The sequence below is a fragment of the Garra rufa genome, chromosome 7 (genome assembly GCF_049309525.1).
Source record: "Garra rufa chromosome 7, GarRuf1.0, whole genome shotgun sequence".
Classification (NCBI taxonomy): Eukaryota; Metazoa; Chordata; class Actinopteri; order Cypriniformes; family Cyprinidae; genus Garra; species Garra rufa.
The window spans coordinates 18,917,523-19,061,701 of record NC_133367.1 but is presented as its reverse complement, the minus strand read 5'-3'; the positions used below and the strand labels follow the sequence as shown (position 1 = coordinate 19,061,701).

General features: G+C 35.2%; 7 protein-coding genes across 12 annotated transcripts; 4 read left to right on the top strand and 3 right to left on the bottom strand.

The window, feature by feature from the left end:
* Positions 1 to 9,008: 9,008 nt before the first annotated feature.
* Positions 9,009 to 13,241, bottom strand: tusc2b (tumor suppressor 2, mitochondrial calcium regulator b). Its single transcript, XM_073844325.1, has 4 exons — positions 13,097 to 13,241; positions 12,378 to 12,584; positions 9,974 to 10,094; positions 9,009 to 9,892 (listed from the first exon to the last, which is right to left on the bottom strand). The coding sequence occupies exons 2-4, from the start codon at positions 12,527 to 12,529 to the stop codon at positions 9,827 to 9,829; spliced, it is 339 nt and encodes a 112-aa protein (XP_073700426.1). The 5' UTR covers positions 12,530 to 12,584; positions 13,097 to 13,241; the 3' UTR covers positions 9,009 to 9,826.
* Positions 13,242 to 26,670: 13,429 nt separating this feature from the next.
* Positions 26,671 to 52,837, bottom strand: rassf1 (Ras association domain family member 1). Of its 4 annotated transcripts, none has more exons than XM_073844189.1 (7): positions 52,758 to 52,837; positions 41,785 to 42,341; positions 37,895 to 38,019; positions 30,266 to 30,370; positions 28,687 to 28,993; positions 28,475 to 28,590; positions 26,671 to 27,335 (listed from the first exon to the last, which is right to left on the bottom strand). In XM_073844189.1, the coding sequence occupies exons 2-7, from the start codon at positions 42,068 to 42,070 to the stop codon at positions 27,186 to 27,188; spliced, it is 1,089 nt and encodes a 362-aa protein (XP_073700290.1). In that variant the 5' UTR covers positions 42,071 to 42,341; positions 52,758 to 52,837; the 3' UTR covers positions 26,671 to 27,185. The 4 variants fall into 4 exon arrangements, with proteins under 4 accessions (XP_073700290.1, XP_073700288.1, XP_073700289.1 ...); XM_073844187.1 differs by lacking the exon at positions 52,758 to 52,837 and adding an exon at positions 45,999 to 46,345; XM_073844188.1 differs by lacking the exon at positions 52,758 to 52,837 and adding an exon at positions 46,004 to 46,345.
* On the top strand, positions 50,246 to 53,147 carry cyb561d2 (cytochrome b561 family, member D2). The gene is made up of 3 exons (XM_073844191.1): positions 50,246 to 50,909; positions 52,301 to 52,338; positions 52,422 to 53,147. Exons 1-3 carry the CDS (start codon positions 50,783 to 50,785, stop codon positions 52,923 to 52,925), a joined length of 669 nt encoding a protein of 222 aa, XP_073700292.1. The 5' UTR covers positions 50,246 to 50,782; the 3' UTR covers positions 52,926 to 53,147.
* A 4,194-nt stretch (positions 53,148 to 57,341) lies between these two features.
* On the bottom strand, positions 57,342 to 85,741 carry rad54l2 (RAD54 like 2). 2 transcript variants are annotated; one of them, XM_073844091.1, is made up of 22 exons: positions 85,577 to 85,741; positions 80,141 to 80,313; positions 79,701 to 79,959; positions 75,950 to 76,062; positions 75,747 to 75,860; positions 73,465 to 73,700; positions 73,179 to 73,361; positions 72,953 to 73,086; positions 70,783 to 70,979; positions 70,360 to 70,702; positions 68,017 to 68,194; positions 67,720 to 67,941; positions 67,521 to 67,639; positions 67,255 to 67,364; positions 65,348 to 65,447; positions 65,066 to 65,271; positions 64,805 to 64,980; positions 62,865 to 63,061; positions 62,598 to 62,776; positions 62,421 to 62,510; positions 62,240 to 62,329; positions 57,342 to 59,793 (listed from the first exon to the last, which is right to left on the bottom strand). In XM_073844091.1, the coding sequence occupies exons 2-22, from the start codon at positions 80,259 to 80,261 to the stop codon at positions 58,853 to 58,855; spliced, it is 4,308 nt and encodes a 1,435-aa protein (XP_073700192.1). In that variant the 5' UTR covers positions 80,262 to 80,313; positions 85,577 to 85,741; the 3' UTR covers positions 57,342 to 58,852. The 2 variants fall into 2 exon arrangements, with proteins under 2 accessions (XP_073700192.1, XP_073700193.1); XM_073844092.1 differs by lacking the exon at positions 85,577 to 85,741 and adding an exon at positions 85,325 to 85,468.
* Positions 85,742 to 87,434: 1,693 nt separating this feature from the next.
* Positions 87,435 to 98,390, top strand: bap1 (BRCA1 associated deubiquitinase 1). Of its 2 annotated transcripts, none has more exons than XM_073843953.1 (17): positions 87,435 to 88,326; positions 88,619 to 88,648; positions 88,789 to 88,843; positions 89,946 to 90,078; positions 90,200 to 90,319; positions 90,569 to 90,630; positions 90,721 to 90,863; positions 90,941 to 91,019; positions 91,738 to 91,876; positions 91,990 to 92,134; positions 94,055 to 94,254; positions 94,335 to 94,465; positions 94,637 to 95,130; positions 96,372 to 96,586; positions 96,679 to 96,771; positions 96,856 to 96,928; positions 97,516 to 98,390. In XM_073843953.1, exons 1-17 carry the CDS (start codon positions 88,290 to 88,292, stop codon positions 97,647 to 97,649), a joined length of 2,283 nt encoding a protein of 760 aa, XP_073700054.1. In that variant the 5' UTR covers positions 87,435 to 88,289; the 3' UTR covers positions 97,650 to 98,390. The 2 variants fall into 2 exon arrangements, with proteins under 2 accessions (XP_073700054.1, XP_073700053.1); XM_073843952.1 differs by having other exon boundaries at positions 87,440 to 88,326; positions 94,634 to 95,130.
* A 13,387-nt stretch (positions 98,391 to 111,777) lies between these two features.
* Positions 111,778 to 117,013, top strand: LOC141338724 (protein shisa-5-like). The gene is made up of 5 exons (XM_073844336.1): positions 111,778 to 111,956; positions 112,159 to 112,318; positions 113,423 to 113,538; positions 114,680 to 114,874; positions 114,947 to 117,013. The coding sequence occupies exons 1-5, from the start codon at positions 111,896 to 111,898 to the stop codon at positions 115,108 to 115,110; spliced, it is 696 nt and encodes a 231-aa protein (XP_073700437.1). The 5' UTR covers positions 111,778 to 111,895; the 3' UTR covers positions 115,111 to 117,013.
* A 17,180-nt stretch (positions 117,014 to 134,193) lies between these two features.
* LOC141339047 (protein shisa-4-like) lies at positions 134,194 to 141,161 on the top strand. Its single transcript, XM_073844673.1, has 5 exons — positions 134,194 to 134,296; positions 134,442 to 134,601; positions 137,434 to 137,558; positions 138,246 to 138,440; positions 138,530 to 141,161. Exons 1-5 carry the CDS (start codon positions 134,218 to 134,220, stop codon positions 138,691 to 138,693), a joined length of 723 nt encoding a protein of 240 aa, XP_073700774.1. The 5' UTR covers positions 134,194 to 134,217; the 3' UTR covers positions 138,694 to 141,161.
* Positions 141,162 to 144,179: the final 3,018 nt, after the last annotated feature.

The window sequence follows — 144,179 nt, the reverse complement described above, 5'->3', positions numbered from 1 at the left end:
AAAAAAAAAAAAAAAAAAAAAAAACACTCAAAATATTGACCAGATGAGTAAAGTTTGAGAACAAACTTTTGAACTTTGAGGAAAACCTAGCCTGAAAGTTTGAGGCAGTTTTAAATTCTTTAAAAGTTTAGATAGTTTAGAAAGAGGTTGTTAACTTGTTGCTTTAACATGATTAGCATGTTGTTAACATATTTGTAACATGATGCTAGCATGTTTTAAAACCAGGTAAAACCGAATAAAAAACAGCTGATTTACCAAAAACAACAATGCAAAACATGTTAAAACCAGCTAATTCAATAAAGAATCCACTAAAAAACAGTTACAAAAACTGATTTAGTAAAACAAACAGCTAGAAACTGTCACAGTGCATACAGGAACGGCAAACACGACGGAGAGAAATGCAAAGTCTTTAATAAATCCTCAGGTGACAGCAGACAAAGAGACTGGGACACAGGAGGGAACAGATGGGACAAAGTAACACCAACGCCAGACCAAAAAACAGGGGAAAACAAGCAACTTATAAAGGGGAGACTAATGAACAATGACAGGTGTGGCTCATGAACTGAATAACGGGAGGAAGTCCAAACATGGGCATAGAGGAAACCAAAACACAATGGGGGAGACATTGGGAGAAACCAAGGTGGGAAAAACACTAGGAAAATGCAGAACAAAAGTCCATAAACCTGACAGAAACCAACTAAAACCAGCTGATTTAGTAAAAAAAAAAAAAAGTTAACAAGCTGTTAAAACCAGCTGATTCAGCTAAAAAAAAAAACTGTTACAATTTATGATTTAGTAAAAATCCATCTTAAAGCAGCTAAAGCAAAAAAAAAAAAAAAGCTAAAACCAGTTACTTTAGTTAAAAAACAGCCAAAAAAGCCAAAACCAGCTGATTCAGCAAAGAATCAGCTACAAAGCAGTTCTTTTTAAATTATTTAGTAGAAAGCCAGGTTAAAAACAGCTAAAACATTGATTTTGTTAAAAAAAAAAATTCTACAAAATAAAAACAGCTAAAACCATCTTAGTCTTTTGGTCTTCAGTAAAGAATCATCTAAAAAAATATTAAAACCAGTTAAAAGAGCTGAAATAGCAAAACATAAAAGTATTTAGTAAAACCAGCTGATTTTAAAACCTGTTAAAACCATTTTAGTCTTGTTGTCTAGTCTTAGCTGGTTTAAGCTTGGTTGGTCTTTTAGCAGAGCTCCCAGCTTAACCAGCTAAGACCAGCCTGACCAGCTAAAAATTTGGCTAAAACCACTTTAAAACCAGCCTGGGACACCAGCCAAAGCAGCCAACCAACTTAGCCAGGTTAAAAACGTCATAAGTCCAAGATCACTATTGTTTCACCACTGTATTTGTTTTAAGCTGCTTCCAGTTAAAACCCAGCTGATTTGAGCAAAAACTGCCAGGAACCAGCTAAATGCAGTTGATTTAGCAAAAAAAAAAAAAAAAAAAAAAACAGCTAAAAAAAACTATATACTAAAATCAGCTGATTTTAACAAAAAACCTGCTAGAAACTAGTTAATTTAGTCAAAAACACACAAAACAGCCCAAACCAGCTGATTCAGTAAAGAATCAGCTACAAACCAGTTTAAAAAAATGATTTAGTAAAAGCCAGCCAGTTTAGTAAAAAAATTGCTTAAAACCAGATGATTTAACAAAAAATAAAAAAACAGCTAAACTCCAGCTAAAATCAATTGATTTAGCAAAAAGCCAGCTAAAAACAAACTTAAACCAGCTGATTTAGTAAAAACACAGCCAAAACCAGCTGATTTAAACAAAAACTGCCAGAAACCAGCTAAAAGCAGCCGATTTAGCAAAAGAAGTCTGCTAAAACCAGTTACTATAGTATAAAAAAACAGCTAAAAAGGCCAAAAAACAGCTGATTCAGTAAAGAATTAGTTAAAAACCAGTTAAAAACCAGCTGATTTAGTTTTAAAAAAGGCTAAAACCAGCAGCTTCAGTAAAGAATCAGCTACAAACCAGTTCTTTTTTAATTATTTAGTAGAAAGCCAGCTAAAAACAGCTCAAACAAGTTGATTTTAACAAAACAAAACTGCTATAAACCAGGTAACTTAGTAAAAAACACACACCAAAAACAGCCAAAACCAGCTCATTCAGTAAAGTATCAGCCACAAACCAGTTAAAGAAACCTGATTTAGCAAAAGCCAGCCAGTTTTGTAAAAAAAAAAATGGCTTAGCTGATTTAACAAAAAATAAAAAAGCTGAAAAACAGCTAAAACCATTGTAGTCTGGTGGTCTTCAGTAAAGTATCATCTAAAAAAAAAAACATTAAAACCAGTTAAAAAGCTGAAATAGCAAAAAGTCAGAAAGTATTTAGTAAAACCAGCTGATTTTGCCAAACCATTTTACTCTGGTTGTCTTGTCTTAGCTGGTTTAAGCTTGGTTGCTCTTTTAGCCTGACCAGCTAAAAATTCGGCCAAAACCACTTTAAAACCAGCTTAGCCAGGTTAAAAACGTCATTCATCCACGCCAGTAGGTGGCAGCACATAAGTCCAAGATCACTATTGTTTCACCTCTGTAGGAAACCAAAATGATGGACTTATAGTGCAGTCATATTTACCATTGCAAATTTTCAGAGGCAAAAATCAGTCATTTTGTTAGGAATTGACGCAAGTGGGAATTTTGTGAGGGTGAAACATTTTTTTTAAGCTGTTTAGCATAAAGCTGTTTTTTGGTTGTTTCCCTATGTAAACATGCGCTAGATGAGCATCTTTGACTGTTGTGTTTTGCACATAACAGCAACTTCATAGTTCAACTTTTAAAAAGTCTGAACACAAAAAGTACCACATTTTTCATTGCAAAAACCCCCAACAACCGCCTTATGTTTTTGAAAGCACTTTAAACAATGACATCAGTGGAGTCCGAAAGGCTTGTTTAGAGCGACGAACCCCTGAGTAAAAATCAATCAGCTCTGTCTTCGCTAATCAGAAGATCGATAACTGGCCTCCTATTTCTAAGCGAAGCGATCATCGTGTTTGACGAAGCCAGTAAACACAGCTGAACAGCTCTTGGTGCCTTTCTCCTGTTTCCTCTCCTCTGCTGACTCAGGGGCGGCTTTCAGGGGGTTTTGCAGAGAAAGCAAAGAACAGAGACCTATAAGTAAAAACAAGAGAGAGACTGAATCCTTAAAACCCATGAGCTCAGCAATAACATGGAGCTTTCTTGAAAAAATGGATAGGAAAACACTGAAATCTGATTAGGAGCACACATGCTGTTCTGACAGAAATTCTGATGAAGAAACAAACTCATCCACAACTTGGATGGCCTGAGAGTGGGTATATTTTAGACAAATTTTAATTTCTAGGGGAACTGCTCCTTTAAAGTCACGTACACTTTCACTGACCCGTTTCCTGTGTCAGCGAATGGGATGAGTACGAATGGTTTCCCTTGATCAGCCCGTTCCTCTCCCAGGGCCCTTGACTCGGTTGGTCAGGACAGTCACTGTTCAGAAGGGAAGGAAGGTCAGTGCCACCAGAAGGACATATATCCCTGGCACAGCAAGAATCAGACCGCCGTGCGTCAATGCCGGGAGAATGTTCACGGCAGCCAAGGACGCATCATTGAAAAAAAGCTACGTGAATTTTTTTTTTTAAACAATCCCATTCCGAAAAAAAGGCATTTGGGGCATGCTTGTTTTCTATGTTACAAACATACCATAAAGCAAAATTTATAGGCTTAAGGAACATTTACGGCACAACTGAGAGTTCGGAAACATTCCAGTTCGCATGGCTGAATATTTGAGATACATGAACGCTGTTGCCTAATGGGCCTGAGGTTTCATTTATTGAGGATCATCTGAAAGCAATTAAGTAGAGGACCAGTTTGCGTTGATGGATCAGCCCTGCACATATGTGCTAGAGTGCTGCATACTACTTAGGGTTCAAGCACTTAGCACTGAAACCCTAATGTAACTGTTAGAATGGCCAAGGATCAGCAATATCCATGTAAAACAGAGTGCAGACCAAACCGTAAGTCAGGGCTCCCCAAACATTTTTTTCTGAGAGGGCCACATAATTTTCTTTTCTTTAATGGGGGGCCGGGTCTGTTTATAAAAGAAAATTCCATGGGCCGGACTGACCACTAGTATTATTATTATTTTATTATGATTTTACCTGTATTTATTCTACCTTTTAATGCTAGAATAGTTTATTATTTTGTAATTCACCACACAAAGAAATGATCATTTCTTTACAAAAGATATAGGTGTATCTAAATAAATTAGAAAGTCATGGAAAAGTTCATTTATTTCATTAATTCAACTCAAATTGTGAAACTTGTGTATTAAATAAATTGAATGCAAACAGACTGAAGTAGTTTAAGTTTTTGGTTCTCTTAATTGTGATGATTTGGCTCACATCTAACAAAAACCCATCTCAACAAATTAGAATATGGTGACATGCCAAACAGATAATCAACTCAAAACATCTGCAAAGGTTTCCTGAGCCTTCAAAATGGTCTCTGAGTTTGGTTCACTAGGCTACACAATCATGGGGAAGACTGCTGATCACCCCAAGGAGGGTAAGCCACAAACATTCATTGGCAAAGCAGCCGGCTGTTCACAGAGTGCTGTATCCAAGCATGTTAACAGAAAGTTGAATGGAAGGAAAAAAAGTAGAAGAACTAGATGCACAACCAACCGAGAAAACCGCAGTGTTGTGAGGCTTGTCAAGCAAAATCGATTCATAAATTTGGGTGAACTTCACAAAGAATGGACAAAGGCTGGGGTCAAGGCATCAAGAGCCACCACAAACAGATGTGTCAAGGAATTTGGCTACAGTTGTTGTATTCCTCTTGTTAAGCCAGTCATGAACCACAGACAACGTCAGTTACCTGGGCTAAGGAGAAGAGGAAATGGACTGTTGCCCAGTGGTCCAAAGTCCTCTTTTCAGATGAGAGCAAGTTTTGTATTTCATTTGGAAACCAAGGTCCTGGAGTCTGGTGGAAGGGTGGAGAAGCTCATAGGCAAGTTGCTTGAAGTCCAGTGTTAAGTTTCCACAGTCTGTGATGATTTGGGGTGCCATGTCATCTGCTGCTGTTGGTCCACTGTGTATTTTGAATCACACGTCAAACTCTGTCTTCATAATTTTTAGCGCTTCCACAGACTTTTCAACTGGGAATGGGGCCACTGGTTTCTCAGCTGAAAAACTTTGGGTAATTGGGAGATGAGTGAAGTCTTGCTTTTGCACTTGTCCCACAAGCAGTGCTAGTTTCACCTCAAATGCTATTGAGTCATTTTGTCATCGCTCTGAATTTTCTAGCTGGCTCGTGCATCACCTGTTTGATCGCAATGACACATTGTATACTATTCTGTTGGTGAATTTAACAAATAATTATGCTATTTTAATAACTAAGGGAAATTTTTGTTTGTTCAGAGGACCGGTCCAAATGTGGGGGCGGGCCGCATTCGGCCCCTGGAACTTAGTTTGTAAAACTTGGAAGGGATGGCAGTACTCACACAGTCTACAGTGTCACCAAGGCTTGCCCAAATCGGCCTGACGGGGGCCCGATCAAAAGTTTCAAAAGGCCCCATCCTTGACTCACATTTTCAGGTATTTCACTTTAAAAAAAAAAACTTTTTCAAACAAGTTTTGTGCAAACTAGTTTTTTTTTTGCCTTATCAGAACTAAACCAATGCAGGAAGATTCCCCGGAGAGTGAATATCAATAATTTTCCAACTTTTGAAAGGGGCAGGGCTGCCTTTACTAAAACTGCTATAACTTTTGAACAAAATGAGATAGCTTAGCCAAACTCACAACACATATGTAACAGCTGAATCTGATGGCATGTGAAAAAAGTAATTGAGCTTGGCCACTTGGTGACGCTATAAGAGGTAAATAATGACATTTGCGTATCTAAAAAACATGGCCGCCAAAAACAATAAAATGGGCCTTAACTAGGCAACCATTTGCCCTATCAACATTGTCTAGGTCCAAAGAGCCACAAGTGGCTATAAGGACATTTGCGAATCTCAAAATAACATGGACTTTGAACACCTATTAGACAAGGTTAAAGGAGGTCGTTTAGAATGAATCTTGGTGGACCTGTTTGACTAAAGTTCTGAGAAAATTTTGAAATAGACCATTGGGGGGTGATATCGCATTTTTCAAGGGTGTAAACAATTGTGTATTGCGTGTTTATTCACACGTACACACAATATTCATATTATACGATAGACCTCCTCATTCTGAACAACTCTAGAACCACTTCTGTCAATCAAACCGTTTGTTAAATATTTAGAATATGTAAAAAAAAAAAAAAAAAAGTACTTTTCAAACTCCTCCTAGGCTTTTTGCCCAATCGGAACCAAACCAGTGCAGGAAAATACTACAAGGTCACCAAGGCTTATAGCTCCTAGACCATTTGTCGAGGATTAGGCTATGTTTATCCTAGTGAGTTTTCGTTTTAATATGCATAACTTTTGATACAGTTACGCCTGTTGTTTACACTACTCCACCGTTTACAACCCTCGAAAACTGAGGCTTTCGAAAACGCTGCAGACCCTGTTTAAGTTCACAAATTCCGGGATTGCAGTTCAGTGTAAATGGACCAAAACGGAGACTTTAACAAAAAAAAAAAAAAAAAAAAAACAGGCATTCCTTTTATAATTAGAATACTGTACACACTAAACATGGTATAAGATAGCATGAGTAGTATGCTAGTATTCAATTTCAAACAAATTGTATAACATACAAGTACAGTGCACTCTTACGTTGGTCTGGAATTCAATGCAAATCTAACCTGGAAGTCACTATTAGAGACTCTCTGCTAATGCTAAATGCAGCTGCACAGCTGAGATAGATGGAAGCTTCCATGTAATTCCTAGTCGATTCGTATGTGGGAGTTTTGATTGCAGATTTGGGATATGACATATTTTCAAATGCACTGAAGTAGTTTGAGTAACTCATATGATGGAGATTACAAGTCTCCAGGCACAGCTGCTAAAAGCCATCACAGCTCATTTCTGCCTCTCCAAGGAAGTCACAGCTAATCTTCGTAAAACCAAGCGGGAATAGACGTCCCAATTAGGACTATGGGTGGGTGTGAGACCGTGGTTGCTTAAAAGATGGAATCATGGATATGGAACGTAGATCCAGTACAGCAGAGATAATCACGACAAAATCAATGTCATAAAAAATTTGATTAATGGGATCTTTACATTTTCTGAAGAAAAAAGCTAAACACGATATTTGCTTGCTAAAGTGTTCTGGGTAGAGCGTTATGCCGTAACTAGCTTGTTCTGAGTGGTTTCTAGGTGGCTGTTCTGGCTGGAGTCAATAAATCCCTCCCAAAGACTCTATGAGGGTAATTATTCGCTCATTTTATCCTCAGTAAATCACTCAGAACAAGGCAAATGGTTTGATAAATCATTAATGTTTGTAGCACAAATTGTTGTGGAAGACTTACACCACGAATCTTAATCATTTTGCTTTTGCACATACGATTTTTATTTCGGTAGCTCTATAGCATCACTGTTGAGGGGTAATTAGCTGGTGAAGTGGATTGTAGAGGTAACTGAAGTTTTAATGTGCATTGTAATGTTGAAAACGAATATCATAACAAATGCCAGTAGAATGGAAAGATTTAAAACGAGCGGTTCATTCATAAATTCGTACGAACTTACTTTCACGCTGTGGAAATAAAATGGAGGACAAAAGACAACTACCGCAGATGTAAAAAGGGGCGGGGCTACACACGGTCTATATTAGCGTTTACATGATGGACGCCAACGTTCTGTTTACTATAATCGCGCACTGCCGTTTTGTCATCTGTCGATTAAAATACACGAGTTCTTTAAAGATATAGTTCACTAAAACTGAAAATTCTGTCATTAATTACTCACCATCACGCCGTTCCAAACCCATCTTTGGAACACAAATTAAGATATTTTTGATTAAATCTGAAAGCTTTGCATAGACAGCAACGGAACTACCGCGTTCAAGGATCCGAAAGGTAGTAAATACATCGATAATAGTCCATGTGACACCAGTGGTTCAACCTTAGTTACAAGAATACTTTAAATGTGCAAAGAAAACAAAAAGTAAGTGAGTGCAACGGCGCTGTATGTCGACGCACTGGCCACGAGGCTACTGGAGCCGACGATGTGAGTGTTTTTATCATTAATGGTCTGGAGAAAGTTGTTTTTAAAGTAACTTCAACGATATCAATCCTCTGTTGTTGTTATAATTGTGTTTTTCCTCATTCTCACACAAAAATTAATGCAAGTTATCATTATTGTTCTTGTTTTGAACAGGCCCTTAGTGTTAGTTGTTTATTCAAATCTCTCCTCTCTCTAACCAATAACAGTAAGACTTGATTTAGCAATAGTCCTATAAATTCGCCTTCCCTCACCTCCAAATGATTTTCCTGAGTTTCTGCCAGAGCCTTTGTTCAGTTCAGTGATTTGCATTGCTGGAAAACAGCCTTTGTAATGAAAAAGTTTCCAACAGCAGAAGATAGCATGCTCTTTTGTTTGTGGATGGAACATGAAGGAAAGGAAGCAAAGGTTGAGCTCAGTCCCGTGGAAAGAACAATAGAGTTCGAATAGAGGACGATGGGGAAAAACAAAACAGACTGCAGGAGGAAAAGACAGGCGACTGGCAGAGATATAAAATAGCATGAAGTGTTTGAACTTGCCTGTTGGCTGATGTGGATTGAAAACGCAATTAAACTGATCATTGGCAACACCATAAATATTGATTTCAAGACCTTAAAACAACATTAATTCACCTTTGGCATGATTTACTGACAACGTAAAGGAAGAGTTCACTCAAAAATTAATAGTTTAAAATTTACTCATGCTTTGAGTTTGTTTCTTCATCAGATTTCACTTGCTCACCAATGGATCCTCTGCAGTGAATGGGTGCCGTCAGAATGAGAGTCCAAACAGCTGCTAAAAACATCACAATAATTCACAAGACTACAGTCAAAGATAAAGAATTAACAAATTAATTCTGTGTTAATATTGAATTAACAGACAAACACAGTTTAATGTGCATTTATATGTGGTATTTTCTTTAATGCCATCCGGTCATTTCAACTGTAATAAATAAAGACTGCCACAACAGTGAGAGGGGGCGGGGCTTCTCACAGTGACTGGCAGCACCGTGTCAGTCAGTGCCTCAGCCGTCCAATCAAGGAGCGGCAGCAATTCCATCATCCAATCAGCATACAAACAAATCACAGCATAGTAAACAGCCATTGATTCTCTCCTACTGGCTGAATTGAAAGCAGAATCAGGTCTATAGGAACTACATGCAAAATTCAGGCTGTAGTTTTACTCAATTTTGTACTAACCCTAACCAAGTTACCTCTACGAACATCGCGTCCTGATGATCTGCAAAGCTCTGTTTGTTACACAACACCCTTCAATTTACGCATTCAAATCCAACCTGATCTTTCCAAGGGCTTCTAAACGGAACGTTCTAGAAGGTCCTCCAGAGTCCTTCACGAAGTGCTCCTGATAAAAGTCAAACATCGCTAAATATTCTCTATGTCTATATTCACATACAAACAAACATACACTCATATACAAACCACACTTAGTGTCTTGGCCGTACAGCCCATAATAGTCTTCATGTGGATGATTACGAGAAAACTAAAAGAGTCAGGACATCATTGTCAGGCCGCAGCCTCTTCTCAATCACACAGCCGGAGCGTCTCGCAGCTCGATTGCTGGGATTCCACATACACGCGTCAAGCCCTCCCAAACACAAGGGGGCGCTAGACAGCAAGCGTGTCCGGGATCCAGCGGGTGGGAGGAAAATTAACGGGACGGATTCTTCGCAGAAGGTCATCGACGGCATCAAACTTCACAGATGACGACCGGAAAATCGACGTGGATGCAAGGGTGATCCAACTTGATGGTTCCCTACAGAAAAATCCACAATAAAATGTTCGTCATAATAATTCAACGTAATTTATAATAAAAAAAAATTTCATGCTGACTAACCTGAGGTATGAGATTCTTTTGGATTCGTTTTAGTTTGGCTTTCTTGCGGCCGTTTTTCGTTACTACCGTTTCTTCGTAAAACTCGTGGGCGAGGTCGCCGTCCTCATCGAAGTACAAAGAGCTTCAAAACATGAATACAAGTTAAAAAAAATATACATATGCGAATTGCAAAGTTTAATACCTTTTACAAGTCCAAAGACGTGTTCTCGCATCAACAACCATAACAACTATATTACCGACCACACCAACGTACAATAACGTTCTTTTTGTTATAATCGCATGCTGCGGCTTTGTAATCCGCAGCTTTTAATAGTTGAGTTCTTAAAAGCTGGACTCTGATTGGCTGTCAATGTTTTTAACGTTCATCAGCTGGGAAGAAAACCTTTTTCTGAAAGAGATCCTAACAGTATCATTTGGTGACATAATTGTTATGATGATGGTGTCTTATAGAAGGAGAACAAGTATTTTAAATAACTTTATAGTTATAGTTATTGACGTTGCTCTTGGTCTGAAAGGCCTTAAGGAAAAAAAAGACGTTTCTTGCATTTCACTGCACAGATTTTCCATAATTTTTCCATGTAAACATGTCTCACATGTGACAAACCAGTTAAAAAGTAAAAATATGTAATAAAAATAAATCAATGAATAAAGATTTTGAGACAAATATTCTTTTTTCCCATATAAATGGCATTACAACACTAGGTGCATATGATTTAGATTTGCATTGATAAAAACACTATTGCGAAATGGTGTTTCCATTAATTGTTGTGTTGTTAAAACTGGTGTTAAAACTATATAATTGTTTTGTTAAAACATATATAATATGCTGTTAAAACAACATCCTTTTCTCACTAAAACAGCATCTTTTCCCGTAAAAATTACATATTTTTTGCGAAATAAAGAGATGTATTAGATATTAGATATATGTATCTCATTAAAAAAAAAACATTTTTTCATAATAAAATTCATCTGGATAGACCTGTGGAGTTCTAAAATAATGTTTTTTGGATTGATGTGACCAAACTGGAACTTTTTGGACCCATGGATCAACGGTATGTCTGGTGCAAAAAAAGGGCAAAACTTGTAAGCAGAAGAACACCATCTCCATCGTCAAACATTGAGGTGGACCAGTCCTGTTATGGGGTTGTTTTACTTTAGCAGGAAGTGGAAAACATGACTGTATGAAGGACATCCTGGATTCTTTGAAGTATCAGGCCATTTTGGCAAGAATTGTGATGCCTTTGGTGCAAAAACTGAAGCTGATGATCAGTGGACTTTCTTGCAGGACAGTCATCCCATAGAACACATCCAAATCTACTTGTGCTTGGTTCAGGGATCAGTGATTGAATGTGTTGAAAATATTTGAAGAAAGCAGTAGCAATGTGAAACTAAAGATTATCAGTGGTCTAAAAGCTTTTTCAGGCGAGGAATGGGCCAAGATTGCAGTAGAGAGGTGACAGAAGCTTCTAAACACTTCCAAGCAGTGTTTATTGCTAGTTTTAAAGAATAAAAGATTCTGCACCAGATTTTACTTTTGGGGGTTGAATAATTTTGAACATGAACATTTAGAGCCAATTTAATTTTCTTTCATTAGTCATCAACTTACATTCTCAAAATTACTCAAATGTGTATGAATAGACTTTCTCTACCAGTGTACTGATGCCTTTGTTGAATTGTTTTCACAAAATGTAGTTCTCTGCAGCAAAATGTCTTGCAGTTCAAGGGGGTTGAATAATTTCGATTGCAACTGTATGTATATATATATATATATATATATATATATATATATATATATATATGCTTAATTACTAGGTTGCTTCATTTAAAAAAAAAAATTAGGAATAAAAAATTTACTATTTGGAAATAAATATTCAATTGTTCAATATAATTTTTTACAATTATTTTCCAAATAAATTTTTTTTTTGATGGTGTCGCATAAATGTATAATTTTTTCTTTTACGTCAATAAGTAGATGAAATAATAATTTAAAATTGGTTTGCATATCAGTTTTCAGATACTTGAACATAAATTGGTTGACCTCTAATGAAAAATCTATATTTTCTTAATTACGTTTTAAAGATTTACACACACACACACACACACACACACACTTAAGCAAGCAGTTATGAAATAAGAGGAGTAATGTATAGTCAGACAGCCATTATTGCGAAATAAAACCTGATCACTCTGTTGTTTATTTTCCAATAACGTATCGTAGTGTACTTTATCCTTTACTTAACACTAAAGGTTCAGTCACCTCACAGACTCCGAAAACACCTGAAAATCTGAAGTGAAACTCAAGAAAGCGTGTTTTTTAGATCATCTCTTTCTTGCTGCCAGTGTATCTGGTCCAGTTCTGCTGTCTGAAATCAAGCCTCATGCCAGAAGATGGGGTTATATTTACCTCCTCCTGGTAAACACGAAAGGCGTCGCGTTTCGGATGCTCCGCACCCGGGCCAGGCTCTGCTCTTGGCCGTCTTTGGCAGGTTCATCTCCACCACCTGAACCTGAGAACGGCCAGTAGCCTTTACCTTTAGACCCGCTGCCGCCCATCATGGGCTGGAGAACATTCTCCTCCTGCTCAGCTCACTCTTGAGACGACCGTACAGCTCTGGAGGAAGAAGCAGTGGACTGTTATTAAACTCATCCTGTTAAATACTGACATATTTGAACTGATAATGCCAGTCATGATGAAATATGGCTACTTTTTTATGACATGGGAAACCAGGGATCTCTGCTTTCCCACTCAAACACTTCACCAAAGGGAAATCTTTAAATCTTATTATTAAGTTGTTTCACATACTTAAAAACGTCACAGTTTTCACCATATTTTATGTTACATTATGACATTTTCACCTCAGCTTTAGCATGTAGCATTTTAAAACAGGACAGATTGTGTTAGACAGCCACATCATTTAGCAAAAAACACGATTTAAGTTGATTATTTTTCATTAACGAAAAATTTGATAGAAGCACTGTCAGTAATAAATAACACTCCGCCGAATTGTTTTCTTTAAACAGCCTAAACTGATTTAGCTGTCATGCTAATACAGCTAACCTCATCATAATGTCCTACAACGTTTATAACATGAAATTATTCCTGTTTATAATAATGACACTTACTTGAATTAAGTCTTCTGGTGTTAAACGAAGCACAGTAGCGGAAATAACGCGAATTAACGGCGGTTTGAACAGATTAATTGAGTGTGGAAAGTCGCTCACAAACGAACCGTTGCAGATCACAGTGAATCAAGACACGCTCAGCCGCTCCCGCTCAAACCGGAAATTACATGAGAGCGCTTTCCTGAGGAGAATGGATAGAATAAAAGTTCAGGAGATTTATAGAATAAAAGTCGTGTCTGGTCAAATTTAATTTATTATTGTCATGTTATTTCATTTTATTGTCGATTGACTTTTATTTTTAAACCATTATTTAATCAAAATGAAAGATTCTCAGACAATGGAAACAGTGGAAAGAAACTTATTTCATATACTGTCCACATCCATTTTTGATATGTTTTTTTAAAAGTCAAAAATAATTCAAAATGGCTGGGCATATAACAATTAAACTATACAAATAAAAAAAAAAATTATAGTTTTCTTAATTACATGGTTACATTTTTTCACTCAAACATGTTGTAATAACGAGATATGTCGTTTTAACGGCATATCTTGATAAAACAACATTTTTTTATCGTAATACCGAGATGTTATGTCTTTAAAACACCATCTTTTCTTGCAATAAAGAGACGCTATGCTGTTAAAACAATCTTTTTCGTAATAAGATGTTATGCCGTAAAAACGATATAATTATCTCATTGAAACATCTTTTCTCATAATAATATGTTATGTCTTTAATACATCTCTCTTGTAATAACGAGAAAATGGCATAATTATCTCGTTAAAACAACAACCATCTCATTAAAAACACTTATCTCACTAAAAGTTTATATCTTTCTCGTAATAACAAGATATGTCGTTAAAATTACATCTTTTCTTTTTAAAATGATTTTTTTTCTCGTAATAACAAGATATGCTGTTAAAATTAGTTATCTTGTTAAAACTACATCTTTTTTTTGTTAAAATGACATCTTTTCTCGCAATGACAAGATGTAAAAAATGACATTTTTCTCATTAAAACGCCATCTTGTAATAACAAGATGTGAAAACGACAATTGTTGAGATGTTACGTTGTTAAAATGACAATTATCTTGTTAAAACATCTTTTCTTGTTAAAAAGACATCTTCTCGTAATAACGAGATGTCAATGAAACAAAAGATGAAAAACAAGATGTCAAAAAAACATCAACAGAAATGTTATGTCGTTAAAATTGCATAATTATCTTGTTAAAATGACAATTATCTCACTAAAATGACACCTTTTCTCATAATAACGAGAAACAGCCATCCGGTCCTGCAGCTAGAAAAGCGCTGGTCGGACCCGCCTACCCACATCGGGGGTAAAAAGCACACAAAGGCATGGGATCTGGGGGAGGCAATGATTGTCTATCTGTAACTATGTAAGTATGTATGCATACCCTGTGTGTATGTGTAAGCCTGTGAAGTCTGAAACCAGTCCGCAGCAGGTGTCCTTGGAACGGGGAGGAGGAGATCAGAGCGTCTCGTTATCTTGTTCTCTGGGGAAGTTGTTTTGTCTCCAGAAACGGCCTTGGCCAAGGCCGTCTGGAAGAAGCGTGGGGAAGCCGAAAGAAGGATCTGTTTTTCAAATTTAGGACAATATCTGCCAATTTCGCAGATATCTAATGTCCATCACTGCATCTTAATTTATAATAACGGGATGTTGTCTTTAAAACGGCACCGTTTCTCGCAATAAAGAGATGTTACGTCGTTAAAATTGTATAATTATCTTCTTAAACAGCAATTATCTCGCTAAAACGACATCTTTTCTCATAATAACGAGTTGTTATGTCTTTAAAACTTTATTGTTTCTCGCAATAAGGAGATGCTATGTTGTTAAAACGTCATCTTTTTCTTGTTAAAAAACACCTTTTCTCGTGATAATAAAAATCGTTAAAATTGTATAATTATCTTCTTAAAACGACAATTATCTCGCTAAAACGGCATCTTTTTTCGTAATAACGAGATATCTTTTCAAAACATCTTTTCTCATAACATGTTGTGTAGTTAAGACAGCTTTTTCTTGTTAAAACAACATATTTTCTCATTAAAATATTTTTTTTCTCGTAATAACGAGATGTCATTAAAACATCTTTTCTCGTAACAAGAAGTTAAAACGCCATCTTTACTTATAACGAAATGTTATGTCTTTAAAACGGCACCGTTTCTCGCAATAGAGATGCTATGTTGTTAAAACATCTTTTTCTTGATAAAACAACACCTTTTCTCCTAATAAAGAGATGTTACGTCATTAAAAATGTAAAATTATCTTGTTAAAACGACAATTATCTCGCTAAAACGGCATCTTTTCTCGTAATAACGAGATATGTTGTCAAAACATCTTTTCTCATAACAAGATGTTAAAATGGCATCTTAACTTATAATAACGAGATGTTATGTCTTTAAAACGGCACCGTTTCTCACAATAAAGAGATGCTATGTTGTTATAACATCTTTTTCTTGTTAAAACAACACCTTTTCTCATAATAATGAGAGGTTACGTCATTAAAATTGTATAATTATCTTGTTAAAACGACAATTATCTCGCTAAAACTACATCTTTTCTCATAATAACGAGTTATGTCTTTAAAACTTAATTGTTTCTCGCAATAAGGGGATGCTATGTTGTTAAAACGACATCTTTTTCTTGTTAAAAAACACTTTTTCTCGTAATAATAAAAATCGTTAAAATTGTATAATTATCTTCTTAAAACGACAATTATCTCGCTAAAACGGCATCTTTTTTCGTAATAACGAGATGTGTTGTCAAAACATCTTTTCTCATAACGTGTCGTTAAGACAGCTTTTTCTTGTTAAAACAACATATTTTCTCATTAAATTTATTTTTTTCTCGTAATAATGACGTCATTAAAACATCTTTTCTCATAACAAGATGTTAAAATGGTATCTTAACTTATAATAACGAGATGTTATGTCTTTAAAACGGCACCGTTTCTCACAATAAAGAGATGCTATGTTGTTAAAACATCTTTTTCTTGATAAAACAACACCTTTTCTCATAATAATGAGAGGTTACGTCATTAAAATTGTATAATTATCTCGCTAAAACGACATCTTTTCTCATAATAATGAGATGTTGTTTTTAAAACGGCACCGTTTCTCACAATAAAGAGATGCTATGTTGTTAAAACATCTTTTTCTTGATAAAACAACACCTTTTCTCACAATAAAGAGATGTTACGTCGTTAAAATTGTATAATTATCTTGTTAAAACGACAATTATCTCGCTAAAACGGCATCTTTTTTCGTAATAACGAGATGTGTTGTCAAAACATCTTTTCTCATAACATGTTGTGACGTTAAGAAGCTTTTTCTTGTTAAAACAACATATTTTCTCATTAAAATAAATTTCTCGTAATAATGAGATGAAAACACCTTTTCTCGTAACAAGATGTTAAAACGGCATCTTAACTTATAATAACGAAATGTTATGTCTTTAAAACGGCACCGTTTCTCGCAATAAAGTCAAGTCAAGTCAAGTCAAGTCGAGCTTTATTGTCATTCTGCTACATGTGTGGACATATAGTGGAACGAAATGTTGTGTCAGTTTACATAACTACTCCGTTACTGTCCACCACTGTTGAGGACACAGCCCTGTGGGGCACCTGTGCTCAGTGTGGTAGTGCTTGAGGTGTTGCCACCGAGTTAGAAAGTCCAGGATCTAGTTACAGAGGGAGCTGGGGCGTACATTTCATTTAACAGTAGGGGGGGGACAATAAATGTAAAATTTCTAATAAGCAATTTTTGAAGCGGACATAAATAATACAGTCAACTTGTACTTATAAGGATACACAACAATAAAAACAAGGAATTTAAAAAAGGTTTAAAATTTTATTTAAAATGAATTAAGACACTTAACCGAGTAGAAATTGATTGTACAAAAAAATACAGTGGGGTCAGTTCGGACGTAGCACAGTGCTCATTTAGCAAATGCACAGCTAAACAATATGCTAATTGTGGCCGTTAATGTTAAGTTAACATCATGCCAAGTCGTCACAAATCATACAATGCATGGGAAAAGGCTTTGGCGTGTTTGCAGTGCACTATGCAACAAGCTATTGTAAACAAGCTAACGTCAACTAGATAGTAATTTTTTAATCGCTAATATAGCAGAATCATGGAAAATTACAGCGGTAATCAGCATTTTTTTGCCGCAACTCATTTATGAATGAGTCTGCATCAACTACATTAAAGAGAATCGCTTTATTTAAAGTGAATAAAATACCCTACTTGGTGGAGTTCAACGTTAATTGAGCCACAGCCACACACCTGACTCGTGTGCGTAGAGCAGGCAGTGGGCCGAACCACTGTGAGGAAGGGGAGGGGGAATTCAACTGTTTCTAAATGCATTTTATATATTTTTCACAGTAGAAAGTGCAATTTTTTTTATATATTTTTTTTTTGGGGGGACAACCCTCGGATGGGGGGGGGATTGTCCCCTCCGTCTCCCCCGGGATTTATGCCCATGAGAGGGAGGTTTATTTTGTGGATGAGCTGTTGAGGGATTATTGTGTTGAATGCTGAGCTGAAGTGGATGAACAGCATTCTAACATAAGAGTCTTTCTGTTCCAGGTGATTAAGGGCTAGGTGAGGAGTGCTGGATATTGCATCGTCCGTGGAGTGGTTTGGACAGTATGCTAACTGGAATGGCTCCAGCATGTTCAGGTCATTCAGACAGGACACATGTGACTTCTTTGGTAGTGGGATTATGGAGGTAGTTTTAAGACACGTGGGGGACGACTGCCTGGCTCAGCGAGATGTTGAAGATGTCTGTTAGGACATCCGTCAGCTGTGCAGCACAGTCTCTTAGCACACGGCCAGGTATGTTGTCAGGGCCTGCACCCTTTCGTGGGTTAATCCTGGATAGGGTCTTCCTTACGTCAGCTGGAGAAAGACAGAGTACCTGGTGGTTTGAAGGTGTGCGGAGTGTCTCTGCAGGCGTGACGTTCTGCATCTCCAATCGTGTTGTGTCGTCATCACAGGCCTGTGGCAGGGGCTTGTAGTCCGTGAGGCTCTGAATGGCTTGCCACAGAGACCGAGTGTCTTTACTGTCACTGAAGTTGTTGTTTGTCTTTTGAGAATATTGATTTTTTGCCTTTTTGATGCCATGAGACAGCTTGGCTCTTGCCGTTTTGAGAGCTGCCTTATCTCCTGATCTGAACGCCTCATCTCGGATTTTTAGCAGCCCGCGAACCTCTGCTGTCATCCACGGCTTCTGGTTGGCACGTGTGGTGATGGTCTTGGTGACTGTCACATCATCTATGCACTTTTTGATGTAAGCAGTCACTGTTTCTGTGTATTCTTGCAGGTCTGTGTGGTTGTTGTAGGTGGCTGCCTCTTTAAACATGTTCCAGTCTGTGTCCTGGAAGCAGTCTTGTAGTGCATAGGTAGCATTGTCTGGCCACCAAGTGATCTGCTTTTGAACCGGTCTGGCAAGTTTGGCAAGTGGTTTGTATGCTGGGATTAGCATAACAGTTAAATGGTCAGAATATCCGAGGCGGGGGCGGGGTTCGGCTTTGTAAGAGTTTTTCTCTGTTGTATAAACAATGTCGAGTGCATTGCTTCCCCTTGTTGCAAAGTTCACGTGTTGGTAGAAATTTGGCAAGACAGAATTTAAGTTTGCATGATTAAAGTCACCGGCTATGATGAAAAAGCCGTCGGGGTATTTTGTTTGTTGTTTGCTGATGGCGTTGTACAGCTCGCGAAGCGCGTCCTTGGTGTTTGCACATGGCGGAATGTAAACAGCGACAATAACAATGACCGTGAACTCCCGCGGCAGATAGAACGGCCGACACTTCACGAACATAAACTCCACCTGCGGTGAACAGTGCTTTGCCACAACCGCAACATTGCTACACCATTCCTTGTTGATATAAACGCACAAGCCTCCCTCGCGAGTCCTTCCAGACAGAGATAAATCTCTGTCCGTTCGGCAGCAGGTTAGTCCGTGCATCTGAATGGCGGAGTCGGGGATTTTGTCGTTTAGCCACGTTTCGGTGAAAACTAACACACAACAATCCCTTGCCTCATGTTCTGTAGACCGACTGAGTTGAATTAAGTCCAGTTTATTTTCCAGCGAGCGAACATTTGAAAGCATCAGTGTTGGAAGAGCCGGTCTTGTGGGGTTAGCCTTTAGCCTGGCTAGTATACCTCCGCGCTTACCGCGCTTCCGTCCTCTCTCGCTCCGCTTGCGACACCGCCTTGTGCGGGTAGCGTCAGTAGGTGAGACCGCGGTCTCGAGGTCCGGGTTCAGAAGTATGCCGAGGCCTTGAAGCTTCTCAGTAGTTGCCGGCGAGAGTTGGTGTTTGTGTGCGTTGCCGATGTCCAAAAGGCTTTGGTGATCATAAATGAGTTTTGAAGTACTTTCCCGATGAATTAGCGGTAAATGTACACTGTTTGAAGACGAACAGACGACAGACATAAACGCACCGTCTTTAGGACCCGGAGTAGTCGCTGCGCCTGACCGCCCTGCCATCTTGGGATTGTAATAAAATTCTTGATAAAACACCTTTTTCTCGGGTGATTCTTCTTCTTCTTCTTCTCTCTATTTTTTGGCAAACCAAAATCAGCAGTGTTTGCCAGATCGGGTTGACGCTTTCCAGCCCAAAAGCTCACCAAAACCCGCCCACTTCAACAAAAACCAGCCCAAAATTCTATCTGCCAAAATAATGTGATAGAATTGTATTGCCATGTCAAGGTTGATAAGGACCATTTTTATCTCTTGAAAAAAAGAATAATGACAAAATAAAATAAAGATAAATCAATTCCACAGGAATATGGATCAAAACAGTCCGAAAATATGCTTAAAATGTCCAGAAATCTTTTCAAAGTGGAAATTAACCGATGACTTTAACCCTTGGAAAAACACAGGCATCATTTTCAATGTTCACAGTAAAATATGCTAATTTCTGTGCAAAAAGTGCACAATAAAGTGATGAGAAACAAATGTAATGTAGCTGGCATTTACGTTCATGCACACACCCACGACAGCCAAAAATGTGTTATTCATTGATGTATACTGTATGATAATCGAACAGCAAAAATAAAATAAGAACAATTACCAACAATAATGCGCTTACGGGAAAAAAATAGCTAAAACCAGTCTAGGCTGGTTGGCTGGTTTTAGCTGGTCGGCAGGCTGGTTTTAGAGGGGTTTTGGCCAATTTTCCAACCTGGCCAGGTTGGGAAACCAGCTAATACCAGCCAACCAGCCTAGGCTGGTATTAGCTGTTTTTTTCAGCAGGGTGCGTTATCTTCAGACAGAGCACGTATTTCATGAAGTACACATTTCAGAACATAATGCAGAACTGTGTGTCCAAACTGTTGTTTAGTCCAGCAGCCAATGCCAAGTATAACAGAGTAGTCTGGACGGTGTAAAAGATGTTCTGACTCATCATTCCCATATTCAGTTTTGTTTTTTATTAACTGTTCATTCAATTGTTTTCTTATTTCAGTTACAATTATATTTAGAAGTCTTGTATTCATCTCTCACCATGCGATCCACGATGTGAGATTTGAGTCACTTAGACTTTATCGTGTAACTTATATTTAGGCCACTTTTCCATCGCAATTACTTAAAATGAATAAATGAATAGCTGCATATTCAAAATCTTGCCCGTTATAACCAAAACCCCATCACTCACATCTCACTAACGTAAAAGACGTAAATTGATTGACAGGTCTCTGTTAAACTAAAACAGTAGGGTTGCGTTAAGCAAAAATGAGTTGATGACTGCACTACACATTATATTACTGTGATACTTTGAGCTCAAACATATTAAAATAACATGACTAATGATAAAAGCAAAGGAAAAAGCAGCTGATCGGGCGGCTTTTATTTTTATTTTTTTTAAAGCAGCCCAAATTTTGTCTACCCGCCCAATGCGTTATTCTCCGGTCCAAGCCGATCAAAAGAAGCCCAATTGTCCATTTGCACAGATTACTTCCTTGTTTAGACAAGCCAGCTAAGTCATTTCCAGTCAACTGTACTGTGCCGTAATATAAGCGAACTTTTTCTTTTTTCTTTACATAATCCACTCACAATCGAAGAAAAGTGTTGTTTGTCTAAGAGGACCAAACGTCCATGTATACCATTTCAAGAATGACAAATGCCAGTTTAAAAAAAAAACACGCGAGTAAATCGGCTAAATATGCGCGAGTCATTGCTATGATTGACAGTAATAACCGGACTTAAAAGATGTAGTTATTAAATTTGATAAAATATTTCAAATTCCTATCAATTCATATTGAGTGAATTATTTAATTATTATTGTTCTGATCGTGTAGGTCTCATAAATAAAACAACTTCACAGTTGAAAGGCAACGTTGGGTCTTTTACCTCTAGGACACCTGTCCCCATACTGCACATGCGCAAACATATATAATCATTACACCGGTTTGCCATTACTACTATCATTCCAATTATACCATCAATATTTAACGTATTTGTAGTAAACTATATATTAGTATTTAAATAATACACCCTTATAGGCTGTTTGTGTGTGAGCTTAATGATTTTCTGCACTATACTGTATAGGCTACTTAAGGGCGGTAAAAGTACTACAATTTATTATACCAGTAATTTCATAATAAATCGAAAAGCAAGACGTCTTGAAAAATACAGGGAGTTTAAAACACAGCTGTATAATAAATAATCCTCTGCTGCCATCTTTTGGTTATATGGGGTAATTCCATATTATTTTAGCCAAAAAATAGACGTTGTTTTCAGTGAAAAGTCTTTTTTTCCGATGCCGTTTTATGAATGAAAAGTGAGTCCTTGAAATACATTTTATTTTACAGCTGTGGAGTTAGAAAATAATAAAGGCTTTAAAATATTGCAAGCTTTTAAAAATGTGTTCATGACTATGAAGGCAAGTTACTGATTATCAAGAATACGATTAAAATAATAACTTTTAATAACTTTAGCCTAAACACGTTATGATAGTGTTTAGCTGTCATCATTTAAATGTACAACTATGCAGATACTGAGAGTACGGGATTGCCAGGCTCTGCATTTAAATCGAATGTTGTTAAATAACTGAATGTTCATGCCGCTAACATTGTTTAAAATGTTGCAATTATATTTTTTTCTCAGTTTCTGATAAGGACGAGGCAGTAGATGAGTCTCAAGAGTGTCCACCTAATATATCGCACATATAAAATGAGCTTCAGCGGAAGTTTATGAGCTGGCTTATCTTTATGCGGAAGTTCTAAAGAACGCTCCGTGCATAAGGCCCAATCTAGCAACACCGCCTATCAGTGCATTACTGCCATCTGCTGGAGACTTCAGAATTCCCCTCCCTCCTAGCCACATGAAGCCAGAAGCCCCGTGTGTTCAGCTCCTCTGCCTGCACCTCCAGCAGCATGCAGCCCATAAATAAAAAGCACCTCCTCTAATATATACTAATAAAGCTAACACTCTACTACAGTAGTCTATATATCATACGTCCATATCTATCCACATTTATACTTTTTGCACATTCATACCTAAATGCTTTCTTATTTTATATTCTATGTATTACTCCTGTATTATCTAAGAAACTGAACAATGCATTAATAGTATTATGGCCCGTGTCTGAGTTTAATATATTTTTTAATGATAATTCTTTCCTCTCTGCCCTCCATACCACTTCTTGAAACAACTTTCTTTCCTCTTCATACTTCCTACAGTTAATAATCACATGCTCAGATGTTTAGATATTAGCTGAAGTGTTTTATTCAGACCTGTGTGCCCCATTCTTAATCTTGAAATTATAATTTCCTCTCTCCTTGTTTTTTCACTACTCATTCCTTTTCCAGCTTTTCTTTGTATTGCATATAAATGTCCCCCCTTAGTCTCATTATCCCAGGACTGCTGCCATCTCTGCATCACTTTCTCTTTTATTACATCTCGGGTGATTCTTAGACTATGGGCACTTTTATGTACTTGGGTCATATTTTTAAAAATACATATAATTTTGGACAAATTCCTCTTTCTTTGTCAAGCTATCAATAAAACCAATAAAAAAAGTACTACCTTTCTATGATTTTTTTCATACTTTTCAACCTTCTTATAGGTGTCAAAATCACTTTTATCGTAATAACGAGATGTCATTAAAACATCTTTTCTCGTAACAAGATGTTGTTAAAGCATCTTTTCTCGTAAAAAGGCATCTTTTCTCACAAAAGAGATGCTATGTCGTTAAAAATTGCATAATTATCTTGTTAAAACGACAATTATCTCACTAAAACGACATATCTTCTCGTAATAACGAGATGTTATGTCGTTTAAACAGCATCTTTTTAAAAAAAATTTTTTTTCATAATAATGATATGTCGTTAAAATTGCATAATTATCTTGTTAAAACGACATCTTTTCTCGTAATAACGAGATGTTATGTTGTTAAAACAGCATCTTTTGTTAAAACTACATCTTTTCTAATTAAAAAGAAATTTTTATCGTAATAACGAGATGTCATTAAAACATCTTTTCTTGTAACAAGATGTTGTTAAGTTAAAGCATCTTTTTCTCATTAAAACGGCATCTTTTCTCAAAGAAAAGAGATGCCATATTGTTAAAATGACATTTTTTCCGTAATGAAATGTTATGTCATTAAAATTGCATAATTTTCTTGTTAAAACGACAATTATCTCACTAAAACGACATCTTTTCTCACAAAAAAAGAGATGCTATGTTGTTAAAACTACATTTTTCCATGATGAGATGTCGTTAAAATTGCATAATTATCTTGTTAAAACGACAATTATCTCACTAAAACAACATCTTTTCTCGTAATAACGAGATGTTGTCGTTTAAACAGCATCTTTTGTTAAAACATTTTTTCATAATAATGACGTGTCGTTAAAATTGCATAATTATCTTGTTAAAACGACATCTTTTCTCGTAATAATGAGATGTTATGCCGTTAAAACAGCATCTTTTGTTGAAACGACATCTTTTCTAATTAAAATGAAATTTTTATCGTAATAACGAGATGTCATTAAAACATCTTTTCTTGTAACAAGATGTTGTTAAAGCATCTTTTTCTCATTAAAACGGCATCTTTTCTCAAAGAAGAGATGCCATATTGTTAAAATGAAATTTTTTCCGTAATGAGATGTTATGTCGTTAAAATTGCATAATTATCTTGTTAAAACAACAATTATCTCACTAAAACAACATCTTTTCTCGTAATAACGAGATGTTATGTTGTTAAAACAGCATCTTTTGTTAAAACTACATCTTTTCTAATTAAAATGAAATTTTTATCGTAATAACGAGATGTCATTAAAACATCTTTTCTCGTAACAAGATGTTGTTAAAGCATCTTTTCTCGTAAAAAGGCATCTTTTCTCACAAAAGAGATGCTATGTTGTTAAAACGACTTTTTTTGTATTAACGAGATGTCGTTAAAAATTGCATAATTATCTTGTTAAAACGACAATTATCTCACTAAAACGACATCTCTTCTCGTAATAACGAGATGTTATGTCGTTTAAACAGCATCTTTTGTTAAAACATTTTTTTCATAATAATATGTCGTTAAAATTGCATAATTATCTTGTTAAAACGACATCTTTTCTCGTAATAATGAGATGTTATGCCGTTAAAACTGCATCTTTTGTTAAAACTACATCTTTTCTAATTAAAATTAAATTTTTATCGTAATAACGAGATGTCATTAAAACATCTTTTCTTGTAACAAGATGTTGTTAAAGCATCTTTTTCTCATTAAAACGGCATTTTTTCTCAAAGAAAAGAGATGCCATATTGTTAAAATGACATTTTTTCCGTAATGAGATGTTATGTCGTTAAAATTGCATAATTTTCTTGTTAAAACGACAATTATCTCACTAAAGCCGCGATCACACCGAACGCGTTTTAGCAGTTGGAGGCGCCTCTTTTGAATGGTTTTCTGTTGGCAGTGAGCGTTCTCCGCGCTGCTTATGCGCACTGGGCGCCTCGCGTTTTCGCCGCCTGCTGCGCCTCGCGTTTTTGCAGGAGCGCTCTGAGCGCCTGAAGTTGAAAAAAAATCAACTCTGAGCGGAAAAACGCCCAACGTCATTCGCGTTTTTTTCCATTGTCCAATCGAATGAATAGAGAGGCGGGCCTTCTGTTCTGGTGACGAAAGTTTACCGTTGCTTAAAAAGTCCGGAGACTGCAGAAAAGGAGGAGAAACTTTTGTTGTCTATCGTGGGTAACCCGGAGCTGTATTATTTAGGGTTTCTGCTAATATGACAGTTTACTTAACAGCAAAAAAACTAAGATTTTAGAGCGCTCGCGCTATAATCCTTTGATTTGACTGACAGGACAGCTGTTTTGGTCATTGCTTAGCAACATAAAAAAACCGCAGCACACTGCTCTTTTTTAAAAGTCACCAAAAAAAGGCAGTGCTGTGCGCCTCGCGTTTTTAGAACGAAAAGACGCGTTCGGTGTGATCGGGGCCTAAAACGACATCTTTTCTCACAAAAAGAGATGCTATGTTGTTAAAACTACATTTTTCCATAATGAGATGTCGTTAAAATTGCATAATTATCTTGTTAAAACGACAATTATCAATGAGATGTTATGTTGTTAAAACAGCATCTTTTGTTAAAACTACATCTTTTCTAATTAAAATGAAATTTTTATCGTAATAACGAGATGTCATTAAAACATCTTTTCTCGTAACAAGATGTTGTTAAAGCATCTTTTCTCACAAAAAAGAGATGCCATATTGTTAAAACTACATTTTTTCTGTAATGATGAGATGTTATGTCGTTAAAATTGCATAATTATCTTGTTAAAATGACAATCTCGCTAAAATTACATCTTTTCTCGTAATAACGAGATATGTTGTTAAGCAACATACTTTCTCATAACGATGTTGTCGTTAAAACAGCATCTTTTGTTAAAACGACATCTTTTCTCATTAAAATGTAATTTTTATCGTAATAACGAGATGTCATTAAAACATCTTTTCTCAGAACAAGATATTGCGCTAAAACATGTTTTCTCGTAATAACGAGAAGTTATCTCGCTAAATAACAAGATGTCAATAAAATTGCATCTTTTCTAGTTAAAATGACTTTTTCCGTAATAACGAGATGTCTTTAAAATGACAATTATCTTGTTAAAACGACATCTCTTCTCACAATAACGAGATAGTGCAACAACGACACAAGTTGCCATTAAAAATGACATCTTTTTCTCATTAAAACAACATCTTTTCTCGTAATAAAGAGATATGTCATTAAAATGACAATTATTTTGTTGAAATGAAAATTTTTCTTGTAATAACAAGAAGTTTTTTTTTAAATGACATAATTATCTCATTAAAACATCATCTTTTCTTGTAATAACGAGATGTTGTTTAAACAACATCTTAAATTAAACGACCAAACCGATACTAGTCCTGTTGTTTATCAGGCATGCTTTTAGGATTACTTGAAAAGATGCCGTTAAAACGGCATAACGTCTTGTTATTAAGACATAATTGAGTGGAAAAAATATGTGTGTGTATGTAAATAATTAAATTTACATTAAAAAATTTATTTAAAACAAAATGCACAACAAAATGTCATTTTAAAGGGGAAAAATATTTTATTTAAAATCTTTCAATTTATTTGACAATGAATATCCAATATACACATGGGTGCATGTACAAGTACTGCATCACTAAATGGTGTTATTTCCATACAGACATTAAAAATAATTATTTTCTTTCCTATTACAAGTTTAAGTGTTGTTCAAAATACTCTCCAATCTGCACTGATATATGCATTCCCCACAGACCAATAATCTGCGGCTCACACTGGAAAGACGTCACTCCACAACTGGATCTACAGCTACGACCGCAGCATTTGTTCCAGTGTAACGTCACACTCCTCTCACGCTCACCAGTCACGCTTAAACACACGCTACTCCTCACTCTCTCTCTCACTGCATTTCCCTTTCGCTTACGACCCTTCTCATGTCCACAGCAGGACAAAGGGTTCTTCCACACACTCTTTGGATTCAGACAGTAACAAGCTGTGTACGAGCATCCTTAGCATCCATTTCCTTTCGTTTCTGAGGTATAGGAAGCAGCTGGTTTCAACCCGGAGTGCTGACGTTCTTCAGAGCCTCTTTCATCTTGTCTCTGGCCAGAGCGTAGCGGCGCACGATCTGCCGCACGTGGTCCTCCTCCTCCCGCTTCAGGATACGCAGGAAGTTCTGGAGTTCGGGAAAACTGAACGCATCCCACTGCCAGAAGAAACAACAGTATATATACACCTTTAAAGGATTAGTTCACTTCCAGAATAAAAAATTCCTGATAATTTACCCACCTCTATGTCATTCAAGATGCTCTGGTAATAATGAGATGTTACGTCGTTAAAACGACAACCTTTTCTTGTTAAAACATCATCTTTTCTTGTAATAACGAAATGCTGTCTTAAAAACAACATTTTTTCACATAATAACAAGACGCCGTGTCATTAAAACTACATTTTTTCTCATTATAAAGAGATGTCTTGTTGAGAAAATGGCATAATTATCTGGTTAAATGACATCTCTCAGTAAAATAACATTCTCGTAATACGAGATGTTAAGTCATTAAAACTAAGTTAGTTTTAATGACTTAACATCTCGTTATTACCAGAAAAGATGGCATTTTACTGAGATGTTATGTCATTAACATGCTTCTTTTTCTCGTTAAAACATCTTTTCTCGTAATAATAAGATGTTATGTCGTTAAAACAACATCTTTTGTTGTAATAAGATGTTGTAAATAATACATCTTTTTCCTCATTAAAATTACATCTTTTCTCTTAATAATGAGATGTTATGTCATTAAATGACAATTTTTGTTAAATCGACATCTTTTCTAGTTAAAATTGCATCTTTGCTCATATTAACGAGATGTCGCTAAAAATGACAATTATCTTGTTAAAATTATATAATTCTCGTTAAATCAACATCTTTTCCAGTTAAATGACATCTCTTCTTGTTAAAACAACATAATTGTCTCGTTAAAACTGATATTCTTTTTGCTCGTCTTGCACTAGCTGGACTTCACACATTACTTAAGGCCTAAAGTCATGGACACAGAACTAGAGCAAGATGAGCATTTGTGGTAAAAAGTATACACATTTCAATTGAAAATTACAGATTGGCACACTAGATAAGATTATTGTGTAGAGCCCTTTGAAGCTGCCCTGAAACTAAAATTTGGACCTTTAACCCACTGATTCCAATTGAAGTTCACTATATGGAGAAAAATCCTGGAATGTTTTCCTCAAAAACCAAATTTGTTTTGACTAAAGAAGGAAAGACCGGAACACTTGCATGACCTACGGGGTGAAAAAAAAATTATCTAAATTATTAGTAAGTTGTTTACTCACATTAACTTCCCCTGTTTCATTCTCCTTAAGGACTAAACTGAGGACTTTCTCGTTGGGTCCAGCACACAGACGCAGGAAAAGTGGACATTCGTCATCTGCTAGCTTCCTTAAGTACACTTAAAAGCGAAAGACGACATGAATGTTATTATTTATTTACAACAGATTCACTGTTCATTATAAGAATCAATGTAGAGAATGAATGGTCTCCGCACCTTGGTTCTGTCGTTCGCTGCGCTCGAACAGAGAGAACTTGGCTGGATTGTCCACCACGGTGAATTTCTTCAGCAGTGCTTCGATAACCTCTCTGGCCCGTGTGCTGGAGCTGATGTGCAGGTGTTTGACCGTGTCTCTCGGCAGGTAGAATGAGGTGCGGTGTTTCAGTGCTTTGTCTTCCCGACAACCGCCATCCCGTCCTGATGGGGAGGAAGAGGAGGACGTGCTCCGTGGAGGAGGGATAGACACGGGCCGGGCCAGCTTAAACTGGACCTTAATGAAGCCAGTGTAAGATCCATCACGGTTCTGATGGGAAGGACCAGAAAACATATTAATACCAGAGCCAGTAATACACATATTTATATACAGTTGAGGTCAAATGTTAACATACACCTTGCAGAACCTGCAAAATGTTAATATAAGAGGGATCATACAAAATGCATGCTACTTTTTATTTAGTACTGACCTGAGTAAGATATTTTACATAAAAAAAATGTTTACATATGGTCCACAAGAGAAAAATAATAGTTTAATTTATAAAAATGTCCCTGTTTGAAAGTTTACATCCACTTGATTCTGTGTTTTTTGTTTAGTGATGAGTTCTTCCTCACTAATCCTTCAAGTCTCACATTTTTGTGTATTTGAACCCTTTCCAACAATGACTGTATGACGAGTATTTGTGATTGTATTTGAGATCCTTGTTTTCACACTGAGGACAACTGAAGGACTCATATGCAACTATTACAGAAGGTTCAAACTCTCACTGACGCTTCAGAAGGAAACACGATGCAGTAAGAAGATCAGGGTAAATTGAACTTATTTGTCTTCTGGGAAACATGCAAGTATCTTCTGTAGCTTCTGAAGGGCAGTACTAAATGAAACAATGTGATATTTAGGCAAAATAAGAAAAAAGTACACATTTTCATTCTGTTCAAAAGTTTTCACCCTCGGCTCTTAATACATTATTTTTTTTCTTCTGAAGCATCAGTGAGAGTTTGAACCTTCTGTAATAGTTGCATATGAGTCCCTCAGTTGTCCTCAAAGTGTGAAAAGATGGATCTCAAAATCATACAGTCATTGTTGGAAAGGGTTCAAATACACAAAAATGCTGAAAAACCAAAGAATTTGTGGGACCTGAAGGCTTTTTCTGAAGAACAGCAGACAGTTTAACTGTTCAGGACAAACAAGAGACTCATGAACAACTATCACTAAAAAAAAAAAAAAAAACACACAGCTGTTAATTATTCAGGTAAAAACACAGCATTAAGAATCAAGTGTATGTAAACTTTTGAACAGGGAAATTTTTTTATAAATTCAACTATTTTCTTTTGTTGACTAAACGTAAACGTCTTTTACGTGAAATATCTTATTTACGTCAGTAGTAAATAAAAAATAACACTGATTTTGTATGATCCCTCTTGTTTTGGTAAAATAATTAACATTTTGCAGATTCTGCAAGGTGTATGTAAACTTTTGACATCAACTGTATATAATGACATTATATACTCACACACCCGGTATGTAAAATCGGATAGAGAGATGGATAGATATATAATCAAGAGTGGCAGGTTTCCTTACCAGAACCATGAAGAGGTTACTGTTGACCTGAGCGTTGTATTCTTTTACTTTCTGTTGTATTTCACTGACGGACAGCTCCTGTTTCCTGCAGTCCACTGGCTCGTCCTGTAGGACAGAGGAGGACAGGACAATGTGTGATGCGTCATGTGACCACAAGAGGGCAGCACAGATACTTTTAAGAGACTCAGATGAGCTGAAAAAGTCCTCAAGAAACGTTAAAAGGATAACTATTGCCAAAATGCAACCTGGGCTGTTTTTTTTTTACTGTAAACTAGACAAGCTTATATCCAAAAGCATAATTACGACAAACGAGACGTTTTTGGGATTGACCGTGATTTTGTTTTGTGGTCAATGGCCGGTGAATGGGAGTACTAGGGGCATAACTTTGAGCGCATCAAAATCGATATTTTTACAACACTAAGAAGGCTCGACACACCACGACACTTTGCTCGAAGTATCGCCTAGGTCTCCACACATGAACTCGAGCATTGAGAACATTGTTTGTGTACACAGAGTTTACTAAAAAGAAAGGTTTTGAACAACTCACTTACACTGTTTGGGTTTCCGCTCGCAGCCGTCTTGCCATTCAAGAAGTGTCGATCTCCAAATGCGAATGAATGGACCCCATAGGACGAAATATTAGGCTTATATGAGGCTCTTTTTACAACTAGACGGTTAATATTGCATTTCACTTGCGACAAAACAATGAATTAGCCGTGCATTAATATGGAAATATGCTTTAGGAGCTATCCATCTTTACTCTCCTCGCATTCGGAGATCGACACCTCTTGACTGGCAAGACGGCCGCGAGCAGAAACCCAAACAGTGTAAGTGAGTTGTTCAAAACCTTTCTTTTTAGTAAACTCTGTGTACACAAACAATGTTCTCAATGCTCGAGTTCATGTGTAGAGACCCAGGCGATACTTCGAGCAAAGTTTCATGGTGTGTCGAGCCTTCTTAGTGTTGTAAAAATATCGATTTTGATGCGCTCAAAGTTATGCCCCTAGTACTCCCATTCACCGGCCATTGACCACAAAACGAAATCACGGTCAATCTCAAAAACGGCTCGTTTGTCGTAATTATGCTTTTAGATATAAGTTTGTCTCGCTTACAGTAAAAAAAACAGCCCAGGTTGCATTTTGGCAATAGTTAGCCTTTAACAGAGGTGATGTGAGATAACTTTATCATTTGTCCTGAACACTGATATTTAAGGGTTTTGAGATGTCATTTAAAAATCGTATTTAGAAGCAGCCTGACAAAAAAAGTCAGATTTTTATGTAACTCTATGGAACAACAACAGCTGGTTGTGTTTGTGAAGGAGGGGAAAAAAAAACTGCAGTCTGCGGTATAAAATGGGTTTGAAATAGTCTTTCAGAAGCAGCTGGATGCCTTTACCCGCAACTCACAGAGAAAACAGCCCTCCCTCATCCAGAAATAGCAGACAGGAAGTGGAAACACACTCACACATTGTTCCACACTCACTCATATTCACACACTCACAATCACATCCACTCTGAGTGAGTCTAAAGAACGTACAGATTTCCATTCAGTTCATTACCTTTAAAACTAAAACACACATATAAAATCTTGCCGAATATGTGTGGGAAAAATGCTTTGTATATTTGAGAGCCAGCTATTTTATTTACTATTAGTGCTATCAACTATTTTCAGTTTAAATAAGACTAATAACCCAGCTGCTGTTATATCTGTTACTAAAAGAACAAAAAGCGAAAGAGGAAAACAATAACTTTTGCAGCTTTAAGGATTCATCTATATTTAATTTAGTATTTAGTGTTTTATAACTTTATTAAATTTCTGTATAGGGCACAGTATAATAGTGGATTTATGTGAAAATCATTCGAAGCACACTTAAATTATAATTAGTTGTTTTTTTAAAAGTCTTATAATAAAACTTTAATGTTAGGTGCGAATAATCGTGATTAATTTCACAAAAAAAGTCAATTAATTCGTTATTTTTTTAAATTGGTTGACAGCACTAATTTTAACGTGTTGTTTCTACATTAATTTGAAGATTGAATCTGATTTTTTTGCAATATAAAAGTATATTTAAAACTTTAATGTTATGTGGGATTAATTTCAGAAAAAAATGCAATTAATTTGTTAATTTTTAAAAATTGGTTGACAGCATTAATTTTAACATGTTTCTTCATTAATTTGAATATTAAATGTGAAATTATTGCAATATAAAAGTATATTTAAAAACTTGAATGTTTGGTGGGACTAATCGTGATTCATTCAGAAAAATGTGTGATTAATTAATTTTTTTAAAATTGGTTGACAGCACTAATTTTAATATATTGTTTGTACATTAATTGAAATTTTAAATGTAAAATTATTGCAATATAAAAGTATATTTAAAAACTTAAATGTTTGGTGGGATTAATCATGATTAATTCAGAAAACTGTGATTAATTTGTTAATTGTTTTTAATAGATTGACAGCGCTATTTATTATATATAAGTATTTAATATATTAATTACTACTTAAATTAACTAATTAATTTTTTTTACTATTTATTTGGTGCCTTTTACGTTTGTTTCATAATACATATATAATTTTTTTTTGTAAAGCTGTACTGTAAAACGTACCATGTAAATGAAAATAAACATTAAAGTTTTTTTTAATATGTAATATATATTTTAAAAAATGTTTATACATTATAAATGCATAAGACAAACTACTAAGTAATGTCATAATTAAAAACAAATCAGGTTCAGTTTTATCTCTGAATAAAGCAGCTGGTTTCATGAATAGTAATGAAGGTTTAATTAAGATATTGATTATGAGCTATTAAGAAAAATGAACAGACTGCGGAGATGCTTAATCACGTTAAGAGCTGCTCAGCATGACATCATCTAAAGAGGAAACCCCCAGCACGCGCGCACACACAAATAAGGAAGTCTAAAATATTATATAAACGCACAAGAAATATTTTAAAATGACTGATTTGACTAAAACTAATGATTATACGTTTTAATAATTATAAACATTACTATAAATTCTTTATCGAGTTCGCTAGGTAGTCGTAAGCATCATTTAAAAATAAACATGAACGCGCACACGCATTGTTGGCACGCCGAACCAAGGATATCCGTGAGTTCAGTCTCTCCCGTTCAAACTAGTCTATAAAGTCACAAGGCTGCTCAGAAACGCCGATATATTACACGTTTATGGTTTATATTATATATAGTTTGCCTATTGTCCGCTGTCTTACTTTTTCCTTGCGCTTTTTGGTCTTTCTGAGAGACGTGCGCGCCGTGTAGAACTGCTCGAAGTCGTGCTCGTGCTCGGAGTCGCTCTGGCTGCAGTATCCGCTGCTCGCGCTGCTGCCCCACGTCATGTCGAACCACTCGCAGTCCGTCATTATCACACCGAAAACAGCCGGACCGGGTCTGTGTAAGAGTTTCCGCTGTGTCTGAGGAGGGTGATGTGGCTGTCTGACCGACCTCGTGTAACCGGGATGCAACCGTTAGACATGACTCGAAACCCCACCCTTTCCTTCCGCTGTGCTCCGCCCCTGGGATTGAATTTACAGCACGCAGGCTCCGCCCCCATTCTGTCTAGACCCTCCCCCTGAGACCCAGAACAATAGAATATAGATTGCTGATTAAAACATATATTTTGTTTCTAAATATTTGCTAACCTATAAAATATAATTACATCTATATGTAAGTATATGAGTATTATAAAAATATTAAACATATGTACTTTAAATAGTGTGTTTAAATATTATTATAAAATGTTTAAATAACAAATACAACAATAATATTATACAATTTTGCTATAAATATATTTACAATTTGCAGAATTGCATACAATCATATAATAATTGTCAAACATTACACATAGCTGCACGGATGTTATAAATATTTATATTATATTAAATTATATATATTCTATTTATTTATAATGATAATATATATATATATATATATATATATATATATATATATATATATATATATATATATATATATATATATTAATAATAATAATAATGATTACATTTGCTAATGTGCATACAATCAATAGTTGTCAAAAAAAATTTAGTTAATTATTTATTAAAATTATTTCCACTATTTATTTATATTTACGATATAATATAATAATATATTATAATAATAACAATAATAATTTTTATTAATAATATTTAACATGTTATTAATTATTAATTAATATATATATGTGTGTGTGTGTGTGTGTGTGTGTGTGTGTGTGTGTGTGTGTGTGTGTGTGTGTGTACCTGGTATTCATCACGTTGTGGGGACCAAATGTCCCCACAAGGATAGGAATACCAGTAGATTTTGACCTTGTGGGGACATTTCTCAGGTCCCCATGAGGAAACAGGCTTATAAATCATGCACAATGAGTTTTTTTGAGGAAGTAAAAGTGTGCACAATCTCCTGTGAGGGCTAGGTTTAGGTGTAGGGTAGGTGTAGGGCCATAGAAAATACGGTTTGTACAGTATAAAAACCATTACGCCTATGGAATGTCCCCATAAAACATGTAAACCCAACATTTGTGTGTGTGTGTGTGTGTGTGTGTGTAAATATATATATTACATTTTCCAAGAGTAGCAATTTTTTTAATCTGCATAAAATTATATAATAATTAAATTACATATTGTAACATAATATTTTATATAATTTATATAACAAACATTTATTATGACAAAAAAAAATCCTTGCAAGAAACAATTCACATCCCTACAGTGGGGAAATAAAATCTAAATATAATTATACATTAATTATAAAAATAATTACATAGTAATATTTGTTAAATAGTTGCATAGTAATATTTATTATACAAATATATACTGTTTATTTGAAATTATTAATAATTAAATTATTATTATTATTATTATTATTATTAATTTTAAATGCTTATATAATAATAATAAATTAAAATTACGCTATTTATACATACTATGCATTATTATTAGTACTACTACATCTAATATTATTAATATTAGAATATTATTTAATATTTAAATGTACATTTAACATAATTATAATAGTATAAATGTATTTTGAATAGGTTAAAGGTATTACTTATTATTAATAATAATAACAATAAAAAACAATAATAAATACTTATATAATAATAATTAAATACAAAATTGGCTATTTATATATACTATGCATTATTATAAGTACTACTACATATAATATTATTAATATAATAATAATAAATACTTATATAATTAAAAAAATTAAATTATGCTATTTATATATACTATGCATTATTATTAGTACTACTACATATAATATTAATATTAGAATATTATTTAATATTTAAATGTACATGTGACATATTAAATAATAGTATAAATGTATTTTAAATAGGTTAAATGTATTATTTATTAATAGTAATAATAGTAATAATAACAATAATAAATATTATATAATAATAATAATACATAAATAAAACATTATGCTATTTATATATACTATGCATAATTATTATTACTACCACATCTAATATTATTAATATGATAATAATAAAAATACTTATATAATGATAATAAAAAAATGTTATTTATATATAATATGCATTAATATTAGTACTACTACATCTAATATTATTATTATTAGAATATTATTTAATATTCAAATGTACATTTAAAATATTAAATAATAGTATAAATGTATTTTAAATAGTTTAAAGGTATTATTTATTAATAATAATAATAATAATAATAATAAATACTTGTATAATAATAAAACATTTATTATTGTAAATCAGTGTACATAATAATAATAATAATAATAACTATTATTTTATTTTATTTTATTATTTAAAATTGCACTATTGCCATTTGTTTTGACAGAAATTATACAAACTACAAACAACTTACATCACTACAAAGGATAAACAGAATCTCTGGTTTTCAGGAGGATATACTGTATACATACATAAATATTTCATATATCCTGTGCCGTCTGCATAAGACACTCTGCTGTGTATTTAAAAGGATTAAAAGTATAAGTAAGTCCATCACGCTAATGTTGCACGGCCAAATGAGATTTTAAGATGATTTGCACATTTGTAATTAGGTAAGAGCTCCACTGTGATGCACCATTGACTTGAGCTGATTAGTTCTTTCACCCAGCTGTCAGTCCTCCACCCTCCCCCAAATCACTCTCACATCAGCACTCAACAATCACTCACTTACACTGGAAATCAATGCAGAGCCCTCCTTCCTGTCATTACAACCTTCAATTATGTTGTAAATAAGAATTAGAAACCAAAATCCTAAATTCCACATTTTCCGAAAGCCTAAAAAAAATCATTTAATCTACGACGTCAGGATAGCTCATGTGTTTATTTACATTTTAAATGCTAAAAAAAAGTGAGCAGCTGCTTTATTGTGTTTCTCCTCTGCCACTGTTGTAAATTGCGCACATCATTGTGTGTGCAGGACGGTAATAAACCCGCTCTGATGGCATATGGTGCCCTGAGACACACGTCTATGTCTAGCGACAGATGACAGGGTGGAACAATTTAATTAGGTTTAAATGTAACGCATGCGCACATCTTTGATTTGCATGTTATTTACTGCTACACTGTAGTAGTTCGCTCACCACTAGGGCTGCACGTGCACGATATAATATCGTTATAGCTGTAACAGTATTGGCAATATTGATATCGAAGAGAGTTGCGATAAGTGACATTTAATTTATGTGCCAAACATTTGTGCGTTGCATGCAAAGGTTGTCCTTATTTGACCAAACAAATGGGGGCTTACTATCTTTATACCCGCCTCCCAAGGTTCTATAATGCCATTGGCTAGACCGCGCCAAAAGGTGAACCTGGTGGCTCAGAGCAGAGAATGAAAAATAAATACGGCAGGAGTATGAAGGGAGAAAATGACAGCAGGGATGAACTTGTGCCTAAAAAGAACTGTACGTCTAAAATATACATGGCTCAAAACTGCGACCGTATTGGTCGCATATGCTCCCAAAATTTAATCTGCGCAAGCAGCGCGACCTCAAATTATATTTAGGAGCATTTGTGCCTAATTTTAATTTTAATACCCCACGTTTAGAGAGCGACTCCCCAATGCGCGCAAATTAGGCTACATAACATATCTAGTTTGTTATTAGTATGTGGGCTATAATAAGTTGTCTAAAACTCTGTATCATACTTAAAAAAAAATCGGTCTCTATTTGCACTTTGAATATTGAAAGAGTAGCGTATTTTGATTATGGCTGCATTTATTGTCTAAATGGCTGTACCTGTAATAGAGAAAATAAACTTCTTGCTTATGTACTCATATTTTCATTCATTCGTTTCCCTTGCTTAAAGGGCATAAAATAAATATATAAAAAGGCTTTCAGAATCAGCCCATTTGATTTGCTTGGCAATCAGAATCAGCCATGGATAATCAAGATCGGTGCATTACTAAAAAGAAATTGGGTGCTCCTTATTTTCTTTTTTTTTTTGATGCTCCTACCTTTTTGAAGTTTAATAGTAAACTTTTTGTTTATTAGTATTTTTTTAATTTAATTTTTTTCTAGGGAAATGTCATATTGCAAGAAATATCAAAATATTCAACACCAATATCGCATATCGCATATTTTCCCAATATCGTGCAGCCCTACTCACCACGTTAGTGTCCGTCTCAATCGTGTCCTCGCAGTAGTTCAGCTGTTCGCTGACGCTGTCGCAGTTCAAGCTGCAGTCTAGTTGAATGAAGGGTTGACAGCGGTAGTGACAAGTGTAATTACAGTCTGAAAAAACAAACATTTAATCACAAAACTGAAACCACAAATACATAGAAATATAAAAAAATATGGATAGCCAAACTGTTGACAGTAGCCATTGACTTCAACAGTATGTCAGCTTTTTTTGTGTTCAAAGTTCAAATCAGTTTGAAACTTGAGGGTGAGCAAACGATAACAGGATTTACATTTTTGGGTGACTGTCCCTTTAAGATACAGTTGTCCATTAACAGAGCTACATTTTATGAGATCAAAAGTCTATTTTGGTGGCACAAGCTTAACTTGTGACAGAGAGCTCTAGCTTTGATGGTTCAGAATGGTCTGATTCATCATGAATCAATGTACAGCGCCGTCTGCTGGTCATGTTGATGTAAGTTCAGGGTTATTTTATGAATAAGTCATTCATCTGTGGTCTGCTTTGACTGACCCATTTTTCTTAACGCCTCACGAAGTGTAAAAACAACTCTGTTATGACCGTTTTCATATTCGACTATCTGTTATAACACTGTGAGCAAATAGAGAAAGAGAAAAGAGGTGTCACTTTCGGCTTCCGACCACGTCATCTGAGATTTTTCAGTGCTGAATGTCTTTTTTTTTTAAATAATATTTTGCACTGTGGCCACTGGAACTTCAAAACATTGAGATATGGTCTTATAGCCCTTTCCTGACCTGTGCACAAGACATTTTTCACCTGTTGAGTGATTAAAACAGCTGTTCCCAATGAATCAGGGTAATTAGGATGCTTTAGAACAGCTTGGACTATTTGGAATGGTATAGAACTTTGGATTTTCCCATAGACTGTGACAGTTTGCAAAGGGTATGAATAATTTTTAACATGCCACTTTTTGTTCAAATGTAAATAAAAGCTGAGTAATATCTTTTTCCACAATGATGCCTCTTGTGCATCATCTTATTATCTTTTGGGAGAAGCTTGTGTCATTTCCGGTCAAAGAAAAAAAACTTGCTGGTTGAATAAAAGTAATTTTAAGTCAGAATTTGCCAGGGGTATGAATGATTTCGGGCTTGACTGTATATATTAAAAATATTTGCATGTATATATTTATATATAATATAAATTATATGAATATAAATATATACATGTAAATATATACTATACGTATGTGTCTTTATATATACAGTCGTGGCCAAAAGTTTTGAGAATTACATAAATATTGGAAATTGGAAAAGTTGCTGCTTAAGTTTTTATAATAGCAATTTGCATATACTCCAGAATGTTATGAAGAGTGATCAGATGAATTGCATAGTCCTTCTTTGCCATGAAAATTAACTTAATCCCGAAAAAAAAAACTTTCCACTGCATTTCATTGCTGTCATTAAAGGACCTGCTGAGATCATTTCAGTAATCGTCTCGTTAACTCAGGTGAGAATGTTGATGAGCACAAGGCTGGAGATCATTATGTCAGGCTGATTGGGTTCGAATGGCAGACTTGACATGTTAAAAGGAGGGTGATGCTTAAAATCATTGTTCTTCCATTGTTAACCATGGTGACCTGCAAAAAAACGCGTACAGCCATCATTGCGTTGCATAAAAATGGCTTCACAGGCAAGGATATTGTGGCTACTAAGATTACACCTAAATCAACAATTTATAGGATCATCAAGAACTTCAAGGAAAGAGGTTCAATTCTTGTTAAAGGGGCTATGTGTAACTCTCTGAAATTTGAACTCGCGACTGGCACCTTTGGCCAAAAAACGGAACTGCTCTTCCTTTCTGCTCGCTTTGCATCGCACGCTCCGCTGCTAAGAAGTCAACATTATGTTTACAAAGGTAAGAACAGTCAAGTACATATATTGTAGGCTTATTGCGGACTAGCGGTGATGGCAAGAGCGATCTAAAACGTTTAACATGAACGCGCTTGACGTCACATCCGCAGAAAGCGCGCGAAAAATCCGACCCGACAGAAAATAGGAAAAATAATAATAATAATAATAAATAGGCTTATAGGTGCACCCACTGTGAGCTGGCAAGGTGTCAGTATGCTCATCAGGAGATGTTTGAGTCATAAATGGTCAAATAAAAAGGCTATTGTTACGTTTATTTTTGGGAAAAAGTTACATATAGCCCCTTTAAGAAGGCTTCAGGGCGTCCAAGAAAGTCCAGCAAGCGCCAGGATCGTCTCCTAAAGAGGATTCAGCTGCGGGATCGGAGTGCCACCAGTGTAGAGCTTGCTCAGGAATGGCAGCAGGCAGGTGTGAGCGCATCTGCACGCACAGTGAGGCCAAGACTTTTGGAAGATGGCCTGGTGTCAAGAAGGGCAGCAAAGCCACTTCTCTCCAAAAAAAAACATCAGGGACAGATTGATCTTCTGCAAAAAGTATGGCGAATGGACTGCTGAGGACTGGGGCAAAGTCATATTCTCCGATGAAGCCTCTTTCCGATTGTTTGGGGCATCTGGAAAAAGGCTTGTCCGGAGAAGAAAAGGTGAGCGCTACCATCAGTCCTGTGTCATGCCAACAGTAAAGCATCCTGAGACCATTCATGTGTGGGGTTGCTTCTCATCCAAGGGAGTGGGCTCACTCACAATTTTGCCCAAAAACACAGCCATGAATAAAGAATGGTACCAAAACACCCGCCAACAGCAACTTCTTCCAACAATCCAACAACAGTTTGGTGAAGAACAATGCATTTTCCAGCACGATGGAGCACCGTGCCATAAGGCAAAAGTGATAACTGAGTGGCTCGGGGACCAGAACTTTGACATTTTGGGTCCATGGCCTGGAAACTCCCCAGATCTTAATCCCATTGACAACTTGTGGTCAATCCTCAAGAGGCGGGTGGACAAACAAAAACCCACTAATTCTGACAAACTCCAAGAAGTGATTATGAAAGAATGGGTTGCTATCAGTCAGGATTTGGCCCAGAAGTTGATTGAGAGCATGCCCAGTCGAATTGCAGAGGTCCTGAAAAAGAAGGGCCAATTCTGCAAATACTGACTCTTTGCATAAATGTCATGTAATTGTCGATAAAAGCCTTTGAAACGTATGAAGTGCTTGTAATTATATTTCAGTACATGACAGAAACAACTGAAACAAAGATCTAAAAGCAGTTGAGCAGCAAACTTTGAGAAAACTAACATTTGTGTCATTCTCTAAACTTTTGGCCACGACTGTACATAATGAATATACACAGTACACACACATAAGTAAGGAATAATTGACGACAGGCCGTTGAAGTCTTAGAAACTAATGCACACCGGAGGTTACCCGTTACACCTCGGGTGTGCATTATTTTCGTAGAATTCAACGTACCGAAGTCAATTATTCCGCTTATACTACAGCATGTGTCGTGGTACTCTTGTGAACGGAAGAGTAGAAAATGTTAAATAAAGTCGTTATTTTTGTTTTCTTTGTGCTTAAAAAGTACTCTACCACTGATTTTAACAATGTCCTTACTACCTTTCTGGGCCTTGAACATGTCAGTTGCATTGCTGTATATGCAGGGTCAGAAAGCTCTTCAAATATCTTAACTTGTTTTCCGAAGATGAACGAAGGTCTTACGGATTTAGAATGACATGAGGGTCAGTAATTAATGACAGGACTGTCATTTTTGGGTGAACTATCCCTTTTACATCCAACCATGTATTTACAACTCTCCCCCACACAATCTCTATCCAACATAAACCACTGTCTAAACATCCTTTTCCTATTGGCTTACGGCCTCTGAGGGCCAGATTGTCTCTGCAGTAACATTTACACAGCACAAGACAAATATCACTGTGGAAATGCCCTCGATTATCTCCATAAAGGACTCACGTGTGCAGCGGAGGCTCTGGTGGTACAGGCCCCAGATGAACTCCCCGCAGAGGTCGCACCAGCTCAGCTGTGTCTGGCTACAGGGCTGGAAGTCGTGTCCCCATCCTGGTTGACACGTCGGCCAGTCGGGGTCCTCCAGACGCACGCGCTCGCCCACCATCCGCACCACCTTTTCTTTGCTCCATCTGTCCAGAGTGGGTGGAGGAGGAGGGCCGCTAGGGGGCGCTAACTCGATGCGGTCGTCGGGAGTCAAGTCCTGCAATTCAATGAGTTCACATTTTGCCATCTTGGGAATGCTGGAGGCTGGAAAGCATGGCTCAGTAGGTCATGGGAGATGATTTACAACTTCAGACCACATCAGAGCGATCCTGTTTACTCCAAACCAGACTGACAGACTTCGGTTTGTCTGGTTCTGATGTGTTTGCATAGCTGGGCTGACAACAAACATGGATCACTTTGTCGATCCTTCAGTCTTAATATACAAGAGATGATAGTTTTTTGATGAGTTTTCAGAAAGATGTGCTCTCAAGTCAGTTTTTAGCAGCATTTGGCTAAATCTGAGGAAAAACAACAGAGATTGGATTAGATTATGCAGTATTGTGGTACTGATTACAACAAATGTGGACAGTTATAATCTCTCTGATCTTCAAAGAGTTTTTTCCCTCAGTATATAATAAAAAATACAATATTTTACATTAAATATTTGATATAATATTGATATAATATATATTTAATAAAAGAGAGAACCTTAATATTTGTCTAACTGAATTAAATGTTTAGTCTAGATAAAGTAAAAACACAAGTTTCATTCATTCAAGGAACCTTAATATTTGTTGAATGGAATAAAATTTTTAGTCTGTATAATGTAAAAGTAAATAATTGTATATAATTTATAATATTATATTATTTTTCTAATATTATAATTATTATAATTGCACAATATATCATTGTTATTATTGTTATAATTACATTATTAATTACTTTTTTGTATATCTTTTAATTAAAGAGAGAAACTTAATATTTGTTGAACTGAATTAAATGTTTAGTCTGTATAAAGCAAAAGTAAACATTTTTCATATATAATATTTTTTAATGTTTATTATTATATGTTATAATTACATTATAAATCAAATTTTTGGAATAAAATTTGTAATAAAAGTGGGAACCTTAATATTTGTGAACTGACTTAATTATTTATTATATTTATTATTAGTAGTAGTAGTAATTACATTATATATGAAATATTTTTGTATTTTATATTTTAATTTTAAAAAATCATATATGATAAATATCATTTTTAAAAATACTATGATTTAAGATAAAAGTAAATATTTTTATTTTATATTATCATTACTATTTTTTCATATTTTAATTACTTTATAAATGTAATATTTATTTGTAAATTATATTTTTAGTACAAGAAAGAACCTTAATATTTCTTGAACTGAATTAAATGTTTAGTTTTTATAAAGTAAAAGTAAATATTTTCATATATAATAAAAATGTATAATTAGAATAATTAAAATTATTATATGTCATAATTACATTATAAATGAAATCTATTTTTTATATTCTATTTTTTTTAATAAAAGAGAGGCCGTTATATTTGTTAAATGGAATTAAATGTTTCTAATTGCATTATATTTTTTTTATATACATTATATATTTTTAATGAAAGATAGACCCTTGAAGTTGAGCGGAACACAATTTTTAGTCTGTATGGGGTAAAAATAAATATTTGTACATACATTAAATATTTATAATATTTAATATATTATATTATACAATATTTAATATTATATAACTGCATTAGAAGTTAATTGTTTTTCGTATATGTATTTTTAAATAAAAGAAATTCCCTTGATATTTGTTCAACAGAATGAAATGTCTACTCTGTATAGGGTAAAAGCTTCTTTAAACATCCGACAGAAGGTCTACAGACGGGAATATATGTGGATATAACATTCCAGCAGGTTTGTGCAAACGAATCTGTCCTTTACAAAACCACTTGCCAACATCTATCTGGAGGCTGATCAGTATGCGAGAGGAGGGAAATTGCACTCAAGGGTGTTTTGGACCATTTTTGTGGTAGGGCACCTCTTTTGGCTACTGTCCTAATCCAGAGAACAGGCCAGAACAACTAATCAGAACAGAAAGAGCCATAAAACTGGGTCACAAAAATAGACACATATAGTGAAGAACGAATAAATAAATGCACTAATAAATGTGTGAATTCATACTTGCATAAATGTAAATCTACAAATGCATGCTTAAAAGTAATATTTGAATTAGTAAATAATTTAGTTTTTAATTTACTTCATTTAATTAAAATGAATACATTAATAGATGCAGATAAGATGTTAAATGTGACTTCAAATGCATTTAATGCATAAACGAACAAATCAAAAGAATACAATACAAAAACGCATAAATACTAAAGAAATACTAAATTAATAAAATCTAAGAGTATATAAAGTTATAAAGTTTTCAAATAAAAATATATATAATATATGTAATAAATTATATCATTTTATTTATAGTAGTGAAAATATGCAATTATGAAACATCAATGACAATATATATTTTATTATTTTTTTTGTTTTTGTATTTAAAAAATATATTTATATTGTTTCACATTGAAGTTTTGGATGAATGACTAATAAGTGCTAAAATATTTTCTTTAAACCTTGACTACACATGATTTAAAAAGAAGTAAATTATTTCCTAATAAACTTTTAAAACATATTTTTTAAAGGTAAAAATGTCATTGACCCCTGTATTTATGGACAGGAAAAAAATCTAAAAATAAATTAAATATATAATATAAAATATATAAATATTATATAAATACATAAATACTAAAGAAATACTACATTAATACAGTCTGAGAGAATATAAAGGTATAAAGTTTTCAAATAAAAATAATTATAATATAATATAAAATATGTAATAAAATATTTAATTTTTATTTATAGTAGTGAAAATAAGCAATTATTAAACATCAATGACAACATATATTTTATTACATTTTTGTGTTTGCTTTTATAAAATATATTTATACTGTTTCACACTGACATTTTGGATGAATGACTAATAAGTACTAAAATATTTTCTTTATACCTTGACTATACATGATTTAAAAAAAGAAGTAAATTATTACCTAATAAAGTTTTAAAACTTATTTTAAAGGTAAAAATGCCATTGACCCCTGTATTTATGGACAGGAAAAATAAAAAAAATAAATTAAATATATAACTGTTAATATAAAATATATAAATATTATATAAATACATACATACTAAAGAATACTAAATTAATACAGTCTGAGAGTATATAAAGGTATAAAGTTTTCAAATAAAAATATATATAATATAAAATATGTAATAAAATATATAATTTTTATTTATAGTAGTGAAAATAAGCACATTATGAGTCAATGACAATATGTATTTTATTTAACATTTGTTTATTTATTTATTTTTTGTACTTATAAAACATATTTATATTGTTTCCCACTGAAATTTTGGATGAATGACTAAAAATTACCAAAATACTTTCCTTATACCTTGACGATACACAATTTTTAAATGAAATTAGTCAATTATTACTTCATAAAGTATTCAGATATATTTTTTTAAAAGCAAAAATGTATTTATGGACAGGAATAATCCAAAAAAAAATCAATTTTATATATAATATAATATATATAATATATAATAAAATATCTAATTTTAATTTATAGTAGTGAAAATAAGCAAGCATAAAAAAATCAATGACAATATATATATTTTATTACATTTTTTGTTTTTGTACTGTATACATGATTTTTTTTAAAACGAAGTAAATTATTACCTAATAAAGTTTTTAAAAAAAAATTAAAGGTAAAAATGTCATTGAACCTTGTATTTATGGACAGGAAAAAATCTAAAAATAAATTAAATATATAATATAAAATATATAAATACTAAAGAAATACTAAATTACTACAACAATCTGATCAAATCTAATGTCAAAATGTTAAGTATTAACTGCAAACAATTAACAAACAGACAAACAAACAAATAATACGAAATAATCTCACAGATCAGATTAGCAACTCGACGTCATTGACAAAACACTTCAAAAAATACATCTGTTATTTATCAGTTAAAGTCAGATTACAGTTTACTCGTGTTTAAACCTTCTTTAGTAACTGTTTAAGAAGAAAAACCTACCTTACATCAAAACAAGACACTTTTCGTGGTCAGCAGAACCTGTCAGACTGACACTAAACCCATCGGTTTCCTCAAATCCGCTTTTAGCGTCTCAAAATAAACGTAATCCGCGCGCACGACGCGTGTTTGAGAGCAGATAACGCAAGTGGTTGCGCAAAACTGAGAAAACGTCTTCCATTACTGTCAAAACTGAAGTAAAAATGCTCCTCCTCCGGCTCGGAGATGTTTCCTCAGATGCTTCCCCGTGATTCGCGGTCGCAGCTCGAAACCGCGTCGGTTAGTTTCTCCTCCGAACGCGCACCTTGTCCAGCGCGACGCCGCGACTAGTGCGCGTTTGTACGCATGCGCAGTAGACTCAGATTAACGCTTAATCCGGCGTGAACTGTCCTAGTTAGAGCGAAAACCGAGCGGACATCATTTCCTCAAACATTTGGTGGACCCTCGGGTCTTATACTGCGAACCCCCGCCTGTGGGTCTATTTACAATGACCCTGTTTAAAATTAAACTCGTTCTTAAAGGGACAGAGCAGGCAAAAATGATTCACTCTAACATCATTCTTTCCTCTGAGGAGGAGCCAAAACTAGATTCTCACAGACTTTACCTTTGGGTCGTATTTTGATATTCTTCAGTATATTGCTACGAAACTTAAAGAAGGGCAACTTCAGAAGGCCTGTTCCCATTTTCCCATGTGAAACTTTCAGTGGCTTCATAGAAATCTAGTGCACTTAAGATGCTGCACGCTAGGAGCTGGCAGTCGTCCAGGGCTTGATGTAACTCTCATTCTCTATTTTTCTGATAGCGGATGTCTTGTATCATCAGGAAGGGAGGTCTGGAGACACGCAGGAGGAGATAAGGAGCTTTCTGTCCTCCGTTCATGTCTGGATGAGGGCCAGCGGGTCACAGGACACAGGAATTCACGTCAGTAATTGGTCCTGAATGTCGGATTTTGTTAGGGTCAATGCATTCTTCAGGCATTTCATGACTGAGCAAACTCTGAGGTTCTCACTGACATACAGTGCCCTCCACTAACATTGGCACCCTTGGTAAATATGAGCAAAGGTGGATGTGAAAATAAATCTGCATAATTTATCCTTTTGATCTTTCATTCAAAAAATTCTAACCTTTCACTGAAGTGAATCAATAGAACCGAGGGGTGAAATCTCAGTATGAAATAAATGTTTTTCTCTAGTTCATGTTAGCCACTATATTATTGGCAACGTCATTTTCCCAAGATAACAGTTCTGAGTTTTCTCCAACAATGTCTAATGAGTTTGGAGAACACCTGACAAGAGATCAGAGGCCATTCCTTCAAACAGAATCTCTCTCTTCCCAGCTTCATGTTGGTGCTTCTTTTCTTCAGTTTCTACAGGGTTCAGGTCAGGGAACTGGGACGGCCATGGTAGAAGCTTCATTCTGTGCTCAGTGGCACAATTTTTTGTTGATTTAGATGTTTGGAAGATGCAACCATGTCCCATTATAAGATTTCTAACAGAGGCAGTCAGGTTTTGATTTTTTATCTGCTGGTATTTGATAGAATCCATGAAGCCATGTATCTAAACAAGATGTACAGGACCTCCGGCAGAAAAATAGGCTCACAACATTAAAGACCCAGCAGTATTTTTAACCGTGGGCATGGGGTACTTTTTTATCCCTGTCTGCACTAAAACCATCTGGAGGGTTAGCTGCCATTGACCATAAAAGCCAGTCCTGTTTGAAGTTCCAATCATGTCTGACAAGTGAATACGCTGGAGTTTGTTTTTGGATGAGCCAGGAGGATTTTTTCTTGAAACCCTCTGGAACAACATGTGGTGATAGGAGCTGTTTGATCATTTTATTTTAGGCTTTCTGAGCCCAAGACTCAACAATTCTCTGCAATTCTCCAACTGTGATCCTTGGAGAGTCTTTGGTCACTCAAACTCTCCTCCTCCTCCTTAGGATGATATAGACACACGTCCTCTTCTAGGCAGATTTGCAACATCTTTAGTTGATCGGAACTTCTTAATAATTGCCCTGATGGTGGGAATGGGGATTTTCAACGCTTAAGCTCTTTTCTTACAGCCACTTTCTATTTTGTGAAGCTCAACAAACTTGTTTTGCACATCAGAACTACATTCTTTGGTTTTACTTCTTGTGATGGATGATTAAGGGAATTTGGCTTTTGTGTTCCTCATATTTATAATCCTGTAGAACAGAAAGTCATGACTGTCATGACAATCTTATACTCCTAGCCACCCTGGTGTGGTAATTTTTTTTAATATTAATAGGAATATACTTTAGAAATATTTTACTTAGATAAATTTTTAGGGGTGCCAATAATTGTGGCCAACGTGAACTAGAGAAAAACGTTTATTTCATAATGAGATTCCCCCCCATTTTCCATTGTTTTACTTCAGTGAAAGGTTCGAATTTTGTGAATTTTTCGAATGAAAGATCTAAAGGATAAACAATGCAGATTTATTTTCACAGTCACCTTTGCTCATATTTACTAAGGGTGCCAATATTAGTGGAGGGCATTGTATATCATATAAAATATATAATAAAATATCTCATTGTATTTTATATTAGTGAAAATAAGCCGTTGTATGACAATATGTATTTTATTTTAATTTATTTTTGTACTTATAAAATACATTTTTATTTGTATTGTATTTGAAATTTTGGAGGAATGACTAAAGAGTACCAAAATACTTTCCTTACCTTGAGTATATGCAAAAAAGTAAATTATTACTTTATAACGTTTTTAAATAAAAAAATCTAATAAATAAATAAAAAATATAATATAAAATATATAATTTTAATTTATAGTAGTGGAAATTAAACATAATAAATCAATGACAATATGTATTTTATTTATTATTTTTATAGTCATAAAATATATTTATATTATTTCATATTTTTAAAGGTAAAATGTCATTGACCCCTGTATTTATGTAATATATAGTATAATATAAAATATATCATTTTAATTTATAATACTGCAAATAAGCAGTTATTTAACATTATGAGTCAATGACAATATGTATTATTTTTTTATTCATAAAATATATTTTCATTGTTTCACACGGAAATTTTGGATGAATGACTAAAACGTACTAAAATACGTTCCTTATACCTTGACTATACACAATATTTTAAAATAAAGTTTAAAACACATTTTTTTAAAGGTAAAAATGTCATTGAGCCCTGTATTTATGGACAGAAAAAAAATAAAACAGGAAATAAAATATATAATTTTAATTTCTAGTAGTGATAATAAACAATTATTAAACACCATGAGTCAATGACAGTATGTATTATATTTTCATTTATTTTTGTATTCATAAAATATATTTATATTGTTTCACACTAAAATTTTGGATGAATGACTAAAAAGTACTTAAATACTTTCCTTATACATTGACTATATGCAATACATATATTTTTAAAGTAAATTATTACTTCATAAAAACTTATTTTAAAAGGTAAAAATGCCACTGACCCCTGTATTTATGGACAATAAATATGAAATATAATAAAATATATACTATAAAATAAAATAAAAATACATATTATCTAAAAATAAATATGTAATATAATAAAACATAAATAAATATATATATATATATATATATATATATATATATATATATATATATATATATATAAAGAACATACATTTAAAGCTAAAAACATCACTGACCTATGTATTAAAACAGGAAAAGAATTATAAACTAAAACTAAAATAAATAAATAATATTATATATATATATATATATATATATATTATATATATATATATATATATATATATATATATAATAATCTAAAAGTAGAATAGTAAAAGATAACAATAACAAAAAATTAACAAAAGACAATCAAATTTAAAAAATAGAATATACACACACACACACACACACACACAATGTATCTATATTAAATAAAAACTAAAATAACTTTTCTCTCTCATTCTAAAATCTAAAAATAAATTATAAATATATATATATAATCTAAAAGTAAATAAAAATAGAATAGTAAAAAAGATAACAATACAATAAAAATGAATAAAAGACAATCAAATAATTAAAAAAAATATATATATATATATATATATATATATATATATATATATATATATATATATATATATATATATATATATATATATATTATTTATCTATATTTATTAAAAACTAAAATAACATCTCTCTCACACTAAAATCTAAAAATAAATTCTCAAAATACAATTTCACTGTATATCGCACTTGCACAATATCTGCATGGATCAAAGTGAACTGCGAAGCATTTCATTATTTGCAGAATCAGAAAAAAAAATTTGCAGTGTGATCCCTGCAGGTCAAACGATGGAAACACATGCATGTAAACATCAAATCCCACGTCAGCATGAGAGAAGGAATTTCTAGAACAGAGGCAATCTGGAAGAAATTATTGACATTATCACCACAATAAAAGTCATTACCACCTTTAAGTGGAGAAAACAGACTTCGGTGCAAACAAGATCAAATTTAGACTGATTTTAATCTATAGTAGGGAAAATAAACAATTATTATATATCATATTTATATTTATATTTTGTGATAAATCTGACATAGTCAGATTAGATTTTGCTCGAATTATTTGGGGCTTTTATTTTGACATTCGGTTTTGTAACCGGAAACCTCCAATGAATCCGAGTTCCTGGTTGAGATTGCAAGCAGTTCAAATGGCTTTGTGCTGCAGTTTGATTGTGTGTGTATGTAAATGAGCTGTATTGTGTGCATTTGAGAGAGAACCGGTAGAAACAGAATATGAGCGTCCATCACGAGTCTGAGCCGAAGCTGTACCGCTACAGCAGGACGGTGTGCGGTGTGTTCACTCATGTGCTGTGCGCGCTGTTCACCGGCTTCATCACTGTACTGACCAAACCTGGATCCAGTGAGTACACTATAAACCACTTATGAGCAGCACATAGCAGTCTTATTCAGTAAATGCGCTGTTATTCGACTGACGCGAGGAAACGACAACAAATTCAACTTTGTTTAATGCAGTGGATTGATGTTGCGTGGTAATGTTAGTAGATGGGCAAAATATAAGTAGTATATTTCTGACAGGAATACACACTTATAATATTATACAAAACATTATATTATGAATAAAGTGATAAAATATTCATAAAATATATTAAACATATCACACACACACACACACACACACGTGTGTGTGTGTTCATAAAAATATAATATCCAAAAGATTTAATTTATAATGTAATGACAATATTTATTATATCTGTAAATATATACTTTTTCCTTATACAGATTAAACATTTATGTATACAAAAATATTTATAACATATTTAAAAATATTACACATTATAAATATTATAATATATGGAAATATTCACTTTTACCTTATACAGACTAAACATTTAATTGTGTTTAACAAATAGTAAACATAACATTTAATAATATATATTATAAATATTTTTATATCATTTTTTAAAAATTTATTTACTGTTAAATTATATAATTATTGTTTGTTTTAGTTCTAGACTATTTTTTCCCTGTTTATTAATAGATGGCTTAGTTATGTTTTTAGCTTCAAAAGTATGTTTTTAAAAATATATTTATGTATTTTTTTTGTATTGCATATTTATTTTTAGGTAATATGTATTTCTGTTTTATCATATAACATAATAAATATTTAGGTAATTAAAACAAAGCTGGGAACAAAACCTAAACATTAGATAAAAAATATAAACTTAGAAATGTTACTTTGTAAACTGAGATAAGTTTATAGTACTAAAATTACTAAAACCTAGAAGAAAGAGAAAAAACTATATACAACATAAATAAATAATGAAATTTACAAGAGCTTAACGAAATGACTAAAACTACAAGTAAAATGAAAATATAAAAAGTAAAATTAATTCAAAATGTCAATAAATACTACTAATAGTGTTTAATAAATACTACTAAAATAACACTTGTGAAGTAAAATGAAAATATAAAAATAAAATTATTTAAAAATATGAATACATTTCAGTCTCGTCCGCATCCAGCCATTTTTATCTGTACAAAACAGCTTGCTTAATATTGCAAATTGGTGTGTCTTACCATATCATTTGAATGTATTTTCTTAATTATGAACACACTGGTTTGTAATACAAACAGTTTTACCGTTTGTTGTTATTCTTCTCATTATTTCCAATAGCGACTCATTAATAAACCGGAAGTCTCGCCCATAGGCTTCCTTTACTTCAAGAATAAAGTGAATAATAATTAGTCTAATACTAAAATAACAGTAGGATATTGTGTGTTTGTTCACAGGTTTGTTCTCATGGCATCCTTTCCTGATGACTCTCGCTGTGAGTTTAATATAATGAATAGTTAACGTTAAATAAATAATTGTTTTTAATCACAAACCCACCTAACTTTGTGTCTTCCTCAGTTCTCCTTCTTTATGACTGAAGCCGTTCTTCTATTCAACCCCTACTCGTCCCCCATCAAAAAGCTGAAGCACAAAACTAAAAGCCGCTTGCATTGGATCCTGCAGGGTTTGTGTGTTTGCTGCGCGACCGCGGGTCTGGCCGCCATCTTCTACAACAAAAACCTCAACGACAAGCCGCATTTTGTCACATGGCACGGAGTAATAGGAGTTTTAACGGTCGCGGTCGTCGCGCTGCAGTCGCTCGGAGGACTCCCGCTCCTCTATCCCAAACTAGCCAAAGGCTGGTCGCTGGCTAAACTGAAGCGCTACCACGCCACCTCCGGTTTACTCACGTACCTGTTGGGAAGCTTGAGCTTGTTTCTCGGGATGTGTTCGGCGTGGTTCAGCAGCAGCGTGAGCGGGTACGGCTGGTACCTGGCTGTCCTCTGTCCGGTTGTGTGTGCTCTGGTCGTTATGAGTCAGGTAACGAACGCTTACATGGCGCGCAAACGAATGAAGTACTGAAAATTTTGAAAACAAACAGACGTTGTGAAACAGAATGTCAAGTTAATGTGCTAATTTCATTGTAAATTATGTAAATGTATTTTGCAACTACTAAATCTAAAAACAGTAATGTATTTTTATAACTCTTTTATATTCTTGAATGCATTTCGTCTGTGTTCAATATCTTCGGAAATTGCTGAATGTGAGAATCAAACGTGTTTATTAAATTATTTGTTATTCTTTTTATGTTTTTTTTTTTGCATATCAGAGCCAAGCTGATCCTTTTCTGTTCAATTAAACATGCAGATCATAACAAGAAAACCTTTATGCCAGCATTGCTGAGATTGTGGTTTTTGTTCAAACGTTGCACAAAATATATTTTTTTCTGTTGAATTAAACAATTGCAGATCATGAGAGCAAACGTTTCTTACTTTTTACTTGAACACGCTGACACTGTTAATATTATTATTGAAATAAAGTTATCTTAAGCGACAAATGCTTCACGATAGCAGAGATCAGTTTTAGTTTAGATGTTGGACAAAGTCTTTTATCATATGTGAAAACTGTTCTGTTTGAAAACTGGTATTATATATTATTAAAATGTAATCTTAATAGTGTGTTTTGTTAACAATATTTTATATTCAGTTACATGAAAGCCGTTTTTATTAGTTGAAAATATTCTTAATTTTATACATAAATTATTAAAATATATTCAATTGTAAGCAATAAGTAATGCCTATTTTATATGAATAATTATACATGTAGATTTTTTTTAATTGCTAAGTTTGTGAGACAAATTTTACACATTTTACAATTGTTGCCGTTTTCTATTCCATGTAACTGCATAAAAGCATTTATTATTATTATTATTATTATTATTATTATTAATACTTTTTAAATTTACTTTTTGTCACTTGTCACATTTCTTAACATGCACTGTAAAAAATCACAGTGAATTTAACGGTAAAAAACTGTAAAAATGCTACGGTAAAAACCTGTGAAATGGTTAACGGTAAGTTCCCCTTCTATATACGGTGATAAACTGTGTTGAACATTGCATTTAATTTTACGGTAGTATACCGTTTTTGGAAGTGAAAAAGAACGTAACATTTACAGTGTATAACCGTACATTGACATTCCCAGAATTCCCTGAATTTCATGTTTTTGTTGAAATAACTTCATCTTAATTTTTTTCTTGGCAGTTTTGTACATTAGGGTTGTATGTTACATCTAATGTTGTTAAATTAATGTTTTTTGCATTATTTCAGTTTTATGTGTGTTACCATGATGGTGTTTAGTGTTTGTGTGAATGACACTGTGCACCTTCTATATATGTTATTATTTTAAACCTCCGTGTGATGGACTTTGGTTCATCATGTGATGTTAATATCACCACCTGCTTTTGGTGGTTATCATTGTATTACAAAGGTACAAAACAGATTTCAGTGCTTCAAAAAGTTGGTACATTACCATTATATGAGTTACGGTTTTTAGTATGAAATTACGGTATTTACCTGTAAATTTAAGTGAAAACCTTAAAATGTAAAACATTGCTACCGTATTTTTTACGGTAAAATTCTGGCAACCACAGCTGCCAGTTTTTTACCATAAATTTTACGGATTTTTTTTTACAGTGTGGCACAAGGAGAGCTGACAGCGAATAAAGGTCCTTCTTCGCAAAATCTTTCAAATTTGTATTCGTGTCCAAAATTTGTGTGCGTTAAAAAAATAAATACGACCTCCGAAAAAAGTTGCCTGCAAAACTTTCGTCCGTCATAAAACAAATTCGGATCAGGTTAAATTTTTCGCATCCATATCAAGCTTTTTGAGAGGTGTCTTGACTATTCAGAGCTACCGTGGCGTTCTGTGCATAAAAAAAATCTGATCGGCTTCAATTTTGTGTTTTCCGCAACCTTAGCAAGCATTTTGAGAAGGTGTTTTGACAATTCTGAGCCACTGTGAAGTTCTGTGCGTGACCAATTTTAACAAAATTCTTGTCTGAACTTTTCGTACGTTAAGAAATAAATACGACCTCAGGTTGTGTCAATCACGTTTACAAAGTGTCTCTGAAACGTTCCTCCTTCAAAAAAAAGACAAAACGCGTTCAAATTTATGCGTTTTTTGCATATATAGCAAGCACTTTGAGAGGTGATTTGACATTTCTGAGTTATTGTGGCGTTCTGTTCATGATTCTCGCCAGAATTTTTCACGCGTTAAAAAATAAATGCAACCTTATGTCGTGTCACATTTACACACTGCCTCCGAAACTTTTGTCCGTCTTAAATAATTTTGTAACAGGCTCAATTTTCAGTGTTTTTCACATCTGTAGCAAGCATTTTGAGAGGTGTTTTGACTATTCTGAGCCACCCTGGCATTATGTGCATGACGAATTGTAATGAATTTTTGCACATTAAAAAATAAATATGACCTCAGGTCAGTCGCATTAATCACATTGCCTCCGAACCTTTTGTCCGTCACCAAAAAAATAACACATGCAAAGCAAGCATTTTTAAAGGTGTTTTGAAAATTCTGAGGCACCATAAAGAATATTGATGAAATACTCGTCCGAAATACGACCTCACGTTGTGTCAATCACATTAACACTGCCTCCAAAACTTTTATCGTCATAAAAAATGCATCAGCAGCAAGCATTTTTAAAGGACTTTTGACAATTCTGAGGCACCATGATGAATTTTGATTAAATACTGGTCTGAAATACGACCTCAGGTTGTGTCAATCACATTTACAAAGTGCCTCTGAAACTTTCGTCTGTCAAAAAAAAACGGAACGGCTTTAATATTCTGCGTTTTTCGCATAGCAAGCATTTTGAGAGGTGTTTTGACAATTCTGAGGCACCATGATGAATTCTGATGAAATACTCATCCAAAATACGACCCCACGCTGTGTCAATCACATTTACAAAGTGCCTCTGAAACTTTTGTCCTTCAAAAAAAAAAATGTAAGGGGTACAATTTTCTGCGTTTTTTGCATTTGTAGGAAGCATTTTGAGAGGTGACTTGACAATACTGAGCCACTGTGGCATTCTGTTCGTGATGAATTGACAAAATCTCGTCCGAATTTTTCGCATGTTAAAAAATAGATACAACCATTTACGCAATGCCTCTGAAACTTTAATCCGTCATATACAAAAAAAAAAATGACTTCAATATTCTGTGTTTGTCACATTCGTAGCAAGCATATTGAGAGGTGTTTTGACAATTCTGAGCCACCCTGACGAATTTTAACTAAATTCTTGTCTGAACTTATCGCACGTTAAAAAATAAATACAACCTCAGGTTGTTTCAGTCATGTTTACACAATGCCTCCGTATTGGTCCATCATAATTTTTTTTGGATCAGGTTCAATTTTCTGCATTTTTCGCATCTGAAGCAAGCATTTTTAGAGGTATTTTGACCATTCTAATGGTGCGTCACACGAGACGCGAATGATGGGTTAAGCGCGAGTGATTTACATGTTAAGTCAATGCAAAGACGTGGTAGACCTCCCTGCGGCGCAAATTGAAAAATCTAAATTTTGGCGAAAATTCGCGCTGCGTTAAAAATCAGGAGCTTGTTCTAGTAGTGATGGAGGCAGAAATCATCGTCGCTGTATGTGGATACTCGGAGATGTACAATACATCTAAGTACTAATATAGAAACAGGAATAGAAAGGATCTTTCTTAGAAGAAAGTGAGTGAGGAGGTTGGACAATCTGGTAAGTTGTAAAAAACACTCTACTCAATTTGAGCTATGTATATATACATACATACTGAGACTACAAGCTAGTTAAAGCCAGCAAATTGAGCTTATTCGCCGTAATTTACAACTACTTTCCCGCGGACAAGCGGCAGAAGCCCTTCCCATGACGCAAATTCGCGTCTGTTGTGAAGTGAATTTCACGCAAATGAAGCGAGTAAACTTAAAATGTTTAAGCGTCCAACTACTATTCGTGCAAGTCGGGTCTGGTGTGAACGCACCATAAGCTTGACGAATACGAAAAATGCATACGTCATTGTGCAAGGACCTTAAGAGGGAAAACAATAAAAAAAGTAACTTGTAAAGTTAGAAATTTTCTTGTAAATTAAAGTAATTCATTACTTAGTAGTTACTTGATGAAAAGTAATACGTTACTTGTAATGCATTACCCCAACAATGTATATCAGTGGTTCCCATCCACGTTCCTGGAGGCCCCCCAACACTGCACATTTTGCATCTCTCCTTTGTCTGACGCACGCATTTCAGGTCTTGGAGTCTCTACTAATGAGCTGATGATCTGAATCAGGTGTGTTTGATTAAGGAGACATGGAACACATGCAGTGTTGGGGGGCCTCCAGGAACATGTTTGGGAACCACTGCTGTATATACACCCATTTTAAGAGTCAAGCTGAATTTGCAAGACACTGCGTGATGTGTTATTCTGAATACAGGAGGAGTCAGGTTTATTTATGTTAAAACAATATTTAATAAATACAATGTCATTTGAATGTACTCCTCCCCATGCTGGGAACATGAGATGACATGTCGACACCTCCCGGGACAGCGACTGTATGTGATCACACGGGTCCCGACTGCTGTATCGCTCACAGATCGTGGTCTTGAACTCACCTATGGGGGGAAAAAAAACCCTGCGTCTCTGATAGAGGGATTTTTCTCCATCTTAAAAAAATGCGGTTGAAAACGTATAAAAATAAAAAAAGAATGAAAATGAATTACTCTTCAGCATTATAAATAAATATTTCTGGTAAATTTGTACATAGTTAAAAGAGAAAACAAAAACTAATACATAGGTATGCCGTAAGATGTTACAAAAACAAAGATTCAAATAACAACGAAAAAAGAAGAAGAAGATATAATCACATGTCAAATGCACACCATTGTGTTTATATAACAGCGTCTGCAGACTCAGGCCAAAGATCACGACATGGGTATCTGCCAATCAGAAAGCAGACGGTGGGAGGAGTCAAAATAAAGAGCTCTAATAGGCACAGAGAATGAACAGTGTTATTGGCTGAGGGATTTGTCAGTCACAGGTCAACCAGCGCGCGAACGAGTCAACATGAACACAAACGTTTAACACATCGAGATTCTTCGAAACGGCCGAACGAACACTTTGGTCATGACTGTGGCCCCAACACGGATGAAACTGAACGAGCGCGCAGATGAACCGAAGCGCAAATTTCGAGAAAACAACGGCTAGTAGGGTCGCATAACAGTCTACACATTCTTAAGATGATCCCCATGGAGAACAACGGATGATTTTGTTTGCTACGCAATTGAACGAGAACACAGATCCATTTGTCTGCTTTAAGGCTAATATCGAACTAAACGCACTAAACTTACGTCCCTCCACCAAATTTTAAAGGCTAACATGAAAATACATTCGAGTTTTTAAGGTTTTCCTTGTTATTTTTTTTTTTTTAAAGGAAAGCAAAAAGGTCTCGGCGGTGCTAACGCTAGGCATGGCTTGTGTCGCTCTACGATTCGATTGTTACGAATTCCCCCCGCTGCCCAGTCTGCGATTTTAAACGAATATGAATTCATGTAGGACCACCGTTTACAAAAGTAATAGTAGTACTTACAATTATAATAAAAAAAGGTCACATATGTTTTTTTTCCATTTATCATTCCAGGTGATGCTACAAGGTCTAGCAAACGGCTAAGTATTTCTAAAGTCATCTCTTACGAATGCAAACAGTCTGTAAAGACAATCACATTTAAGTTCGATTCGGTATTCTCTCTGAGGGAATTCGTCAGGTCCGTGTCCAGGCCCTCGCGAAGGAGATACGACTAGGGCTATTCACGTTAGCCCTGTGCTCTGGTCCCTTACGGTAAAGAAAAATATATATCGCCTTTCTTAACTCCATGCATATTCAGCATTTGGATTTATAGAATTTCAGCTCCATCCAATCGGATTCTTCCATTTGGAACAACGGAATCCAAGGCAGACAATCACTGGCCCATCACCTCTATGACATCGTCATCCGAGCTGCTCCCGCCGTTTTCCGCGAGTGAAGGGTGCGTGTCGGGCCGGTTGAACGCTGCCCCCAGTAGGCCAGAGGAAGAGAGGAAATTGGAGGCAGTGGAGGCAGGGGTTGGCGTAGAGGACAAGCCTCTAGGGTGTAGGGAACCCGGGAACAGCGGCTGGGAAAATGGTACCGGGAAGCCAGAGAGCATGCTTGCCATGCCAGGGTTCATGAGGAAGGGTGGGAGTGAGGAGGAAGTAGAGGACGATGATGAAGAGGGCACCGAGGATGAGGAAGAAGCCAGCATTCCTGCATGGGAGGATGATGTGGTGTTGGTCGAGCAGGTCGGGGAAAGAGTGCTGTTGGAAACGCCGAGTCCTAGTGGGTCAGTGGGGAACATGGCATGTAGGTCACCCAGAGCCTGACCAGCTTGCTGTAGGAGGTGCGACCTGCTTCCAAGAGAGGGGGGAGTCATGTGACCCAGTGCGCCCAGCAAGGCAGGGTTCAGCCCCATGGATGGGAACCCAAATCCTGTGCTTAAAGGAAACCCCGGGTAACTCCCGGCTGCACCGGTTGACGTTGAGGTCCGTTTGGCGCTAGGTGGTTTGGATGTCCGACTTTCCAAAAGCTTCCGTTTCAAACTTTGAACGTCCACAGACGATGCAATGTCATTGCTGAGCTGCCGGTGTTGGTCGGGGATGCGAACTGGGTTCTGCATGGGTCTGTCCGCTCCTGAGGGTTCGGAAGTTCCTGAAGATGGCAAGTTCTCTCCCAATGGAACTGGGTCCTTGTTACTCTGGAATTCTCGGAGCAGCTTGGGGCTGTCTTGGGGCGAAGGGCGAGGCGGAGCCTCGGGGGTTAAACGTTTCGGCTCTTGAGGAGATGCACGACCGTTACTGACAGAATGCAAGGGAGGACCTGATTCCTCTGTAAGAAAGAAAGAAAGAGATTGTTACTTTAGGTAAAGATCTGGGATAGTCACTGAAAGAGTTGATCTATCAACAATCAAAACTGTGGCCTTGATGAAGGTTGAGGTCAGTACACCCATGGGACAACTGTGGGAGACTATGCCACAGAGTGTGGGCACAGAACAAGTTCTGAATTAATGAGTGTGGTGGAGGTAGGGTAGGAAACAATTTCAGGTGAAGTTTTCAAAATTCTAAATCAGGGGTCACCAGATTCGGCAGAGTTTAGCTCCAACCCTAATTAAACACACCTGAACCAGTTAACCAAGGTCTTAGGCAAGTTGGAGCTAAACTCTACAGGACACCGGCCCTCCAGGATCAAGTTTGGTGACACATGTTTTTTTTTTTGCATGTATAAATGACTTAAGTAAAGCACCTTCCTTTTGACTCTACCTCTATCTGTAAGCTTTTAGTAACAGGACCGGGACAAAATATAGAAGACTTATGGGAACAGGACTAAAACATCCGTTCCACGCAGACCTCTAGATCATGGGGTCCCAAACAAGGTCCTGGAGGGCCAGTGTGTCCTGCAGAGTTTAGCTCCAACTTGCATGAACACCTGTCTGGAAGTTTTTTGTATGCTTAGTAAGAGCTTGATTAGCTGGTTCAGGTGTGTCTAATTAGGGTTGGAGCTAAACTTTGCAGGACACCGGCGCTCCAGGACCGAGTTTGGGCACCCCTGATCTAGAGGTCTGCATGGGATGGATGTTTTAGTCCTGTTCCCGTCCACATAAGACGCCCCTTCTCTAGATCAGTGGTTTTCAATCCTGGTCCTGGGGACCCACATCTCTGCACATTTTGTATGTATCCCTTATCTGACACACTCAGTTAAGCACATGGATCTCTCTCCTAACGAGCTGATGAACTGAATCAGGTGTGGTAAATAAGAGAGACACACAAACTGTGCAGAGCAGTGGGTCCCCAGGACTAGGATTGAAAGCCACTGCTCTAGATCAGTGGTTCTCAATCCTGGTCCTGGGGGACCCCTGCTCTGCACATTTTGCATGTTTCCCTTATTTAACACCTGATTGAGATCATCAGCTCATGAGGAGAGAGATCCATGAACTGAACTAATCAACTAATGATCTCAGTCAGGTGTGTTAAATAAGGGAGACATGCAAAATGTGCAGAGCAGGGGTCCCCCAGGACCAGGATTGAGAACCACTGCTCTAGATCATGTGAAACAGAGGCCCAAAAAGCAGTCTTTGAAGCAACAGAGCTTTTATCTTGCAATTTGCAATGATGAACTATGTGCAATGATGTTGCATTTCAAGTCAGAATTTTCAGACATTTCTACTTGGAATTTACTCAACTCAACTTGGTTTATCATCAGCTGCAAAGACAACAGGCACTTTTGCAAAAGAAACCTTTTTATAGTCCCTAGAATTAATGGTGGAAGTTCACAATTTTTGGCATGTTTGCACTGCAGGAACTAGGAACATATTAGGGCCTTTGCCTCAGAGGAACCTTTTCCTAGTTCATAGAACTATTGCTGGAAGTTCCCGGATTTTGGCTTGTTCATACTGCAGGAACTAGGAATGTATTGGGGGCTTTCGCACTGGAAGAACCTTTTTTTTTTTATAGTTCTTAAAACTATTGGCAGAAGTTCCTGCTTTTTGACGTGTTCGCACTACAGGAATTGGGAACGTATTAGGAGCTTACGTCTCGGATGAACCTTTTAATAGTTCCTTGAACTATTGGCGGAAGTTCCTGCTTTTTGACGTGTTCGCACTGCAGGAATTGGGAACATATTAGGGGCTTTCGCCTCGGATTAACCTTTTCATAGTTCCTTGAACTATTGGTGGAAGTTCCCGGATTTTGGCATGTTCATACTCAAGGAATTAGGAATGTATAAGGGGCTTTTGCCCGGGAGGAACCTTTTTTATAGTTCTTAGAACTATTGGTGGAAGTACCTGCTTTTTGACGTGTTCATACTGCAGGAACTGGGAATGTATTAGGGGCTTTCACACCAAAGGAACCTTTTTATAGTTCCTAAAACTATTGAAAGAAGTTAATGCTTTTTGGAACTAGGAAGGTTCCTCTGGTGCAAAAGCCCCTGTAGTTTCTGCGGTGTGAATACACCAAAAAGTAAGTACATCCGCCAAAGGTTCTAGAAACTATGAAAAAGTTTGAAAGTACAGTGCGAAAGCCCCTTTTGATGCAACAGAGCTCTAATCTTTAGAAAAACATGCAATACAAAAAGTATAGTATATCCTCAACAGCAAAGACAATGGTACCATTGCCATTTGGTTTCTTATGTTTCACCATCTTCAAGTGTCAGCCAAAGGCATTCTGAAGTAGGCATATCCCACATCCGACTTGCAATAAAAGTCTATAAAGTGGGGTCACTTTTGCCTAAAGCTTATAACAGAAGAACTGACAACTGACAAATAAGTAAATTAGCACACCTCTTGAAGCTGTGGCTCCTCCTTCGGGTGGTCTTGGCTTTCCAGAGCGGATGGCAAATATCCTCCCATCATTGGTCCTGATGTATGTGCCTTCAGCACAAACGACAGAATACGAAGTGAATACACATTACCAACACCCAGTTAACAGCAAACACTCTCATCAGTTTTATGACTAAGGTACCTTTGGATCCTCTGATAACGTGGATACTCTCTCCTGCACCGATCCGGGCTTGGACATCCGTGCTGCTGTTGGAACCTGGGATCACAATATCTGCAAAGCAAAGACATTAAAACCATGAAGAAAAACTGGGAGATCTTAAAGCAAGTAGTAGCATGCTCTACAAGTGAATTGTAGTACCAGTGGTGGTGACGACGCGCTGCACGTAAACACCGGCCTTCTGCAGGTAGTTGACCGGAAATCCTGCGCTTGAACTGGGGACGCTCATGGGTACCTGTCGGGGCATCATGGGAATGGGTGTGGACTGAACTGGCCTCACACTTGCAACTGGTTTCTCTTCTAAATGAGGAGGGGGCCGCCTGAATAAAAGGTTTGGATAAGCAAACATCTTAAAATGCTCTCAAACCTGGAAGGCACGACATTGAGGGTTTTCTTTGGTGGACTCACCAGTTCCTCTGGCTGAAAGCGGGAATATTGGTGAGTCTCTGGTCGCTGGCTGGGTAGTAATGTGCATAAGAGGGCCGCTGATACGGCACAGATGCCCGCTTCTCGTCTTCGTAGCTTTTCTTGGCTGCTCTCTTTTCTGCTTTGGTCAGTTTCAAATCCTTGCGGTCCATCAGGAGAGACTCATGATGGAACGGTTGCTGGTGTGGAAAACAGACAGATATTAGCATGGCCGACTGAATGACCTAGGAAGGAACATTAGCACTGTAATTATTTCATCTTATTAATATTCATAAACTAAGCCTTCACCATTGTAGGATTTAAAATAAATCTGAAATATTCCCATTTATAAATGTTTGCTGGTATGAAATACAGATAAAAATATCTTATGCAACTGGATGCTCCAGTAAGATTATGAAGAAATGCAAGATCAACCCGATTAATATTCATGAGCTCACACCATAGTAGGATTTATAATTTTACCAGAATAGCTTAATTTGGACACTAAATAGCTGATGTATAACATAAAAAGATATGTTATTGTCAGTCTGTTACCATTATAAAGAAACACAAGAACAAATTAATATTCATAAGCTAACTCAATAATTTTGCTACAATAGCTTCATTTTGAGACTAAAAAGTTGGTGTATAATTTAAATAGATAGGGAGGTTATGAAAAAATGTAAGTAATATTCATGAACTCACACCATTAGAAAAACTAAATAGCAGGTGTATAATACACATGAATGAATGTTTCAGTTATAAAGAAACGTAAACCCGACCTAATTAATATTAATGAGCTAACACCATAGTAAGATTCTAAATTTTGTCAGAATAGCTTGATTTGACTTTGACACTATGATTATGAAAAAACATAAGCATATTAATATATGATGATATTATGTTACATGACTGGATATTTTGGTTTTAAAGAAACGGTAAAACTCAACCTAATTAATATATTAATGAGCCAACACCTCTTTATAATTTTGCTAGAATAGCTTGATTTGGACACTAAAAAGCTGATGTATTATACAGATAGAGATAATATGTTACATGATTAGATGTTTCCGTTATGAAGAAACATAAGCTCAACCAAATTAATATCCATGAGCTCACACCATTAGGATTCATGCCGGTAGGATTCATAATTTTGCCAGAAAAGCTTGATATTATGTCACATGACTGAATGTTTCAGTTATAAATAAACTTAAGATCAGCCTAATTAATATTCATGAGCTAACATCATAGTGAGATTCAAAAGAAAAGCTTGATTTGCACACTAAATAGCTCATGCATAACACAGATAGAGATATTTTGTCACATGACTGGCTAAATGACGATGCATGACTAGATACATGACTGGATGAAGAAGCGTAGACTCGACCCTATTAATATTCATGAGCTCATGCCTTTAATAATTTTGGTACAATAGTTTGATTTGGAGGTTAATTATACAGAGATACGTTACAAGATGTTCCAGTAAGGTTACAAAGAAACATAAGCTTAACCTAATTAATATTCATGATTCATCCTTTAATAATTAAGCTATAATAGCTTGATTTGGAGGCTAAATAGTTGGTGTATAATACAGATTTTATGTTACATTACTGGTCGCTCCAGAAATTCACCTAATTAATATTCATGAGCTAAGTTTACAGTATATTCGCCAGAATAGCTTAATTTGGACAATAGTAACTTGTGTGGAATACAGATAGAAATTAGCTTATATGACAATAGACACTCCAGGAAGACTACAGAGCCATGTTGGTACAACCTAATTAATATTTATAAGCCATGGTCTACACTATAGTAGAATTTTTTCAATTTGGAAAATGGCTGTAGAAATGCTTCAAAAGGCTTTAAGTATAAAGCAATGTCAAAGATGAGCTAATATTCATAAAGCCGGATTTAAAATGCAGTGGAAGACAAACAGTAATTACCTTGGTTAAGAGGTGTGGATATAACAGGCAGGATTGCTGAATGACGATTTCCATCTCCTCATTAGGGATCGGCTTTGTTTGGCTGGCATCAGGCTCCTCCTCTACAAAGTGCAACAGCGACTCCACTTCCTTCCGCGTGAAGGTGAGGACAGGGTTCAAATCGTCCACGACTCGATCTGATTGACAGAAAAACGTCAAAACAGTTTTTACATGAAGACAAACAAAACAAAATCCCAGACCAGACAGGAAGTCTTCTCCTACCAGACATGCCCTGTTTGGACACCTGCCGGTCGTAGATCTTCTTCTCCAGTGTGAAGTCACACACCAGTCTATAGATGTGGCAAGGCTTGCGCTGGCCGTAGCGATACACGCGACACACGGCCTGAGCGTCGTGACACGGATTCCACGACGCGTCGAAAACCACCACGCGATTCGCACCGATTAGATTCACCCCCAAACAACCCGCCCTGCAAAGACAGCCACACGTTAGTCCAGACCTTAACATTTTATCACTATTTGTGGCATATTTTCACGTAAGTTCACCTGGTGGACAGCAGGAAGAGCCAGGCTTGGGTGTTGGCCGGATCGTTAAACTGGTTGATGAGTCTTTCTCTCTCTGAAGCCGATGTGCTCCCATCCAACCCTGCACAGAAGATACTAGGTGAATTTACACATCCTAAACCATGACAAACTGTAGACAGAAAATTTATATTTATTTATTTATTTATTTGTTAATTAATATTAATTAATATTATTATAATAATTTCCAGAATTTTTAAACATTTAAAATCACATTTAAATTATCATGAAAATATATATATAAAAAATATATAAATAAATAAATAAATATATATATATATAAAAAAAAAAAAAAAAAAAAATTATATATATATATATATATATATATATATATAGTAGTCAACATTCGAAGTGGATCAAAACCTTTCATCAAATTTGTCCTAAAACCAAAAAGAATACCCATTCTTATCTTAAGACAACTTTTGATTAACTTTTTTGATCCACTTCGAATGTTGACTACTGTATATATATAATTATTACCTTTTTTATTACTTTATTAAATTATTTAAAAATTATAATAACCACACTTAATTTCTTTCATACAGTATAAGTCTTAAAATATACAGCTGCTAAAATATTAGAATAGTTAATATTAATATATCATATATATATTTTTAAATATTTACATATATTAAACATTACAATTTACCACAAATAAATTAAAAAACATTATAAATGAGGATAAATTAGGTTTTTAAAAATATTCCGCCTTTTTTCAAATATATTTAAATTGATTAAGTATTATTATTAGAATATGAATTTCAAATATTTTTAAACTTTAAAATTTAAATCAACATTTAAAAAATTAAATTAACATTTAAAAATCATAACCAAACTTACCATTTTTTTCATACAGTATTAAAAAAAGGCTTAAAATATATAGCTGCAAAAATATTAGAATAGTTAACAATATTATTTTTTGATATGTAGAAATAATAAACATTGTAATAACTATTTGTAGTTAAATTACAATTTATTAAAACTATTAAAATTTACATTAATATTACTAATATTACAATTATTATTAATTAAAATTATAGGCCACTTATCACACTAATTATTTCTCTCACACAGAGGTTTTTAAAAATAAAGCTGCTTTTTTGTTTTTCAAATATATTTGAAATATTATTATTATTATTATTATTATTATTATTTAAGCACAAATAAGTTAATACTATTAATCTTTATCAGCTATATTTTTTTTGTATTAATTTATATTTATTAGTTTTAGTTTATTTTGGGGGTTTTTGGCGCTAAACTAAATGAAAATTAGAACTGTAATATTTAATAATAATAAACACAACCAAAACTTAAATATTAAATCAACATTAATTTGTAAACAGATAAATATTTAATACTTTTAATAAAGTTTTTATTTAATAATATTATTGAATATTTATTATTTTTATATACATTTATTATTAAATATTTGTCATTTTATTATCATCATTATTTGTAGTATTATTGTTGTTATAATTATATAATATTTATCATAGTTTACATACATTTAAACAATAATATTCAATAACAAAAACAACCAAAACCTAAACCTAAATATAAATAAACTTTTTTTGGTTTACAAATTGTTTAAATAATATTATTAAATATTTATTATCCTTTACATATGTTTATTAAAAATATTTATTTTATTAACAATATTCATATTATCATTATTATTATTATTATGAAATCTTTGTTTACATTTCTTACTAACTAAATGAAAATTAGAAATGTAGCTGAAATAAGCTGCAGTTTAATATTTATTTGATTTTAGTTAGTATTTTATTTCAATTAATGAAAAATATTTTTTTCACGGTTTTAGTTACCAAACAACAACCCTGGTCCTTGGCATCAGAAAACAGAAAACTCACTGTAGTAATTGATGTTTCGGACCCAGTTGTGCGTCCCGGTTTCTGTTTGGATCGGCATGGGCCTCCGACTCAGGAAATCCTCCATAACCGTGAGCGTTGATAAACTCTGACTGCAAGAATCACACACAGATAAATAAGCCAGAGTAACGCTGACGTAAACGTAAAATAACAGCATGACTGACAGTTCAGGATGCTTACAGAGTGATTACAGAAAGGAGGCAAACATCTGTATCCTCTCACACACAGAAAACACAAACATTTCCCACCTGAAAACAAGCATTTTATCTCCCCGTTTGACGCTCTCATCAATCAGGTGGAAAAGCAGAACCATCTTGGCTGAGTTCTCCAGAACGCCCGTCTGGTAGTTGCTCATGATGTCTTTTGCCTGAAACAAACGCATTCAGAAAACATTCAAAATGTGCTTAAATGAATATTATCAACTCATTCCAAGTTGTGAAGTTGTACCCATTCATATGTGATGACTTGGTTGGCCTTCTCCTGTAAGGGGTTCAGGGGTCCCATAGCAGCCATCTTGCTGTTGGCCGGGTCGGACGACTTGCCCTTTATTCCCGGTGCGGAGCAGCGGGTCCCGCTGGTGGAGTTAAGGTCATCCAGGTCAAGATCCTGCTCATTGGCCAGATTTTCCTTTTGCAGAGCTTCGTACAAAACGTCTGGATGGTTCCAGATCTGCGGGACACACAGAAATGAGTTGTAGGTGCAGTGACTACAAAATAAGAACAGGTGTCTTTGAGGTGTAAGTACCTTGCAGCAAACACAGAACGCTTTAAGCGGGTTGAGTCCGAGCCATCCGGTGTTTCCCGCCTCCCTGAAGCGGTTCATGAACTCCGTATAGAGCGCCCTCTGCAGGCGAGACAGTCGTACCAGGATCACATGCTCCTCTTTCGCCGGGAGCTGATTCCGGAGAACATCGTGACCTCGTCTGGAAATGTAGAAAACGGGTAATCTTAATTTTTTTCTGAAATGGTCTAAAATGATTGGTCCAACAAAAAAATTGCATAAAAACACCATTTTCATTCTGGTTTCGTTTCGCACCTTAAAAGAAGAAAATGTGATGAAACAAAAATAAGACTACTTTGCTTCTCAAGAAAGTACACTTTGCTTACATCATAATAAATATGTAAAAAAAAAAAAAGTATTCAATAATAATAATAAAAAAAAACATGCTAACAAAACTTACAAAACTTAAATACTGAATAAACCGTAATTTATAAACAAAAATAAATATTTAACAATTGTATTAAGTTAATGTTAAACATTTCCGATTGGTTATTTAATAATATTGTTGAATATTTAACATCTTTGACACGTTTTTTAAATATTTGTTAATTATCGTAATTATTCACAGTAGTATTATTGTGTTGAAATTCTATCATTATGAAATATTTCAAATTGTTTACATACATTTAAACAATAATATTCAGTAATAAAAACATCAGAAACATACATTTATATATTAAAAAATTCATATGTAAACAAAAATAAATATTTAATAATTGAATTGAAGTGCATGAGACATTAGTTATGAATAAACATTTATTATTGCTTATTTATCTAATAATATTAATAATAATAATAATATATAATATAATAATATATTGAATTATTTTTACATTTGTTTTTATTAAATATTTGTTATTTTATTATCATCATTATTTAAAGTTTTGTTGTTATTATCATTATGAAACACTTTCTTATTGTTTGCATAAGTGTACACAATATACATTAAAAACAACCTAAATGTAAACTTAAATATTGAATTATTTAAAAACTAAAATAAATATTTAATACTAGTTCATGAGTCATTAGTTACGAATAAACATTTATTGTTTATTTTATTTATTATGATTGAATATGTATCATCTTTTACGTTTATTAAATATTTGTCATTTTATTATCATCATTTGTAGTAATATTATTGTTATAAAAATATTATCATTATGAAATATTTCTTATTGTTTACATTTCTTATTATTTGCATAAATGTACACAATAAAATTCAATAATAATAAAAACAACCAAAACGTAAACTTAAATACTGAATAAACAATTTGTAAACAAAAATAAATTTAATAATTGTATTAAATTTCATGAGTCAGTACACTTTTGAATAAACATTAATTGTTGTTTATTTAATACTATTATTGAATATTTATTATCTTTTATATTTGTTTATTATTAAATGTGTTTCATTTTATTATCATCATTAATCATAGTATTATTATGATCATTATAAAATATTTCTTATTGTTTCCATAAATTAAAACAATATTCAATAACAATAAAAGCAACCAAAACCTAAACATAAATATTGAATAAACAACCATTTGTAAACAAAAAATAAATATTTAACAACAACAATAAATGTAATATTAAAAAAAAAAAAAAAAAAAAATCAACTAATAAATATGGAAACAATAATAGATAACGTAAATTAGGATAAATATGCATTATAATTCAATGTCATGGTACAAATGTAATAATAATAATAATAATAATAAATAAATCCACAAAAATGCTAACAAATATTACACATTTAATTAAAAAAAAAGTATAATAAATGTAAACAATAATAAAACCATAAAGATATTAAAAACAAATTATTATTAATAACTATATGTAAATAATAAATATTCATTAATACTACTACAAATAAGGTAAAAAAAATTAGTAAATAATACATTTACAATAAATGTAAACAGTAATACGATGAGAAATGATTATAATAAAATAATTATTTAATAAACATGTAAAAGATAATAAATATTCAATAATATTATTAAACAAATAAACAATATTATTTATTCATAACGGTACTGACTCATGAACTTTAACACAATTATTTAACAAATTATACTAATATGTATTAATCTATTAATAGACAATGTATTATTTATGTTATTTAACAATAACAAATAAGTAATTTAATTAGAAATTTCATATTAATACTCAATAATAATAATAATAATAGAAATAATAAATACAATGCATTAAATGCAAACATTCATGTTAAATTGTGCATAGTCCCCAAACAAATAAAATAAAATAAAATGAAATAATAAAAAAGATTTGCTAATAATCACTGACCTCTGCACAAAGCCCTCCAGCAGACTGTGCAGGACGTGACTCCTGTATCTCATGAGCTGGACGTCCTGCGGTGTGCTGTCTATACATTGTCCGTTGAGAATGGGCCGCTCGAACATGTTACTAAATTCCTGCCGCGTACCAAGGAAATCGGGCCGGACGAAATCCACCATGCACCAGTACTCGATCAGGTTGTTTTGCAGCGGGTATCCGGTCAGAACCACCCGCCGCCGGGACCGGATGTTCTTCAGGGCCTGCGAGGTGCTAGCATGGCAGTTTTTGATACGGTGGCCCTCGTCACATATGACCACATCCGGCCCGGGCCGCGCCAGCGCTCTTTCAATCCCTAAACACATGCGAAAACTCATTATAGGCCATACACTGAGTAAACCAGGTACATTTTTCACCTGAGAATCGCTGACAGACCTTTCATGAGCTCCTGCTGACGGTCCTCCTCGTCCAGGTCAATGATTACAGGTCCCGCGGGTTTCTTGGACTTCCTCTTGCGGCCAGTAACAAAGCTCTTCTTGAGAGACAGCAGGCGGTACATCTCGTACCCCATTAGCAGCACCCCGCCGTCACGAGTCCAGTCCTCCACCACCTTGGCCCGGGCCACCGTGGTTCTGGTCACCATGCAAGAAATACATTTTCATTTTGGCAGATGCTAAAAGCGACTTGAAGATATTCATCAGTATGTGTGTAACGTGCCACTGCTAGCACCATTAGCAGCTGAACTACAGATAATCATCAACACTCAAAATCATTACCAGCATTAAAACATTAACCACAAAGATTACAAACATTTTGTTAAGAGACTATATTCTTCTTTTTTGCAGGCAAATCTCACAAAAACAAATAAAAAGTAACTTAAAACTGAATAGATAGTCACATTTTTCACAATATATAGCCTATTTTTGGCATTGTGACATTATTTTAATGACAATTAAGCACATTTTCTCTCCAAATTCATTACTTTAATATGTCAGGAAGTTTCATATCCAAAGTTTTTTGTAAGTAAGATGAATAATTATAATAAATATCTAACATAGAATTAGATAATAATGAATAAATAAATAAATAAACAAATAAACATTTATTATTATTTACATTATTATTAACAATAATAATACTATTAATATTACTATTATTAATATCATCCCTAACCCTAACTTTTATTATAATCAGTGTTTAATAATATAGCATGTAAATAATAATAAACATTTAATAATGTAATAAAAAAATGTTAATAAATATTTATCAATGAAAATACTGAAAAAGACTTATTTAACATTAATATTAATTATAAAAATATATCTAACATATACATATATATACACATACATACACATATATATATATATACACACATACATATATATATATATATATATATGCACACATTTATTATTATTTACAATATTATTGCTTTTTTATTATAAGCATTAGCATTATTATTAATAATACTATTAATATAATCCCTAACCCTAACTTTTATTATAATCAATGTTATAAAAATATATATATATATATAAAACTCTTAAACTCCTACAAACTCTTACGAATACATGTAAATAATAAATATTTAATAATAAAACTTGTTTAATATTTAAAAATATTATGAAAATATTGAAAGATATAAATTAAATATATATATAATTAACATTTAGTTGACAGTCAATGGTGATTAAAGCATAAATTGTACAACTATATGTAAATACAATAATAGACATTATTAATATATTCTTTTATTAACTTAATTTGTTAATATTACATACATTTACTGACTATTTAGAATTATAATAATATAAGTATTTAATCTTAAATAATACATTTAAAGAGTATGAAATTTCCTCATATATTTACTCATTATACCAATAATAATTATTAGTATTATATTAGTATTTAATCCATTAATGTGATAAGAATACAATAACAATTTGATATAATATAGTATATATAACTGTACATTTACATACAATTATTATAATATTCCTAATCACAAAGGAATTATAGCAATGTCAACTGAGGACACAGATGTGCTTAATTATCAAGTATAAAACAATATATCACAATATAAAACCAATATGTGACCCTGAACTACAAAACCAGTCATAAGTAGCACGGGTATATTTGTAGCAATAGCCAAAAATGCATTGTATGGGTCAAAATGATCGATTTTTCTTGTATGCCAAAAATCATTAGGATATTAAGTAAAGATCATGTTCCATTAAGACATCTTGTAAATTTCTTACCTTAAATATATCAAAACTTAATTTTTGATTAGTAATATGCACTGCTAATAACTTCATTTGGACAACTTTAAAGGTGATTTTCTTAGTATTTCGATTTTTTTGCACCCTCAGATTTTCAAATAGTTGTATCTCGGCCAAATATTGTCCTATCCTAACAAACCATACATCAAATGGAAAGATGTATAAATCTCAATTAAAAAAAAAAAAACTGACCCTTATGACTAGTTTTGTGCTCCAGGGTCACATATGAGAAACATGTTCTTGTCTCTTTCCGTGAGATTCACCCATTCTTTTGTTTATGTTAATGTTCGAAGTGCAAATAAGAGGTGGTGCAGCTTTCATACTTGTGCTCATCATTGAGGATGTGAACCTTAAAGGTTCGAGGTAAAACCTGGGCTGGATCTGTGTCGGGGGGAAGGGACTCAGCAGCAGGCAGCCAGAGGTTAAACTCAGCCAGCCAATTCTGTAGTGTGTTCACCTGGAGATCAGACGAGAGGAGACATGACAAACAAACTCTCAGACAGAAAGACAAACACAATCCCTGGCGGTTTTTGATTCTAGCGCACTCACAGGTACAATGGCGAGGACAGTTTTGGCTCCAGTGTGCCGCAGTAGGACGTCGATAAAGGAGATGACCTGTAGGGTTTTGCCCAGGCCCATACTGTGAGCCAGAATACAGCCGAAGCCACTGCTGCTCTTGTAGCGCTCCAGAGACTCCACCAGGTTATCATACAGGAAACGGATACCACCAATCTGAGAAGTAGAGGAAGAGGGACTAAAAAATAGGTCCTATGTCCAAGTGAAATGGAAAAATGTATAAGATGTAATAAAGAAATGTAATAAGAAATTAGTGTACCTGATGTGGTTTAACAGCGCGGGCGAGCTGTGGGGCGAGGAACAGGTCCTCCTCGTCTCCAGGGTGGTTGATATTGACCAGCACCCTTCCTTGGGCATCTGGCTGATTGAGGCAGTCGTTCACATGAGACCCGCTGCTCTCCTCTGTGCCGGGAGTGACGGAGCGATCTTCACTGTTATCTTCCTCACTGCTGATCCGCAGGGCGTCTTCATCACCTGAACTCAACTCAATCACATCTGAGGGAACATAACAAAAAAAGTTTTTTTTGCCCACATAATCTACAAATTTATACACACATACATGTGTAAATATATATTTTGCCTAAAAACTTTTCTATATCTATATATATATTATCTATCTTTCTCTCTGCATATATATATATATATATATATATATATATATATATATATATATATATATATATATATATATATATATATGAAAAACATTTTTTTATTTATTTTTTATTATTATTATCTTTTGGGAGAAGCCGGTATCATTTCCGGTCAAAAAATACTTGCTGGTTGAATAACAGCTGTTCCCAATGAATCAGGGTAATTAGGATGCTTTAGAACAGCTTGGACTATTTGGAATGGTATGGAACTTTGGATTTTGCCATAGACTGTGACAGTTTGCAAAGGGTATGAATAATTTTGGACATTCCACTTTTTGTTCAAATGTAAATAAAAGCTAAGAATTTTTTTTCCCCACAATGATGCCTCTTGTACATCATCTTATTATCTTTTGTGAAAAGCCTGTGTCATCTGCGGTCAAAAATTGGTTGAATAAAAGTAACTTTAAGTCAGAATTTGCCAGGGGTATGAATAATTTCGGGCTTGTCTGTATATATACACATATATATATATATATATATATATAGAGAGAGAGAGAGAGAGAGAGAGAGAGAGAGAGAGAGAGAGAGAAAGAGAAAAATATAGATAGATATAGAAAATGGAGGTTTTATAGGCAAAATATATTTTTACACACACATACACACTCAACTTAATAAAGATAAATTTATATTTAATAATACAAATTTGTAAATAATGTAAATAAAATAAATATTTAACAAACATGTGTTTTATCATTCATGATTATTTACACATTATTGTAATTATAAAACACACACACAGACGTATATTAAATTAATGAATTTTTAAATACGTAAACAACATGTTATATTCATTGCATATAAAAAACATACATGCAACTATAAATATTTTATTTACATATATTTGCTATTGTTAATATTAAACATTTATATTTGTAATATTTAAATGTGAATATTACACAAACACAAACAATATTTTAAGTTATCATATTAATAAATGTTTACTATAATATGTACAGAATTTTAATATTTACATTTATATTTGTTTTTGCTATTATTAAACCTTTATCATAATAAATTTTAAATATAACAATATATGCATTTGAAAAAAATCTGTAAATATTTTAAATAAAAATTAATAATTGTATATATTTAATGTTATTATTCACAAATGTAAAAAATTACAATAAATATGTAAATAATAATAAATCTTTACTAACAATATGTAAATAATTGTTTAATAAAATGAAAACAAACAAATAAAGCTTGTTTGTAAGACTGCCTTCAAAAATGCTGTGTATATAAGATATGCAATTTAATAATAAAATAAAAACATACGTAAATAAGAAATATTGGTAACACTTTACAATAAGGTGCTATTTGTTAACATGAGCAAACAATGAACAATAAATTTACAGTATTTATCAATCTTTGTTAATGTTAGTTAATAAAAATAGTTACACAGTTGTTCATTGTTAGTTCATGTTAGTTCACAATGCACTGCTAACAAACACAACTTTTAATTTAAATAATGAATTAATAAATATTGAAATTATGAACTAAAATTAACAGATGCTACAGAAATAGTTCATTCTTAGTTCATGTTAACTAATGAAACCTGATTGCAAAGTGTTACCGAATAACCAATACTTCATTACTTTTGTACAGCATCATAAGTTGTGTTAACATTAATGCACTGTGAACTAAACTGAACAAATAAGCTACTGTATTTTTAACTAACATTAACAAAGATGAATAAATGTACTGTTCATTGTTCCATTATGTTAGTTAATACATTAACCAATGCTAACAAATGACACCTTATTGTCAAGTGTTACTGAAATTTACGTAATGCAATGCAATAATGTAAAAAAAACTTTTACATTAATTAATAATAATAAATAATAATAATAATTAATAATACTGTACTATTACTAATACTTGACTTTACCATCTCTGCGGGCAGGCAGCTGAGGGGGCGGAGCTTCTTTAGCTTCACCCTCGTCTCCGCTGCTGTCCAGACAGATCACTTCCTGTTTGAGACCTGGCACTGCAGTGGATAGATCTGACAACGGCGACACAACGCAACAAATTAACTAATTACAAAACCATCAATTCTGCAGAGGAGCAGTGGGCAGAAGAGGCCAGTCTCACCTGCGTGAAGGGGGAAGTCTTTCCGCTGCTGTTCGAGGCGCCGCCGTCGCTCGAGCTCCTCCTGCTGGGCGGCTTTGGTTCCCGCTTCCAGCTGGTGCTCCTTAAGGACCTTCCTGCAAGTCGGAGAGGAGAGATGCAATTAGCTGGAGCTAAATGATTGTAATTAAGTGTTAAGTGTGACGTGATCAACAAACACACAGGGCAAGTTTTGGACCAATGAGAGTTCAGTGTGGGGCAAATCTACTCGGATTATGACCAAAAGAGAAACCAAAAGAAACAACACTTATGTTGGGAGATAAGTCTGTTGTTGGCATTAAAAGAGGATTTAATAGGGAAATTGATTTTTGACAATATGTTATAAATCTTTATAGACAAACCAGCTGTGAGCTCTGAGGTTGCTCACTGATGGTATACGCTTTCGTTGAACAAAAAAAAAAAATCGGTGTAATTTTAGCTTATTTTAAAAATAATCATGTTTAAAAGCTGAATTTGTGGTAAAAACTACATTACACATGATGCTGTATATAAATATTCCATCAATCAGAGACTTGCATTGCTATGCTGTGAAAATACTTCAATATTGGCATGCATATGTGTTTTGCAATACTAGTTGAATTTTGACTCACGCTTTAGTGCATATTAGGGCTGTGCAATTAATCGCAATCGCAAAAAAATCGCGATTTAAGCACATGCGATTTCTAAACCGCACAAGGTTGCGATTTTATCTATCCCCCCAACGGCACCCCCCGCCCCCCTTGAACGTCAAGTTCATTTTATTTTCGATTTGTTGCCACATCACAATAGAAGTCATTTAAGGTTATCTTTCCTATAGAACAGGTCTATACATAGTTATTTTATTAAACATACTAAATTGCCTTATGTTATTTATCTTATTTACACTAAGGCATGTCATTTCTGTCTCTTCATGGTCGCGTGATTACAATGTCTCCACCGCGAAAACACGGACTGGATCGCGGACTCCATTCATAAAAACCGAATTTACTATAGCGCGGAATGCTACGTAATTCGTCGATTTTTAGATTAATAAATCAAAAGTTGGTCTGTCACTTAATTCAAATCGCGATATGGACTAGTGTCTGTGAAAACTGAAATGCAAAAAGACCGTTTTAATATGAATCTTGCATGTTCCGTTTGCTTCTTTATGAATGAATGGTGGAGACGCGTTTTATTTTTTTACTACATTCATACTGAAGCACACGTGACGCTCCCGCTAATTTTTGGCATTTGCATCTCACAAATAAACTCATTCGCCAAATAGCTGCTTTGAGTTTCACTTTTACCGTTTCATTTGAGAAAACTAGCATCATATACACACAGAAACTTCACGGCAACCTGTCAAAATAAAAGTATGGTTTAACATGTAACAGAACAGTATTAGTCCTGTATTACTTTTGTACAGTATAATGTAGGTGTTTATATATTCCTATTTAAATAATTTACATAAAACAATATATATGATAAAAAAATATTACAACAAGATTAACCACTTAATTATTATTTAAATGTTTTAAACTGAATATAATTTTTCTTCCACACATTGATTTTAACAGTAAATTTATTTTTGTTTGACAAAAATTAAAAGGGTTTATTTATCATTTGATTAAAAATAAATAAATGTTTATGCTTTTTCATTATCAGAAAAATTAAAACACATAAGAAAAAAAAAAGATTTTAGAACCCTCAAAATGTTAAAAAAGAGAGTTTTGGACTTATTTTTCCACTGAAATGAATGTATTCGTTATTGCACAAAGTAGGCTAAAGTACTGGGAAAAAAGTAAAATGGCTTATTTATTTTATGTTGTCTGTTTTAAAGACAATTTTACTACAGTTTTGTTTATTAAACTTAATACTATGTTATTTCATGGTGAAATATTTTGTTATGCACTACTTGTGCACTGAATACATTTAGAATGTATGTATGTAGCTTGTTTGAAAAAGCAAAAAAAAAAAAAAAAATCGCAAATAAAATCGCAATCGCAATATTCGTTCAAAAAATCGCAATATGATTATTTTGTCCATATTGCACAGCCCTAGTGCATATGCATAATTACAAGTACCCTAAACTAATTCCTAATCATTACCCAATCTAATAAGCACATGTAGTTAATTAATACTACTCAGTACTTAAATGTGTAATTACACTATAACAAGGACACCTTAAAATAAAGTGTAACCGAATTTTGCATTTAATTGTTTAGATTGAGAATGGCAAACATCTATTGAATTACTTGCAAAAATTTTTGAACAGCTTTTATAAAATGGCATGTTTAACCACGCAAAATAAAGAATATCTAATTAAATATTGTTTGTTTAAATTTTCCAGAACACTGGATGAAGCCAGGTTCAAAATTCTTGTTTCTATTTGCGGACATATTAGAGTCGAAGGTTTTTGTAGAAGGGATTTTGGATATCTCTTTTTATCATTCCGTAAATCAAAAAATAGTGTCAATAGACACAGAAATATACTTTTTTTGCCATGTTTTTAGAAATAAAATGTTGTAAAACAAACAAACAAACAAATGAAATATAAACAAACCCCACAGTAAAATCCTTTAGAATATAGAAAGGAACAAAACTCTAAGTTTTGGTGTACGTAAGTGCTACTGAAGTGGAGGAAAAACTTTTTTTGTAGATAAAACGGCCTTTAAATGTATGTATTGCAAATGAAATCTACAACTGGAAACAAATAAACTGCAATAACATAAACACTCAAAAGTGTATCTTAAACATTTTCTTTACACCAGTCTAATGCAATGTGTTAAGAAAGGCTAAATAACCTAAAAACTCAAAACTGAAGGGAAAACAACAACAACAACATTCTTTTGCCTGTAGTGTCTGGTCTAAAATATACTGTTTCTACAGATATATTTAACAACTTTAAATTAATAGCTTTATAACCGCACAGTAAAGTCCTTCAGAATATAGCTGGGAATAAACTGTAAGCTTTGTTGCAAGTAAGTGCTGCTGAAGTGGAGGAAAACTATTTTTTGTAGATAAAACGGCCTTTAAATGTATGTATTGCAATAGAAATTTACAGACGAAAATAGATAAACTTAAAAAAAAAAAAAAAAATGCTTATGTCTGTAGTTTCTGGTCTAACAATATATTGTTTCCACAGATATATTTAAAAACTTTAAATGAATAGTTTTTGAACCTACAAGAAAAATGATTTAGAATGTAGATGGAAATAAAACTGTACGTTTTGGTGTAAGTGCTGCTGAAGTGGAGGAAAAAACTTTTTTGTAGATAAAACAGCCTTTAAATGTATGTATTTCAATACAAATCTACAGACACAAATAGATAAACTTCTATAAAAAAAAAAAAAAAAAACAATTAAAACAACAATGCTTTTGTCTGTAGTGCCTGGACTAAAAATATATTGTTTCTACAGATATACTCAACTTTAAATGAATACTTTTATATTTCACCATTGTTTTTAATTCAGTTATGTAATTCGCAGTGGCTCATGGGATTGTAGTTCTTTCCCTCATTAAAGCTGTTAAGTACACAGTCTTTATCTTTTTGTCTTTATTGCATTATTACTTTATTGCTTCAAATTAAAGTTTGTAATGATGTGATTTCCCTCACAGCTGATTGCTTTGGTTCATTGCTTATAACACTTTAACATAACCTTTTTAAAAATGAATGAAAAACAAAAAAACTTCTGGAATCGACACCACTAAAAAAGTAGGCGGGAACTAATGCATAATCATTAAATCAAGCTGAATACCGGATGTTCCTCCTCATATGAGCAGGTTTAGAGGTTTTGGACTTCTTCTTCTTGGTGTTACTGTTGGCAGACGTGTTGCTGCGGCTGTCCGGGCTAGACGGGGGTTGAGAGCCGGGCCGCGATGACGTCCGTGAGGTGGACGAGGGCTGGGAGGGCGGCCGGGACGAGGGCTCAGGGCTGGAGTCTCTAGACATCGGTGAGGTAGGTGCCGGGCTGGTCGGATCTCTTTGATCCTCGGCCTCCAGGCTCTCAAGCTGGTCTGTTGAGAGGAAATACCAAGTGATCAATAATTAATTCACAGACTGAAAGGCGAGCAGGCACATTAGCGAAGATGACAGACAGAAGCCTAATGCTTTGAATCTTGATCAATGCAACTTTAAACTCTTACAGGTGTTTGGATGAGAATGATAAAGTAGGTTTGAACTGAAAAATGTGCTCACCGGCTGCATCTTCCTCATCATCCCCGTCGTTGTCCCCATCCTCTTCCTCCTCCATCTCCTCTTCCTCCTCGCTGTTAAGGCTGGGCTCCAGGTCGCTCCCTGAGATCGCCTCTTCTGACATGGCGTCCCCTGGGTCTCCAAGAGCATTACTTACACATCTTCATTCAGACCACCTGAAGAACAAACACATTTTGCGATTGGTAAGATTTTTTTTGGAATAAAAAAATATTCACAGGAATAAACAACATTACAAAAGAACACATTTAAATTGTAATAATATTTAACATTATTAACGCTTTTACTGTATTTTGAATTTTAAAAAATGTTTTTCCAGAACATTGGATGAAGCCAGGTTCAAAATTCTTGTTTCAATTTGTTGACATATTAGAGTCGAAGGTTTTTATAGAAGGGATTTTGGATCTCTCTTTTTATCACTCCATAAAATCACAAAAATATTGTGAACAGCCAAAAAAAAAACTTTTTTGCCATGTTTTTAGGAATAAAATGTCGTAAAACACCAAGTTAATAAAATATAAACAAACCCCACAGTAAAATCCTTCAGAATATAGAAAGGAACAAAACTCTAAGTTTTGGTGTACATGAGTGCTGCTGAAGTGGAGGAAAAACTTATTTTGTAGATAAAACAGCCTTTAAATGTATACTGTGATTAAAAATCAACTAGACTTAAGTGTATTTTGTGATTGGTAAGATTTTTTTTTTTTTTTGAGGGAAAATTAATCACAGGAATAAATTACATTTTAAAATACATTAAAAAAGAACACATTTAAATAGTAATAATATAACACATTATTAACGTTTTTACTGTATTTTTTGTTTTAAAATATTTTTTTCCAGAACAGTGAATGAAGCCAGGTTCAAAATTCTTGTTTCAATTTGTTAACACATTAGAGTTGAAGGTTTTTATAGAAGGGATTTTGGATCTCTCTTTTTATTACTCCATAAATCATAAAATATCGTCAACAGCCAGAAAAATATACTTTTTCGCCATGTTTTTAGGAGTAAAATCCAAGTAAATAAAATATAAACAAACCCCACAGTAAAATCCTTCAGAATATAGACAGGAACAAAACTCTAAGTTTTGGTGTATGTGAGTTCTGTTGAAATTGAGGAAAAACTTTTTTTTTTTTTGTAGCTGTAACAGCCTACTAAAATCCACAGACGCAAATAGATAAACTGCACTAAAATAGAGAGTCAAGTGTATTTTAGGATTGGTAAGATTTTTTTTTAAGAAAAAGTAATACTTTTTTTCAGAAACAATGCTTAAAATTGATCAAAAGTGACAGTAAAGACATTTATAACTTTACAAAATATTAATTCCCATTTTAAATAAATGCTGTTTGTCTTAAGTTCCTATTCATCAAAGAATCCTGTAAGTGTATCACAATTTCCACACAAATATGAAGCAGCAAAACTGTTTCAACATTGATAATAATCAGAAATGCTTACTGAGCATCAAAACAGCAATTAGAATGATTTCTGAAGGATCATGTGACTGGAGTAATGATGCTGAAAATTCAGCTTTAAGAAAGTTCATCACAAGAATAAATTACATTTTAAAATATATTATAAAAAACACTTAAATTGCAATTATATTTAGCATTGTTAATAATTTTACTGTATTGTTAATAAAAGAAAATCTTAGTGTATCAATAATGCATTCAATATTTCAAGATTTCGATATCATCGACATTTAATAACAGGAATATTATCTTTCTACACTGTATATTTTTCTAAATTTATCAACTGCCTTCAACTACAGTCAAACAAAAAAAATGCTATTTTGACAGTTACTTTTTCTGACTAATTTCTGTTGAATTCTAGATAGAAAATTGGGTGCAAAACAATGTTAAAATTTCACTTGTAGCAATGTGTTTTTATATTTGCTACATACTTTCATAAATTTCTTTACAACATTATTTTCTTCACTAAAACTCTTACCATTTTCCTTAAAGAAAAAAGAATACACAGAACATAAAAGAAAACAAAAGAAAAAAATGGAAAAGTATGAAATGTGGCAAAACACTTTTTCTAATTAATTAACTAACTAGTTTTTGAACATTTTACAAAAATATGTTAGGAAGCTATAGAAAAACATTACAAAATCTGCAACAACAAATGTATAATATATCATGAAAAAAATTATATACATACGAAATGCACACAGAAGATCAATATATGGGTCAAAGATGAAAAAGGGTTGAAGCATAAAAACAAGCATAAAAAGTGTAATACTGCTTGAAAAAAATCTTTAAAAGTTTTTTTGGTTAAATTTAATTGCATTTTTTTCTGAGCAAAAAATAAATATCATACATTTTCCCCTAATTTACAAAACACACCCACTAAAATCTTGTCAGGCATATTCACAACAAATATCAATTTATGACATATTAAAATACAAATTACTTTCACCCCAAATACTAATTAGTTAATAATTCTACATGTTTTACAATTTGCCACTATCCTAGGTTTTGCCCATTTGTCAGTAAGAATTTTTACTCATTTAAAACGCAATAAAATTGGATTTACTCCTTTATTCTTTTATATATTTTAATATGTACAAGTCACAATAAGCATGTTTTTTAAATTTTTTTGCATAAATATTGTGTTACACTGAATGACAATCTAACACTATTTAATTATTTTTTTCTCCTAAAACTTATTTGAAACCTTAAAAGTAAACTCTTTAATTTTGTTTATTGTGCTTTCTATGAACATAAAATCATTTCTGTAAATATCTTTTGACGTGGGCATGTTAACATGTCCTTGACCCGTATGCAAATATTTCAGGGAAACAAAGAACTGGCCTCAAACTTGCAGATAACTTGTGGATCATCCATTGACAGAATAAAATTAATAAAAATAACAAAATGAAAACCAACTTTTAAGCAAAAAAAAAAAAAAAAAAGGTAAAAATGTAACTACAAAACTAACCACCACAAAGTTGACACAGAATTCAGCGTTGTGTAATTCACTTTAAACTAGGCAATTCTCAAGCTGTAATCAAAAATTGGAGCAGCAGTACAACAAAAAACGCTGTTCAGCAATAGGAGAACAAAGAGCAACCAAAGAACTCCAATCATAAAAAGTGTAGAGAGAAGCAGCAGAAAGAACTAGAAGAAGAAAAAAACATAAGAGGGAGGAGAGGGAGCAAGAGATTCAGGCTTCTTACATAAGGCGGGTTACATAAGAGAAAGCAGTGAGCGTTTGGCAGGCAGCGAGCGGTGTGTGAATGTAGGCCACGCTGCCCGTGACACACTGACACATTCACACAGTACAGCACAGCCTGTTCCAAAACACACACTCATCCGCTCCACCCCACACCTTCACACCGCACCTGCCTTATCCAGCGACCGCTTATTTATTTTGGACAGACGGAAACTTTAAGTGAGATTTCCGGCCGTCTTCATTAAACCCGTTTCATTTATCAGTCTCCCGTGAAACACAAAAGAAAGAAATTGTGTCATTTTCCTGGATGATTTTGTCTGTACTATTAAAGACTTAGAGGCTGAAGGCTTGAGTCATTAACGAAAGTCTTTAAGTCATACAAACTATTTTTTTAAAGTGTTTTCGGAAACAGTAAGGTCTCATTTGTTAATATTAGTTAATGCATTAACTAACATGAACTAACAATGAACAGCATTATATAGTACTTTTACAGCAGTTATTAGTCTTTGTTAATGTTAGTTAAAAATTATATGTATAAATATGTTTGTTAACAGATACAACTATAAATTTTAATAATGTATTTGTAAGTTTTGAACTTAATATTAACTAATATTATACTATATATAACAGCACTTTTCGACTATAATATATATTGTATAATATTTAAGAAAATATGTATTGAAATGTACAAGAGTAAGATTTTGCATTAAGTTGGGAACAAAACGTTACATTTTAATTTTAAGTATTATAGCTATATATATTTATGTTTTATTAACTATTCTGTTTTATTTACATTATTCTGTTAACTAAATTCACAAAAAAATTGCATACAATGTATACAAATTTTCTGTATGTCACTTACAATATATAGCTACAGAACTTAAAATATTGATATTATACATAAAATATTAGATTTTTTACATATATAATTTATATCAATTTACACAAAATTTATATATATGTATATATATCACTGTAAATTTATATTAAAAAATTATGTACAAATAAAATGTAAAAGTGTATAAGAATTATATAATTCTTATACAATTTTATTTGTACATAAATTAATTTTTTATATAAATTTACAGTGATTATATATATATATATATATATATATATATATGTATGAATTAAAAATATAAACAAATGTATTTACACATCTTATATAATAGTACATTTTATTTTTTATAGAAATTAACAAGTTACATATATTTAAATAAAATAAAATATACTAAATTTGTGTGTGTATGTATATATATTTTTATTATTTTTTTATTTTTTTATTTATGGCATTATACTGTTTTTAATGTTTATTTTATATATAATATATAATTTTTCATTTTTTTACATTTTTATGTAAATTTACATAGCTACATATAGTTTTAATTTATTAAATACACGTATATATATATATATATATATGACAGAGACGGTCATACGGTTTGGAAACGCCATGAAAGTACAGTAAATGCTGACATATGTCATTTTTGTGTTAACTATTTCTTTTAGATCAATCTCTCCATTGTTTTTCCAACAAAAACAGTAGAAATCAATGACTATTAATCAGTTTTAGGTGTGTGTATATATATATGGAAATCCATTCCACACATAAACCATTACACCATTATAAACCCACTGACCTCAGACTCTAACATTATGACTTACACAGAAATCAAGAACAAAAACACGTCCAACTTAATCAAAGCTCATCTTGTCGATTATAAAAGACAATGGGTGTAAAATGAAACTGAAGCTCAGGTAGAAGAATCTGCACCTGCGCTCGCCACAAACCCGCTGTCATTAAACAAAAATCATATCATATCATATAATCATATCTGATTACACCAGAAGTATATTACTCGATATTCCTATAAGATATAATAAAAAGTGTTTTTCAAAGCGCTTTTTGTAGCCTGAAGTGAATGAGGTGCATTTACATAACTGTACTTGCTGACCAGCAGCGCTGCTAACACATGAACAACCAGCCGGAAAACTCACCTTACATTCACTGTACAACCGCCAAACCGCTTTAGATACACACAGATATGTTTTGTATAGTCTTAATGTGCGTTTTGTATCAAACACATCCTTATTTATAGCCTACCGAGCGCGCTAGCATTTAGCGCGTTAGCACGGGAGCGCGATGCTCTCTTTTGTTGACGTTAGCTTCCGCGCTAACTCTGCTAGAATATAATAAAACACACCCGCGACGCTTAAACAAGCGTGTGTGCCGGTAAACCGGCGTCTTACCTTTTTATACTCTTATTGGGATCCCTCGGCCGCGCTGTGACGCATTAAATTATTAATATGAATTTTCGGGATATTCACTGATTCTTTTATTTTATCTATCAATTGTGTCGAGCACCGACCTCAAACGCCCCCGAGGCGCACAGTCTCCGTCTGAAGGTTCCGCTCTTCTTACGGTCCGGGGGGCTGAATGTCACCGAGTATTTCATAATCGCTCAGCGTTGCATAAAAGTAAATACAACAAGGTGGCGTGTTGTGTAAATGCCTGGAATAATCCAGACAGATGATTTACAAAAAGGAAGTTCAAGACAAGACTGACCGAGACTGCAGGCCTACATGATTTGAGTTAGAAAGCCTTGCTTCTTTACTTGGATCGCATCTATTTTTGTATCTTTATAGTACGCATACATTCTGATGTTACTGAGGTGCTACTGCATAAATATGAAATAGTATATGTAATGTGACATGTTTTATATGTATTATAGGCTATGCATACAGTATTATATAACTTATTATATAATTATACTTTTTACGATAGACTGAAATTTTATTGAACAGCAGGGTTGCTAAAATGACCAAAAATATTCAAGCTAGATTTTATATTTGAAAACATGCCTGTATATTATTTTGTGATTTAAAATGTGATAATATATACTTTCATTTAAGTATTTTTTACATTTAGTATGTCGATTTATATCATTTTAAACTATTATTATTGTAAAATAAATTATTGATCATGATTTCTTGCATGTTATATAATTTATTATATAATTAGAAGCAGTTTATAGCGTGTTATAAAACAGCAAATTATTTTAGATTTTAAAACAAGCCAGTATCACTAAAAATACATAGATATATTTTTTAATTTATAATGTAATAACATGTACATTCATTAAATTATTTGTTTATTTGTTTTACATTTCGTATATATCTGTTTAATGTGTTTTATATTTTAAATATAGATTTAAAATATATTTATATAATTCTAAAATATTATTATTCTAAAATAAATTATTGATCATGATTTCTTGTACGTTATATAATTTATTATTTATTATTAGAAGCAGTTTATATCATGTTATAAAACAGCAAGGTTGTTCAAATAAAAGTATTCAAGGTAAATTTTATATTTTAAAACAAGCCTGTTTCATTATAAAATATATTATTTTGTATTTTATAATGTTAAAATATATACTTTCATTAAATATTTTTTATTTAAATTTAGCATATATCAGTTTAAAATGTTTTTAGATATTTTAAATACTGAATTAAAATATATTTATATAATTCTATTATTATTATTATTATTATTATTATTATAAAATAAATTATTGATCATGATTTCTTGTATTTCATGATTTGCTTTTCAAATAAGCCTGTATTGTTATAAATAATACAATTTAATATTATTTTGTATTTTATAATGTTATATATACTTTCATTATTATTTTTTATTTACATTCAGTATATATCTGTTTAATTTAAAATGATTTAAAATATATTTATACAATTTTAAAATATTATTATTAATAAATTATTGATCATGATTTCTTGCATGTTATATAATTTATTATATAATTAGAAGCAGTTTACAGCATGTTATAAAACTGCAAAGTTCAAGAAAAGGTTATGAAATACCCCAAAACTATCTAAAACTTTTAGTTTTTATTTGATTATAAATATTATTTTATATAATTATATAGGTCACAATATATGCTTTAATTAATCTATACAAGCCTGTATACCTCCTATTGTTTCTTTTTTAGACAGCATCATTGAAATATTATACTGTTTTGTAATTTATAATAACATGTAACACTTTTATTAATGATTTTTTATACAAAGTGTGCATTTAATTGAAGTAATATTTTTTCCTAATATCTATCTATCGATCTATCTATCTATCAAATATGAAAACATATTTTTCAGAAAATGTGAAAAAATATATAGATATATAAAAGAGTGCATTTTAGTCATGTTATGTAACTTATTACATAATTAGGAAGCATTTATGGCATGTTATAAAACAGCAGTGCTTTTAAAAAGGTTTCTTAGGTTTCTTCCAAGAATAATCAAACTAGAAGACTTTTAAAATGTAGTCAAAAGACAAAAAACACGTTTCACGACTTTATATTATAAATAGTTTGTTTATTACTACTACTACTACTACTACTACTACTACTATTATTATTAGTAGTAGTCGTATAAAGTATCTAAATATTATCATATATTACATGAAATGTCTGAAACTGAATTGTACTTACGCACTAAAAGTATTCAGTAACCATACATCATTCGTCGAAATGTATTTAAACAAAACATTATGTAAAGCGACATTTTCTCATACATAATATCCCACATAAACGGTTTATTTCGAGATATAGGACAACCAAACTTAGGTACACCAAAAATAAGCTATACGCGAATAAATAAACTGTTACGAAACCTTTTTATCATGTCACTCTCATTTGAACTCCTCAGCAGCAGAGCGCCATCCAGCGTTCCTTCTTCGTTCTGTTCAACGTCATGACGCACGGCGCAGCGTAATGACGTCAACTACAGTCGACGGCGCTGCTCTTTATTGTGTTTACCAGCCGTCCAGATCGCCCGAAAATGGATTAAATATGTAGTAGGAAATCATTGATGTTAGTTCTTTATGATGTTATGGACGGGTCCATGATTTAGTAGACTTTTGGGGAGTCTGATTTCAGCGAAAATGAACAAAGGTTGGCTGGAGTTGGAAAGTGACCCGGGTGAGTCTGTAAATAAACATTTAGGCATATGATAGCATTATGTTTGTATGAATAATCATGTTGTATTGTTGATATTGTTCATAAAATACGCGGTTAGTTATCATGTCATCTCGCAATATAACGTTAGTAGTTCATTTGCACTGTTGGGCTTTGAATTGAATCCACATGAGAAGCCAAGGCACTCATTAAACTTGGGTTTATCTCATTATTCAATACTTTATCTCATATAAACTTGATAATACTGTCTATAGTCATAACACTGTCTGTTTTCTGGTGTCTCGTTCTCCTTCAGGGTTGTTCACACTCCTGGTGGAGGACTTTGGTGAGTTCATCTGCTTTTATGGGTTTTAATATAAATATGAGTTATTGTGGTTGAATGTGATTTAAAAAAATAAAAACACATGTATATGTCAAAATGAATAAATGTTGGAAGAGTGATGTATTGCTTATGTTTGGACACAGGTGTGAAGGGCGTTCAGGTGGAGGAGATCTATGATCTTCAGAGCAAATGTCAAAGGTGGATTAATCACACGTTTTTACTTTTTTGGTCATTTTTAAAGGAACACTCCACTTTTTTTTGGAAATAGGCTCATTCTCCAACTCCCTCCGAGTTAATAAGTTGAGTTTTACCGTTTTGAAATCCATCCAGCCGCTTTCCTGTTCTGGCAATAGCACTTTTAGCATCGCTTAGCATAGATCATTGAATCCTATTAGACCAATAGCATCGTGTTCAAAAATGACCAACGAGTTTCGATATTTGTCCTATTTGAAACTCGACTCTTCTGTATCTATCGCACATTAATTTCCTAGAAATGTATACATTACTTTTTGTTTTTGTTAAAGGGGTCATCGGATGCCATTTTCCACAAGTTCATTTGATTCTTTAGGGTCTTAATGAAAAGTCTGTAATATACTTTGATTACAAATTCTCAATTGTAGTGTAAAAAAAACACCCTTTTACTTTGTCAAAATCAGCTCTGCAAAATATCAGCTCATTTTAAGACATGGCCCCTTTAAATGCAAATGAGCTCTGCTCGCCCCGCCCCTCTCTGGGATTATGTCTACTTTAGCCGCGTTTAGCTGCATTTTTAAGTTGTCGTGACGTATTGTCAAGTATGGTGACCCATACTCGAAATTGGTCCTCTGCATTTAACCCATCCAAGTGCACACACAGCAGTGAGAAGTGAACAAACACAGACACACACTGTGAACACACCTGAGCAGTGGGCAGCTATTGCTCCAGCGAGTTCAGTGCCTTGCTCAAGGGCACTTTAGCCATGCTATTGAAGGTGGAAAGAGCGCTGTTCATTCACCTTCAATTCCTTCACCTTCAATTCCTGCCAGTGTGGAAATCGAACCAGCAACCTTTGGGTTACAACTTACAAGCCCAACTCCCTCACCATTAGGCCATGGCTGCCCCCCATTTAGCTGCATTTAGCCGCGTTTATCGGCGAAACTTGCCAACAAGCACATTATTAAAAAAGGACATTTGCAAAGATGCATAAAAAAAACAATAAAAAAATAATAATAATAATTGTTTTTAAATATAGATTTTAATATCTATCTATAATGGTTTATTTAATTACTCCGAAGCTGACCTGTCTTTTTCTTCTTCTCAGTCCTGTATATGGCTTCATCTTCCTTTTCAAGTGGATCGAGGAGCGAAGATCTCGGCGTAAAGTCTCCACGCTGGTGGACGAAACCTCCGTTATCGATGACGACATTGTTAACGACATGTTTTTTGCTCACCAAGTCAGTCCCTATTGATTGAGTTCATTGATTTGCTGACAAACCCATAATGTTTGCATTTCAACATAGATCTACAGTTATTATCCAACTTTTCTAAAGTATGTTTGTCGATTGTTGTGTGCAGTTGATACCGAACTCCTGTGCCACTCACGCTCTTCTGAGTGTGCTTCTGAACTGCAGCGGCGTGGAGCTGGGAATGGCTCTGAGCCGTATGAAGGCTTTCACCAAGGGCTTCAGTCCTGAGGTCAGTTACACACACAAAGATCATTTTTTGGACACTTAAAGGGACAGTTCACCCAAAAATGAAATTCTGTTATCTTTACTCACCCTCAACTTACTTTCTGCTGTTAAACACAAAAGAAGATATGTGGTAACCAAATTGTTGACAATAGCCATTGACTTCCATAGTATGGAATTAAGTCATGCCTGAATATCGACAAAGTAGCACATTTTTACTGTTTTAAAGCACATCTGCGTTTTTTTGACTTCTCAGAGTAAAGGTTACGCCATTGGAAATGCTCCTGAGCTGGCAAAAGCCCACAACAGCCATGCCAGGTAGAGTCAAGCTTTAAAATGACTCACTTTCTTGCTCTTATAGGTTTTGTTGTGGTCTAAATCTGATGTTTTTGTCTTGTTTACTTGTAGACCCGAGCCGCGGCACCTGCCGGAGAAACAGAATGGCATCAGCGCTGTGCGGACGATGGAGGCGTTTCACTTCGTCAGTTATGTGCCAATCAAAGACCGGCTGTTTGAGCTGGATGGGCTGAAGGCGTATCCCATCGACCATGGTGAGAACTTAATGTCAGTGAAGCTGTCTTTTGTGAGTTTGAGGAGGAGAGTAGACACAAATCTGTCTATCTGTCAGGGCCGTGGGGCGAGGATGAAGAGTGGACGGATAAAGCCAGACGGGTCATCATGGAGCGAATTGGACTGGCCACTGCTGGGTAAGAGTGAGATTGAGATCAATATTTACATCTCTGGCTCCAGAAGGAAAACAAAAACAAGGCATTAAGAGCAGAGGGTGAAAACTTTTGAACAGAATGGAGATGACGCGTTTGGCGGTAGAAGGATCTCAAATTCAAACAGTCATTGTTGAAAAGAGTTCATATACACAAAAATGCTGGAAAACCAAAGAATTTGTAGGACCTAAAGAATTTTTCTGGAACAGCGCCTAGTTTAACTGTTCAGGACAAACAAGGGACTCATGAACAACTATCACTAAACAAAAAAACACAGCTGTGGATCATTCAGGTAACAACACATTATTAAGAATGCAGGGGGGTGTTCCATGAACCAAGTCCACCAAATAAGTCAGGCTTATTTCAGTTAGTCTGACTTATTGTCACTTGATTTGGCTCAAAATAAGTCAGACTAACTGAAATAAGCCTGACTTATTTGGTAATCTTGGTTTATGGAACACCCCCCAGGGGATGTAAAACTTTGTGGACTGTATGTAAACATCTTTTATGTGAAATATCTAGTTCAGGTCAGTACTAAATAAACAATAACCTGAATTTTGTACGATCCCTCTTATTTTAGTTAAATAATTACCATTTTACAGATTCTGAAAGGGAGATGCAAGCTTTTGACCTCAACTGTATAGAACAAATTACAATACCTATATTATTTCTAACATATCTGATTTGTCTTCTCGTTCCTCAGAGAGCCCTACCACGACATCCGGTTCAATCTCATGGCGGTGGTTCCAGATCGCAGGATGAAATACGAGTCCAGGCTGGAGGTCCTGAAACGGAACAGGCAGGTCATTCTGGAAGGACTCCAGCAGGTTAGGGAGAAAAAAGTGAGTACAAGCTTGGAATAGAATCCACATTTTGGAGTATCAAACATTCTGTGAATGATTTTTCTATGTGGTAAAGTAGTAAATATCTCTGCATACTAATGTACGTGCTACAGGTGATTCGGATGACCCAACAAGAATCAGGCCAAGATCGAAAGCAACAAGACTCCTCCTCTTCTGAAGACACACCCCCTGTTGTTAAAAAGGAGGAGGGGCAAGACACACCCATACCTTTGGGTACAGAGCAGGCCATGCCCACAGGTACTCTATTTGAATTTAACAGTTTAAAATGTATTTAAAATGAGAACCTTTTGATTAACTCACCCTCATGTCAATCCAAAGATGACTGAAGGTCTTACAGGTTTAGAATGACACGAGGATGAGTAATTAATGATGGAATTTTCATTTTTGGGTGAACTATCCCTGTCAATGGGAACACTTTTGCCCCCAAAACATATAACAGTCATGTATAGATATACTTGCGAAAGTAATCATACCCCTTAATTCTTTCACATTTTTTCCACGTTATATTGCTGTATTATATTAAACTGCTTTAAATAACTCCCCACATCAATCTACACTCCCTACACCATAATCGCAAAGCAAAAACTGGTTTTAACATCTTTGCAAATGTATTAAAAATAAAAAACTGAAATAATTGCATTGGATAAGTATTCATACCCTTATCTGGGACAGTTAAAATTAAACTCAGAGGCATTCATATCGCTTGGAGATGTTACACTTCGAGAGAATTTAACCTGTGGCAAATTCAATTGAATGGGTATGATTTGGAAAGGCACAACAGCTAAAATGCTTATCAGACTAAAAACCAAGCCCTGATGTCAAAAAAACTGCCTGTAGAGCTCAGAAACAGGATTGCATCAAGACACACATCTGGGGAAGAGTTAAAAAAAATCTGCTGCATCGAAGGTTGTATGTACCATGTAGTCTCTGTTACCCTTAATGGAAGAGGTTTGAAACAACTAGGACTCTTCCTAGAGCTGGCCTCCTAGGCCAAACTGAGCAACTGATGGAGAAGAGCCTTGGCTAGAGTGGTGACCAAGATCCTGATGGTCACTCTAGTTGAGCTCCATGATCATATGTGGAGATAGGAGAAATGTACAGAAGAACCAACATCACTGCAACACTCCACAGATCTGAGCTTTATGGTGGTGTGGGAAGACTCAATCCTCTCCTTAGTAAAGACATAAAAACACACTTGGAATTTGTAAAAAAGCACCGAAAGGACCCTCAGACTGTCAGAAACAATATTCTGTGGTCTGATGAACCTCAATTCCAAGCATCATGTTTGAAGAAAACCAGGCACTGCTCATCACCTGCAGAGTAGCATCATTATAGGGAGAGCCTTAATTAAAACCCAGTCCAGAGCATTCAGAACCTCAGACTGGGCAGAAGGTTCACCTTCCAAAAGGACAATGAACCGAAGCACACAGCAAGAGTGGCTTAAAGACAACTCTGTGAATGTCCTTGAGTGGTCTAGCCTTCAATCAAACATTTGTGGAGAAACCTGAAAATGTTCGTCTGTCCACATCCAACCTGACAGAGCAGAAGAGGTTAGGAGAAGAATGGCAGATAAATGCCAAATGCTGATGTACAAATCTTGTAGCATCATACCCAAATAAGACTTGAGGCTGTAAAGGTGCTTCAGCTAAGTACTGAGTTAAGGGTATGAATATTTATGCAATGTACTTACTTCCGTTTTTTATTTGTAATAATAAATAAATGTACAAAGTTGTGATTTAAAGCAGTCCAACATAAGAAAGAAAAGTGAAGGGGTATGAATACTTCCGCAAGGTACTGTAGTTTTGTAGCATTATTCGGTAACTTATGGATTCAAAAACATAACCTAAACCTTAGGGCTGCACGATTAATCGCACGCTGAACGCACTCCATCACGTGCGTTCAGCAATTAATACACAGAGGCGTAAATCACTGACAAGCTACGCCAAATCGCGCTCAAAATCGAATGCGATTTTGAGCGCGATTTGGCATAGCTTGTCAGTGATTTACGTCTCTGTGTATTAACTGCCGCTCCAGCTGAACGCACGTGATGGAGATTTACTACTAATCAAAGTACCGGCTTCATTGACTAAACGCGCCTCACAACATTGTGCGATTATTCGTGCAGCCCTACCTAAACCATGTCCTGTGAAATTTCAGAAACTCAGGAAGGTGTCGCCACTCTCCCGAGTCCCGCTGGAAAAGTCAGACCCATGGGTAAACCCGCCGCCTTGCCAACAGGGAGCGCTCCACCACCAGCCCCTCCACCTGCTCCCAGCCCCAATCCCAACCCTAACCCTATCGTCCAGCGTCTGCCAGCCTTCCTGGACAACCACAACTACGCCAAGTCCCCCATGCAGGTAAGATCGGTTACGTTTCAGGATATCTGGAGTAGTTAGCATGATAAGTGCTTTAATGTCGTAAACTTGTTTATTGACAGGAAGAGGAGGATCTTGCTGCGGGTGTGGGTCGCTCACGCATACCTGGCCCGCCTCAGCCCCCTTATTCTGATGACGAGGATGACTGTGATGACGAAGAGGAGGAGTGTAGCACTGCTGGTGCCACAAGCAGGTATAAAACGAATAAAGTGTTACTTTTTTACATATTTAGGGCTTTTGGTAGATTGCGCTGGTCATTATGGTCATCATAAATGATCTGGCTGCATCTGTGTACTTCAAAGTGGCCCTTGCACTTACATAGAGCATGTTTGGGACCATCATTGGTTGTCTGTGTGATCAGCAGGGTCCGAAGAAAGGTTGGTCTACGTGCACGCACCATGGGCCGCAGCGCAGTGGGCGCGGTTGCGGCAATGGAGGGTCAGCTAGCACTCAGCGTTTTAGCCGAGAAACTCAAGAAGGAAGTCCAAAGGAAGGACTCCATGGCCACGACGGGTTCCACACCTCTAAATGTACGCACCGAGGGTCGTACGGGTGGGATCAGCATCACCGCGGCCTGCCAGCCGTCCCCCACACCCAGTAACGAAAGCACGGATACGGCCTCAGAAATCGGCAGCGCGTTTAACTCACCACTTCGGTCGCCCGCACGATCGCAAGCAGCTACACGCCCCTCCAGCCCCGTGGTGCCCCACTTGAGTCGTGTGCTGTTTGGAGAAGAGGAGGGGCTGCTCAGGTTAGACGCCCGACACAATCGAGCCGTCCGGGACTTGGGGGCGCAAGTGAGCTCCACGATGCTGCGACTGCAAGAGGATGGCGTCATGTTCGCCTTGCCACCTACAGGTACTTGTTCACTTTAAGATCATAACTAGTGCTAATCTAACATTTAAGATTTTAACTAGTGCTGTCAAAATTTGAGCATTAATTCTGGTGATTATTTTTTCCGGTTTAACGGTGGTAAAAATATTTAACGCAGTTAACACAGGGGCTCAGAACTGTTGCTTTTGTCTTTTATTTTCTTGACAAGAAGTGTGTTAATTTGATGGCAGAACGTCTTTACGACCACATCAAATGGGAAACTTTTCAGACGTGAATAATCCAGAAAAAAAATCACCATTTTGATTTTGTAATTTTTTCATTAATTTGAAGCTTGAATGTGAAATTATTGCAATAAGATGTATTTAAAAACTTGAATGTGAGGTGCAATTAATCGTGATTAAGAGAAAAAAAATTTACACAATTACACCAAATTAGTAATTTTTTTTGCGATTTGTCAGCACTTATTTTAACATGTTGTTTTTACATGAATTTAAAGATTGAATGTGTAATTACCGCAATATAACAGTTATTTAAAAACTTTAATGTTAGGTGCAATTAATCACAATTAATACATTTTTTTTAAGTGATTGACAGCACTAGTTTTAAAATGTTTCTACATTAATTTGAAGATTGAATAGGAAATTATTGCAATATAAAAGTATATTTAAAAACGTGAGTGTTAGGTGAGATTAATCACGATTAATTCAGAGAAATGTGCGATTCATTAATTTTTTAAAGCGATTGATTGCACTTGTTTTAACATGTTTCTACATTAATTTGAAGATTGAATAGGAAATTATTGCAATATAAAAGTATATTTAAAAACTTGAATGTTAGGTGCGATTAATTGCGATTAATTCAGAAAGATGTGCAATTAATTACTTAATTTTTTTCATTTGATTGACAGCGCTAATTTCAACATTGTTTCTACATGAATTTAAAGATTGAAAGTGAAATTACTGCAATATAAAAGTATATTTAACAACTTGAATTTTAGGTGGTATTAATTGTGATTAATTCAGAAAAAATGTGCGATTAAGTACTTAATTTTTTTAAATCGATTGACAGCACTAGTTTTAACATTAATTTAAAGATCGAATGTGATATTATTGCAATATAAAAGTATATTTAAAAACTTTATTGTTGGATGGGATTAATTGCGATTAATTCACAAAAAATAGCGATTAGTTAATTTTAACAATTGAAACATCTTTCGTATAAGACCTTTGCACACTGGTTTGGGTAACCTCAATCTCATTTGACAGAAACGTCGGAAGGGTTAAAGAAAGTGGGTGGTGTGGAAAAGAAAGAGAAAGAAGAGACTCCAGGAGGACAAGAGGAAGCGAAGGAAGGAACATCGGTGGAGATGAAACAGGAGGACGTCAAAGAGTCAGTGGACAGCAAACCTGACAAGGAGAACCCGCCATCCACCAAAGCTGAAACCAGCACCAAACCTCCTGGAGAAAAATACACTCCTAAAGTAAGACACCAGCGATTTGTTTTCTTTCTTCACCACTCTGTTTCTCATTAGCAATGCAACTCTTTATGAACTTGAGGGTTTCTGTTCAACAGGAGTTGCTGGCCTTGCTAAAGTACGTGGAAGCGGACATTGCCAACTATGAAGTGTGTCTGAAAGAAGAAGTGGAGAAAAGAAAAAAGTACAAGGTAACTGAAGGTTTGCCTGCAAACAAATAAAGATTTCACAGGACTTTCCAGAATGGTTTTCAGATTACGTTTTTTTGTCCTCAGATCGATGACCAAAGGAGGACTCATAACTATGACGAATTCATCTGCACCTTCATATCAATGCTGGCACAAGAAGGTAAAAAAACATTCTTTCTTCCATGGAACGCAAAATAAGATTTATGAGAACCTTATGCTTCAGAAGAAAACACGACGCATTAAGAGCTGGGGGTGAAAACTTTTTGAATTGGAAGATTAGGGTAAATTTAATTTATTTAGTCTTCTGGGCAACATGCAAGTATCTTCTGTAGCTTCTGAAGGCCAGTACTAAATGAAAAACATATATTTAGGCAAAATAAGAAAAATGTACACATCTTCATTCTGTTCAAAAGTTTTCACCCCCAGCTCTTAATACATCGTCTTTCCTTCTGGAGCATCAGTGAGTGTTTGAGCCTTCTGTAATAGTTGCATATGAGTCCCTCAGTTGTCCTCGGTGTGAAAGGATGGATCTAAAAATCATACAGTCATTGCTGGAAAGGGTTAAAAAATGCTAAAAAACCAAAGAATTTTTGGAACCTGAAGGATTTTTCTACAGAACAGCAGGCAGTTTAACTGTTCAGGACAAACAAGGGACTCATAAACAACTATCACTAACAAAAACAGCTGTGGATCATTTATAACATGCAGGAACATGGTTTAATCAAATGTCTTTTTGGTGTTTTGTAGGTATGTTAGCAAGCCTGGTGGAGCAGAACATCTCCGTTCGTCGCAGACAGGGCGTAAGCATTGGCCGACTCCACAAACAACGCAAACCCGACCGACGGAAACGCTCACGACCATATAAAGCCAAGCGCCAATAAATGCTAAAAGAGAACCGCATGGCAACTCAGTCCTTCTGAAACATTTCTAAAGATAAACAGTGATACCAAACACCACTTTGACAGTGTTAGATATGAATTAAAATATAGTTTTCAAACTTTGTTTGTCAATAAACTGCCCATATACGAGTACATCACTTTCAAAGCATATTGGTGATGCTCAGATGTTAGAGAAACTGAACCATGTTTCATGTTGCCATTACTTCATGTACTGTATCAAGCTAATCATAAAACCAACAATCATTGGAGCGCCATATTGGGAAAGTGGGGAAAGTGAGGATCTTGACCCAAATGTCTAGTCAAGGTGCTACCAAAGATAACAGCACTCCAAAATCACTCAAACAGTGCAGGGTATGTCTGTTGTTAACAAATGGACCAATCGCCAATCTGGATGGGATTCTAGAGATACGGTTTTTGAAGTTCACCACCGTATGAGTAATAGAGAAAAGAACCAATATGTTTTAAGACTGTAAATTTGAGTTGGTTTGTGAATGTGTATGGTTCGTTCATACAAATCATCTGCACAAGAGGTAAATAAGAAGTGTTTTTGGTTAAAGTTTACTTGTTGTTGACAATTTTCCTGAAGATTGTTTTTGTTCCGAATGAATTGGTTGGTTTTGTCTCAGACATGTTCTGTTTGTTTGTACATATGTATTTGTGTATTACCTGATGTCCACACGGGACTGTCGGATCTAGACATTGAAATAAATGTTTCGAATTACACTGGTGGTCCTTGTTTCATTTTGAGAAGCGGAAAGGACTAGTCTTCATAAGCCTAAGCATACGCCCCCTGGATCTTGTGTTCTGCAGTCAGGACCATCTCGGTTTTTGTGTCCACGGGATTATTCACGACTATACAGGTAAGTGTCTAAGAAAACATTTCTAAACGATGTATAGTTGCTTTTCGAGTTAAGCGATACTACAAAAACGGGACAGTTGTGTTTGTCTGGAAGTAAATTAAATAATGTTATATAGTACGAGGCAGCGGTCATTTTGCAAATTATTCCAATATTCGCCTCTTTTACGTTTTACGTGAAACATTTTTGAATCATTTGTCATATTTTTGCTAAACACTGTTTTTCTAAATACTAGTGTTCTAATAATTTTGGCCACCACTGTATATGAACACTATAGTTAGCTTCATGACTGTAAGTCATTCTAATCAAATGTTATTGAGCTCTATATTAGTGCATATTTTGTGTTTGAGCCCATTCGGTAATAAAACACATTGCAATATTTACTTATAACAAGCATGTAAAACGATTTTGTCATTACGATGATAATATAGCCTACTGTGTGAAAGACTTTTGTTGTTTTCTTGTTAAAAAAATACTGACAATAGAATACTGAATGGCTGCTGAGTCACTTGTACAACCTGACTAAACAGAAAAGTTTTAACATTGGCAAAATATTGCTCAAAACTAGAGCTGTCACGATTCCTCGTGTCGATTAATCGGCGAAATACTGGAAGTGGCACATGAAATGCGTTATTAGACTGTTTTCCAAGGCTGCATGATATATTAAACCCATTTAAAATCATAATAATAGATGTGTACTATTGTGAATTCACAAACGCTACGATTCAATTAAATAAATGCGCTTTTAAATATTTACATACACACAGTAAATGCTGCTCCACACAAACAATTACATGCCTGCATATTGTTGTGAGTTTGGGTTTATGAAACGCTTAGCTGGCAAAGCAACATGCGCCATTTCATCAGATTTGTAAGGTAAATCAGTTATAAACTTACACAAACTCGGGAGAATACATCAGTATCTTTCTCAATATGCTAACTGTTCATCGCGATTTCAAAATAAAGCTCAAACCCTTTTATATACATATTTTGATGTCCCCATTTTCAAGAAATTAAGTGGCTGTTGCATTTCTGTCGTTAACAAATGGCCAAGTATTAAAGATTAAGTGAACATTTGAATTAAATGATGTTTGGTCAATATTAAACAGGGATTAGATCGAGCAGTAAAGTGTAAAAACAATTGTCAGGCCATTGCCGCCCTCTGGAGTCATTTGTTATAATGCACATTAGCTCTGTTGCCTATAATACCTTTTTTTAACAGTTTTGTTCACTAAAACCATATAATTACTTGCTTTTAATACTTTTTGAAATAATTATTATTGCCTCATTGCTATTATATATGAATTTTAAGTCATTTTAAAGGCTATTGTTTACTTAGGTCTAAGTAAAAAATTCTATTTAAAATTCTATATATATATAAATGAGAGCTAAGTGTTTAGTATTTCTCCCTCACCAGCTGTTACCACTGGGTATTTTATTTCAATATGTAAATACTAAAACTAAGTTTTGGACAGAGCTACCATTATTTTGTGAGGTTAAGAGAAAAGGAGCCGTAAAAGAAATACATTCCTGCCATCATCATACATTCCCAGTTTAGTCCTAAGAATACAAAGAATTTGTCTAGTGAACATGTTTTACAACTGAATCTGAATCAAGTGGATGGCCAAAACAGATATCATCTCCATTTGTAACCTATCATTGCGTTTTTTCTCCATTATCTGTCCAACAGCAAAGATCACAAGATTTCACCTATATTGTCCCCAAAGCGTCACAGTTTCTATGGCCTTCGGTGACTCCATACTAGGGCTTGGAGTTATCACTGTTTTCTTCATCATCTGCTGGGTCTATCCATGCTGCTGTCTCTACAAGAGGTTCAAAAATCCTAGACGTAAGTCAGTGTTCGCACAGCAAAACTGGCAGAATGTTTTTAGAACGTCATTTCCACCTTTGATTCTTCACACAGATGTGACTACAACAACTACGGTCGTCACGAGACAATACCTTCAGCAGCCTTCAGATGTCATAGTATCCTCCGTACCAACCTTACAAAGGCAAACCGACATCAACTGGACCACCACCTTCATATCAGGAAGCTGGTAAGATCTGCAAACGAGATGAATGCGACTATTTAAGCCAAGATGCCGAACCATCAATATGATTGCCGTCTTTGGTTTTCCAGTAGGTCCAGGATATCCTGTTCCCATCCAGGTTGCGTATGACCCTCTATAGCAGGGGTGTCCAAACTTGGTCATGGAGGGCTGGTGTCTTGCAAAATTTAGCTTATACTAGGCATACTAGAAACTTCCAGGCAGGTGTGTTGATGCAAGTTGAAGCTAAACTCTGCAGGACACAGGCCCTCCAGGACTGAATTTAGGCACCTCTCGCTCTACAGTCATTGCTGCCCATAGGCTACACCTCACCTCAACCAGCGTACAACCCTGCTTACGTCATCATGACCAGTAACTAAACCAAAATGCTGCATTGTGGAGGGTTACACATTTCCACGCTGCTCTGCTGTTGTGAATAGTGCAGCTACTGTGAACACTATCACATTGTTGTTCATTAATATTGCTGTATCCATGCTCTCTTTTTCGCTATTATGTTTGCATTTGTTTCTTTCTCTCTATTTTAACCAAAGATCTATCTATTGTCATTTATTTTGGATCCTAGATTGTAAATGTGTTAAATTGTGAATGTGTCTATCAATTCATTTCATGCCAGTCAAACTAAGCAAGAGTCGAGTTGACTATCAGAGTTTCCATCTAGTTGGTTTTGTCACAGACATGTTCTGTCTGTTTTGTTTTGTTAAGAGTTTCTTGATTGGGAGGGGCACTTTAGCCACTTGTCAAGAAATACTTATCATAAGGAAATAAAACAAGCTGTTGAAGTGGACAAGCAACGCCGCAAGCAATATAGATCTTCTGCTTTTATCTAAAGTTTTATTTGGGTGTCATTAGGTAAGTGTCTAATTGTTTGAAAAAATGGAAAAGATGATGGTAATTTTCTGCTAGGACACTACCTGTTAATTTGTGGACATATTTTACTCTAGAATACAATTGCAATGTAATTCAAAATACATCTAACAATCACATTGTGTCCAGGTTTTAATAGACTATTGTGATTTGCAGTTATGGTCAGTTAACACTTTCCCTGATTTATTTACATCACTATTCTGATTTGTGAAAACTTTCAAAGTGCCATTTTGGCCAGTTAACCCACCCCTGGGTCAGTAACATCACTATTCTGATCTGTGAAAACTGTCATGGTGCAGGCTTGGCCAATTAACCCTTTCTTTATTCATTAACATCATTATTCTGGTCTGTGAAAACTTTCATATTGCCATTTTGGTCAGTTAACCCTTCCCTGACTCATGTACATCACTATTCTGATCTGTGAAAACTTTCACAGTGCAGGTTTGGCCAATTAACCCTTTCTTTATTCATTAACATCATTATTCTGATATGTGACAACTGAGTTAACCCTTCCCTGACTCACGTACATCATTATTTTGATCTGTGAAAACTTTCACATTGCCACTTTGGTCTGTTATGCCTTCCCTGGGTCAGTAACATCTCTATTCTGATTTGTAAAAACTTTCACAGTGCCGTTTTGGCCAGTTAACCCATCCCTGGGTCAGTAACATCACTATTCTCATTTGTGAAAATTTTCACAGTGCTGTTTTAGCAAGTTAACCCTTCCCTGACTTACGTACATCACTATTCTGATCTGTGAAAACTGTCACAGTGCAGGTTTGGTTATTTAACCCTTTCCTGACTCATGTACATCACTATTCTGATCTGTGAAAACTTTCACAGTGCAGGTTTGGCCAGTTACCCCTTTCTTTATTCATTAACATTATTATTCTGATCTGTGACAACTGAGTTAACCCTTCCCTGATTTACGTACATCACTATTCTGATCTGTGAAAACTTTCACATTGCCATTTTGGTCTGTTAACCATTCCCTGGGTCAGTAACATGACTATTCTGATCTGTGAAAACTGTCACAGTGCAGGTTTGGTTATTTAACCCTTTCCTGACTCATGTACATCACTATTCTGATCTGTGAAAACTTTCACAGTGCAGGTTTGGCCAGTTACCCCTTTCTTTATTCATTAACATTATTATTCTGATCTGTGACAACTGAGTTAACCCTTCCCTGACTTACGTACATCACTATTCTGATCTGTGAAAACTTTCACATTGCCATTTTGGTCTGTTAACCATTCCCTGGGTCAGTAACATGACTATTCTGATCTGTGAAAACTGTCACAGTGCAGGTTTGGTTATTTAACCCTTTCCTGACTCATGTACATCACTATTCTGATCTGTGAAAACTTTCACAGTGCAGGTTTGGCCAGTTACGCCTTTCTTTATTCATTAACATTATTATTCTGATCTGTGACAACTGAGTTAACCCTTCCCTGATTTACGTACATCACTATTCTGATCTGTGAAAACTTTCACATTGCCATTTTGGTCTGTTAACCATTCCCTGGGTCAGTAACATGACTATTCTGATCTGTGAAAACTGTCACAGTGCAGGTTTGGTTATTTAACCCTTTCCTGACTCATGTACATCACTATTCTGATCTGTGAAAACTTTCACAGTGCAGGTTTGGCCAGTTACCCCTTTCTTTATTCATTAACATTATTATTCTGATCTGTGACAACTGAGTTAACCCTTCCCTGATTTACGTACATCACTATTCTGATCTGTGAAAACTTTCACATTGCCATTTTGGTCTGTTAACCATTCCCTGGGTCAGTAACATGACTATTCTGATCTGTGAAAACTGTCACAGTGCAGGTTTGGTTATTTAACCCTTTCCTGACTCATGTACATCACTATTCTGATCTGTGAAAACTTTCACAGTGCAGGTTTGGCCAGTTACCCCTTTCTTTATTCATTAACATTATTATTCTGATCTGTGACAACTGAGTTAACCCTTCCCTGACTTACGTACATCACTATTCTGATCTGTGAAAACTGTTACAGTGCAGGTTTGGTTATTTAACCCTTTCCTGACTCATGTACATCACTATTCTGATCTGTGAAAACTTTCACAGTGCAGGTTTGGCCAGTTACGCCTTTCTTTATTCATTAACATTATTATTCTGATCTGTGACAACTGAGTTAACCCTTCCCTGATTTACGTACATCACTATTCTGATCTGTGAAAACTTGCACATTGCCATTTTGGTCTGTTAACCATTCCCTGGGTCAGTAACATGACTATTCTGATTTGTGAAAAATTTCATTTGATTTATCCCGCTAATGTATGTGCAAAAACAGCTGCAGAACTATTTGTTCACACGCCAAGAATAAACTCTTGGTAAACTGTGTGTGAGTTTTTGAGAGCAGGATTGTGGCGACAGTGGCCGATTGTGGCGATTTCGCAATGGTGCGTCTGGCCCAGATAACTGAAAACAAGAAATGGATCTATGCTATCTAAATACTATCTTTAACCAAACAGACAAAGTTTCATTTGTTTTTTTTTTTTTTTTCAGCAAGTCAGCTTCCTGTTCCCTACAGCCAGGCTGCATATGATGATGGTCAGATCATGTACCCTCTACAACCAACAAACTACACCTCACCTCAATCTGATCACAACCAATTTATCGGAATCACCAAAGACCAGTTAACTAACCAAAAAATGGCCAATGCTGGATCATGGAGAATTGTTCATTTCCATGCTGCTTTGCCTTGAGTTGTGCAACTACTACAGACTCTGATAAGACTGTGTTGAGCATACAGCTATTATTACTGTCGTTCATGTACCTTTGCCATTTCTAAGTTTATATTTTGCTTTGTGAACTTTTCTCTTCATTTTAACCTAACTTAAAGCTTTATTTTTTAGGTGTAATGGTCAATAAATGGCTTCTTAAATGATTTTTTTAATGGTCAAATGTTGATGTATCATCTCTATGTGTGAAAACAATCCTTTGTACAATTTTATTTTCATTTTTTAACATTATTCTATCAAACAAATCTACCAGTCATTGGGCCAAATTCAGATGTTACAGACATTGGGAATATTAGTATTTTGACTGAGTATCGGACTGGACTGATTCAGGGTTCATTGATCTCCAGAAATTCCAAATAAGCACTTAAGTCAAGGTGCTACCAAAGGTGAAGGCCCCTTCACACCATGACTATAAGGATAACGATACAGGGCAACATATCGTTGGGATCACTTTTAGAACGTTTTTTTTTTTCCCAGCTGATGAACAATAAAACACTGACAGCTAATCAGACTTCATTCAAATTTAAAGGGCTTGTGCATTTGAAATAGCAGGCGACATTGTAGAGGAGCAAACAGACATTGCACAACAAACAGGGTAACATAAAACATAAAATTACCTCAGGAATTCAGTGCTAGTTTGGACAACATTGTCTTGCCTCCTTTGAAGGTGCAGTAGAAAAGAGTCTGTATTGTTTTTATTCCACTGCATTGACTACGTTAGAGATCACATTTACGCTACACTCACTGTTTAGATACTCTCGAAACGTGCGTGCTAAGGACATCTACTGGTTGAAGTCGTGTAAGTGCAACAAAAACAGAGTTATCGTTGACTGCTGTGGACGCAAATATCGTTGTATTTATCGTTATCGTGTTTGGTGTGAACGGGCGGTCCGTGTACGTTTTATTCATTTCATTTTCAAATTGAAACGAAATAAGCAGAAATAAGAAAACGGCTCCTTTATTCGTTTTTTTATTTGTTCAGAAAACGAAAAAATGAGATTTTGGCTCGATTTTTTGGTTCACGGGTAGAAAACGGATAAACGACTTCAAAATTCATTTTCCACATATGTGGGCGGTCACGAGACGCCCCTTTACGCCGATTGGTCAACCATTGTTTATTCAACAAAATAAAAGCCATTATTTTTTACCATTATTTATTTATTTTCATTCTATTTGCCACAGGAACGTTTCATTTCGCCATTATAAGTGTGCACAGCCTTGATGCTTAAGTAAAATGTTGATATTGAAAAAATGAAAAAACAAAGCTTTAACAAATGGACCAATCAGCAATCTGGGTGGGATTCTAGATATACGCCTTTTTCACCACCATTATGTGTTCATAAGAATTATAGACAAAAGGATCCAAGATTTCACTGTCATGTTTTAAGACCGTAAACTTGAGTTGGTTTGTGAATGTGTATTGGTTAATTTCATACCAATCATCACTGCAAGAGGTAAATATTTTTGGTTTAAAAAAGTGAAAGCACTGTCAATTAACTTTGATTTGATTGGCCATCTGAATTATTTTGACATTGAGGAGCATTCTCGAAAGAGAAGAAATTGTTGAATAAATTCTTATTTCTGTTTTCTTTGCATACAAAAAGTATTCTAGCGTCACAAAATTAAGGTTGAACCACTGATGTCACATGGACTATTTTAATAATGTCCTTACTACCTTTCTTGGCCTTGTATGTGTCAGTTGCATTGCTGTTTATGCCGGGTCAGAAAGCTCTCAGATTTCATCAAAAATATCTTAATTTGTGTTATGAAGATGAATGAAGGTCTTACAGGTTTGGAACAACATGAGGGTGAGTAATTAATGACAGAATTTTTAATTTTGGGTGAACTATTCCTTAAACGTCCAAACAAGCGATTCACAACACAAGACAAAGAATTGAATTATTTTGCTAACTGGTAACATTTCGACTTTTCTCTTTAGGATATAAGACTTGTAGCATGCAGAAAAAATCTGAATTGTAAGTCGTGGAGATCTGATCTCCGCTTTGGGGAGTACTATCCAATCGGGAAAAAATATTGAGCTGGGAAGCACAACGTGTGTTTTTTGTAAAAAAAATAAAATAAATACTTACTTTCTTTATATGAATCAGAACTAATTGTTCAACATTTCTCCCTAATTTTGTGATCATTTATATGTTAATAAATTCCCAACCGGACTGTTCATGAACAACCGATCTGTTTAGTGAATTAGTATCGTTATTTCTATGAAAAAAATTATAAATGGTTAATTCTTGGTAATAGCAAACATAATAGAGTGTCATCGAAACTAAGTACTGTACAGATCTGCCATTATTTCGAGAGATTAAGAGAACAGGAAAACTAGAGGAAATACCTTCCCCGCATCATTTCCCTTTACAGTCCCAAGACGACCAAGGATTTGTCTAGTGTCAAATACTGAATCTTAGGCGGTGTTTACACACAAGTGCATATTATAATATTATCCATTGTAACCTATAATCGCGTTTCTTCTCCATGATCTGTTCAAAAGCAAAGACCGCAATATTTCACCTGTATATTCTCCTCAAAGCGACGCTGTTTCTGTTCCCTTCGGTGACTTCATATATAGGGCTTGGAGCCATCATTGTTTTCTTCAACATCTGCTGTAAGTGTCTAATTGTTGTTTAATCAAACTGGTAAACACTGTATAAAAAAAGGAAAAGATACTTGTACTTTTCTGCAAGGAGGTTATCTGTTAATTTAGACATTTAACTGAAAAACGCAACGCGATGCGAAATTCAAAATACAGGTAAGTGAAGAACCAATATGACATTAAATGCCCTATTTTACAGACTTGTCTTAGAAAGTGTTCCTTAATTATGAATACAGCATGAATGTCACACTTTTCAGGATTTATTTTGCTAATGCATGTTCTCAAAGTTTTCAAAACGCCATTTGTCATATATGCGCATCGTTTTTTTAAGTTCATAATTGCTGTTTTCATTGCTAAAACCGTTACATATTGCTTGCAAATATTATTATAATTAATAAAAACATTAAACGTGATTGTACGTATTATTATTTACAAACGACAGACTAAACACGTTCGATTCCTAAAGGAATCTTTTCTTTGAGTCGGATGTTTTCAGTGAGCCATTCGAACAAAAATGGCCTGAAATGATTTCTTCAATTCGACTCAAGATCCGACTCACAATGATCTAGCTTTAAACAGAAAGTCGTCTTGTAGATGCTAGAATCATGAATTTTAGATCATTTGATTTGTAAAAACTGGAAGGGAATCAATTTTTGTCTCCGCGTTTAGTTTCTTCACACTTTCCACACAAAGTAACCACGGATGGAGACATATATTATGGTCTTTGTGAGGAAAATTGAGGACAAACCTCACAAGCTGTAACTCAGGTAGTATATTTTCTATTTAATGATCAGAGTAATACATTTTATTCTGATAAACCAATGCTGAGTGCAAACTGGTCCAATCGTCACGGTTTCATTATGAGAAGGACTATGTAAGACCGCAAGGAAAAGCACAATTTGTTGATGAAACTAAAGTTAATAGGTGATAAAGATGCATACGAGCAATATTAATTAAGATATTAGCCTAATATGTCACCTTCCTGACCAGAAATTATATGAACAAACATGCATGTTGTCAAAATTCTTGCCCTGGAAACACTGGTTCAGTTTGGCCAACCACAAATCCCTTTTTTAGATTTTTGCACTCTTCACGATTTGTTATAATTTTTGGCAGTCTATAGTACTCCAAATGTTTTCCCAGTTCGGCCGTTGGTACAGCCCAAAACACGACAATAACTGACCATTTTCAGCAGTAACAATCAGCAAAATATGTGAGTTTTGTTCGGTTCAGTGGCATTCTTTATGTGAATTGGTTGTTTGAAAGCTGTAACACTCAGTGTTTCTAATGTGTATTTTTCCTAATCTGTCCAGAAGCAAAACCTTAAAATAAGTCATTCTCCCCATCGAATGGAAGACATTTTCATCGTGGTCATAGTGTTTTTGGTGGTATCCTTTACTGGGTTCATCATCTTCTGCCTGGGTAAATATACAAGAAAACTTAAAGGTAATTAAGTGTCAATATTTGTATACAAAGAGCTGCGTCTGAGTTTTGTTCATACTAAATGCTGTCTTTTGATTCAACTTTTGTAGAAACTATGCTGTCAAGAACAGTCAGGACAACACAATACCATCCACAGGGGAGTCAGTACTCACCTCACCAGGCTACTAACCTACAGCCAGCTTATAGATGGCAACCCATTCCAACTGGACCAACTCTGGGACCACCGTACGCACCCACATATCTGGAGGCTGGTAAGATCTACAAACATCTACCTGTTTTCCACAAGACCAAATGTTGTTGAACTTTTATAGTTTTAAGTCTGTGACAAGAAGTTCACGCTGCAACAAAATAGCCATGTTTGTACTTAACAAACATAAAAGGATGGTTCACCTAAAAATGAAAATTCTGTCATCATTTACTCACCCTCAAGCACAAAGGAAGATATTTTGAGAAGTGTTGGTAACCAGACAATACTTCCAATACTTCCAATACTATGGAATTCACTGTTACCAACATTCTCCAAAATATCCTCTTTAGTGTTCAACAGAAGAAAGACACTCATACAAGTTTGTAACAGCATGAGGGTGAGTAAATGATGACAGAATTTTCATTTTGGTTGAACTACGGCTAAATCTAGCTGATCCAATTAAAAATAAGTGGAAGTAGAGAGCTAAAGTCTTTATCTTCTTTATCGCCGCAGAACTATTTGTTCACATGCCAAGAAAAACTCTTGCGTAACTATGTGTGCGAGTTCCTGAGAACAGGATTGTGGTGACAGTATAGGCAAGAAAAATGATTTCGCAATGGTGCGACTGACGCAGGCAGCTGAAAAAATGAAACTTTACATTATGTCAAAAATTAAGCCTAAAAAAAATCAATCCAGTCTTTAATTACCGAATAACCAAATAAAGTTATCTGCTGGTTTTCGTTTTCCAGCAGGTCAGTTTCCTGCTCCCTTCAGCCAGGCTGCATATGACGGTCGTCAGATCATGTACCCTCTACAACCATTGGTTCAACCAGCGCTTCCCATAGACTACACCTCACCTCAACCCCCGTACAATCCCGCTTACGTGGAATCACCAGAGACCAGTTAACTACCCAAAAATGGCCAGTTATCAACGATGAATCATGGAAGTTTTCGCATTTCCACACTTCTTTGCCTAAGTTGTGAATTGTGCAACTACTACAGACTCTGATAAGATTGTGTTGAGAAGAAAAGTATTGTTGTCGTTCATGTGCATTTGCCATTACTAAGTTTATACTTGCTTTGCGAACTTGATTTTTCATGACCAGTCATGAACCACAGTTTGTTTGTTTCTCTTCATTTTAAACAAATTTGCTTTTATTGTATAGCCTTTTGTTTATTGGTCAATAAACACCATCTTTAATTGAATGTTCAAAGGTAATCCATTTATTTAACAACCTACAAATTCCTAAATTTTAAGGTCACTGCTAAGTCCTATTTGAAGTTATCCTAACTGGAGTAGAAAGGACGTTATTAAGCATATTTCCTGTATTTTAAAACACAGTATAGAAAAACTTAAATGAGATATTAAAAAAGGGAACTCTGATCACCTGGTGTTAATATCCTTGATTATATGACAAACCCAACCTTATCTCATGTTGAAACGTACCTGATGCCAAATACATACTGGCATCATAAGATTAGGTATACTGTACTGGCAGCATTCCTCAGATTTTCACTGAGGTTGCAAGATGGCAGGCCACTCTAATTTGACTGAAACCAGATGAATGCCAAAAGGATGATGGGTAACTGGTGATTCCAAATCTGTGATTTCTCGAATATTGAATGTTTACAAGACAAGATAATGCAGAAACTCTCAATGGGGAATCGGTTCAGCACTACAGCTGGAATTGCTTGCCAGTTCAGTGCTGAACAGGATAAGAATCCAAATTGTACTCTGCATTGACCAAGTCTCTCATGGTTTGGTGGATGTTTTCTGGAGCAGGAGTTGGGCCTCTTATACAGCTACATGGCAGGGTGAATGCAAATGTTTATCAGAAGCTCCTTCAGTAACATGCAGTTCCTTCCCTGCAAACATCTTCCAATCAGCCTGCAATTTTCAACAATGCCAGAGTCACACTGCAAAACAGAAGGCAGTTCCTTGAAGAACATTGAGATGGCCGGACTAGAGCCCTGATTTAAGTTTCACTGAAAATCTCTGGAAAATCCTTGGCAACAAAGTTATGGCTAAGAAACCCACTACAGTTACCAAACTATGGATGAAGAGTGGACCAAGATCACACCAACGCAGTGAGAGAAACTAGTGATAGTCCTGCAGTCATTCAAAACAGGGGCTTCTACATTTCCTACTTATTTCTGACAGCTTCCAATATTTTAGTTGTAATCTACTTTAATTAACTGTGTTTTTCATAAAATAAAGTTTGTGGTTATAATGCCTTGGATATTTTGTCAAACATGTTAATAGAACATTGGTATACCTACAGCTTCAACCTAACAGTTGAAGTCAAAAGTTTATATACACCTACCTTGCAGAATCTACAAAATGTTAATTATTTCACCAAAATAAGAGGGATCATACAAAACATATTATTTTGAGATCCACCTTTTCACACTGAGGACAACCGAGGGACTCATATGCAACTGTTACAGAAGGTTCAAACACTCACTGATGCTCCAGAAGGAAAAACCATGCATTAAGAGCCAGGGGGTGAAAACCTTTGAACAGAATGAAAATGTGTACATTTTTTCTTATTTTGCCTAAATATCATATTTCTTTCATTTAGCACTGCCCCTCAGAGGCTACAGAAGATAGTTTCCCAGAAGACAAATTAAGTTAAATTTACCCTGATCTTCAAATTAAAAAAAAATACCTTCCCCATTCCTTCTGGAGAATCAGTGAACCTTTGAACTTTCTATACTAGTCCCTCAGCTGTCCTCAGTGTGAAAAGATGGATCTCAAAATCATAGTCATTGTAGGAAAAAGTTCAAATACACAAAAATGTTGGAAACTTGTGGACCTGAAAGATTTTTTTTTTTCTGAAGAACAGCGATCAACTATTCAGGACTCATAAACAACTATCACTAAACAAAAAAACACAGCTGTGGATCATTCAGGTAACATAAGAATGAAGTGTATGTAAACTTTTGAACGGGGTCATTTTTATAAATTCAACTATTATTTTCACTTGTGGACTAAATGTAAACGTCTTTTATTTGAAATATCTTAATCAGGTCAGTACTAAATAAAAAATAACAAGCATTTTGATTTATCCCTCTTATTTTAGTTATTTTGTATTATTGATGTAAACTTTTGACCTAAACTTCCTTCCTTCAAATTTTAAACGCTTAACAATATTTAAGAAAAAAAAAAAGTATTTATGGATAATTTAAATACTTGTGATCAATTTTACGAGCAAAGGACGAAAAACCTGCCTACTGGTTAAAGACGTTCAGCAGGGCCAGGTTTTTTTTTCCTTTCGCTTTCGTTTCTCCCCACAGTTTGCGTGCGGTTCTTTACTGAAAACAGGAAAAAAGTTCAGTTGTTTCTTTAGACGCCCACGAGCATGATTTGGCATACTGTCCGCGTCAAAAGAAGATAGTGGGGTGTTGAAGAGGAAGAGCTTCGCGATGGCGTCCACCTTAGCGGTTCTTCTGCTCCTGTCTGCGTGTTTATTTACGGTAACAGTCGGTAAGTTAGCCAACCTGTTACAAAAAAAAAGACACTTTAAACTTGTTTTTGGGCGGTTTACCGATCATATCATTTATAGCCTACATCACTTGACGTTACGGTGTTATTTAAAAACTCGCGATGTTTGTTATAAAGTCCGTTCTCTCCGAAAGTCATCGGAGGATCTTTCATAAAATGTGTCGCGTTTCTACTGTTCTATTAGGTGATAATGGCTGTAAGAGCTACACCGACAAATATGGGGGCTACAAGTCCCCAGTTCGCTGCCATTTTTGGGAGCACTGCTGTGGAACCTGCGATGACAGATACTGCTGCTCGATAGAATATTTGAAGTTATCCGAGATTGATCAAAATTTCTGCAATTTGTAAGTATCTTAAAGTCATTTCTTTATTAATAACACATGTCCGTTAGACCCAAAGGTACATTTTCATACAACTGATCATGTCATTCCAAACTCGTATGAATATCGTTCAGTTCCTGAACCCAAAAGGAGAAATTGAGAGGAACAAATGTTCAAATAATACATCATTTCCATATAACCGTGATCTACTGATAATTCTGTGAACGAAGGCACGTGGTTTTTACTGAAATGTGTGGCATGCTATATATTGTTCATACCTGTTTTTGATCTTAATCTTAATCTAATTGCTAATGTAAATCTCAAACTTGAAACCCTATCTTCAAGTTTACTTTTCTAATGTTTCCACTTTGTGTTAGTTGAGGTTCTGTCTTTTCCTTTTCATGCCCCACCCACCGTTTCCTACAGAGGCTGTGGTCTTTTTCACTGAAATGCAGCTTGCAAAATGCATCCCACAGAATCGTACATGTGATGCATTGAACAGACTATTCTTAAAGAAAAAAGTTCACCTCAATTTAAAAACGAGGCAAGAGGGAAGTAGTATGATGCAACTTCTGCATTTTTGAGGGTGTGAACATGCTGGCCTAGCAAGACAGGGCATGACCAATGGGTAAAAAATTTATACAAACTAATCTTTTCCATTTTTGTACCCTGGTGAAAAAAACTGCTAAAATCAGCCTAGGCTGGTTGCCTGGTTTTAGCTGGTCATAGCTGGTCAGCAGGCTGGTTTTAGAGGGGTTTTGGCCAGGCTGGTCTTAGCTGGTCAGGCTGGGTAACCACCAGCTAAAACCAGCCTGGCCAGGCTGGGAGACCAGCTAAAACCAGCTACTTCAAGCTTAAACCAGCTAAGACCAGCCAACCAGCTTAGCTGTTTTGTTTGTTTTTTCAGCAGGGATAGTGGCAAAGTTTGCAATTAGGATCCTGCTTTGATATTGTATATTTTCAAACTAACCAGTGTGTTTTCATTAAACCAGTGTGGCTTCATTAAATGAATGAAAAATAACTAATAGCATTTTAATATATAAATACGATTTTAAAGATGAAATACACTAGAACATGCTATAGAGTGTTTCTAATGCTGGTTGCCTCATGTTTTTATTTGTCCAACAGCAAAAGCACTGGTGGTGTCGTTGGTGTAATAATATTGATTGTGGTCATCATTGTGTTCATCACCTGCTGCTGCTGCCCCTGCTGCTGTATCTATAAAATGTGTAGAAAACCCAGACGTAAGTGTTTTAGGGTGTGTTCACACTTGTCATGTTTGGTTCGATTAAAACGAACTCTGGTGCAATTGCTCATTTGAGTAAGTGTGAACGCTGCCATCCGAACTCTGGTGTGTACCAAATAATCTTTTTGTGGTCTCGGTCTGCTTCCAAATGAACTCTGGTGTGAATCGAATGAAATATGAATGCAACACGGACCAAATGCTACTAAGCAAACCAGAAACAGAAAGTCATGACAAGGTGCAATGCTACGCAGCATGATTTCAGCAGTGTATCCAAAACAAAATGAGCCAAGAGAGCTTTTTGTGGTGAAAATTAAATCATATACTCGCAACAATAGGCATGCTTATTGCTTAGTGCAGTAGACGGCATTAAGTGTATTCAACTTAAATCTTTAAGTTGAACAGACCTTTTCCTTTTGTTTGGAGCATTAAGTGAGTTCCATCAAAAAATGTACGTCATTCAACCCAACCGATCAGGTTGAGAACGTATCACTACGCCTTTACATTCGGTATCTTTAGGTCCGCTGTCATAAATGCCAGTGTGAACGCTAAGTGGACCAGGAGGGAATGTAGCATTTTCCTGTTTGGTCCAGACCAAATGAACCAAACCAACCAAGTGTGAACACACCCTTAGTGTTAAATGAAAAGTTTATCTTTGTGAAAATATAGTTTGTACTCACCTTCAGGCCATCCAAGATTTAGATGAGTTTGAGATGAGTGTTTCATCATTGCATTGGGAACAGATTTGATGAAATTTAGTAGTACATCACTTGCTCACCAATGGATGGTCTGCAGTGAATTGGTGCCATCAGAATGTGATTGCCTTGATGGATTTGTTTCTTACAAACATGCAGCTTTTTGCTTCACTAGATGTTAATTGAGGAACTAGAGTGGTGTGGGTTACTTGAGGATTATTGTAATGTTTTTATCAGCTGTCGGCACCCATTCACTGCAAAGAATCCATCGGTGAGCAAGTAATGCTAAATTGCTCTAAATCTGTTCTGATGAAGAAACAAACTCATCTACATCTTGGACAGATGTTCATTTTTGGGTGAACTGTTCCATTAATGGGGAATATAGGTTTTTCAGGAGGGTAATAAAGTTGAATTATAAATTGATTTCTGTCTTGTTTTTTCCCACAGCTGTGGCAGGAACGCAAGTAACTACAGTCACGAATGTGCAATGCATTCAGCAGCAGTCTGCAATGCAGGCAGGCCAGTACCCACAATACCAACCAGTGCCGCCTCAGGCGGGTTACAGTGGTCGGCCAATGCAGACGGGACCATATCAAGGACAGACATATGCACCAGGACCCCCACCCCCGTATCACATAGCCAGTAAGAACACCTACAGTAGTAGAAACCATGTAGTAGTCTTTTCTGTGAAACTAACAATTTTTTTGTTTCCAGCGAGTCCTGGATATCCCGGTAGTCAAAGTGCATATGGTGGAGGCCAGGCCATGTACCCCATGCAGCCGCCTGCCCAGCCAGGTGTCACTTATATGCCGTCAGAGACATCGAGTCAGCCGGCCTACAACCCCGCCTATGTGCAGCCACCAAACACCGGTTACTAAACCGCAGCAGTCTCTCAAACCGTCACTGCTGGATTGCAGAGGTTGACACACTTTTGCGAGGCTAAGAATGTACCTAATTCAATTATGCAAGACTATTGGATGTGCTGTACACAGGGTTTTTACAGTTTCTTAACACTTTCACTTTCTTTTAGTTTTCACTCTGTGACACACTGGAAAAAATGATTTTTGGAATTGTAAATACTACAAAGACTGCTATAGCAAGTTTCACAAGAAAATGCTATTTCAGTCTTTGAGAATCTACAAGCAGTGAGTGAACATTTTTGTTCAGAGTTTTATACTTTCAGTATTATTCTAGTATTATTTAGTACTGAACTGTACTGATACACAACATCAAAAAAAAATTATAATAATATGCTAAAGACTAAAATCTAAAATATAACTAGTTTTTATTTTAATTATTTTTGTTAGTTCTATAATTCCAGTTTATGTCATTTTCTTACCGAGTTGTCATATTTCATACAAGAGCACAATACTCACAGATAGGGCTGGATGATATGGCGAAAATTTATATCACAATATATTTCTTAATTTCGGTCGATACGATATAATTCCGATATAGACAATATTAACAAGCCTCGGGAAAAAACTGCCAAGGACACACACAATGGATGTCTGTACCTACAAATGTCTGCAAACTGAATTTGCAAAGTCTAAAATACCTCCAGGCTCCTCCTATTAAAATTATATATATATATTTTTTAATAAAAACAAGACAAAAAAAATAAGGTTCACTTTTTATTTGTATTTAGCCTTTACAAACAAGAAATGTGAAATAAACCATCAAATAAAGAAAACTCTCAGACTCAGCTTATTACCAATAATATATTTCCATTTAAACTAGAACAGGCTTATTTAATTGAGAGAACTGTGAATAATCTATACAAATATGTATGTCTTGACTAAAGACTAAATTAATTCCCTATAAAATCGCTTAAAAAGGGGGAAAGAAATCATAGGAAAAATGATGCCACTAGGCCAACTAATTATTAATCCTCTTCCAGAAGGAGGTGCTGTTTCCCGCATTTTCCTGGTAACATTTGGACACAAAGTAGCACAGTGGTCATGAATTACTTTATAAGGAATTATAATAAAAATTAAATGAAAATGACATAAACTTTTCTGAATACAGTAAAGTTTCCTTTTTAGACACATTCATTTAAAAAAAGAAACAGCGCCACATTTTGACTGTGAAACGTGCAGTGCTCATGTTTATTTAACGATGTCAAAGCCTTTTTGAATATCTATTTGAAGCGGTCAGCGCTGATATTATGGCGAGTATTTGCATGAACCGTGTATAACTTACCAATGGCAGAGTTTATCCGAACTTAAAAAGCCGAACCACTTCCACACCACTGAATTAGTCTTTCCTGTCTTATCAACTATTTCGTCTGCCTTCTTACTTGTGGAAGCTTATATATGCAAATGTATATCGAAATATCGGAAATGGGTTTAAAAATCGTATCACCGTTATTGAAAAAAAATCTATCGCGATATATATTGATATCGAATTATTGTCCAGCCCTACTCACAGAAATAAAAATGTATTGTTTTTTAAATTTTAAATTTTTGGTGATTCTATTTATAGAAAGCGTCAACACGTTTTTCATTTTGAGTTTTTGAATAACAAAAACTATCTATACCAACTTTTTAAGCACAAAATGGCTGTCAAGGTAGTAAAAAGGGATACGCATTTGATAAAGTAACATTTGTTAAGCCTTAGGTAACCACTGTCTTTGCAGTCCCTTTTCAGATTGTATTATATTGTTTCAGGTAACATTATTTTTTGAGATGCAGCCTATTTGTTTTAACGGCTATACATTTTGTAAATGTTTAACTGGTGTTTTATATGTTTTTATGTGTGCAAGATGTCTTTTTTTTTTTTTTAAAGAAAGAAAAAGGGGAGCTAAAAAGGGCTTACAGGAGAACACCAAAGATGTGAAACTCAAAGGATGTTTGGTGAACTTGAATGTATATGGCCCCCCCTACTGGTGAAAAAAAACAGGCAAATCAATTAAGAACAAGTAAAACAAGGAAGATAAATAAAAAATGAATTTTTTTTTTTTTTTTACAATTCTGTGTACAGGCTTTTTACTCTTACTTTCATAGATTTGTAGAGATTATTTTTATTGTTTTGAGTATGATCCCAGAAGTCATGTTTTACTATATTATAGTAATTTGATATACCTCATATATATATATATATATATATATATATATATATTTAGATTTTACATTCATTTTTGATCATTAATACGTTACTTGCTGCGCCTGTGTCGTAAGTAGATCATCCGCACTTGGTGAGTATCGGCTCTGCTTAAAGGGATAATTCACAAAAAAATAAAAATTCTGTCATCATTTACTCACCCACAAGCATAAAAGAAGACATTTTGAAGAATGATGGTAAGAAAGATGACGATAGCCTTGATTTCCATAGTATAGGTTTTTCCATACTATGGAATTCAATGGCTACCATCAACTATTACCAACATTTCTTCAACGGAAGAAAAAGAAAACGGTAAAAGAAATCAAGGACTGGGGAAGGTTCTTGGTAGAAATTGCGTTCTTCTTTCCCCGCGGTATAAATCGCATTCCCCTCAGTAAAAGAAATCGTGTTCCGCTTTTCCCTCGATAGAAATCCCCGTGAAAAAAGTGCTATGTTCCCCTCCGTAAACGAAATCGTGTTCCGCTTTTCCCTCGGCAGAAATCCCGGTAAAAAAAAGTGCTATGTTCCCCTCGGTAAACGAAATCGTGTTCCGCTTTTCCCTCGGTAGAAATCCCGGTAAAAAAAAGTGCTACGTTCCCCTCGGTAAAAGAAATCGTGTTCTGCTTTCTCCTCGGTAGATATCCCAGTTAAAAAATGTGCTATGTTCCCCTCGGTAAACGAAATCATGTTCCGCTTTTCCCTCGATAGAAATCCCAGTGAAAAAAAGTGCTATGTTCCCCTCGGTAAACGAAATCGTGTTCCGCTTTTCCCTCGGCAGAAATCCCGGTAAAAAAAAGTGCTATGTTCCCCTCGGTAAACGAAATCGTGTTCCGCTTTTCCCTCGGCAGAAATCCCGGTAAAAAAAAGTGCTATGTTCCCCTCCGTAAACGAAATCGTGTTCCGCTTTTCCCTCGGTAGAAATCCCAGTGAAAAAAAGTGCTATGTTCCCCTCGGTAAACGAAATCGTGTTCCGCTTTTCCCTCGATAGAAATCCCAGTGAAAAAAAGTGCTATGTTCCCCTCGGTAAACGAAATCATGTTCCGCTTTTCCCTCGGCAGAAATCCCGGTAAAAAAAAGTGCTATGTTCCCCTCGGTAAACGAAATCGTGTTCCGCTTTTCCCTCGGCAGAAATCCCGGTAAAAAAAAGTGCTATGTTCCCCTCGGTAAACGAAATCATGTTCCGCTTTTCCCTCGATAGAAATCCCAGTGAAAAAAAGTGCTACGTTCCCCTCGGTAAAAGAAATCGTGTTCTGCTTTCTCCTCGGTAGATATCCCAGTTAAAAAATGTGCTATGTTCCCCTCGGTAAACGAAATCATGTTCCGCTTTTCCCTCGATAGAAATCCCAGTGAAAAAAAGTGCTATGTTCCCCTCGGTAAACGAAATCATGTTCTGCTTTTCCCTCGATAGAAATCCCAGTGAAAAAAAGTGCTATGTTCCCCTCGGTAAACGAAATCATGTTCCGCTTTTCCCTCGATAGAAATCCCAGTGAAAAAAAGTGCTATGTTCCCCGCAGTAAACGAAATCGTGTTCCGCTTTTCCCTCGATAGAAATCCCAGTGAAAAAAAGTGCTATGTTCCCCTCGGTAAACGAAATCGTGTTCCGCTTTTCCCTCGGGAGAAATCCCGGTAAAAAAAAGTGCTATGTTCCCCTCGGTAAACGAAATCATGTTCCGCTTTTCCCTCGATAGAAATCCCAGTGAAAAAAAGTGCTACGTTCCCCTCGGTAAAAGAAATCGTGTTCTGCTTTCTCCTCGGTAGATATCCCAGTTAAAAAATGTGCAATGTTCCTGTAGCTGTGTCATCCACTTATGAACAGGTGATCAGATGTTTTTTACTTGTACGTTGGAAATAAAGTCAATGTCCATTTAGAATCCATCTCTTGCTTTGCCCTTTTAATGAATGAAATGCGGTTTACAATAAAAGACACATGGATGGATTCGTGACTCAATGAATCTTACTATACAGTAAGAACCATGTGTTCCCACCACCTGTTCACATTCATTCACACACACTCATGAGGGTTTAAATGTCATATGACCAAACCCACTCCTCCCGTTCCACACCGCCATCTAGTGGTTAAAATTACATTTGGCTCCTACAATTCCCCTTGGTAAAAGAAATCGTGTTCCGCTTTCCCCTCGGTAGAAATCCCGGTAAAAAAAGTAAAAGAAATCGTGTTCTGCTTTCCCTCTGTAGAAATCCTGGTGAAAAAACGTGCTTCGTTCCCCTCGGTAAAAGAAATCGTGTTCTGCTTTTCCCTCGGTAGAAATCCCGGTAAAAAAAGTAAAAGAAATCGTGTTCCGCTTTCCCCTCGGTAGAAATCCTGGTGAAAAAACGTGCTACGTTCCCCTCGTTAAAAGAAATCGTGTTCTGCCTTCCCCTCGGTAGAAATCTTGGTAAAAATCGCGTTCACCTCAGTAAAAGAAAACATGTTCTGCTTTCCCCTCGGTAGAATTCATGTTTTGCATTCACTTCGGTAAAAGAAATCTTGTTCCGCTTTCCCCTGGTTGAAATCGGTAGAAATGGGGCCCGTGATTTTCCGTTATGCCACTGCTTTTAACCAGGCTGCATATGTTGGTGGTCAGACCACGTACCCTCTACAACCACCGGTTAAATCAGCGCCTAACACAGACTACACCTCACCGGTACAACTCCGCTTACTGGGAAAGAGCCACAAACAAACAACAACTGAAGTCAGCTGCAGTAAAGGCCTGGCAAAGCATCACAAAGGAGGAAACCCAGTTTCTGGTGATGTCAATGAGTTCCAGAATTAAGGCAGTCATTGCCTGCAAAGTATTCTCAATAAAATATTAAAAATGAACATTTTATCAATTATTATATTTATTTGTCAAATTTAATTTGAGCCCCTGAAAATGGGGGGTAATGGTGTATAGCAGGGATCCTCAAATCTGGCCCATCCATTTTACTGCAGAATTTAGCTCTAACCCTAATCAAACACACCTGAGCATGCTAATCTTCAGGTCTTCAGGATCATTAGAGAATGACAGGTAGGTGAGTTTGATCAGGGTTGGAGCTAAAAGGCGAATTCCAAATGGCTTTCTTTTTTGTGCCCTTCAGGGGCACTTCTGGAAGGGGACGCTATTAGTAGGGACGTTCCAAACGAAAGTGAGTAACTCCAGAAGTCCGTTAGCGAAGGGAACATTCCATGGTCACTTCACAGAACTGATTTCCGTTAGTGAACATGTGATCTTCAGTTAGGAGCGCCTGCGATGCATTTTAAAGCAAAGTTGGGGTGGATTTCAACTTTACATACAAACGTAAGTAGAATAGACTGATTAAATTTGTTTTTATTTTAATGCAATAGAAAATATTTTTTGTCAGTGATAGAAATATTATTTAAGACGGTAGTGTAAGCAAGTTTAAGCATGTTTAGTTTGAAAAAAAGTTTAATAGTAAATAAAATAAATATTTACTAAAATAATAATGGGGAGAAATTGATGGCTGACATGGCGTGGAGCTCTCCAATTCTTTTACTGTTTTTGTTTGTTTGTTCTGTGTTTAGTCATTCTCTTAGTGTCAGTTTTACCAGAGACAAAATACTGGACATAAGGCAACATACACCAGACAATTTTTTTTCCGTTTTTTGATTATTCAGACGCTTTGTTAGATGTACTAGTCGGAGGGGCAGCCGGAGGGGCAGCGATCCTCCCGCATTGCGGAGTTAACGGGGAAAACGAGAGGTGGTGGATTATGTTTCTACATAAATGAAGGTTGGTGTTCAGATGTAACAACTCTGAAACTGATGTGTTCTCCTAATTTAGAGGCGCATAAACTGTAAACAGTTCTATTCGTCCTGAGAGTTTTCCTCTTTCATTCTCGTGAATGTGTACGTTCCTCCTAAAAAGAACTACTTTGAGAAGCTAAAAAAGGGCTTTCAGCAAACATTACATTCACCCACTCCCCCTGCAAGTCCCCTCCCTCCCTCCCTCCCTCCCTCCCCCACCACTTAACCTGTGCTGGAGGTCTTTGTGGAGGATGTCATCCGAGTCTTTAGGAAGCAGAAATCTAGGAAACCTTCAGGCCCAGATGGTGTTTCACCTGCCTGTCTAAAGGTCTGTGCTGACCAACTGGCTCCCTTCTTCACACAGATCTTTAACAGATCACTGGAGCTGTGTTTAGTTCCCAACTGCTTCAAACGATCCACCATCACTCCAGTCCCAAAATCACTGGACTTAATGACTACAGACCTCTCATGTCTGTGGTCTTGAAGGCACTGGTCCTGGGCTACCTAAAAGACATCACTGTACCCTTGCTGGATCCTTTTCAGTTTGCCTACAGAGCAAACAGGTCTGTGGATGACGCAGTCAACATGGCACTGCATTACATCCTGAAACACCTCGAAAGAACTGGGAATTAAGGATCTTATTTGTGGACTTCAGTTCGGCCTTCAATACCATCATGCCTGACCTTCTCTCAGACAAACTGACACAGCTTTCTGTGCCCACCTCCATCTGTCAGTGGATTACCGGCTTCTTGACAGACAGGCAGAAGCGAGTAAGGCTGGGTAAACTCACATCCAGAACTATCACAACCAGCACTGGCCCCCCTCAGGGTTGCGTTCTCTCCCCACTGCTCTTCTCCCTCTACACAAATGACTGCACTTCAAAGCTCTGTCAAGCTCCTGAGGTTTGCGGACGACACTACGGTCATTGGCCTCATCAAGGATGGAGACGAGTCTGCTTACAGACAGGAGGTTGATCAGCTGGCTGTCTGGTGCAGTCTTAACCACCTGGAGCTAAACACTCTTAAAACAGTGGAGATGATCTTCAGGAGGAACCCCCTGCTCTCCCCCTACTCACCATCATGGACAGCACTGTGGCTACAGTAGAGTCATTCAGATTCCTGGTACCAACATCTCTCAGGACCTGAAGTTGAAACAGAGAGTTCAGGGGCTGTATTTCCTCTGCCAGCTGAGGAAGTTCAACCTGCCACAAGAGCTGCTAAAACAGTTGTACTCTGCCATCATTGAGTCTGTCCTGTGTTCCTCTATAACTGTTTGGTTTGGTTCAGCTACCAAAACAGAAGACTACAACGGACAGTCAGGGCTGCTGAGAGGATTATTGTTACCCCTCTACCCAACCTCCAAGATCTTTACACCTCCAGAGTCAGGAAAAGGGCTAAGAAAATCTCCCTGGACCCCTCACACCCAGCCCACTCTCTCTTTGAACTGTTGCCCTCTGGCCGACGCTACAGAGCGCTGTGCACCAAAACAGCCAGACACAAGAACAGAACCACACTTAACACACCTCAGTACTGGTCATGTGTATCAACTTACAAACCTTCTGTATATAGCACATATGCACATTCATAGTTCTGTCTATGGACATCTTTTTTTTCTGTATATTTTTATTACCACTGTTATTCATAATTAATTGTATTTTTTTAATATTAGTGTTTTTTTATTACCTTAACTCACTATGTTTGTACTTTCTGTACTGGAAGCTCTTAAAACCAAGACAAATTCCCTGTGTGTGTGAACACACTTGGCAATAAAGCTCTTTCTGATTCTGATTCTGACTGTGTATAAATTATACATATGTAAAAAAAAATGTTGATATATTTTTGGAACGAATCACAAACAAACTTTGTGTTGGTTAATGTTTAGATCTAGCCTACATATTTAACAAGATTGACTTCAACAGTTGTTTTTTCTTTTTGTTTCATTTCTCCTTAGTGTTTGCATGTGGTTAATGATGGAAAAAGGTGTCACAGGCAAAAGGTGTCTTTGGTTAGACACACATGAGACAATTTGGTAGTGTAGGCATCAAGAGAAGGTAGTGAGGTATGAAGAGGAAGAGCTGCACGATGGCATCTACCTTACAGGTTCTTCTGCTCCTTTCTGCAGGTTTATTGACGGTAAAAGCCGGTAAGTGGGGCAACCTGTTACAAAAATGTAAAGAAACACTTTAAACTTGTTTTTGAGCAGTTTACCAATGGCTAAAAATAGTTGATTCAGGTCTTGAGATTTATTCAGGTCTTTTATGAAATGTGTCACATTTCTACTGTTCTTTTTAAGGTTTTGGTGAGGACTGTAAGAGCTACTATACCATCAATAGGAATTACAGGCATGGGTTTGAGTGCTTCTTTCAGTACTGCTGTGGAAACTGCGATGAGAGATACTGCTGCTCCACTGAATCTTTGAAGTTATCTGAACATGCTCAAACATTATGTGCTATGTAAGGACTTTCATGAAATTTCTTTCTTAATACAAATGTCCCTTAGACCTTTTTATACACATGTCGTATGATTATCTTTCACTTTCCGAACACAAACAGACAATATTCGAAGAACGTAACTGTATGAATCTTCCAAAATGACCATTTTCATAATTGGGTTAATGCTTACATTTTCTAGTTCTGTAAACTGAGGCACTGCACAATTCAGTGATTTCTACACTGTAAAAAAAAAAAAAAATGTAAAATTGATGGTAAAAACAGGCTGCTGTGATTACCGGAAAAAAAAATTGTAGCAACATTTTAGGTTTTAGGCCTAAATTTACATTTAAATACCATAATTTGTACTTTTGTAATGCACTAACCAGCAAAAACATTGTTTGTCCAATTTAGTTTTTTTTTTTTTACCGTATATAGTAGGGGAACTTACCGTTAACCAATTAATTGCTTTTTACTGTAACATTTTGACAGTCTTTTACTGTTAAAATCACAGTCATATTTTACAGTGCAATATATATATATATTTTATCTTAATCTAATTCTTGAAACCCTATGTTTTCTAATGTTTCCTGTGTTGTGTTAGCTGAGGTTCTGTTATTCACTTCTCTTACACCACCCACCATTACATAATGAGCTGCGTTGTAGTATTTTTCTCTGAAATGCAGTTTGCAAAATGCATCCTCAAGATTGGTGCGTGTTAAGGCTGGAACACACCAAGACGACTTCAAAGAATAGTGGCGACAAAATCCAGTCTGCAGTGTCTAGACCAAAAAGCTGTGCTTGAACACACTGCACAGACTACAGCCAAGTGCAAACTAACATGTGCATTCTGCACCTAAGTGAATGGAATTAGCTGTCTATATCAGCAGCTGTCAATAATATATATTCGTCATTCAAAAGGAGAAACCGAAACAAGCATATACGAAATGTAAACAAAGCAGCGCTTGCTTAGCATTTTGAGTATCAGTTATTTTAATAACTCTCTTTATTTTAAGCGGCTCATGTTTTTATGAAAATATTGTCATATTGTCACTTTTGCTTAAGTTCTCGGGCACTGACTCGTTTGCGTCCAATCAGAGTTCTCACTCGCGCCGATGGCCCCAGGCAAATGGAGCACCTGTGATTCATTTGATTCGTTTGAACGGCTGATTCATTCAGGAATAAAGTAAGCGACTTTCTTTATGAATGGGAAATTGACTCATTGACTTACTAGATTCATTTAAAAATGCATGTTCATTCATAAATGAAACACAGCTGTGTTTGAATGGACATAACTGAATATTGGCCTTTAGATGTCTTCAGGCCAGAATTCTTATTAAACCTGTAAAGTTTGGTGCAGATTTTATCATCGCATGTTTAAGTGTAAAACAAGCCATTTCCCGTTGCCAGCAGGTGGCGATATGATAATAGCTGAATATTAGCTTTTAGGTGACTTAAGCCCAGGACTCTTATCAAACATGTGAAGTTTGGTACAGATTTTATCATTGCATGTTTGAATCAGTGTAAAATAAGCAATTTCCTGCTGCCAGCAGGTGGCGCTTTCATAATAACTGAATATTGGCCTTTAGATGTGTTCAGGGCTCTGAGTGAACGTGAAATTTGGGGTTAGATCAGATATTGTATGGCTGAGTTATAACAACTCCCTTTTACATGGTAAAATATCAAACCTTGTCATGCCGCCACAGACATGCCCTTTAAAGAAAACTCAAGATCGTCGTGATTTAACATTGTGAAGGACTTTAGAGTAGACAGACCAAATATAATGTTGATGTCACTGAATCTCTAGAAGGGGTTTGTTAGAGCGTAAAACATGTCACTTTCTGTTGCCAGCAGGTGATGCTATGACTATAACTGAATATGGGCAGCTGTTCAGGCCAGGATTCTTGACATGTACATTTTTGTCCAGATTGGATACTGCATGTCTGAGTTATAACAACCTTCTTGTTTCATGGCGAAACATAGGCAAAGTTTGTCAGGTTGCGACAAACAAAACATTTTCTTCAATGAAAACTCAAGATCTTCGCAATTTCAACATCACAAAGGGTTTAAGATTACACGGACCAAATTTGGTGTTGATCTGTTTAAATCCCTAGGAGGAGTTTGTTAAAAAAAAAAAAAAAAACATGAAATTGGCAAAACCAGCACAAGACTTGGTGAAAAAAAGTAAACTTCCTGTTGGGTTTTAGACTTCGTAATCTAAGATTATGAGATTACAAAATTAAATTACAAGAATAAAGTCGAAATATTACGAGAAAAAAGTTGAAATGTTACAAGAATAAAGTCGAAATACTATTAGATAAAGTAGAAATTACAAGAATAAAGTCGAAATACTATGAGAATAAAGTTATAATATTTTGAGAAAAAAATCTAAATATTACGAGAATAAAGTCAAAATACTATGAGAATAAAGTCTAAATATTTCGAAAATAAAGTCAAAATGCTACGAGAATAAAGTTGATATACTACGAGAATAAAGTAGAAATATTTCAGAATATAAAATCAAAATTATGAGAATAAAGTCTAAATATTTCAAAAATAAAAGTCGAAATGCTACGAGAATAAAATTGATATACTACGAGAATAAAGTAGAAATATTTCAGAATATAAAATCAAAATTATGAGAATAAAGTCGAAATATTTCGAGAATAAAGTTAAAATATTTTGAGAATAAAGTCAAAATATTTAGAGATTAAAGTCGAAGTTACAAAAAGAGTCAAAATACTATGAGAATAAAGTCTAAATATTTCGAAAATAAAGTCAAAATGCTACGAGAATAAAGTTGATATACTACGAGAATAAAGTAGAAATATTTCAGAATATAAAATCAAAATTATGAGAATAAAGTCTAAATATTTCAAAAATAAAGTCGAAATGCTACGAGAATAAAGTTGATATACTACGAGAATAAAGTAGAAATATTTCAGAATATAAAATCAAAATTATGAGAATAAAGTCGAAATATTTCGAGAATAAAGTTAAAATATTTTGAGAATAAAGTCAAAATATTTAGAGATTAAAGTCGAAGTTACAAAAAGAGTCAAAATACTATGAGAATAAAGTCTAAATATTTCGAAAATAAAGTCAAAATGCTACGAGAATAAAGTTGATATACTACGAGAATAAAGTAGAAATATTTCAGAATATAAAATCAAAATTATGAGAATAAAGTCTAAATATTTCAAAAATAAAGTTGATATACTACGAGAATAAAGTTGATATACTACGAGAATAAAGTAGAAATATTTCAGAATATAAAATCAAAATTATGAGAATAAAGTCGAAATATTTCAGAATATAAAATCTAAATTATGAGAATAAAGTCTAAATATTTCAAAAATAAAGTTGATATACTACGAGAATAAAGTAGAAATATTTCAGAATATAAAATCAAAATTATGAGATACCCTAATAGGTAAATTATTTTAAAACTAAAGTCAAAGTTATGAGAATTAATTCATAGCAATTATGAGATTACAGTTATATTTTGAGGGTATATTCTATCCTATTGCGCATGCAAATAGCCCAGATTGAGAGCACCGGGAGATATTCGAAAGTCTCAGCTTTCAAATTCTGTCTGTTTTACAGCGAAATACAAGCAATATGTCTTACAATATGGTGTTTTTCACGCTCTTTAATGTGGTGTGACAGATCACTGTATTCGCTTCAGTTTAAGCATATATTTGTATTAAAAAGGTCTATTTGCAATGCACAGTATAGGCTACACTGTCAAAATATTGTAACTTCTATTGTAATTTCTACTATTTAAATTCTGGAAACATTTTGGTACTTTTATTCTCGTATGATGCAACTTCTACATTTTTGAGGGGGTTATGGTGGCCTAGGCAGGACAGGGCATGACGGGGAAAACGTAACAAATATTTTATACAAACAAATGTTTTCCATTTTTTTTAGTGGCATAGTTTGCAATTAGGGCCCTGATTTGAATCATGATAATGATAAATAAATACATTTGAATAAATGAAGTGGTAATTAATAACATTGTAATACAAGATTTTAGATATACTAGAAGATGCAAAAAAGAGTGTTTCTAATGCTTGTTGCTTCATGTTTTAATCTGTCTAACAGCAGAAACAGTGACGCACTTTACATCGTCTTGGTAATTCTGGGGGTAGTGTTCAACATTGTTTTTTACGCCATCTGCTACATCTACCCCTGCTGCTTTATCTATAAAATGTGCAAAAGACGCAGATGTAAGTATTGCAGTTTACAAAAAACCTGAAAATGTACTCACACTCAGGCCATCCAAAATGTAGATTAGTTTGTTTCTTGATGGGAACAGATTTGATGAAATTTAGTATTGCATCATCTACTTGCCAGTGGATCCTCTGCAGTGAATGGGTGCCATCAGAATGAGAGTTTGAACAGCTGAAAAAAAAAAAATGACAACAGTAATTTACAAATAATCCACACTACCAGTCATTTGCTGGCCAAAACAGTTCAAAACAACTATGATGATGGATTTGGATGTGAGAGGACAACAGGAGCTAAACTTATTCAATGGAGTTAGTTATTATGGATTAATTTGTCCAGAAGCAATGGTTAATTGAAAAAAAAAATAATAATAATAATGACGGATTTGTTTCTTATGAACATGCAGCTTTCGCTTCACAAGCTATTAATTGACGAATTGTCGAACTGGAGTGGTGTGGATTACTGATGTTTTTACTAGCTGTTTGGACTCTCATTCTGACGGCACCCATTCACTGCAGACAGAGGATGCTGCCTTTCTCCAAATTTGTTCTGATGAAGAAACAAATTCATCTACATCCCGATGGCGAACAAATGTTCAGCACTTTTTCATTTCTGTTCTATTAATGGGGATTATACATGATTTAGGGGGGTAGTAATATGTAATTGTGAATTGATTTCTGTCTTGTTTTTTTCCCCACAGCTGTGGCAGGAACGCAAGTAACTGCAGTCACGAATGTGCAATGCGTTCAGCAAAACTCTTCAACACAGGCAGGCCAGTACCCACAATACCAACCAGTGCCACCTCAAGCGGGTTACGGTGGTCAGCCAATGCAAACGGGACCATATCAAGGACAGCCATATGCACCCAGACCCACACCATCATATCAAGTGGCCCGTAAGAACACCTACAGTAGTACTCCACCATAAAACCGTGTAGTTTTTTTCTATGTAAGTAACTAGTTTTTTTCCTCTTTCCAGCGAGTCCTAGATATCCCACTAATCAGGGTGCATATGACGAAGGCCAGGCCATGTACCCCATGAAGCCACCAGCCCAGCCGGGTGTCGCTAATGTGTCTTCAGAGACATCGAGTCAACCAGCCTACAGCCCTGCCTATGGGCAGCCACCAAACACCAGTTACTAAACTGCAGCCGTCTGTCAAACAGTCATTGCTGAATTGCGGAGGTTGACACATTTTTGTGAGGCAGTAAGCATGTATCTAATTTGATTATTCAAAACTATTAGATGTGCTGTAGCCAGGGTTTTTACAGTTTCTTATTACTTTCACTTTCTTTTAGTTTAGTTTTCACTCTGTGACACACGGGGAAAACGATTTTTGGGATTTGTAAACACAACAAAGATTGCTATAGTAAGTTTCACAAGAAAATACGTTTTCAGTCTTTGTACTTTCTACAAGCAAAGATTGTTTCTACACATTTTTGTTTAGTGTTTTATACTTTCAGCATTATTCTAATATTATTTAGTACTGAACTGTACTGATAGACAACATAAAAATATGCTAAAAGACTAAAAACTAAAATATAACTTTTATTTGAATCATTTTAGTTAGTTAATGTTCTTTAGTTTGAGTTTATGTCATTTTCTTACTGAGTTTTCATATTTCATACAACAGCGCAATACTCACAGAAAGAAAAATGTATTGGTTTTTAAATGTTCAAATATCAGGAAATGGTTTTTGAAAAACAATGAGTGTCAGAAAATTTCCACAGTATCACGTCATGTCATGAGTCCCACTGACTATCTATACCAGCTTTTAAGCACAACATGGATGTCAAGGTAGTAAAAAGGGATACATTTTTGATAAAGTGACCTTTGTTAAGCATTAGGAAACCACTGTCTTTGCAGCTCCTTTTCAGATTTTATTATATTGTTTCAACATTATACAAGATGCAGCCTATTTGATTTAACGGCTATACATTTTGTAAATGTTTAACATGGGTTTTTTTAATACGTTTTTATGTGTAAGATGTCTTTTTTATAAAAAAAAAAAAAGAGAGAGAAAAGGGGAGCTAAAAGGGGCTTACAGAGTCAAACTCAAAGAGTGTTTGGTGAACTTGAATGTAAATGGGCCCCCCGACTGGTGAAATAAAAAAGAAACAATCATTAGTGTTTGTATTGTATCTTCATTATTTCAATATATAAATGTGTTTGACTATACAGTACTGGACTATTTTAGTGACTAAAACAAAACTGAATACTATTCATTTTCACTTCATTGCAATTGAGATATTTTTTTTAATTAGATCAAGTAATGCTGAGTGAGTCAGCTTGGTTATGGTTCTCAAACCCCCCAAAAGCTTGTTCTCCATCATTACATCCTCATGGATGAGACATAGAAATAGTGATAAGAATGTGAAAAGGTCGGAAGTCAACTGCACATTAATGCCAGAATGTAAAATTACTTTATGCATTTAAATTGTTTCATTTTTGTTTGTACTTTACAAATTAATGAGAAAAAGAAATGAGCGCATATTTTCTAATATAAATTATTCAATACAGCGGCTAAATTAACAAAGAATAAAGCACCAACAGGCATTGAATTTTCCCAACAGCACAGCATTAATGACTATAATTATGATTATACTATGACTGAACTATTTTACTACCAAGATAGATACATTTATAGATACAATTGTAACCATGCAGCAATGCGCTACAATATCACATCAGATACACTGTAGATCTCCTGAGGAAAAATTCCATGCATTCTCTATTATAGGAGAGGAAGAGTTGTATAAACTTGTTAAATCATCTAAACAAACAACATGTACAGTATGTTAGACCCTATTCCATCTAAGCTACTAAAAGAGGTGCTTCCAGATGTCATAGATCCTCTTCTGAATATAGTTAATTTGTCGATGTCATTAGGGTATATGTCCTTAAAACTTTCAAACTGGCTGTTATTAAGCCTCTCATTAAAAAACACACAACTTGATCCCAGCGAATTAAACAATTACAGACCAATCTCAAATCTCCCTTTTCTGTCAAAGATACTAGAAAAGGTAGTATCCTCACAATTGTGTTCCTTCTTAGAGAAAAATGGCACCTGTGAGGATTTCCAGTCAGGTTTTAGACCGTATCATAGCACTGAGACGGCTCTTATTAAAGTTACAAATGACCTTCTCCTGTCATCCGATCGTGGATGCATCTCTCTGTTAGTACTACTGGATCTTAGTGCTGCGTTTGATACTATTGACCACAATATTCTTTTAAAAAGACTTGAAAATTATGTTGGCATTAGTGGTACTGCACTGGCTTGGTTCGAATCGTACTTATCTGACCAGTATCAGTTTGCAGCAGTGAATGACGAGGTATGATATCAATCACAAGTGCAGTATGGAGTACCTCAAGGCTCAGTACTAGGACCATTACTTTTTATGCTTTATATGTTACCCTTGGGAGATATCATCAGGAAACATGGTGTTAGCTTTCACTGTTATGCTGATGATACGCAGCTCTATATTTCTTCGTGGCCCGGCGAAACATACCAATTTAAAAAACTAACAGAATGCATAGCTGATATAAAAGATTGGATGGCGAGAAATTTTCTACTGCTACTGAACAATCTACCTAACACTGTTCGGGAGGCATACACACTCAGTTTAAATCTAGATTAAAGACCCAGCTTCTGATAACACCTGATGTACTCGTTGCATCAGAAGAAGAATGGCATCTACGCTAATATGCTAATATTAGTATTTTTCTTTCTTATTCCGAGGTCACCGTACCCACCAGATCATGTATCCAGATCAAACGGTCACTGCAGTCCCCCGGATCCAGTCCAAACCAAGAGCAGATGGTGGATCAACACCTACAGCCGAATGTCGGCAGATACCATGTGAACTAGATGAACCCCAGAGACAGATCATCAGTAAAGAACTCCTAAACGGCCGTTGGCGAAAGGCCATGGGAACTAGATGAGTCCTCTGCAATTTGACTTTGATGCAACATGGAACTTTTGCATTATTGACACACTATTGTCCTATTTTAATATTTTAATATTGTAAGGTTGCTTTGACTCAACTTGAATTGTAAAAAGCGCTGTATAAATAATCTTGACTTGACTTGATAAATGCACTGTGCTCACATTTCCTTGTGCATTAACTTACAAATAAAAGATTGTGTTCCCCTCAGTAGAAATCACGTTCCTCATTCCCCTCAGTAAAAGAAATCGCAGTCTGGGAGGGTTTCCCCTTAGCAGAAATCGCCATTCCCCTCAGTAAAAGAAATCGCATTCCGCTTTCCCCTCTGTAGTAATCGTGTTCCATGTTCCCCTCGGTAAAAGAAATCCAAGTCTGGGAGGGTTCCCCCTTGGCAGAAATCACATTCCCCTCAGTAAAAGAAATCGCATTCCGCTTTCCCCTCTGTAGTAATCGTGTTCCATGTTCCCCTCGGTAAAAGAAATCCAAGTCTGGGAGGGTTCCCCCTTGGCAGAAATCACATTCCCCTCTGTAGTAATCGTGTTCCATGTTCCCCTCGGTAAAAGAAATCCAAGTTTGGGAGGGTTCCCCCTTTGCAGAAATCACATTCCCCTCAGTAAAAGAAATCGCATTCCGCTTTCCCCTCTGTAGTAATCGTGTTCCATGTTCCCCTCGGTAAAAGAAATCCAAGTCTGGGAGGGTTCCCCCTTGGCAGAAATCACATTCCCCTCTGTAGTAATCGTGTTCCATGTTCCCCTCGGTAAAAGAAATCCAAGTTTGGGAGGGTTCCCCCTTGGCAGAAATCACATTCCCCTCAGTAAAAGAAATCGCATTCCGCTTTCCCCTCTGTAGTAATCGTGTTCCATGTTCCCCTCGGTAAAAGAAATCGCAGTCTGGGAGGGTTTCCCCTTAGCAGAAATCGCATTCCCCTCAGTAAAAGAAATCGCATTCCGCTTTCCCCTCTGTAGTAATCGTGTTCCATGTTCCCCTCGGTAAAAGAAATCCAAGTCTGGGAGGGTTCCCCCTTGGCAGAAATCACATTCCCCTCAGTAAAAGAAATTGCATTCCGCTTTTCTCTTGGTAGAAATCCCGGTAGAAAACACATTCTGCGGTCCCCTCAGTGAAAAGAAATCAAGTCTGCTTTCCCCTCGGTAAAATAAATTGTGTATCGCTTTCCCCCTCGGTAAAAATCTCTGTAAAAATCATGCTCTGCTTTCTCCTTCAAAATCAAGGAGCTCTTTCCACCTTCAATACCATGACTGAGGGGCCCTTAAGCAAGGCACCGAACCCCCAATTGCTCCCTGGGCGCTGGAACAATGGCTGCCAACTGGTCCGGTGTTTTCAAAGTGTGTGTTTGTTCACTTCTCACTGCTGTGTGTGTGCACTTTGATGGGTTAAATCCAGAGCACCAATTTCGAGTATGGGTCACCATACGTCACGGCTTTCACTTTTTCACTTTCAACAGGTTCCGAGTTTCCCTCTGTAAAAGAAATCGTGTTCCGCTTTCTCCTTGGTAGAAATCACGGTATAAATCGTAATCTGTGTTCCTTCTGCTACTTCAAGTAATATCTAGCTGACCCATCTTCAAGTGTGTGTGCTCCCTCTCTGGCAAGCAAGACAGCAACAAGGAGCCAATTAAAATGTAAATGGAAGCAGACAGCCCAAGTCTGTGAAAGCTGAAAAATTCCTTAACTTCTTTTTTATCGTTAGAAAGCTATTTTCTTTTTTTACTCTCACCTTCTGTATTGTAAATTGACTGAGGTTGACATTCACCGGCATATCTCTTGCACAAATTTTGCTTGTTCCTTGTGAGATATTCATTGGTTCACCTTCGTGGAGGGGCTTAACAGTGCTTAACACAGACAACACCTCGCATAAGCCCCATACAACCCGCTTATAAAGCAGGAAAGAGCCACAAACAAATAACAACTGAAGTCAGCTGCAGTAAAGGCCTGGCAAAGCAACACAAAAGAGAAAACCCAGTCTTTGGTGATGTCCATGAGTTCCAGAATTAAGTCATTGCCTGCAAAGTATTCTCAATAAAAAATTTAAAATGAACATTTTATTAATGATTATATTTATTTGTCACATTACATTTGAGCTGAAAACGGGAGGACCGTGTATAAAATGGTTTTAATTTCCGAAGCATTTTATGTTATTTTTTGTTCAACCCCTTGAATTAAAGCTTAAAATCTGCACTTCAATTTCATCTTGATTGTTTTATTGTAATTCTCTTCTGGTGGCACGCAGAGCCAAAAATATGAAAATTGTGCCCGCATCCAAATATATATGGACCTGACTGTGTATAAATTTTACATATGTTACATAAAATTTTTGTTTTTAAAAAAAATTGTGATATATTTTAGCCTACATATTTAACAAGTTTGACTTCAACAGTTGTTGTTGTTTTTTTCGTTTCTTCTTAGTGTTGCATGTGGTTAATGACGGAAAAAGGTGTGACAAGCAAAAGGTGTCTTTGGTTAGACACACATGAGACGATTTGGTAGTGTAGGCATCAAGAGAAGGTAGTGAGCGACAATGAGAAAGAGCTGTACGATGGCATCCACCTTACAGGTTCTTCTGCTCCTTTCTGCAGGTTTATTCATGGTAAAAGCCGGTAAGTTGGGCAACCTGTTACAAAAATCTAAAGATACATTTTAAACTTGTTTTTGGGCAGTTTACCAATGGCTAAAAGTAATTTATTCAGCACTTGAGATTTATTGTCTTTTATGAAATGGGTCGCATTTCTACTGTTCTTTTAGGTTTTGGTGAGGACTGTGAGAGCTACAATACCATCAATGGGGATTACAGGCCTGGGTTTAAATGCTTGCTTCAGTACTGCTGTGGAAACTGCGATAATAGATATTGCTGCTCCACTGAATCTTTGAGGTTATCGGAGGAAGTTCTTACATTATGTGCTATGTAAGGACTTTTATGTAATTTCTTTCTTAATACAAATGTACCTTAGACCTTTTTATACACATGTAATGATTATTTTTTACTTCCATAAGACGACAACATCCGAAGAGTGTGACTGTTTTAGTCTTCCAAAATGACATATTTTCATAACTGGGTTAATGCTTTAATTTCCCTTCACATCCATAACTGTGGCCTACTGATTGTTCTGTAAACTGATGCACTGCACAATTCAGTGATTTCTACATTGTAAATAAAAATCTGTAAAATTTATGGTAAAAACAGGCTGCTGTGATTACCAGAATTTTACTGGAAAAAAATTCAGTAGCAACATTTTAGGTTTTACGGATTTAACTTAGGCCTAAATTACATTTAAATTCCGGAATTTGTACTTTTGTAATACACTGATAACCACCAAAAACAGTACATTTTCAATTCAGTTTTTTTTTTTTTTACCATATATAGGGTAACTTACCATTAACCAATTAATAGCTTTTTACTGTAACATTTTTAAAAGTCTTTTATTGTTAAAATCACAGTCATTTTTAACAGTGCATTTAAATGTTTTTTTTCTTAATCTAATTGTTGAAACCCTATCTGTTTCCTGTGTTGTGTTAGCTGAGGTTTTGTTTTTCACTTTTCTTGCACCACCTACCATTTCCTAAAGAGCTACTTTGTGGTATTTTTCTCTGAAATGCAGTTTGCAAAATGCATCCCCCAGATTGGTGCGTGTTAAGGCTGGAACACACCAAACCGACTTCAAAGAACTAGTGGCAACAAAATCCGACGCTATTGTTTCACGTCTGCAGCGTCTAGACCAAAAAGCTATGCTTGAACACACTGCACAGACTATAGCCAAGTGCAAACTAACACATGCATTCTGCACCTGCATTAGACAATTAGCTGTCTATGTCAGCAGCTATCAATAATATATATTCGTCATTCAAAAGGAGAAACCGAAACAAAAACATACAAAATGTAAATGCTTACAATTTTGAGTACCAGTTAAATTAATAACTTTATTTTAAGCAGCTCATGTTGTTATGAAAATATTCTTATATTGAAATGCTTAGGTAAGAAAGACCACGTAACATTAGAACAGTCTTCTGTTTGTGCCGCTTTCATTTACTTACTCGTTTTCATCACTTTTGCTTAAATTCTCAGGTAATCATCACAGAGCACAGTGGCTAAAGTTGAACAATTTTGAACTTTTACCGTTCACACTTGCGCAGCGGTAGCCATTGAAATGAATAGGTTTCATAGCGTATCGAAGTCAACTCCCTGTGTGAAAGCCGCGTTACTTATTACGCCGCGTTCCAGGCAACCCCTTACTTGTGTTTTTACAACCTTCTGAAATTGAAAGTGCACCCGAACGGCAGTCAAACCCGTAACTTCCCACTCGTGAACTCGTACTAGATCGATGTAGGCCTACTCCCAGTTACGAGTTCTGACGTGACATAGCCCGCGAAACCACTATGTCAGCACCTATGGGCGCGCTGTTTATGCAAGCGGTACACAGTGAAAAAATAGACTTTAGGACAATATAACGTTGCAAACAAATAATAATGTAATAATAATACATGCACTCAGGCATTTTGGGGTGACTTGCCTGGAACGGCACAAAGTCGTGAGTCGTGATTTGAAGTCATGATTTAAAAGCTAAAAAACCTGCCTGGAACGCAGCATTACAGTACTATTAGAGAAACTTGGATCACATGTGCCTTAATAACCAATCACATTACAGCCTGGACGTCACTGAATTTCAAGTCAGAGTTGTGCGACACTCAATCGCAACAACATCCATTTACATGGTAAAACATCAAAATTTTGTCATTCCACCACGGACACGCCCTACAAAAACTCAAGATCTTTACAATTTAACATTGCAAAGGACTTTAGAGTAGACTGACCAAATATAATATTGGTTCGTTAGAGCATAAAACATGCCACTTCCTGTTGCCAGCAGGTGGCGCTATGACTATAATTAAATATGGGCATGGGCATGTGTTCAGGCCAGGATTCTTGTCTTGTGAATTTTTGTCCAGAATGGATATTGCATGTCTGAATTATAGAGCAACCTTCTAGTTTCATGGCAAAACACTGAAGTTTGTCAAGTCACGACAGACACGCCCTTCAACGAAAACACTACGAGAATAAAGTCTAAATATTACAAGAAAAAAGTTAAAATACAATGAGAATAAAGTTAAAATATTTATAGAAAAAAGTCTAAATATTATGAGAATAAAGTCAAAATATTTAGAGAAAGAAGTCTAAATATTACGAGAATAAAGTCAAAATACTATGAGAATAAAGTCGTAAAGTTTTGGAGAACAAAATCGAAATTACAAGAATAAAGTCAAAATACTACGAGAATAAAGTCAAAATATTTCGAGAACAGACTGGGTGCCTAAAAGTATAATTGAATAAGTCTGAATGAAAACTACTAGTAAAGTAAGATCTGAGGGTTCGAACATTCCAACATGCAGAGTGAATCGCTCACATGATTGGACAGTAAGCGAGGCAACATTTCGGTATTTTTATTCTCGGTATGATGCAACTTCTACATTTTTGAGGGGGTTATGGTGGCCTAGGCAGGACAGGGCATGACAGGGGGAAAATGTAACAAATATTTTATACAAACAAATGTTTTCCATTTTTTTAGTGGCATAGTTTGCAATTAGGGCCCTGATTTTAATCACGAAAATGATAGATAAATAAATACATTTGAATAAATGAAGTGGTAATTAATAACATTGTAATACAAGATTTTAGATATACTAGAAGATGCTAAAGAGTGTTTCTAATGCTTGTTGCTTCATGTTTTTAACTGTCTAACAGCAGAAACAGTAATCCAGTTTACATCATCTTGGTAATTCTGGGGGTTGTGTTCAACATTGTTTTGTTCGCCATCTGCTGCTGCTGCCCCTGCTGCTGTATCTATAAAATGTGCAGAAGACGCAGACGTAAGTATTTCAGTTTACAAAAAAAAAAGAAAAAAAAAAAAAAGAATATGTACTCACTCTCAGGCCATCTAAAATGTAGATTAGTTTGTTTCTTCATGGGAACATATTTGATGAAATTTAGTATTGCATCATCTACTTGCCAATGGATCCTCTGCAGTGAATGGGTGCCGTCAGAGTCCAAACAGATGATAAAAACAACACTAATTCTAAAGAAAACCACACTACCAGTCGTTTAGTGGCCAAAACAGTTCAAAACAACTATGTTGGTGGATTTTGATGTGAGAGGACAACAGGAGATGGGCTTTTTAACTGGAGTTAGTTATTATGGATTAATTTGTCTAGAAGCAATGGTTTAAAGTAAAAAAAAAAAAAAAAACAAAAAAAAAAAAACACGAACATGCAGCTTTTGCTTGACAAGCTATTAATTGATGGACTGGTTTGGTGTGGATTACTGATGTTTTTACTAGCTGTTTGGACTCATTCTGACGGCACCCATTCACTGCAGACAGAGGATGCTGCATTTCTCCAAATCTGTTCTGATGAAGAAACAAATTCATCTTCATCCCGATGGTGAACAAATGTTCAGCACATTTTCATTTCGGTTCCATTAATGGGGATTATACGTAATTTAGGAGGGTAGCAAAATTGAATTGTAAATTGATTTCTGTCTTGTTTTTTTCCCCACAGCTGTGGCAGGAACGCAAGTAACTGCAGTCACAAATATGCAATGCGTTCAGCAGCAGTCTTCAATGCAGGCAGGCCAGTACCCACAATACCAACCAGTGCCGCCTCAAGCGGGTTACGGTGGTCAGCCAATGCAGATGGGACCATATCAAGGACAGCCATATGCACCCGGACCCCCACCATCATATCAAGTGGCCCGTAAGAACACCTACAGTAGTACTCCACCATGAAACCATGAAGTAGTTTTTCTGTGTAAGTAACTCGTTTTTTGTTTTTTTTGTTTCCAGCGAGTCCTGGATATCCCACTAATCAGGGTGCATATGACGAAGGCCAGGCCATGTACCCCATGAAGCCGCCCACCCAGCCGGGTGTCGCTAATGTGTCTTCAGAGACACCGGGTCAGCCGGTCTACAACCCTGCCTATGTGCAGCCACCAAACACCGGTTACTAAACAGCAGCCGTCTGTCAAATCAGTCATTGCTGGATTCTCGTGGAGGCATTTTCGCGAGGCAGTAAGAATGTGCCTAATTCGATTATACAAGACTACTGGATGTGTTGTAGTCAGGGTTTTTTACCATTTAGACTATTTTTTATTACTTTCACTTTCTTTCAGTTTAGTTTTCGCTCTGTGACACACTGGTAAAATGCTTTTTAGAATTGCAAATAAAACAAAAATTACTACTGTACGTTTTAGAAGAAAATACCATTTTAGTCTTTCTACTAAGCGTTGAGTGAAATTGCAGTTTTAGTTGTTATTAGTGTCTTTTTATAACTTTCAGTATTATAGTAGTATTGTTATTTTAGTACTAAACTGTACTGATACGTATGGACGCCCATTTCCGCCACTAAATAAAAAAAGGGTAATTGTGACTTCTCACAATTTTGACTTTTTTCTTGCAATTGCAAGTTTACATCTCACAATTTGACTTCTCAGAAATTTGAGATATAAACTCACAATTGTGAGTTATAAAGTCAAAAAAACTCATCAAACATATCCCCTCAAAATTAGTACTTTATAACTTATAACAAGCATATTTGTTTATATCTTACAATTCTGAGAAAAAAGTCAGAGTTGCGAGATACATACTTACATTTCTGACCTTATTTGTCACAATTGTGGGTTTATATCATGCAATTCTGAGAAACTCCGAATTGTGACTACATCTCCCAATTCTGACTTTAAGTTTTAATGAGAAAAAAGTGAGAATTGCGAGAAAAAAGTCTGAATTGCGAAATACAAACTCATTTTGTGAGATAAAAACTTCAGAGAAAAAAGTCAGAATTGCAAGAGAAAAGACTGAATAGTGAGATACAAACTCACATTTTGTGAGATAAAAACAAGAGAAAAGAGTCAGAATTCTGAGAAAAAAATTAAAAATTGCAAAAGAAAAGTCAGAATTTTGAGATACAAACTTACATTTGTGAAATAAAAACTCACAACTATGACTTTATTTCTCGCAATTGTGAGTTTATATAATGCAATTTTGACTTTATAACTCGTAGTTGCAAGTTTTATCTCACTATTCTGAGAAAAAAATAAAAATTGCGAGAAACAAGTCCGAATTTTGAGATGCAAACTTACATTTGCGAGATAAATACTCACAATTCTGACTTTATTTGTTGCAATTGTGAGTTTATATCATGCAATTCTAAAAAAAAGTGAAATTTGTGAGAAAGTCAAAATTGCGAGATAAAAACTCTCAATTCTGACTATTGCTTGCAATTGTGAGTTTATATCATGAAATTTTGATAAAAAAGTCAGAATTTTGAGATACAAACTTACATTTGTGAGTTTAAAACTAAATTCTGACTTTATTTCTCGCAAATGTGAGTTTATATCAAGTATTGCTGAGAAAAAAGTCAGAATTACGAGAAAAATGTCAGAATTGCAAGATACAAACTTACATTTGCAAGATAAAAACTCTCAATTCTGACTATTTCTTGCAATTGTGAGTTTATATCATGAAATTGTGATAAAGTCAGAACTGTGAGAAAAAGTCAGAATTTGAGATACAAACTTACATTTGTGAGATAAAAACTCTCAATTCTGACTTTATTTTTCACAATTGTGAGTTTATATCATGCAGTTCTGAGAGAAGTCAGAATTGCGAGAAAAAACTGAATTGCAAGATACAAACTTACATTTGCACGACAAAAACTCAATTCTGACGTTATTTCTCACAACTTAGTTTATATCATGCAATTCTGACTGAGAAAAAAAACGTCAAAATTGTGAGAAAAGAAGTCAGAATTACAAGATACAAACTTACATTTGCAAGATAAAAACTCATAATGACCGGGCTTCCATAGATACTCAAAACTAAACTTAAGTGCAGTGTGTACATTTTAGCAGTGAAGTTTAATGTTCTTTAGTTTCAGTTTATGTCATTTGAGTTTTTATATTTTCATTAACAGCTTAATACTCAAAGAAATATAAATGTATTGGTTTTTACATTTTAAATGTTAGTTATGGTGATTGTATTCATAGAAAGTGTCCACAACTTTTCCATTTTGAGTTTTTTCCTTTGAGGGCAACCGCATCTAATTTGTCACAAATTTTCCACAATTTTGTTGTGAGTCCCACTGACTTTATCTACCAGCAAGTTTAAACGCACATGCTCGCTTTTTTTTTTTAAAGCAACCTTTGTTAAAGCATTATGAAACCGCTGTCATTAGCACTTCCTTTTCAGATTGTATCTTGCTGTTGACATGTCATTGTTTTTTAAGATGAAGCCTATGTTTTTTACATTTTTATGGGTGTAAGATGCCTTTTTACAGTCTTTAAAAAGAGAGAGAGAGAGAAAGAAGGGGAACTAAAAAACATCAAAGATGTCAAACTCAAGAAAGTTGTCCAAACCTGCTAAAGAGTTTGGACTGTCTTTTATGCAACGTTTGGTACTTGAATGTATATGGGGCCCCCTACTGGTGAAATAATAAAAAAAATAAATAAATAAATAAAAATAACAATCTTTAGTGTTTGTATTGTTACTGAACATCTAATTGTAATAGAGTACTTTATATTTTTTATTCTTTTTGTTTATGCATTTGTACAGAGAGGTTCTTTTGATTGTTTTAAATATGATGCTAAATATATGCTTTGAATATGACAGCATATCGACTTCCATTGGTATAACCACAAATACCATGGTTAAACCTTCCCAGCCAGCAATGACATAAGGTGCCCAGATGAGGGCTTCATGGGTGGCAAATGTGGGCCCCATTATGGGCTTGCACCCGGGATCCACATTGGGGCCAGCCGTGGAAGCCCAGATGTACTAAAAGTGGGACCTGTAAGGGTACTTAATTGGGCAATTCATGTCAGACCAATTTGGGCCCCACTGCCCAAAGTGGTTTAAAGTGGCTTTGTACCCGGGATCCACATGGGGGCCAGCGTGGATGCCCAGATGGGTTTTAAGTGGGATCTGTAAGGGTCTTATGTGGGTCTTAACCGGGCAATACATGTCAGACCCATTTGGGCCCCACCAGTCATAAGGGGTTTAAAGTGGGCTTGCACCCGGGATCCACTTCGGGGCCAGCTGTGATTGCCCAGATGGGCTTTTAGGGGGACCTGTAAAGGGTCTTAACTGGGTAATTCATGTCAGACCCATTTGGGCCCCACCTGCCTAAAGGGGTTTAAAGTGGGCTTGCTCCAGGATTCAACCGTGAATGCCCATATGGGCTTAAAGTGAGCTCTGTAAGGATCTTATGTTGGTCCTAACTGGCCAACCATGTCAATGTAACGATTGTTGTCTTCCGCGTTGTTTCACACGACTGTCACCTATTACAATGGACGACGCACACCACGACTCTGGTTCTCAGTTCTTTTATTCAGTGCAGTACTGATTGTGTTTGAGAAATACATCAACATGTATTAATACAGCGGATGAAAACATTGCAGACATAACTGAAATAAAGAACATAAAATGAATAACTCACTCTCATTAAGGGTAAACTCACTGTGTTATCCATATTGCTATTCGATGCTACACTAGCTGCAGCAAATGTCAGTTTTACTATGAGACATGAAACACGACAATAATTAATTCAACAAAGTTTTTTTACAGAGTTGTAAACGTTATACGTTTGTTAATATAATCACACATATCTCTTTTACATTGGAAAAACTCATATTAAACACACTTATATCATATTTAAGACACAGTGAACTGGAGAGAGGAGAAACGCGCTTACCCACAGCAGCGTTTTAACCATTTTCTGCTGAACTACGGTAGGCGCACATGGACAAAATATCGATAACGTCTGCAATGCATTAACCGCTAGAGGGCACCAAAACACCATTTAATTTAGTTCACCCTTACAATTTCCTGTAATTCAACATAACGAATATTACTATTATTAACGTTCTTTTTAACTCCGTTACACCAAGTTTAAGGAAACAATCTAAGAAAAATTAAAAAACGAAGAATGAATATAAGTACAAGATAATGAAGTATATTAAATTGAACAACATAAATTATCTTTAAAAACAATGTCACAACATACAGTACAGGTAAACTAAAAAATATATTTAAAAAAAACTCCAAAAAAAATACAATACAAAATGCACTCATGATATATATGACACTGAACAACAAACATAATCTTTTACAATTTAAATTTTACAACATACCGGTAAAAACCCATGCCCACTTGGCCCATAAATATGCCATTCAAGACCCATATATGTGTTCCCAGTTCAAACCCATGCCCACTTGGCCCATAAATATGCCATTCAAGACCCATATGTGACCCTGGACCACAAAACCAGTCATAAGGTTAAATTTTACAAAACTGAGATATATACATCATATGAAAGCTCAATAAATAAGCTTTCTATTGATGTATGGTTTGTTAGGATAGGACAATATTTGGCCGAGATACAACTATTTGAAAATCTGAAATCTAAGGGTGCAAAAAATAAAAATACTGAGAAAATCACATTTAAAGTTGTCCAAATTAAGTTCTTAGCAATGCATATTACTAATCAAAAATTACATTTTGATAGGTTTACAGTAGGAATTTTACAAAAAATCTTCATGGAACATGATCTTTACTTAATTTCCTAATGATTTTTGACATAAAAGAAAAATCAATAATTTTGACCCATACAATGTATTTTTGGCTATTGCTACAAATATACCCCAGCGACTTAAGACTGGTTTTGTGGCCCAGGGTCACATATGTGTTCCCAGTTCAAACCCATGCCCACTTGGCCCATAAATATGCCATGCAGGACCCATATATGTGTTCCCAGTTCAAACCCATGCCCACTTGGCCCATAAATATGCCATTCAAGACCCATATATGTGTTCCCAGTTCAAACCCATGCCCACTTGGCCCATAAATATGCCATGCAGGACCCATATATGTGTTCCCAGTTCAAACCCATGCCCACTTGGCCCATAAATATGCCATTCAAGACCCATATATGTGTTCCCAGTTCAAACCCATGCCCACTTGGCCCATAAATATGCCATGCAGGACCCATATATGTGTTCCCAGTTCAAACCCATGCCCACTTGGCCCATAAATATGCCATTCAAGACCCATATATGTGTTCCCAGTTCAAACCCATGCCCACTTGGCCCATAAATATGCCATGCAGGACCCATATATGTGTTCCCAGTTCAAACCCATGCCCACTTGGCCCATAAATATGCCATTCAAGACCCATATATGTGTTCCCAGTTCAAACCCATGCCCACTTGGCCCATAAATATGCCATGCAGGACCCATATATGTGTTCCCAGTTCAAACCCATGCCCACTTGGCCCATAAATATGCCATTCAAGACCCATATATGTGTTCCCAGTTCAAACCCATGCCCACTTGGCCCATAAATATGCCATTCAAGACCCATATACGTGTTCCCAGATCAAACCCATACCCACTTGGCCCATAAAAATTCTATGCAGGACCCATATATGTGCTCCCAGT

Bases quoted from the DNA above. Each gene is read 5' to 3' on its own strand.
- tusc2b (XM_073844325.1), bottom strand. From the start codon at position 12,529: ATGATGGGCGGCAGCGGGTCTAAAGGTAAAGGCTACTGGCCGTTCTCA. The intron at 10,095-12,377 runs GTAAATATAACC...CATGTTTTGAAG, and splicing joins TTCGTGTTTACCAGGAGGAG to CTCTTTGTACTTCGATGAGG. The intron at 9,893-9,973 runs GTTAGTCAGCAT...ATTTTTCTGTAG, and splicing joins AAAAGAATCTCATACCTCAG to GGAACCATCAAGTTGGATCA.
- rassf1 (XM_073844189.1), bottom strand. From the start codon at position 42,070: ATGGCAAAATGTGAACTCATTGAATTGCAGGACTTGACTCCCGACGAC. The intron at 28,994-30,265 runs GTAAGGAAACCT...CCTTCCCATCAG, and splicing joins GTAACCTCTTCATGGTTCTG to AACCGTGATGGATCTTACAC. The intron at 27,336-28,474 runs GTGAGTAAACAA...TTCTTCTGGCAG, and splicing joins ATGAAACAGGGGAAGTTAAT to TGGGATGCGTTCAGTTTTCC.
- cyb561d2 (XM_073844191.1), top strand. From the start codon at position 50,783: ATGAGCGTCCATCACGAGTCTGAGCCGAAGCTGTACCGCTACAGCAGG. The intron at 50,910-52,300 runs GTGAGTACACTA...GTTTGTTCACAG, and splicing joins ACTGACCAAACCTGGATCCA to GTTTGTTCTCATGGCATCCT. The intron at 52,339-52,421 runs GTGAGTTTAATA...TGTCTTCCTCAG, and splicing joins CTTTCCTGATGACTCTCGCT to TTCTCCTTCTTTATGACTGA.
- rad54l2 (XM_073844091.1), bottom strand. From the start codon at position 80,261: ATGTCAGAAGAGGCGATCTCAGGGAGCGACCTGGAGCCCAGCCTTAAC. The intron at 79,960-80,140 runs GTGAGCACATTT...TCCTCTCAACAG, and splicing joins TGATGAGGAAGATGCAGCCG to ACCAGCTTGAGAGCCTGGAG. The intron at 63,062-64,804 runs GTAATTACTGTT...TTTCCACACCAG, and splicing joins ATCCACACCTCTTAACCAAG to CAACCGTTCCATCATGAGTC.
- bap1 (XM_073843952.1), top strand. From the start codon at position 88,290: ATGAACAAAGGTTGGCTGGAGTTGGAAAGTGACCCGG. The intron at 88,327-88,618 runs GTGAGTCTGTAA...GTTCTCCTTCAG, and splicing joins GGAGTTGGAAAGTGACCCGG to GGTTGTTCACACTCCTGGTG. The intron at 94,255-94,334 runs GTAAGATCGGTT...GTTTATTGACAG, and splicing joins ACGCCAAGTCCCCCATGCAG to GAAGAGGAGGATCTTGCTGC.
- LOC141338724 (XM_073844336.1), top strand. From the start codon at position 111,896: ATGGCGTCCACCTTAGCGGTTCTTCTGCTCCTGTCTGCGTGTTTATTT. The intron at 113,539-114,679 runs GTAAGTGTTTTA...TTTTTCCCACAG, and splicing joins AATGTGTAGAAAACCCAGAC to CTGTGGCAGGAACGCAAGTA. The intron at 114,875-114,946 runs GTAAGAACACCT...TTTTGTTTCCAG, and splicing joins ACCCCCGTATCACATAGCCA to CGAGTCCTGGATATCCCGGT.
- LOC141339047 (XM_073844673.1), top strand. From the start codon at position 134,218: ATGAGAAAGAGCTGTACGATGGCATCCACCTTACAGGTTCTTCTGCTC. The intron at 134,297-134,441 runs GTAAGTTGGGCA...CTGTTCTTTTAG, and splicing joins TTTATTCATGGTAAAAGCCG to GTTTTGGTGAGGACTGTGAG. The intron at 134,602-137,433 runs GTAAGGACTTTT...ACTGTCTAACAG, and splicing joins GTTCTTACATTATGTGCTAT to CAGAAACAGTAATCCAGTTT.